This window comes from Brienomyrus brachyistius, chromosome 9 (genome assembly GCF_023856365.1).
Source record: "Brienomyrus brachyistius isolate T26 chromosome 9, BBRACH_0.4, whole genome shotgun sequence".
Taxonomy (NCBI): Eukaryota; Metazoa; Chordata; class Actinopteri; order Osteoglossiformes; family Mormyridae; genus Brienomyrus; species Brienomyrus brachyistius.
Window position 1 is genome coordinate 12,942,774 of NC_064541.1, and position 140,810 is coordinate 13,083,583.

Here is a 140,810-nt window from a genome sequence, read left to right on the forward strand (position 1 = left end):
GAATTTAATATGATCTTATTTGTAAGGGTGAGACAGAGAGGAACAGTCTGACAAGAAGCCGTGACTCTTCGAGGTTTTCGTCACTGCAGTTATTGATTTCTGGCAGTTCCCTGCACTAATGACGCCTAGCTTGAGGACACTATTGAACCTCATTAAGGGAGTCCACAATCCATCTGGACTGACCTAACATGAGCGAGGGGGTTCCGAGTGTGGAGGCCCGCCCAGGTCCATTCGATTGTCCGCCGTTTGTGTCGCGTTAATCCCCTGACGTTTGTACAGCGTTTCACGTTTTGCAATCATGTTTTGCCCCTTTTCATGAATGTTGCCAATAATTCCTGAGTTGACTGCATGTGTGTTTTTGGTTTACTGATGAACCCTGTTTTACTTTGGCCTTCTGGGGGACAAGCATTCATGCCCGGCCTTCCTGCTACCCCCCTCCCCCACAGACCAGGACAAACATAATTATACCAATTATATTCTTTCAGTTGCCCTATCAGTTGGCTGAAAAAAATTCCCCCATTGCGAAATGGCAGAAAGTGTCCATTAGGGCCATTTAGCGATAGCTTGAGGCCTGTGCATCTTCTAGAAAAATGTAGCTAACATATTCCATGAATGAAAATGACTCTCATTAAAATGATGAGAAAGGCCTTAGAAGCAATATGTCTTTGTAGTACAAAACAACAATGTCATTTTGGAGATACGTTCTTCTAACTCTGTCAAGTATTCTTGTCCAAGAATAATCCCCATGATTTCAGTTAATGACACAAACTAGTGAGCCAAAGCTGACGATAATTTTACTGTTAAGATGCTGTCAAGAAAACCAAATGTATATAAAGGCCTGGGGTTGAAACGGTGATTAGCTGAGATTGGGGGCGGCTCCCTGTGTAGGGTCTAGTCTTAGACCCCCAGGGTCAGGGGGGGTCAGTATAGAATAGTTGCCAGTACTGATTACTTTTTATTTTTCTGCTTCAGGAGTCAGGAGCTTTACAGTTGACCTTTCCCAAAATGATGCAAGGCCTTGATTGGTGCACTAATCCATCCAGTGAATGCCTGGGAATCACGAATGCCACTTGCTATAAGCCAGGATGCGTAATTTCAGAGGCACTTAAGTGTTTCTCCAGGCATAAGTCAAGTAAGAATTTAAGCTTACAGCATCTTGAATGCATGCGATTGGGGGATCTTTGAAGGTTGTAGACCTTCAGCTGAAAGTTCTGGCTTGATTTGAACAAGAATCAACTTCTTTGTTTTCCTGTGGGTCACATATTCTTATAAGCCATATGCATCATCGTTCTGGTTCACCATAAAGAGACAAAGGCGTCACAAGAAGTCATCCATGGAAATCTTTATTGATACCTTCTTGCTAAAACTTTTTACATAAAGGGAAAATAAACTTCATGCTAGCTTATCACTGAGTATTTCCTGAAGCTCCATAGATACACACCCCCTTGCCCCCGCTCTCATTTCCTTGCCTACGGTGACACATCGCTGCCTGTTTAATATCTTTCTTGTTTAATGTAACCTAATTCCCCTCAGTCGCGATTTACGAAGAGAAATACGTCAAAATGAAGCAGCCCTCTGTTGAACAATGAATAGTAATTGTATCCTTTAATCTTTCTGCTTTAACAAGGTTCATTTTATTTAATGTCCCTGAAGAGGATCGAGTGGATGTTTTGTACTGGTGTTCAAATTAAACCGTTGCTTAATTACAGCAAAGTATATTGCGGAATGATATCGGTGATGTTCAACAACTGGGTGAAGTCTTTTCGTGTTAGTTAGAGTAATAATGGGTAGCTATTTTATACACACACACTGTATGGACAAAAGTATTGGGACATGTCTCTTAATCATTGAATTCAAGTGTTTCGTTCAGACTCATTGCCACAGGTGTGTAAAAATCAAGCATTTAGACATGCAGTCGGGTTTCCTGTCATTTGGGGTGGTACTATCATAGGACGCCACCTTTGCCGTAAGTCAGTTCGTGAAATTTTGTGTATGCATTGTGCCAATTGTAAAGTTTGCTGGAGGAGGGATAATGGTATGGGGTTGTTTTTAAGGGGTTGGGCTAGGCCTCTTAGTTCCAGTGATGGGAACTCTTAATGCTTCTGCATACCAAGATATTTTGGACAATTCTATGCTTCCAACTTTGTGGGAATATTTTGGGGAAGGACCTTTTCCTTTCCAGTGCACAAAGCAAGGTCCATAAAGACATGGTTGGCTGAGTTTGATGTGGAAGAACTTGACTGGCCCACACAGAGCCCTGACCTCAACCCCATCAAACCCCTTTTGGGATGAACTAGAATGGAGATTGCAAACCAGGCCTTCACGTCCAACATTAGTGCCTAATCTGACAAACGGTCTTCTGGATGACTGCACAAAAATTCCCACAGACACACTCCAAAATGTTATGGAAAGCCTCCCCAGAAGAGAGGCAGCTGTTACAGCTGCAAAGGGGGGCCAGCTCTGTATGGATGCCTATGGATTTAGAATGGGATGCTTTTACAGTTGTCCTGGGGGAGGTGCCACATAAATGCTGAGCTCTCATTGGCTGCTTTTTCTGCACTCTCTGGTCAGACTCCTCCAAAACCTTTTCTGCTGTGTTTAGGTCAGATGGCCAGGTCATGTGATGCGACCCTATCACTCTCCTTTGTAGGCAACTTGGCATGTCCAAATTTTGACAGGCACAAACGTATATAGGTATATAAATATATATTTCACTAAGAGATACTATGATGGCATTGTGTCCTCTTTCTTGTTGCTCTTTTCAGCTGAACCCACATCATTGTGTTGCGCCCATATAAAACAGGCAGACCGCGTCGGGCGTGTCTCTAGGCTGATGTTTAATGTGGGCTTGTTTGACTGCTGGCGACGAAACAGCTCGCCGTCTCCCAGTCCGATAGCTTGTCTCTGACTTTCTCACGGTGCGGCTCTCGTTGCTCATTAAGCCTCATTGCATTTTGAGCTCATGGTTAAACCCTCGTCCGGATTCTCCGAAAATGATTTTATTTGTGATTGTCGGCTTAACTTTAAAAGGAACTTGGAAATTGTCCCTGGTAAAAAAAAAAAAGGTGACGATATTACTTGCTAAAAATGTTTTGCTTTGGGACATCGGTCCAAGATGTCAACCTGTAATACAAAGATAGGCCAGAAGATGGGGCAAGGTGTGTGCACATTCTAGTATGTTATACGCACATATCACTATATCTATGCGCTTCTTAAGCAAACTATTAAATCTTTATTCCTAATGATTTTATTTTCTTGCATTGCTTGACTTTTCTTTCTACACCGCTTCTATAAATATCAGTACTTTGGTATTTAAGATAGACAGGAAGCACAGAACAGTCGCCAACATCATGTGTATAAAAGGCGCATTGTAGATAGATGAAAGTAATAAAAAATGCAAAGTATAACCAAAGAAGTTCATTGTGCGAAAATGTGGTGACTCGTGGTTTCGGTCCAGGCAGTTTGGCAGTGCAAAGTTGGGGAGGGGGGTCGCTGTAGTGTGGAGTCCGATGGCAGCTCTCAGAAACGCCCCCCAGGAGCAGTCCCAGAGCAGCGCAGTCGATGGCCGTTGATAGTTATAGGTCTTTATGATATGTAATGTTAAAGCCATTAGTCATTAGATTGTAATTTAAAGTTGTCTTTGAAAACTGGGACCAGTCATATCTTCTGTCCAAGCCTTTTGTTAAACCTGCTCACGGCCTTTTTATAAGAAAAGCGTCATGCAGTGAGTGTCACAACAAATAGCTTATGCAAAGAAAGACCAGTAAAGACAGGTGTGTTTTTCTCTGAAAAAAATAGTTTGAGAAATGTATGACATTGCATTCAAAGAATCTGGTGCTGCTGTTAACGCGTTACGGTATTTGCATAATGGACAGCAGGGAACTTATTAGTGTCTCATCAACAAACGTTCTTGTTTTTTTTGTTTGTGATGCAATAGTATACTTCAGTTTGCTTTGTTTTTCTACAGATGTATTCATTCGTGGAACAGTTCTAAGAGCTGTTAACGATCGCGAAAATGTTTGACAGTACTTCACAGAGAATTACCTGAAAACTACGGATGATATTAATATATATATAGTTAATCTCAGTATTTGTAATTAATTGTCATTGAAAAAAAGTATTCCATGCCAGTATATGAATAATTCATAACATCTAATTTCCATTTCAAAGCATATATTAAAAGGTTACATTAAACATTTGATTTTAAAATTAGTGAGCTATGCTGTACTTCAGAATGATGTGTATTTTTCAGTTTTTTACATTGAAGTCATTAATTTTCTCTAACATACACAGATTGCGAGACATCTTTCTCGTGTACCTTTTGGGCAGAAACCTATCAACTTTTTGCATTACATAAGTTAATATTGACATGGAAGTTGGTCGGTAAATGAATATCGAGAATCATGTTGAAAACGACGCTTTTCGTTAGGACGAGCAGTTTCAGGATTGGTTTCTGGCTACCAAACTGGTCTGCGCCACTCCTTTACAGTCACACCATTGCGGTTTATCTATCGGGGATAATTTGCTGAAGTTTTTAGAACCGTAGATTTAACTAGTAACTATAATAGTACAGGTTATTTAGCAGGTCCGCCGCTGGGGCTGCAGAGGCTGCGATATAGCGCCGCCACGTAAATACAAAGAAAAAGTTTTTACAGCCGCCTTGTTTTTGTTTCAGTTCCTGTTTGAAGACTTTCGGCGTTGTGGCATTTGCCTGCGGATTGCCGTAACATTGCGCCTGTTCAGCAGCATTAACAACTTCCAGAAGAAGATTTTTAATTGCATATTTCTTATTAATAAAGCTAGAGTCACTTTTCCAGGCGCATACGGGGGATCGCAGCACTAGAAGAAAGTATGGATTACGTTCTGTCATTCACTGGGAAGGGCGCCCGCTCCATCCGCGACGCCGTTTCCAGTCGGATCTGGCCTTCGTCACCCAGAGAAGTTTACTTCCAAGACACTTTTGCCGATCGGACAGGTTTGCATGGAGAAAACGGCCGAGCCAAAGGTCAGATCTGCAGTTATATACAGCCTGTCATTGCCTGTCGTGCAAACAGACTCCTGGCCACGTTGACAGCTTTTGGACTGATGACGTTCGTTCGCTGCGTGCAGATGTCCGAAAATGTAAACTTATAAGTCTACACAGTCGTTTTGCCCTCATGCTTTTCCCCCCATACGTGTGTGCAGAGGCATGTTGTTGTTGTACGCATTTCACTCCCCCCCGCCCCCCCCCATGCAGTACGTTATCTTGCAGTTTTCGACTTTCTATATTATTTTTGGGCTCGAATGGGAGATAAATAAATGTAAGAGAGATTGGGATTGTTGCCACGTCGTATACGTGTCGGTAACTGCGCTTCGCCTGCTTTGCATGCATGCTTGGGGATCTTGGCAGGGGAGGCGATCATTACACTTTACCCGTCGGGGAGTTTTAGAGAAACGCTGCTAAAAATACCGTGGCTGCGGCGCATTGCTGCAGGAGCTGAATTAGCCTCCCTTCCCTCTACTGCCGGCTCACTCTGCCTTTCTCCGCAATAATAGGATAATATCCCGAAATCCGATAGGCCTATATTGACTAAGTTGGCTCAGGTTGGAAAAGCCGTCAAAGTGGGTTTTTAAGAGCCACTGGGTACAGATGTCGCCCAGAAAAGGGCCAGGAGGGGTTTCAGTTTGCCAGGAAGAGTCGAAGTGTGTCGGGGCCTCACATCTGTCGCCCAGTATTAGGCTATAAGACTTCGGGGAGCCTGTGATCCTCGAAGAATAATGTTTACCCTTTAGTAATATGTCAATTTAAGACAGTACGAAGTTAGACTAATAAAGTTATAATAAGTTATCTAATAAACAAACAGTAATAAACAAACACATTACAGAGCAGTGTCCCCCGAAACTGGAGAGCTCAAGTTTTATTGGTTACAGAGAAAAATTCTCACGTTGTAACCGGAATAGATAAATGTTTCCTGGTCAGGATTAAGCAGGTTGGACAGTCTAACGCCGGGGAACATCCACAGTTCTGTATTAATAGTTTGTTACTATGTTTGCCTTGTGAGAGGACGGAGGTTGACCATGTGGCTGAGATTCTGCTTGCCAAACCTTATGCTTATGAGTAATAACAGGAGCGTTTGAAAGATAAGGGAGGGGCCTTTCCCCATCGATTATTTGTATTCAGTTCAAGGACAAAACAAACCAAAACAGGTCAGTGATCAGGACAAATTAAAGAGAGAGATTAATAGGATGGCAGTGGCACAGCTGTGAGCAGTGCTGACTCATTGCACTAGGATCCAGAAGCTTCTGGAAGAATCAGACAGGGCTGGGGGGGGATCTGCTTAGTGGCACTGGAGCTGAAGCTGCAGCACAGCAGAGAACTGCAACCCCCCCCCCCCCCCCCCCCACACACACACACAGAAACACACCCCCGTTTGTGAGTGATGGATAAGCGTCAGAGGCAGGGGACACGGAGGGTGGTGTTTGTGCTAAAAGGTTATGAAGGGGCTATATGAGAAAGTTGGTGCATTCAGCACCTTCTCATTTGTTCCTGTGATAAAGTGAGATTTTAAATAATGAGCAGTGAATATCTGTGCTTTGGGTGACCCTAATACTGCACATTAGCAAAAGTAATGAAAAAGTGGTCTCTGTGACCTCGGCCAAGATGAGTGGTTAAAGGATGGATGGATGAGTGGGTGGGTTTTGCATATATTAAATTATTTAGCATTTAGTACTACACACATTCTGTTACATTTTAGTGATAAAGTGATATTCTTGTGCCAAAGCCAGGCTGTAATATTCACCTGCATTATATTTGCTAGATTTCTCCAAAGAATCATTCCAAAGAGTCGTCTTCAGAGTAATTTCAAAGTTAGTCCCTCCGGAGTCTTTTTTTTTTTTTAATGTGAATCTTCTCTGAGAGTCATTTAAACAGGACTCTCTCCAGAATCATTTTGAGGGCAATTTCAAATGTACTCTTTCCACAGTTATTTTAATGAAGTGTCATTTCAAAAGGACTCTGTCAGAGTCTTCTCTCAGAGTCACTTTAGTGGAAGTCTTCTCTGAGATGACTCTTCCCAGAGTCATTTAAATGAGTCATTTCAAAGGTACTCTCACCGGAGTCATTCTAACAAGAGCCATCAATCTAGAGTCTCTAACTTGATACCCCAGACCTCATTTGTTCTTGATCATTGTCCAAAAGCCAACTCTGAATGTACCAGAGTCATTCCGTGTGGGAGAAGGACTGAGAGCCTGTCATTTTTAAAAGAGAACCTCAATGGTATTGCTTCATCAGTCACATAGATGTCTTGTCTCTTGGTGATCTGATCACTTTTATGTCGTACCTCGGTTTAGGGTTATATGATCTTTCCTCCAGATTTCATTTGGGATGCGATTTTCGTGCCAACAGTGTTAAACTTGAACAGCACATATTACTACGCATGAAATGTTGAGGATGCAGTTGCCGGGACGAACGCCGAACCTGTGAATGTCGCTGTATGAATGCCGTTCGTTTGAGCCTCTGTTATGCAGAAAAATGTCCAGCCTGTGCAGTTCAGCTAAACCGCTGAGAGGAACCGAAAGGAACAAGGTGGGAAAGACAACAGCTGCCTGTTAAACCTGCTCGAAAGGAGCTGTGAAAGGAGCACGCCAGCTTCCGTCAAAGCTGCGGGTTAAGCGTCCAATTAGGGTTTGTGTTTGCTAGTATTTTTCACTGACTGTGCAGATTGTCATTGTGTCATTGTGTCCCTCTTTATTTTCAGGTATCATTTTCCCCGAAGTGCACATTGTCCCCCCCCCAAGGAGGGAGTCTGGGAGATTGCCGAGTCGGATCCCTGTCTGCAGTGTAGTCATGCGCACACATCAGCTGAGAGTCATTCCGGCACTGTTGAGGTCTGGGGGAGTCTGCATTAGCGGCAGGCCGTCCCAAAACCGCGTGTCGGGATGAGTGATGGGTGGCTACAGGGGGGTGGTGCCCCTCGTCCCGCTTCCTGATGCGTCTGATCGGGTCGGCGGCACCGTGGCCATGCTTGACGATCTGCCCGTATTCGTCAGCTCAGTGGCGCCGATGTGTGGTTGCGTTCGCCGGTCTCCGTCAGCGGGATTATCATAGTGAGTGACGTACAAGATACCTGAATACAGGTGCGAATTGAACACGGTGCTTTGGGGGTTTCCTGCCACTCCATATGTTCTTTCTTTCTAAAAGTCGATTACTGTGATGTCACAGGTTACATATTGATCCATTTGGGGACACGTTCCGAGACCTTCGCTGCCTCCCCCGACGTCTCCCCGACATCCTTGCGGTTTTAACGCTAACCTAAGCAAAACCTAGGCGCCAAGGAACGAGGGCCTGCGATCCATCGAACGGGAGGGCGTGGGCGGTAATGAGGACGGCCTCGAGACCCGCTAACTCTGAGCCGAGGATCAGGGGGTTCGATTAATTGACCTGGAGGGTGTGTTAATGAGGAGGAACGATGGAAGCCTCCAGGTTCTGTGGCAGATGCAGGGTGAAGGGGCGCCTGGGGGAGCTGTACTGTGCAGCCTCTGCTTGTGCTTGAGAGTTTGACTTGCAGCTCCAGTCAATAAGCACATGGGTTCTGAAACTTTTCAGCCCACAACCCTCAAATTAACAGTGCCAGAGACTGCGATCGCAACCCCTTTTGTGGGGTTGTGAGTGGGGGGGAGATCCCCCTTATTATTTATCGCAATCATACCGGAATTGTCTCTGAGTGACATCACACTCTCACATGTCCCTGAGTTAGCGTATATTTACAGTTTTACGTTTTCTTCCAAAGCAGTGCATGTTTTTGAGAAAGCTGGGTCAGACAGTCGCTGTTGGTTAAGGGCCTAATGGTCACATCACTTTGCTGACCGTGGGATTCGAACCAATGACCTTCTGATCACAGGCACAGCACCCTAGCCCGCTGAGCCTCACACTACCACTCCGTATCAGACATTGACCCCAAAAATACTTGTTTTAAATGGAGAAACTGTGATTCAAAGCCAGACTGTTAGTTCCTGTATCCTTTAACGTCTTGTAAAGGCTATTTCGGTTATTAAATGACAAGCAGAGGTTCTTTAATTTAGTTCAGTTCGAGGCTGCTTGCAGCTAAAAGCGTGTGGCGCAGCCTAATGCGGCAGAAAGGCACTCGGCAGCACGCTGACAGCAGCCACGCAGACGGGCATGATGTGAGGCAACAGCACAAGATCGCAGTGTGAAATTTTCCCTTTAAATGGAGCTCGCATATAGCCGGAGAGCGGTCACGTGACTGCAGGCGCAGTACCACAGCGGCCTGTCGCCTCGGCAGCATTGCAGCCCCACTGCTTGTTCTCTTCTGGATGAATCGGAGGACGTGTCTGAAAAGCCCCGATTTACGTCTCGCCACGTAGGAAGGACGTTTCCCACTCCTTGGTTAGTGCTTGTGGAACGTTGGCCTTTAGTATGATGCTTCGATGCTTGTGGTGTGGAGCAAAGCACCTGTGAGTGAACCTGAATGGGGCGGATAGATAAAAGTGCTTCAGGAAGAATTTGCAGCCCTGTAGGCTGAGACTTCGCTGCAGCTAACCTGCATTTGTTTCAGAAACTAAGGACCTTCCTTGTTAGCCATTAGCACCCCCCCCCCCCAAGAAACTGCCAATGTGATTTGCAGACCACCATCCCAGAACGCGTTTCGAACATATAAATGGCCGGGTCACGCTTTCTCGGGCGCTTCTGGCCGGGCGTCTACGAGACCTGGTGGAAGATAATTGGATTATCTCATTCGTGTTTTCTTTGGCTCGGGCCCCTGTCCGCCGTTGGGACTCTGGCAGAGGAAATATGCTATGCTGAAAGCCCCCCCCCCCCATGCAGAAGTACGTCTGTTCACAAAGCACCTGTTCGTTACCAAAGGGACTCTTCCTTTCCGCTTTTCACAGCAATGAACGAGGAGCCCTAAAAATAACTATCGGAGCCTGTCGTGGTGAGCAGTGGAACGCCTCTCAGAGAGGAAATCGCCTCGCTGTGTGTTTTTCCAGAAGATTCCCACTGACATCTCAGTTGGGAGACTCATCTGAGGAAAATCTGACCCTCCAGTTTCAGGCTAACTATTTCATTAATCACCATTAGCTTGTTAGCTTGTCCTACAGCGGAAATGCCTTTTTTCTCAGGCGAAAGTAACGCTTAATTCTTTGACCGTCCGATGTGCCGTGAGTCTCTTTGTGGAGGTGATTTTTATCCCACCTTAACAGATCAGCTTGTTGTCCCGCAGAGCAAGGAAGGATCCCGTTAACATGCAGAAACGGGGCCTGCGTTAGCAAAGAGACTGAGGAAATGCTACATCGCTGCCTCAGCCCACTTTTCTTTGGGCTCCGGCTCCTCAGGTAGTTTGATGGAATAATCTTCGTGAGTAATGGGTGTTTGTCAGAGTCCGAGTCACCCCCCGTTCCCCGCACCAGGGCTGTTAGCGGCCCCCCTTTGCGGGTGTTGGCTGCTGGGCTTTCACATCTCCCCCACTGCGAAATATGACTGGAAGAAGCCAACATCCTTTTTTATCAATATTCTTTTCAGGTGCCGAGTGTTCGGTATTGAAAGACTGTACCACCTTTGTTACAGTGGTATCCGCAGAGAGATTCGATATGGATCTTTGGTGGGGGGTGATGGAAGGAAGTGCGTATTGGATGGCATGCGCCAGACGGCCGACATTACCATATTCCCAACCGGTCAGCGCACCCCTGTGGAAATTTCCAGTACCGATATATCCATCCATCCATTTTCCAAACCGCTTATCCTACTGGGTCGCGGGGGGTCCGGAGCCTATCCCGGAGGCAATGGGCACGAGGCAGGGAACAACCCCGGATGGGGGGCCAGCCCATCGCACCAGTACCGATATATTTTTGTTTATATTACCGATAACAGGCTAACCTTTGAGCTGCACTTATCTGTCGTGAAACTGATGACAGTGACGTTATGTATCCCGTGAATGTGTGTAGCAGCCACATCATATAACGCAGCCCGTGAGACATCAGCGAGTCACTGCACATCGCCGAACTGGGAAACTGTAAGGAGGTTTTAAGTGCTGAATGAGTCCTTGAAATCCCTCGTCTGCCACTACGGAAAATGACTGATCGTCCAGTTCAGCTGATATATAGTGTATCCCTAACCTAACCCCAAGGCCGCTCGTTCTGTAGGACACAGCATCTCGGCACAAAGGGCAAGCCCACCGTGCTGCTGTTGTGAAATTTACTGCATTTCGTGTTCACTTTTGTCGTTATTAGGAAATATTTGGCACCGGCCAGCCCTGTCTCAATTGTCTCAAAACATTTCGCAGAAAGAAACGGCAAAAGGAAACAGATATGTCATGTTTTATTTCCTCATATGGGAAGACGATTCCTGAAAGAACTGAGCATTTAACAGTAATTCAGAAACAGGTTGTGGGGGTCTGCGATGTTTCTCATATTCAGAGCAGTTCCATCGGCTATTGCGCGTTACATTTTCTGATAAGATCACTTCCCCGGAGCATTTCAACTTGATCTGCTCCTCGGGCTAATAAAACACTCCGAGTGCCACACATCATCCCTGCCAACTTCGCTAACAGGCACGGCTGCTGATATAGTTTTTTTTCCCTAAACCACAGTCAAAGGGAAGTGACTTGGAGCATGTGGGAGTGCGACGTTGCGACTTGACCGTCCGGTTGTACACAGCACCCTCCGTACGGCAGACCTAGAGCATTCAAGCATCCAGAAGAATCTCAAAAAAAGCGCAGGAAAGGTAGAACGGAAAGTTTTGGGCTAGCAATGCGGGAAAAATCCCCTCTGGGTGTTTAAAGCTGACACCCCTAGCCCCCTCCATGTTAACTGTATACCGATCTGAAAAGACACCGTTTAAACACAAAATATGGGCGTCCTCAGAAAGGCTGAAGGGGGAGAACTTTTAAGCGACATTGAGTATCTCGGATGTTCGGCCCAGTCCGTTTCTGTTGAGCAGAGCCGCGTGTCTGTATTGGCTGATTTGGCTCGGCGCCTGTCGTCTGGAAGGTTGGCCTCTTTTCTAGTGGCACAGAACTTGCTGAGGTTTAAATTTAGACTGCTGTTTCGACGGTGGTGCAGCCCCCCCTCAGCTGCCGGGAGAGTGGCTCTCCACACCGATGGTGCCCGCTCAGCGTGACGGCCAGGACTAAGTACCACGGCGAGTGGAGAGTCACACGGGCAGCTTCCCCCACGCCTCGTCCCCTAAGCTGCGAGATAACCGCTGGAACACGCAGCTTGTTTGCGAACGGCTCGGCGGAGAAGCGCGTGTTTTACAAGGTAGTTTCACATCCAGCCCCCCAGAGGTTGACAGTTGAACTACTCGATTAAAATGCCATATTACAGTTACATATCGATTACGTATCACTGAGCCAACCATCTAGGTCTCAATCCAGTGTTATTAAAAAATCATTTGTTTCATTTATTCAGTTTATGGCATGTCGATGCATCAGGTATTAGCCAATAAAACTAAATGAAACAAACTGCTCGTCAACATTGTAACCATTTTATTATTCTTTATTTTCTTAATTTCATGTGTCGCTTGTGCATCCGTTGATCTATTATGTTCTGTTTTTGTTTGTTTAAATGAGAGAATGTTAATGGTAACTAGCCAATGAAACGAAACTGGTCAAGTTGGTCAGTTAAAGATGTGTCTTTTATATTAGGGGCAGCGTGTGGTTTAGTGGGTTAACCGTCTGTGATCAGAAGGTTGCCGGTTCAAGCCCAGCCTCAGCAGTCATGTCAGGGCCCTTGAGCCCTGCCCCCCCCAGCTCCACAGGCACCACTGCAGGTGGCTGTCCTTCATTGCCAACTCGCTCTCACCTCCATGTGCATCATGTAGAGCCACAATGGGTAGGAGAAAGAGAATTCCCCCCACAGGGATCAATAGCATATCATTATACTTCTTAATCTTCAGTTTCATTGCAACTTGTCTGCAACTTTTTATTGTCTGTTTGTACTGTTTAGTTTAAGTAAAGCAAAGGGAGTATTTAAAAAAAACCAGAGGAACAAACATTTAGCATTTTAGTGTTTCATTTGAACCATAATATTGCAATAAATTACAATATAGTTCAATATGTTGAAATTAGTTGATAAGTGATACCCCCCCCCCAAACACACACAGTGCCAAGGTTAAAGTAGCAGGGAGGGATTATTATTCTGCACTTCCTGTTTTGGTTATTTTAACTGGGTGAATCTGACTTGGCTGAATAACGTGACCCTTTAATGCATTTTTTTTACATGCCGTATTTAACTGGGTTCAGTATTTTAGCTAGAAAAATGCACTCAGCTGCCTATAAATCCTGTACATACATAGTTTTATATTACAGTTTTCAGTATTTTACATATTTACATATTATAGTTTATAGTACATGTATTAGTTTTTGACCTGCATTTGTGCAATTCCATAGAAACACTCTTTATTTGCTTTGTTCCAGTAAGTTCCAGAGGCTCGCACATATTGGGATTGTAGATCGAGCATTAACAGGAGTTCATCCTGGTTAGGTTCATCCTGGAACAGGAGATCGCCTGGGTAGACGTATGGATATCCTGGTACTGTAGATCTTGAAGGACAAGCGTAAGTGAGAAGGCATGTCAGAATTTTTGTGGGCACACGGTCGCTTGGATGTTCGGCCATATTGCCTGCTGTGCCTCAGATTCGATTTGCTTAACAAACCACAGTTAGTACAGAAGTGCACGCTCACGAACCATTTTCCCTATGCCTGAAGGTTTGTTTTTCTTCGTCATTTGCAAAAGGATATAGACTGTCAGACTCAAGTGGAAAGCCTCTTAGCATTCAGTAGCACGTCCAGTAGCATTTTTAGGTCCATGTGGATGTGGTGACCAAGTGTCTGCTCCATTGGATTCCTGGGCCTGATACTGGCCGTCAGTGGCCCTCCACCGCTTATCTCCCTGGGGGGGTCCTTCTCTGGTCCGCGATGCTGCCAGGAGCTTGGGGGGGGGAGGGGCGGAAGGAGGTATCGCGGGGAAAAAAAATCCTCAGTGCTTGTCAGCGTGAGACTTGGAAGGGATAGAGACAGAGAGAGAGAGACACAGAGAGAGAGAGACACACACACAGAGGGAGGGAGTGAGAGAGAGGGGGAGAGCGAGCGTGAGAGAGAGAGAGAGAGGAGGAGAGCGAGCGTGAGAGAGAGAGAGGCTCCGGTGGCTGGGCGGCGGGCTGGCTGGATCCCTCGCTCGCTCGCTCGCTCGCTCGTGCCTCTTTCCTGACGGATGAGGCGTCTGCCCACAATACCGGTGATCGGCAGCGTGTGACAGGCTGGCCAGAGAGGACCATGAACGTGATGCACGCCTCCCCTCGCTTGCTTTCAGATACCGGGCAGAAGAAGACTCCAGAGAAGAAGGATGTGCGGCGCATGTCGTTCCAGCGACCCAAGGGGACCGTGGAGTATTCCGTAAGTGGCTGGCCGCCGTGCCCACGGGATTGCGTGCGGGAATGCGCCCGGGACCCGCCACACATGCACACGTGCGCCGCGCTCACCTGCACGCCCAGGCCCCCTCCCCCCACCCGGCGCCGTTAGCGTGTCAGCGTGCGGGAGAGCAGGTACCCCAGCGTGCTTTCGGTCTCCCCCGGTGGCATTTCCCAGTAACCCACCCCCCCAGAACGCATTCCAGCACTGCGCGCACCAGTGACCTTCGGAGCACGTTGTCGCCTGTATCGATCGCAGCTAGCGCGCAGCCCCCCCATTCGTCCCCCACCCCTCTCGCGCCCCGACCGGCGCCGAGCCCCGTTTTCCGCCTGGCCGCGTTCTTCAAATGACCCTGAGCTCCAGCTGCCGCTGAGGGCCGCCGGGAGGGAGCAGCGGCGCCCCCTGCACCCCGCTGGTAGATCTGCTTCGGGCTCGGTGGCAGCCGCTTGCAAGTATCTAGGTCATTTGTGCGTTTATTTATGTTTTGCTGCCCTCCCCCTGATTACCCAGCCTGCCTGCCTGTCTCTTTCTGATCTTTCTGTGCTGTCTTTTTTGTATTTTTGTCATTTTATTTTTATTTCGTCTCAGAGCCTGGTGCCCCCTCCTGCCCGGACAGGTGTCGTTCCAATCCTCCCTCGTCTTCAGGATGGGTGTCATTCTAACACCCCCCGCCCATGCCTGACAGGGAGATCGCTGTTATCGATGGCAATTGGCCAGTTGGTGGCAGGGTGAGGGATGAGGGGCAGTGTGTCACTGGGAAGGGATGGGTACGGATATTGGCCCCACCTGCCATGCGAGCGGCTCTCTCTCTGTTTCGCGGTGGATGGGGGGTGTTGAAGCGGGGGGGTGGGGGGGGGGGCAGTGTTTGGTCTAGAAGACAACAAAGAGGACATGTGAACGGCAATAGCTGGGTCAAGTTGCTTGGACGTGCCCATCCCACCTCGGGGGGTGGGGGGGGGCGTATTAAAGTCACCCAGCAGATTGTCACTGTAGCCTGATTCCATTCTTTGGTCTCTCCCATTTAAGTATCTGCCTTATCGTGCTCCCCGATTTTGCCAAGGGTAGGGTCATGTTCCCTGTGTATTCTGGCTGTGCCACTTCAGCGGGCCTTCTCCCCAGGAAAGGAAATGCGACGACTTTTATTTGCAGAAAAGCAGCATGTGAAAGAGTTTGCGGCGAGGGCAGCCTTTCAACAGGCCATCCTGATAGGCTGCCGCGTTGAGTCTGAGCCTGTCGCTGGCTCAGCCGAACCCCAGCCACAGAAAGGAACGCTGGCTCACAGACACACTGCTGCCCAGTGTCTCCAGCCTGAGCCAGGAGTTCAAGGCTCTGAATTTATTGCAGGTCACTTTCACAACAGTTTAGTTTGCACTTTTCTTACAGAGGAATAACAGGTTTCTGGCGGGTGGGGCTTTTTTCAGTCCTTTTGGGGTCACGCTCAGGGTTTTCGCTGCAGTACCTCTGGCCTCCTCAGACATCTCGCTGGTGCCTTTCCTGAAGACGACTTCTTCCGTACAGAGCCCAGTGCAGAATGTTCCGGATGCACCAAAGATTGCAACTTTTTTCCCGAATGATTCACTGAATTACGTGATTTCCTCATCCGCGAGGGCCCAGGGGCGGAGCGGGTGGTGTTTACGTCGCGAGATGTTGCTGCAATTAACGCTGTCAGAGCCTGGATAGCTGTCAAGCAGCAGGCCCGTTTAAAGAGCCCAGGATTCGCATATCGCCGCTTTCACGGTTTTATAATCAAAGGTTTACCTACAGACATTGTCTTCCTTTGTGGTTCTGAGGGTGAAGACCATTGCGATGATATTTAACGCAAAGGATCCATGGAAGATTCCAGATAATCAAACCCCGCTTACTTCAGGGATGTCTGAGCTGATACACACGCAGGCATTGTGGGATGGCGACGAGCTTTCGAGTATTCAGTCGTTGGCATGTACAGGTCGATCGATATATATCATATCGCATATCACGTGACCTCAGCACACATCTCGCGTCCCGTTACAGCCGGGCAAACCATGCTGGCATGGCGCCAGGAGACGGGAAAGGTGGTAAACACATCGCCAGGAGTGAGTGCAGCGACGGGGACCCTTGGGAACATCCCGTTTCGATGCCGGAGAGGGCGGTTACCACGTTTTTCTGCCGGCTGAGGTGGGCTGGGCATGTGGGAGTGTGGAGCAGGTGAAGAAGGAAGCGGAGGAGCAGTCATTTACAAAAGCAGGGAAAAAAACAAAGAACAGGTGTAAAAAATAGCAAGGCAGAACGGCGGAGTGAATCATTCGCATGTGACACTCCTGGGCTTCGCAGACGGAAATAAAACGAACGCCACTTGACCTCCCCCCAAACAGAAGCCAGCGAGCACTAAGGGCAGGGGGGGGGCTGTAGCTAGTTGCCTGTCACGTTCCTCTGGACGGATACAACTCTCAGCTCTTTAGCACCATTTAGTGGGAATATTTCTGGGCTGCTGCGTGAAGTAGCGTCCCAAGCGAACATCCTTCTACAGGAGCCTTACCGTGAGTGGAAGGTTAGAACACTCGCTTTGTGAAGTGCATATATATCAGGGCTATTTCAGTCACTGTCCTGGTCCTGGTCCTGGCTCTGCTGATTTCCCAGCCTCCCTTCACCTGTGAGCCAGGTGTGAAGCCTCTGGCCAATCAGAATCAGTAATTATGAAACTGACTAGCTGGGAGAACTGAAAATAAAGCCTAGATTTGGAATCGAGGTCCAATCGAGTTGAAGAGCCCTGGTCTATATTAAGCAAAGTGAATATAAATGACTTCTGGGGGGATTGTTTTTGTATAACATTATTTACTGGTTGGAATCCAAATTAGATTAATCCCCCCCCCCCCCCATCAGAGAAGTGTGCAGTGGTCTGGTCTGCTCTCTCTCTCACTCTCAAACCAATCAGCACAGTCAGCACTTAAGTGTGTGACCCACTGGGGGACTGGGTCATTTGTTATTTCACCTGGGATTGGATGTTGTTTGATGGGGCTGCACCGACGTGCTGGAATGACCCTGCTGGGGGGGGGCGGGCAGGCAGGCAGTATCCCACCACCTTCACCCCCAGCTGAAGTCCTACTCCTCATGACATCGACGCTCAAACATGTTGTGAGCATGCTGTAGTGTTCGTTACTACATTCAGCACTGCACCTGTGCAGTCACACTGATGCAGTGTCTCTGTGTTTCTCATGTGTTTGTTTACATTTGCATTTCCCTTAATTTGCTGCTTTGGCTTTGGCCTGAGCAGGAAGTCGTCTGCCAGTGCCTGAACGTTAGGAGCTGTCAGTCTCCCTCAGAGTCGTTCCATAGATGGATCGCCAAGGCAGCACACCTTCCAACATGGCGGTGTGGTCCGCTCGTAGCGACTGCGGCTTTGACGCGTCCTGCCCTCCCCCGGTGCTGTAATGTCACCTCTATTGGGAGTGACTGTTCTAAAATTAGGGCTTTAAGGGATCGACAGCGCAGTCAAAGCAGCGCGTGTCGTCGGGGAGGCTGCGGCGGGGTTACCATGGTAACTGCCATGCCAAAGCCCCGTTTCAGTGCTTTGGCAGTGAGCCTCCAGAGCGGCGCATTCTTCATACCTCATGTCATGGGGCGAAACAAGCCACTTCCGAGACGATGGCGGTCAGTACAGTGTGGCAGTCGTCGTCTGCTCCGGTTACGCATAAGAAGCCCTGTTTTGATATACATTCATGTGTATTTTTTGCCTATTGACATATAAACTAGGAGCCTTTCTGAAAGATACCACTGTCGGTTCCTCGATGTTGAACTCTGTAGAAGTTCAGCCTTGCCGTCCGAGATGCCTGCAGGTCACTGTCTCAAAGTCACCTCTCAGACGGACCTCCAGAACGAAGAAACTGCCTTTGCTCTTCCTGAGACAGATGCTCTTGATCACCCTAAACCTGGTGTTTGGTCACTCCGGCGTGGAGTATAAGAATCGCATCAATGCAACTTTCTGCAGGCCAATCCCCGTTTATGAAAACCATTCTCTTCTGGAACTTCTACAATTTTATATTTCAATTAGTCGTACAAGATTCAGTCAATATTGGAATTTATTGGCTGGTTGTGATTATTGGGGGGGTTACAACCCCCCATCCCACTCACAATTTATGATCATGGCCTCATAAACACACATATAACTTGTAGATGTAGCCTGTTAGTTTAATTAGCATGGGGTTACCTGTCGTCATTTTGCGTGACAATGAGGGTCCTAAACTTTTGGCACTCGGCTCTAATTCGAGCAGTTTGCTGATATGTGTTGGGGGTGGGGGGACGCTGCAGTGAAAGCAAATATACACTCACCCGCCACTTTATTAGGTACACCTTGCTAGTACCGGGTTGGACCCCCTTTTGCCTTCAGAACTGCCTTAATCCTTCATCGCATAGATTCAACAAGGTACTGGAAACATTCCTCAGAGATATTGGTCCATATTGATATGATAGCATCACGCAGTTACTGCAGATTTGTCGGCTGCACATCCATGATGCGAATCTCCCGTTCCATCACATCCCAAAGGTGCTCTATTGGATTGAGATCTGGGGACTGTGGAGGCCATTTCAGTACAGTGAACTCATTGTCATGTTCAAGAAACCAGTCTGAGATGATTCGAGCTTTATGACATGGTGCATTATCCTGCTGGAAGTAGCCATCAGAAGATGGGTACACTGTGGTCATAAAGGGATGGACATGGTCAGCAACAATAGGTAGGCTGTGGCGTTGCAACGATGATCAATGAGTAGTAAGGGGCCCAAAGTGTGCCAATCAAATGTCCCCCACACCATTACACCACCTCCACCAGCCTGAACCGTTGATACAAGGCAGGATGGATCCATGCTTTCATGCTGTTGACGCCAAATTCTGACCCTACCATCCGAATGTCGCAGCAAAAATCAAGACTCATCAGACCAGGCAACATTTTTCCAATCTTCAATTGTCCAATTTCGGTGAGCCTGTGCGAATTGTAGCCTCGGTTTCCTGTTCTTTGCTGACAGGAGTGGCACCCGGTGTGGTCTTCTGCTGCTGTAGCCCATCTGCCTCAAGGTTCGACGTGTTGTGCGTTCGGAGATGCTCTTCTGCATACCTTGGTTGTAATGAGTGGTTATTTGAGTTACTGTTGCCTTTCTATCAACTCGAACCACTCTGGCCATTCTCCTCTGACCTCTGGCATCAACAAGGCATTTTCGCCCACAGAACTGCCGCTCACTGGATGTTTGCCCTTATTCGGACCATTCTCTGTAAACCCTAGAGATGGTTGAGCGTGACAATCCCAGAAGATCAGAAGTTTCTGCAATACTCAGACCAGCCCATCTGGCACCAACAACCCTACCACGTTCAAAATCACTTAAATCACCTTTCTTCCCCATTCTGAAGCTCGGTTTGAACTGCAGCGGTTCGTCTTGACCATGTCAACATGCCTAAATGCATTGAGTTGCCACCATGTGATTGGCTGGTCAGTAATTTGCATCAACAAGCAGTTGGACAGGTGTGCCTAATAAAGTGGCCGGTGAGTGTACACTCTGGTCTCTAATAAAAGTTTTGTTTTTTCTTTGATGAAACCTACATTTGTCCCTTCTCTCATGCCAAGGCCACCCTGCAATTCAAGGCCTTTTGTCCCTGTTGGCACAACAGCCCGGTCACTCTTATCAGGTTGCTTCACGTTGCGCTGATAGACGAAGGCCATGGCAAGTCTAACAACCTTTATCGTGTCTTTACAGAAATAAAAACAGTCAAGTCTAGTTGTATGAGATCCAAACGCCTCAACAGAGTCACGTTAGGGAAGACGGCACGGTTGTAACCACCGAGCTGGATGAACACCACAACTGGCTAATAGATATCTTGTAAGGACCCGCCTGCTGACGCGACAGTTCAGGCACACGCACATCTTGCTGTCCTCAAATGTGCCTGATTAGAATTGTATTAGTAATTACCATGGAGATTGGTGTGGAAAGGAAAATTGGGGGGGGGGGGGGGAGCAAACAGTTTCTTAGAAGAATGAGGGAAATTTATTTAAACGCACTGTGATTTTATTAAAGAAACCATTTCAGTAGCAACAGGCTCCCCTTCTCCAACATGAAAACACTCCCCAAGAGTCTTCGCAGTCTTTCATGATAACTCTTGCGGTCAATTATCATATGAAACAGAGTCATTATATGCATTGTATGGTTTACATAACAGCGAGCCACTTAGAATATATGCAAAGTTAGTTCTTTAATATGATTACGTCTCGTGTAGCTATGTAAATTGGCATTGAATGTAGACAATCTTTAATGAGCATTTAAGCATTTTGAAGGTAGTGCGATTTTATTTATAAAAATGTTAACTTACAGAGCGGGTGACTGCTCTCTTTGCGGGAATATAATTGAATGCATCTGAAATTACATTAATTACCCATAAAACAAACATAGTCATACAGTTTTGAGCATGTTGCTGAAATAACGGAGGTTAGCGGGAGGCGCAGGTCTGCAGTAAAGGGAGCCTTTTGCTTGAGGACTGTATGTCAGGAGAGACACTCGGGTATCCAGGTCGAAACCCTAGTAACCACAATCACTATTTTTTTGTACTTGGAAAAAAAATGTGTGGAAGGTGTTTCAAAGAAAACACAGTTCAATAGCTGTTAACTGACACTTACATATAAAGTAAAAACATATATATGTAAGTGGGGGTGGTGAGTGGCTCAGGGGGCTGGGGCTGTGATCACAAGATCACGTGGATCTTGGGGCTCCAGGGTCACTGCACATCAGCTGACCCTACACTGTGACCCACCTCCCCCCCAAGCTATGGAGAGCAAGATTACAGAAGAATTCCAATGTACTTCTGCAAATGGCAAAAAAAAGGATTTAATCTTAAAAATCATAAAGCAATTGTTGTTATATAATTTAGAAAAACATCTGCTGTTGCTCAAAAAGAGAAGGTGTGACTGTACAGTGTTTGAAAACCTACGTCAGGTGACCATCAGGTGACCATTTCTTAATGGATGTGTAAAAAATGACTCCTCCCATCCCGGCAACCCCTCCTGTTCTCCTTGTTGCTGGATTCACATGGCCTATGGAGGGCATCCATCATGCCAATCGGAGGCAGGTTACCGCGACGACTGGCAGGGCAGGGGGTTAATACAGCATACTGGCTTTTCCCGTCTAGTGCATCGAGCTATTACACCTCTTTGTATTATGGCTTTCTGCTGTATATTTACATGGTCTAGCTCAGCTTTATTTGCAGCCGCGAGCCAGACGTACTGAAATAAAACTGGAGATGCATGAGCCTTAGCTTTTCGTTTACATAGTAGCAATTTTCTGTACAATAATAATTATTATTTTCATGTATTTATTTATTTGTTTGTTTGTTTATACCTACAATGGTTACTGAGCGCCCCTGTAGGATCCGGCCGTCAATAAATCATTGATTATATTAAAGAAAAACTAAAATCACATTTGTGTTTTCTTATGTTTTTCATCAAAAACGTCCCAGTGCATGTTGCTGTTAAAATGTTCACATATTCCAACAGCTCTAGTAAGATTTGTGAAGTGTTGTAATCTGAATAGTGTTGTTCGGTTGTGGTAGTTGAAAGAAACACCAAGTATAGTGAATAAGGGAGAAGGTTTGACCTATGAAGAGAACGGTGGCTTTTCAAAATGTGGACAGTTGTTAGGGGTTGATTTTGTACTTTATGTTTGTTGTAGGGCAGACACCATAAATATGTTTACCAACCTTCACATTGCTGTCATTTGTTTTGTCCTCGGTCCGCATCCAGCTGTCCCCTGGGATGGATGCCGGCGTTTTCCGGAAGCCAGCTTGCCGTCGTGTCTGGTCGTCCTCACGGGGGACAGCGATGTTTTGGCCAGGCGTCGCCGCCCTGCCTGACCCCCAGCCGCGTGCTGCTCTGTCCCACGTGACTGTCTGTGGGTCTGAGCTCATGCACAGATATTCTGGTGACTGTCCACAGTGTAAACAAGAGGAATTTCACCTGCGGACCGATAAATGTCGCCTCAGCTTGTGTGCTTTCAGAAATTTCCTTCACTACGGACTGTATGTAAATCGTGTCAGACGCCTGGCTACTGTGGCCTGCTGGGCTATTTTGACCAGTAAATTGTCCCTATTGAGCGAAATGTTTGTTTTTGTTTACATTTCGATGCGTCTGTGACAGTTACTTATTAAGCCCACCGGGTTCCTCCCAGCAGTTTGACGTCCGTTATCATAACCTGCTGGTCAAACTGCTTTGAGTTACGTGAAGACAGCGTGTTTGCATTCTAAACAGCATCAGAGATCTGCTGCCTTTTAAGTCGCTTCAATCTTCTCAAACAGCTGAGAAAAAGGCTTTTCTTGGAACTGCCCGTGTGTCCCAGTCGTTGTACGATTGCAGAATCTCTCTACGCTACTTTATGCAAAATTAATGTAACGTGACATCGATGTCCCAAAATCACACATGGTGAGACAGCCTCTGTGGGGTGAGTACTGTTAGCCAGGGTAAGAATAATAGATTTTGCCCTTTTCCTGATGGGAAACTATTAGCATGTGACAGGTGTAGATTACCAGCTGGAACATGGAGGTACTTCAGCGGTCAGCCTTTATTCAACCCTAATAATACTGAACCGAGGCCCGTGACACATTCTTAATAGACAACAATGACCGACCAAACTGCTCTTAATCCTTCTCAGGAGGTGATTCTTACTAACGACGTCGGTTTGAGGGCTTGACGTCCTGACAGTGTTTCTCCGTCTCTTTCAGGTGGAGTCCCGGGACACATTGAACAGTATTGCACTGAAGTTCGACACCACGCCCAATGAGCTGGTCCAGCTGAACAAGCTCTTCTCCAGAGCAGTTGTGCCTGGCCAGGTGACAACTTCGCGACATCACTTCCTGTCTGCCTGTCCCCAGTTCACTCATTTATATTTTTAACTTGATTAAACTTGTATTGACCTGCTGAGATTTTTAGCTAAATTAATATAAATGCAATTTAAATAAAAAGAAAAAAATCTGAAATCAAGATATGGAGAACAAATGCATAAATACAGAAATACTCTTCTTTAAATGAGCTCTTCTGCAACTGAACTGACCCTGATTTAGATAAACTTGGAATGTTGTGTGACAAGGAAAAATTTAAGAAACAAGCAGTAAACGGCAGTCGCACCGTAACATTCTGTACTGACAGGACTGAGCCGGCGCCGGCCAGCATCTGCTGTATCTGTCAGGGCTGCAGGAAACAAAATTATACCTTTGGCTATTTTTAAAAGAATCCATTCTCACTGGGGGGGGGGGAGGCAAAGGGAGTGTGAATATTTTAATATCAGTAATGGTGTGAGTCCCAAAAAGAGCATTTTTGACTCTGTTTGTTATCTTATTCTGTATTTATAGATTCCCTTTTTCAAAGAGTTATGCAACTGAACGTCGGTGCATCTTAAATACACGGGAAAAAATATCCTGAAACACCGAAGGTGGCGGAGCTTGTGGGGCTGGGGGGGGCAGTGCGGCAGTGCGGATCGTCCCCAAAACGGGTGACGTCAGTGCTTCCGGGCGTGGCACTTCTGCGGGGGTTTAAAGATGCCAGCCACTCTCAGCCTTAAGCCAGCTGCTCGAAGCCCGAGGGGGGGGCTCGGCTGACTGGCACAACACCCGGTTTGAAATTTATTGTTGTTCATTCTGAAGTCCCATAAAACAGACTGTTCCATATGTACAGTAAGACCTCTCGGAAGATCACTGTCTGATCAGTGTTTCACTTTAATGCAGTAAATAAACCTTAATGTCATGTAACTCCTCAAGCACATGAAATGTAACACAGAACAATGTTTAATGGGTCACTGTCCATTCGGCTTTGACAACGGAAAGGCTGTTTTTTTTAATGGACTGGAGACAGGCACTGCAAATCAGGTTTGCTAAGCAAAGAGCGTTCTGCTAATATGTGGCATTTGTCCAAAACCACAAATGGCAATATTTTCACCCAGATGAAGTGGTCATATCCAGTAGCTGTTTAGTAACATTATAAGATGTTATGTAAGTTATGTGATTATATACGTGCCTTATAAGTTCTCCTTATGCCTGAGTGCCGCATGTGCGATTGTGCGCACACGTCCGTGTGTGTTTGTCCACGTGCTTCTGTCTGCTTCTGTTGTCGTGCTTCTCGTGTGTGAGTGTGAGTGTGAGTGTATGTCTGCATGTGTACTTGTGCCATTCTGGGGGGGGCACTGTCTCCTTTATAGACTGTCTCTGTTACCCACAGGTTCTCTATGTTCCGGACCCAGAGTATGTGTCCAGCGTGGGGAGCTCCCCCTCCCTCAGTCCCATCAGCCCGATGTCCCCCACCTCGTCTGAGGCCGACCTAGAGAAGGTCACAGTAAGTCCACCCCCCCCCCCCACACACGGTTTACATACCACTGACAGACTACAGTGCTGATACCTGTCATGTCTTCTAGCTGGGATGATAGAGGCAGTGGACACGCTTGCCACCACTCCGGTCATGCAATAGTTGGGACTTCCGAGGTTTGCGGCCCCCTGTTGGCCACAAATAGTCACTACACCAAATATGAAATAAATGCATTCCTTATTTATAAGCTGGATGTGCTGCTAACCAGCTAACTAGTTGCATTCGTCCAACATCTCACTACCTATTGATTTACTGTTTTTGAAATATCTGACAGGGGACCCTGAGGTGGGTGTTTGAATGGGGCCCAGTCAGTGTAAACCCCGCGTCGCTGTGTTGATATATCCACAGTCTATTTTTGTAGCACAGACTCTGAGAGTAAATTGTGGTTTATTAATGATCAGGGTCCATAATCTCCCAGCATTTAGCTTCTGTGTTCGTGATCGGTCTTCATTAGCTGCTATGCTGCAGGGACGCATCGGGGTTATCCTGTGTTCTGTCACCGACGCAGACAAAATGGTTGCGATGACGGGTGTTCCTGCTTCCTCTGCAGCAAAATGACACATTTCACACGTCCGCTGCGTGCGTCAGCTTCCAAGTACGAGGCTTTAAACATAGAGTCGTCGGGACAAAGCGGAGAGCCGCTTCCGAAGCATCCTGCCAAATGTGCTTTTACTGCCAAATCATCTTCTCCACGCAAACAGTATGTTTCTCTCTAAAGGACATCCCTACATATTTTCCTCTCTAAAATTTTCGCAATTATTTAAAAGAATTGTCTTTGACAGTTAATGTTTTTAGCCTTGGTGGCTAGCAGTCCTGGCCCTTTGCACAGCTGTGTAGCTCATTAGCTATTCAGGTTTTGTTCCTTGTCCGAATGTGTAACAGCAGGGCTCCTGCTCAGATCGAAGTCAGTAACTTTCACTTATGTCCTTAACTGTTATGCCCCCTGCTGGCCTTTTATTATTTGCGTTCCGAGTTGTTATATTTTAGTTGAAGGTGGCTGCTCGGTGCGTAGCACCTTCGCTTCACACCTCCAGGGTTCGAGTTATGCACCTGCTCTGTATGACGGCCGCCGCGGCTCCCCGAGTTTTGTGGATCTCCTCCCGTGGTTATGAGTTTTTCCCGAGCTGCCCATCCCATCCAGGCGGTGTCCTGCCTCCATCTCTCTATTTCCTGGGATAGGCTTCAGGCTCACCCTGAACTGGTACCGGATCAGGGAAGTGATGATGGATGCTGGACCCGAAATCTTGCATATTAGTTTTTAGTGGTGACTTACGGACAACAGCAGCTGAGCCACAATTCTCCTAATAATGACATAATCTGCTCATCCGTTGCACCACTACCCGCTGATCTCAGATCAGTCGAAGTTTGGAGTGCATTTCTGGCTTGATAACCACATGCCTGCAGGAGCCCATGCGAATTCGGGCCTGGCGTCAAAGGCCCGTCTGTTACGGATCTCCGCGGTGAGCTTGGCATCTCAGAGACGGTGTCGGATCTGAACTCTAATTTCTTCTAGCTCACTCTGCCACCTTCCAATCCCCCCCCCCCTCTGCAAGTAGATAAATAAAAATAAACTTGGTAGCCAAACTAACTGCAAACTCAAAGCTTGCACCCCTTATCTATATAGGTCAGGCCTAAGGGAGTGGGGTTGTATTTTATCTTACTCTATGTGGTGGGGGGGGGGGATTGGAAGGTGGCAGAGTGAGCTAGAAGAAATTAAATTTTTATACAACAAAACATCCAAACTGGTATTTAGGAGACCAGCTGAAAGGCAGTCACACTCCCCAACACCCAGAGAGTTTACTTCCCATTAAAATGGTTCATTCATTAATTTTCCCCCAAACTACACCATGTCTACCAGTACTAGCTGATTCGATGCATTGATGCGCTCACTTTAATCATTTAGAATCTTAAAACAATGAACAAATAATTCAGTGGGTATGAGCTTATATCTGGTAGGTTATGGGTTCAAATCCCATGGCCAGCAAAATAATTATTTCACTGTTGAGCTGATGAGACAAACAGTTAACCCCAGTGGGTCTCTGGGTGCAGAGCTCAATCTCTTCTCACTTGTGTGTTGCTTTGGACACTAATCGCCTTCTGAATAAATGTGAACAATGTCCTGTGGACCCACCTAAACATGCTGTTTGCATCTCTGACATCTTCTATTGGACGTTACTCAGTTTGTGCTATGATAAATTGCTGATTTTAAACCTTAGACCCAGGTACCGATTATATATCACATGTTGTAGCTGGATCTTCATTAATTAGTCGAGCTCTTCTTCAGGGCTGTTTACATACAGCGTTCACTTTTATTTTCTGGCAGAAGATGTTCTCCTAAGCAAATCATAGGTGAGTGCAGATAGCGAGTGCATTAAGTTACAGGAGGAGAGCACTGGCGTAACCTCGCAATCGGTAATGCGACGGCGGGAGGGGTGAGCGCAGCACTACTGCCTGCGCTGGAGGGAAACAGACAGACAGCATTGGCGGAAAGACCACGCTCTGGTCGGGCACACAGCAAGGATTCCTTAGGCCAGTCTTAAAGCTCAGAGGATAATTACCAGTGATGCTACCGTTAATTACTGAATTAGCTAGCTAGTTAATTGTCGGTGCACTCTGGGCATGGGTTTGTTTTTGTGTAATCGGGCTAAATCGGCGCAGGGTGACGTTTTTTAAAGGTGTTCCGTCCAACAGCTGGATGGGGCCGATAGTTCAGTGAGCGCGTTTCTTTTTGGGGGGGCAGGTTTCATGTTTGGCCCCCGACCCTCCAGTATGGCAGCGCCACGCTTTCTGCCATAGGCTTGCTAAAATTAGGGACGGCGGGAGGGTGTCTGAGGTTGGGGGGGGGGGATTGAACATGTGACTGGTCCTGGCAAGCAGGGAGGCGAATGAGAGCATGCGTTTCCGGTCCAGTCCAAGGGCTGCTGAATCTGCCCCCCCCCACACACCCCGTGGCCTCCGGCTCTCTTCTGTGCAGCATTTAAGAGGCTTGTTTGTGGTGTGAAATAGACTGTAAGCGCAAAGACAGCATTAAGATTTCGTTCTTTTTCCTGCACGAGCTGCACAGTTACACCTGTACTACATATTTATGTCCACCAGGTGGACGATTTTTGTATTTTAATTTGAGTCTGGTGTGGTTTAACTAGGTAGGTGAGATTAATGGTAAATAAAAACGACCAGTCTGTGTGTTAATAATTTCCTTAATCTGTCCTTAAGGCTGGAATGAACTGATCTGTACATGTAAGTTCCGTACGAGTTAAACTCGGCACAGTGTAAATATAACGACAGCAATGTGGACTGGCAGAGGTTCTGGGAAAAGCAGACTCCGTCGGTTCCTTCCGGATGGCACGCCCTCCCGGCGCGGACTGCCTGTCCTATTATCCCGTGATCCTCGGCGTGAATCCGGGCGCCCGTCACCTGCCGGGCCGGACCGCTGCCACGTCCTCGGGCCGGCCTTTCCAGCGCCCACCGACAGGAGTGACCAGATGGCCGCCGGTCTGGATGCCAGAGAATCTGCTGAATCCTCCCACTGTGGCTAATGGCCGCCCTCCCCCGCGTGGCCACCGGGCGGAACGTGCGTCTCTCCTTGCCTGGACCTCGTGCGGCCTCACGCCTTCGCCGTCCGTCTCCGGGGGTAGGGTTTCCGGACACCCGCTGGGGTTTGGCCGCCGGCTCCGGCTCTGGGGTCCGCGGGGCACGATTTGTGCGTAAATTCTTACGTAAGACGTAAACACGTTACTGTGTAAATAAGGGCCGGAGGATAAATATGGATGTGTTTTTTTTTTTTTCCCACTCCCACTTTGGCAGACTCTGGATGTCTGAATCTCCCACGACTGCTCATTTGAAATCAGTGAAAGCTATCTGGGAAGACAAAAGGCATTTAAATACAGCCATTCGCAGGGCAGCGTGAAAATAAATCTCTGAGCATTGATTCAGACCGGATTGATCCTTGGTGCAGGCGAGGAACCCATAGAGTTTTATCTCTCTGTCTGGTTTGGTGGTGCTGCTGGGGGGTGAGTCACTCTGGTGGGGCAGCAAGGAGTTTTCCTAGAATTTCATTTAAGACAGAGCTTGAGAAATGAGTGCCTATATTTGCAGACTGACCAAAAATAGACACCCGCGCGAAGATATAGAAACGAATAAAAAGCTGTGCTGACTCGATCACATTGTAATTCCCGACAGATTTCCTGTAGGACAGAAGGGCCGAGAACATCTGGATTAATGCCTCGCAGGTATCGTCGAGGAATCATGGGAAACCCCTCTGTACAGTGTACTCCTCCAGCAGACGGACGCAACTCCCATAAGAGTCTGTGCAGATCCGCTCCGCGCATAATTAGCCGTGGATGAGCATGGCGGCCTCGGTACGAGCTGACGGATCGGCAGATCGGCTCATTAGAGTGTTGTTCTTTGCCAGTGTCTGCTTGCCTGGAGCAGAACGAAAAGGGGCTCAGGAAGGAAGCCTTGTCACAAGCACAGCCCCGCTGCATTCTCCTAAGCAGTGTGTCAGTAGATCCATGAGATAGTGTCAGCGTATTCATGAGTCTGTGTGTGTCTGTGTGTTTATGTGTGTGCCTTACCACACTTGCGGGTGCAGATGAGGGACAGATTATCCAGGCTCGGGTTAGGAGCAGATTATTCAGGCTCGGGTTAGGAGAAGATTATCCAGGCTGGGATTAGGGACAGATTATTCAGGCTCAGGTTAGGAGCAGATTATCCAGGCTTGGGTTAGGGGCAGATTATTCAAGCTCGGGTTAGGAGCAGATTATCCAGGCTGGGATTAGGGACAGATTGTTCAGGCTCAGGTTAGGAGCAGATTATCCAGGCTTGGGTTAGGGGCAGATTATTCAGGCTCGGGTTAGGAGCAGATTTTCCAGGCTGGGATTAGGGACAGATTATTCAGGCTCGGGTTAGGAGCAGATTATCCAGGCTGGGATTAGGGACAGATTATTCTGGCTCATGTTAGGAGCAGATTATCCAGGCTCGGGTTAGAGGCATATTATCCAGGCACAGATCAGCAGCAGATTATCCAGTCCTGCCTTAAAGGCAGATTATCCAGGTTTTGGTTGGACTTTATTCTGATAGACTATTTGATTAAGCAGGCAGGCAGTACGACGTCCCAGAGTGACACCTCATTCCATGGCCACCGATAGTCTGCTCACCGAAGTTGTCCGTGCAGAGAGTGTCTTCAGATCACTCTCCCCTCGACATTTATCCAAATATTCTCTCTGTTCTGCAGCCCAGTGGCTGGACAGAGCCTCGTCACCGCTTTCCTCCCACCAGCCTGTTTCTGTGCGATGGCCTTTCATTTCATGTGCATTTGACCTGGTGTAAGACAAGGACAAACCGCAGAGAAGTCAAACTCCCAGCTATGGTGCTGTAAGAATGAAGTACAAGCTGATACGTCACATTGTGCTTCTCTTTTAAAATGGGTGTAAATTGTCACGTCAGGTGTGAGGAAGAAGAAAACCAAACACTTCCAGAAGGGGGTGTCGGTGCTGCATTCAGCATTTGAACAGCAGCTGACCTGACAGGTTTCTCTCGCTCTCTGCGCTGTGACTTAGGACTCTGATGGGCCCCCCCGGCCGGAAGCCCCGCCTCCCGCCTCCACCGGGCTCCGCCCCACCCGAGTGGTGTCATCCACCTCTGAGGAGGAAGAGGCCCTCACTGAGAAGTTCCTTAAGATCAACTGCAAGTACATCACCGACGGCAAGGCAAGCCCCACGTCTGCTAGACATTCATGCGCACACGGAGGTGCAGTCTCACGCCCACACAGTCACACTCATGCAGACTCACAGGCAGAGTGATACACATCAAGACTCACAATCTCACATACACACAGCTCATGTCAGACAATTTCCCCAGTGAGTCGATCTTCCTGGGGAAGCCATTATCAGCCAATGATCATGATGGTAACAGCACTGAACTCCCAATCAAACACCTGTGCACATTCCGCATAGCCTGCACAGTTTTCGGTGCCGTTTTGAATCATTTTAGCCTGAGCACAAAAGATAAATGTGTACTTAGAATTCTCCCTGTATTAGACAGGGAGAAAGGAAAGGCCCTTAAACGCTGAACTGACAGCCGTCTTCAGCATCAAACCCGTAGACACAAGGTGAGTCAGAAAATACGAAAGTGAGGAACGAGGGTGCCGAAATGGACTGGCGTCAGTGCCTGATCCTGGCTGAGATGGGCTCCAAACCTCACCTGCTATCGATGTTTAGAAGAAAGGGAAAGTTAAATCACACTACAAACACAATGTTCCCTGCTACTGATTCTGTGAGAGGGTTTGAATCCAGCAGTGTTGCATCTGCTCATTGATCACCGGTGGAGCAAACAGCACAAGGCCCTGTGACGCAGCCCCCCCAGTCCCACCACACACTCCACCGTGCTGCTTTTCATGCCGTCCCCAGGTCTGCTGTCTCACACCTTCCCATCTCAGGTTCATGCACAGCACACAAGCCACTCTCAACGTATCTTCCTCTGTATTTTAAACTTCCACTTAAAACGTCCCCATATTCTGTTACTCTGTTTCTTTTCCTCCATCCCTCCATTTTTACACTTCTCCCTTTTCTGTTTTCCTCTGACTCAGGTTCTTCCCTTCATCTATCTCACTCTCACTGTTCTGTATCTCTTCCTCCATCTTTCCATGTTTCCTTTTTCAATTTCTCTGTTTTATCCCTTCATCCCTCGTGCTTCCTCTGTTTTCTTTTCTGTCTTCCTCCACCTTTCCCCCTCTTTCTCTGCTGTTGTCTTTCTGCCTGTCTTTTCTGTCATCTACCTTGGCATTTCCTCCTTCTCTCCTCCTCGCCCCCCGTCTCCTGTCCCCCACTCTCAGATTTGTGTGTGTGTGTGTCCCCATCTTCCTTAAAGGGTACCGTCAGTGGGGTTCTGCTGGTCACTCCCAACAACGTCATGTTCGACCCTCACCGGACGGACCCGTTGGTGCAGGAGCGAGGCTGTGAGGAGTACGGCATCATGTGTCCCCTGGAGGAGATCATGTCGGCCGCTGTGTACCGCGAGATAACCGACAGCAAGATCAGAGAGTCCATCCCTCAGTAAGTGCCTCTTGCCCCTTTGTGCCTCTTTCATACACAAGGTCACCCAGAACTCTGCTTCTCTGTCTGCTTCCTATTACTCTGTCCTGTTTGCAGGCCTTCTTTAGGATGCCTCTCAAAACATTAATGTGACCATTAATAGATGTTCCCTGGGTTCCGTTGCTCCATGTTACAATATTTCGACTTTACGATGGGTATACTAGTTCCCAACTGTAGGCTAGTGTAAGTGTTCTAAGCATGTTTAAGGTAGGCTAGGCTATGATATTTGTTGTACTGTATAAAAATGCATTTTCACCTTACGATATTTTCACCTTACGATGTTTTCACCTTACGATATTTTCACCTTACGTAAGTCCATCGTAACCCAGGGAGTGTCTTTACTCCAGGGTTAACAGTGAGTCTGTTCACCCAACTGCATATTTATTTTTTTGGAAGAGAATAACGATTTTTTTTCAGGAGGTCTGCGCTACCCACTATTATTGTTCTGGGCTTATGAGATGCATTTAAAGAGCATTTTAGATCATTGCCGTTTGCATAACTGAAGTTTTTCAGGGATCTGTGATACCTCTTTTAGAAAGAGATGACCGCAGTGTCCCCCTCAGCTTTGACCTTTGTGGTACAGTCCAGTTTCATTTGATCAATTGCAAATAGCATCTCCTTTTCATTTGAGAATGGTATTTCCCTGTAGGGACTTAGAGCAGTTTTTGGGGAGGGACCCATGTCACCCAAAGAGAATACCACGGAGTCATGCTGACGAACCAGAGACTCGGGGGAGGGACATGGGTAACGACAGCTCCAGCACAGCCCCCCGCAGCACAGAGGAGTCCTTCTCCGAGGACGTCTTCACTGAGTCGGAGCTCTCGCCCATCCGAGAGGAGCTGGTGTCCTCCGATGAACTGCGGCATGACAAGTCGTCAGGTGCCTCTTCCGAGTCCGTACAGACCGTCAGCCAGGTCGACGTTGCCGGAAACCTGGAGACGGTCGCTGACGCCTCCACACCCATGACCCGGCAAGCAGAGGAGCCGATGCTTGTGGCGGAGACAGGTCCGGGGGTGCCAGGCCACGCAGCGTCCTTCCTCCACGGGCTCCAAACATCCCAGCGTGGATGAGATACCGGGGATGCCCGGCCAGGAGGGGAACAAAGCTTACAGCGCCTCGGATGCACAGGGATCCACCGCTGCGGCCTCCCAGCCCTGCGGTCAAGACAGACCTGATGGTGCCAGACTGGCCGGGGAGTCCGGCCAGGACACGGAGGCTGACGTGGAGGAGCTGAGAAAGATGTGGAAGAGTCATACTATGCAACAAACTAAGGAACAGAGGGAGACGGTGCACATGGACGTGATGGGAGCCAAGGAAGGGCAGATGACGCCAGAAGGTAGGGGGCACTGCCTGGTGGTGCTGGGGGTGTAGGGTGGTGGGGGCTGTGAGAATAGAAGTACATAAATGAGGGTGTCAGCATGCAGAAGGAGAAAAACTTTGTTCAGGATTTTTCTAGTATCTGGTTTATTTTTGACACAGGATCCACAGACAAAAAATAAAATCTATGTAATTTCCTCACGACCAGCAGACATTCCCACTCATGCAGTTCTGAATATAGATGTCGAATGCGGGGTACTCGCACTGAGGCTCTTTCCAAGCTTCTCGGCGACTTCATTACCTCGCAACTAATTGCGACAGACTCCCCGAGGATGCGGTAAAGGCATTTAATCCGGGCTCTGGCCCAGAGAGATATGCCGCGATACACACAGGCAGCATTACCTGACACAGCAGAAATCAGCATCATGCTCGTCTTCAGGGTCCCTCTGAGGGTAAAGACTTTGAGTTAACGCCCAAAATCTCGGTGGATTCGGTCCAAACCATTTAGCTTCTTACGTTTAAGTCGGTCGTGATTCACTGAGCTTTTCCTCCCTCCACCTCAGTCGCCGCCGGTTAAACTGGTCCCCAGTGCATTTGGTTTCCTGCTCCAGATCACACAGGTGAGAGTGTCTATCCCCATTGAAGCTCTAAGAACGTCAAATTTAATCTGTACTTAATAAGTTACACCAGGCGACTGAATGGACTTCCATGCTATTTCAGTATCTGGGAAGGAGTAGGCTGTTCTTAGATCTGTCCCAGAAATCTGTGAGCATGTGTAGATGCACAGAGTCCAGCACCCAGAAAACCAGTTAAGATGAACAGCGTGCATAATGCTTCATTCCAATCAGGGACCAGAAACCTGATGCTGAGAGACTATGACAGTGTCCCCCACGTTCTATGCAGTTTCATCTGTTCGTCCATTTTGTTGCCAACTAAAGAGCTTGTTTTTGAAATGAGACCGACTGAGATGGGATTGACTGAGATGGGACCGACTGTGATGAGACCGACTGAGATGGGATTGACTGAGATGGGACCAGTTGTGATGGGACCGACTGTGATGAGACCGACTGAGATGGGATTGACTGAGATGGGACCAGCTGTGATGAGACCGACTGAGATGAGACCGACTGAGACGGGATTGACTGAGATGGGACCAGCTGTGATGAGACCGACTGAGACGGGATTGACTGAGATGGGACCAGCTGTGATGAGACCGACTGAGATGGGACCGAATGTGATGAGACCAACTGAGATGAGACTGGCTGAGATGGTATCGGCTGAGATGAGACCAGCTGAGTTGGGACCGACTGTGATGAGACCGACTGAGATGGGACCGACTGAGATGAGACCAGCTGAGTTGGGACCGACTGTGATGAGACCGACTGACTTGGGACCGGCTGTGATGAGACCTACTGAGATGGGATTGACTGAGATGGGACCGACTGAGATGAGACCGACTGAGATGGGATTGACTGAGATGGGACCGACTGTGTTGAGACCGACTGAGATGGGATTGACTGAGATGGGACCAGCAGTGATGAGACCGACTGAGATGAGACCGACTGAGATGGGATTGACTGAGATGGGACCGACTGAGATGAGACCTACTGAGATGGGATTGACTGAGATGGGATTGACTGAGATGGGACCGACTGTGATGAGACCAACTGAGATGGGATTGACTGAGATGGGACCGACTGTGATGAGACCGACTGAGATGGGATTGACTGAGATGGGACCAGCAGTGATGAGACCGACTGAGATGAGACCGACTGAGATGGGATTGACTGAGATGGGACCGACTGAGATGAGACCTACTGAGATGGGATTGACTGAGATGAGACCGACTGAGATGGGATTGACTGAGATGGGACCAGCAGTGATGAGACCGACTGAGATGAGACCGGCTGAGTTGGGACCGACTGTGATGAGACCGACTGAGATGGGACCGGCTGTGATGAGATCTACTGAGATGGGATTGACTGAGATGAGACCGACTGAGATGGGATTGACTGAGATGGGACCAGCAGTGATGAGACCGACTGAGATGAGACCGGCTGAGTTGGGACCGACTGTGATGAGACCGACTGAGATGGGACCGGCTGTGATGAGATCTACTGAGATGGGATTGACTGAGATGGGATCGGCTGAGATGGGATCGGCTGAGATGAGACCGACTGAGATGAGACCGACTGAGATGGGATTGACTAAGATGGGACCAGCTGTGATGAGACCGACTGAGATGGGACCGATTGAGATGGGACCGACTGTGATGAGACCGACTGAGATGGGACCGATTGAGATGGGACCGACTGTGATGAGACCGACTGTGATGAGACCGATTGAGATGGGACCGACTGTGATGAGACCGACTGAGATGGGATTGACTGAGATGGGATTGACTAAGATGGGACCAGCTGTGATGAGACCGACTGAGATGAGACCGACTGAGATGGGATTGACTAAGATGGGACCAGCTGTGATGAGACCGACTGAGATGAGACCGACTGAGATGGGATTGACTAAGATGGGACCAGCTGTGATGAGACCGACTGAGATGGGACCGATTGAGATGGGACCGACTGTGATGAGACCGACTGAGATGGGACCGATTGAGATGGGACCGACTGTGATGAGACCGACTGAGATGGGACCGATTGAGATGGGACCGACTGTGATGAGACCGACTGAGATGGGATCGGCTGAGATGAGACCGACTGAGATGAGACCGACTGAGATAGGATCGACTGAGATGGGACCGACTGAGATGAGTCAGGCTGCTTCTTCATATGTTACACTATTGGAAGCAGAACTCACTCAGTCCTCATCTAATTCAATGAAGAGCTTTGATATAAATTCCAAAATTCACGAAGTCCGCAGAATTTTTTCAGACTGAGAGAGCTTTGGGAATTTGCCCCTCAGTTACTGACCAAGTGACCGAAGATCCCATCATATAAAAACCCACAGGACTTTCCGGCATGTTCATTATTAGCAATAATTGCTATCCCTTGAAAACAATCCCTTTTTGTTTAATTTATCTTCTAACTGTTTATCCTGCTGTGGGGGCCTGGAGCCTGTTCCAGGCAGCATAAGGCATCGAGGGGGGGGGGGGGGTACAGCCTGGATGCGATGTCTGTCCATGGCAGGTACATCCACACAATCATGCACTCTCTGCAGTTGCAGAAAGTCTAACCATATGTCTTTGGACTGCATAAACCACAGCACCCGACACAACACGGGTAAAACATGTAAACTCAGGACACAAGCCTCAAATCTGGAGGTTTGTAGCCTACGTATATTTACAAGTGAACATACTTTTTCCTGGTAGGTCATCAGATCTCTGCTAAGCAATCCAAGGTACAGTCAAGTTCACGGTATCACAAGGTCAAAACGAAGGTTTTCCTTTGAATTGTGCCGTACAGGAGAGATAACCTTTTAGCGAGCGCTTTGCGGCTCAGTAATGGATATTGGAATACGAAAAACAGAGGGGGGTGGGTTAGGAGTGACTCTTAATCACTGAAGCCTTTGTGGTTCACAGCCGGAGAGGGACAGATCAGTGGTGTACGGAATACAGTCTGTCTGTCTGTCTGCCCGCCTGCCTGTCTGTTTGTGTATTGTTTGCTTAGGGTTAGGGTTAGGGCTGGGTAGGGGTTAACACTCACATCCACTGCCATGTTCGCCTCTTAATCAGATCTGCACAGATGCCAGGGAAATTCAGTCTTAAACACATTAACTAGCTTGTATAATGCAACTTAATTTGAGGTCCCAGTTAGATTTTAGTGGTATGCTAACAATCATAACAATATTGTAATTGTTGGTATTCTGATTGTGTATAATCATGCATCTTATTCAGTAGGCTGGATACACACACACACACACACGCACATGGTCATGTAATCATATCTTTATGGGGACCGCTCATTGATTTTTATGGAAAAAATGCTACTGCTAACTATGACAACCTTATTACATGTAGTGTCTTTGGAAAACAGGCTCTAGTTTTGCTGTAGATTTAACCTGGTGTTAGGTCTCCAGCACTGGCCCTCACCTGGTGCTAGCCCTCCAGCAGTAGCTCTGCCACAGGGCTGACATTACTCTCACCCTGTGTGTCACAGGACAGGTGGCACCCAAGGAGAAGCGGAGGCATCGATCACACAAGTTCCTGTGCCTACGGGTGGGTAAGCCCATGCGGAAGACCTTTGTGTCCCAAGCCAGCGCCTCCATGCAGCAGTACGCCCAGAGGGACAAGAAACATGAGTACTGGTTTGCCGTCCCACAGGAGAGGTAAGACAAAGTGCCACAGTGCCTCCACTGGATGGGAGGTTTGATGCAAGATAATTTAAACAGTCCTGTCAAAGAACTGTCGTTACAGAGATGCTAATGTGTTTCACATGGCTGATAAAAAAGCCTCAAATGAAGGTAACAGCAGGAAGGAATCATAAAATTTAAGCCTTTGTTCCTAGTCAGATTCCATTAAACCGGCCCAGCTTTGAGCTGTTAGTGTATAAAATGGAATATCATAACCCATTACTGTGACTCTCTGCTTTTTGCGAAATGCCATTTTGCAGTGGTATAAAGAAAGCACTGTAAGGAATTGATAAGCACATCTGATGGGTGACTGAAGTAGGCTGACATGTCTGCCATTCACAAATGCAGTTTGTTTGACCCCCCCACCCCGGCCGTGACTCTTCTGTGGCCCAAATCCATACCAATAAGGCCATTAACTGGAAATTAAATACAAGGAAGCATAACATGTTTTCCACTAAACCCATTAAATATGTGTGTGTAGCAAATTAATCTAAATGACAAAATTGCCTAAACCGTTAAATTGAATTTGGGAGTTTTGTGGAGCTGCTGGATTTTTAGCCAGAATTGCAACCGCTTGGACGTGGCTGTATGACACAGACAGACGAAATACAAAAGACCTTTGTGTAGCCAAACAGTCAACACTGTCAGAAAAGAAGCACCGATTTGTACCTTTAAGGGTACAATTACATGTCACTGGGGCTGCGCCCTCTGGGGTCTGTCCCTGTCTCTAAGTAAATGTACCTTTTAAGGTACAGAAATTCAACATTTTTGTATCATTGAGGGTAGATTTAATGTTGTTTGTATGCTGGGGACCAAATCTGTCTCAAGGCTGCTGCCTCTTTTCTGACAGTGAAAGGGGGGGGGGGGGGGGGGGGGGGGGGGGCTTTGCAGGCCTCATTCTGTCTTACCTGTGAAATCATGTGCAGTTTTTGTTGTCGTTCTTTTCAGGCCGTATAAATGTCTTTTTTATTGCAGATAATTCATTACGTAGTCATTAATAAAATAAATAAAATTATGTTTTATTTAATAAGTTAATAAAATATTAATTATTTAGTTAATAAAATATGTGAAAAATAGAAAATGTTTCATTTTGTTGATAAACTGTTAAAACTTTAGATAAGGTCATATTTAGTTTGACGAATAAGATCTAAGGCCTCAGCTTTGGCTCTGTTTACTATATTCACTACTTCGTAGTAAATTCATTCTATAATGTTATTATAATATGGCTGGCATATTATTATTTATTTATTTATTTTTTACTGAAGGAATTTATCTAACACTAGAACGATACATAAGAACCTCTTCTCGAACCTCAGTCTTTAGCCTTCAGGTCATGAGATCATGTGTTTAGGCACTTAGCTACCTGCTGCCCTTAGAGTATATATTACATTGCCTCAGTGGAATCTTGCAGGCTTTGGGATAAGCTCCTTTAACTCGCCATCCGTGGTGTGACTGTCTGGATTGTTGTTAAATCAATTGACTTCCTGGAGGTGATGGGTCTGGATCCTCTGAACCCTCGTTTCCACCCTTGTCTCCCCAGGTCTGACCACCTGTATGTGTTCTTCATCCAGTGGAACCCAGACACATACGGGGAGGGATTGGGAGCTCCGGGTCGGGAACCAGGGTTTATGGTGGTGAAGAAGAATCAGGAGTCAGAGGGCGGAGACGAGCTGTCCTCCACGGATGAGGAGGCCAAGGAGTGGGAGGTAAAGTGTGGAGATCAAGGCCTTCCTTCATCTTCTTGTTAACCTGTTATAGCTTGTACCATGTGACCTCGCCTAGTGTCTAACGCTCTGACATGACATGATTTCCTTCAGTAGGAAAATATGTATCAAATGTGCTCTTTTTATAGGCCTGTGAAACTGTACTTATCGTGTGTTAAGTTCTACAGATTGTTTTTTAAATTTGTCTGTTACAGAAACTTTAATTTTGCATGACTGGTCAGTCACACGGTTATTTTGTGAATTTGTCTTTAGCTTCTTTATAGCATTAAACTGCATCAGTCCCACTGAAACTGCAGCTAATGTTTTTTGCGTGATTACAGGATTGTTTTGTGAAGTGAGGCGTCATGTACACAAAAGCACAAATGATGTTTTTTTGCATGACCCCTCCTGATGTCTCCTGTTTTCTCTCAGATCTTGTTTCAGCATGGTTTTGTTCCCTTCAGACGTAAGCTCATTTTGTTACTTTGAAAGAATGGCATTGACCGGTAAACTGCGCGCTAAGCTGGACGCGTGGAAGTCTGTGTTGTGTGTGCAGGTATCTCCGGAAAGGTGTGGAGTTCTACACCATGATGTTCCACCTGCTAGGCTATAGTCTGTTCTTCACAGAAATGATTTTTTTGTTCACAGCGTTCGCATGATTTGCCCAAATCTTGTCAAAGTTGCTTGAAGAAAAACAGGGATTCTTCGAGTAGCTGATGTCCCATCCATAATATACCAGGGGCAGCTTTGTGATAGAATTTTTGGAAGCTCTGCTGTGACGTGCAGCCAGTCCCTAGCATGTTTTGTGTTGGTCACTGCTCTATACCTCACAGTATTCAGTTGCTCATTAGAGAACCATATTTCGGAATGATTACTTCTTACATATCATGAGTGGCATGGAGAAGAACCATTGACCACAGCCCTGGTTCTTGTGCCAAATCTCGTGTGCACGTTCTGGATGTGTTTGTATGGATTTTTGCCTGGTACTTCGGATTCCTCATGCTTTTCTGATGAATTGGTGACTGCAAGTTGCCCTTAGTATTCATAAATGTTTGTTTGGGGTTTCCTGCGATAGAAAGGGATCCGGTGAAGAGGATTCAAAGTAACGCTCTGTGCTTCTCGCTAAGGGCCTCAGATTACTGAAGCCGCAGCTGGATGAATGAACAGTTTGTAAACAAGGGTGGATGTACAGGTGAATGAACATCAGGCGATTTCTCAGATGTCTAGGCTGTAGTGAAAGATGTATCTGTAGATGCTTATTTCAGATTATATCTTCTGTCTTGGGAAGCATATACATTTATATATACTCCTGTCATACATTATGTTATGCTTTGGGGGCAGCGTATGGCTCAGCAGTGCCCGTGATTGGAAGGTCGCCGGTTGGAGCCCGGCATCAGCAGGATAATCACATCTGTGCGGCCTTGAGCAAGGCCCTTAACCCCCAGCTCCATGGGCGCCGCATCAGGTGGCTGCCCTTCACTATCAAGCCTGCTCTGACCTACATGTGTGCCTGTGTATCGTGGCAAGCAGGATGGGGCCTGGAAGGCGAAAAGTTTCCCCACAAGGCATGACGTGTCAGTATTATTATGTACTTGCAGCTACTGTACCTGACACTCCTACTTTTGATGATACATAATAAAAAGAACCTCATCAATCTGTTACATGTAACACAGAAATTAAAGTTAATGTATTTCAACTGCAGACCACATTATGCTCAGACAGCATCGGGGCAATAAAAAGGCGGACACACCATGAAACTGATACAAAGGAGGAAGACATTGATACCTCTGCCAGAGCTCAAACTTAAATATTAATGTAAATAAATGATGTAGAAAACAAAGTGGATTGATTTGTTTCCCAAGGACCTGGAAGCCACAGGACCTTGTGATTTAAATATGTGACAAGGCTTGACAGGACTCAGTGGGCAGTGCTGTTGACTTACACATCTAGGGTTGGGGGTTTGAATCCCACCTCCACTCTGGGTTTCTGTGTGTGTGTGTGTGTGTGCACGCCTTATGGTGGACTTGTATCCCAACCACTGCGTACCCCATCCATCTTCCCTATGTTAGCTGGGACAGGTAAGTTAAAGATACAGTAACCATGGAAAATATTCCACTTAGAAACAGGCCGTCACAGTTTTCTGAAGTTTTTTATTGGACCCCACCCCCACCCGACTAGAAAAAGCAATTATTAGACAGATAGAAAAGGCTTCTTTGTCAGAAAATAACAATAATTCCTTACAGTAAATGTCATTAAGTCATGTGTTTTTTTGTGCAGCAGTATCTCCTGTCATACTCTCTCCAGGGTTCCTCTCTCTTCAGCTTTCTACAGACCAATAGTACTGTCTGTAATAGTTTCAAATTTAAATTGATCTTGTTTGTTTGTTTATTAAATATTTTATTTGGTCATTAGCTGGAACTATAGCAGATTAGGGTGATATCTCTTGATAGATTATTGTTCATTACCTGATTATAGAATTGTGTTTAAGGTTTGCTATTTTAACCAGTAAATGAACTTGTGAAAAGTGTGCTGGTCTGTTTGCCAAATTTTCCCTCAGCTTTGAGTGATTGAGGGTTACTGTGTCTTTAACGTTTAGGACCGTATCCGTTTTTAAAGAGAAGGAATCGTGTTTTCTATGACCAAACCCGCGAATTGGAATCGAAGGCGAACCGTCCTCGCATTCTGATTGGTTACTCTGCGCGTCAAACATATCACTATCTCCGGCCCCCTACTGTTTTTTTAAACCCAATTTAAATACCTGGTGGGGCTGGATGTTTCTGCTGAGTTTATCTGGGCGCCTGCGAGTGTCTGAGGAATAACAGCCGGAATGTGACCTCCGCGGATCTGTCTTTATTGTGGCCAAGATGTTTACGTCCAGAAAAGTGAAAGAAGGGCCGCGATTGACGCCGAAATACCGTTATCCGCTGGTAATACGGCTAGCCAGGCAGAGCAGTTACTAATGTTAGCTAATTGTGTGTTTGTGCGCGTGCATGTGTTTGTGTCTCGCGCACCGTTAGGCACTAAGCAGCTACCGCTAATGGCTAACGATGCCGTCGAGCGTTTGCGCTGCAAAGGGGGCATCTCTGAGCGGACGGACCTTTTTTTGACGTGGGCACCGCGACTAGTCTTAATTGGTACCGGCAAGTTTAGATTGAGGCGCCCGGTCACTGGTTACCGAGACTATCACATGAAGAGAGTTAGATAAGCCGTCCGGGTAGTAACCAAGAAGCCGGGCAATGGTGGCGAAAAGTACGTTTTTCTGTGGGCTGTTGGCATGGCACGGCTTTTAGAGATTGTCAGTGTTGGTGCACCTGAGAGTTAGCCACGCAGTGCCTCCTCTGTTTACTAATCCGGTGTCTTCCCAACTAGGAGCAGGCTGTCTGCTTAGCCGGGGTGGTGTTTGTGCCGGTGATGCCTTGTTATAGACAGCGAACAATATGTATATCCTGAAACTTTAAGCTGGTAACCAGCAGGCAGCCGGTTTCTGGTTACTTTTACTTTGTCCGTCTCGATGTACCTGTTTGTTTTAACCATTCATAGACCTTGAAGGACGGCTTAGTAAAAGGAAGTACTGTAACAGCTTATAGCGTTAATACTAGAAAAATGAAGACAACCAGGCAATTATATTAACATGTAATGAGGGTCTGAAAACTGACACCATGTGATACAAATGCTGTTATGTGTGACAGATCTTTTCTCCGCAATCGACAAAGCACGACAAATTTCAAGCTGAAGCGCTCCAAGATCCGTTGTTTTAGATGCTTTTGAATTATTTAATTTAATCAATTTGATTTTATTGCGCCTTTTAAATCTACCTTTTTTTCTTTTTACCTTTATTTTGACTATTTACGTTCCGACGCCTTTCAAATATTTCACGGGCTTTGATCTGACGTCACTGATACATACAGAGATATTCAGTGCGGTTTTAATTTATTTTGTACGCTTGCAAAATGTTTAAACGTTAGGTAGTTAATATACTGTTGCTGCTGTTTTGGTACAGACTGGGTCTATCTTGGTGGTGTGGATCAGATATGTTGTACAGTTCATGTTGTGTGCCCAGGCGTTTGACAGACATATTTAAAGGACACGCTCTCTAAACATGCATTTCCTGATTCATAGTTTGTGTATCGGTTGGATTCTTCTTGGTGAACTGATAAGAATGCTCTTCTGGGTGTGTCTTTATACAGCATGAAGTTGAGCAATGGTGGGCCTTTGTGTGTGCTCACGTCATGTTAGACTGTTCACAGAGAAAGGCTGGCTGTGATTTTAGACTTGGGAGAGATGGGGCAGGTTTTCCTGACATTGTTCTTGGAAGCTATTAAGAGCAACAGCCACTGTTGTTTAAAAGTATGATTACCTGAGGGTATTCCACAAAGCAGGATTTTTTGTCGTTAGCCGGACAACTTAAGCCAAATCTAAGGATTGTCCAGTAGGGTAATATTTCTTCATAGCTGATTCCCCCGATTCAGCCTTGCATTTTAGTTTCTTTTTTTATAAGGGATATAATACGAACAAACTGGAGAAGGTGACCTTTATACTGGGGAAATTGCCGCTATCAGATTGAAGCTGAAAGCTATTCCTTCAGTATCGAGGCACAGAATCCATATCCAATGAATGGTGTTTTGTCTTCGTCAGAGTTGTGTTGGTGGCATTTCTAGAGGCTGTCTTGTAAAGCTCGGCTGTTTGAATTCGGCAAACTTCTGCGAGTCAAAGTAAAAGAAACATTGTGTTGAAGGCATATGAATGTGATGAATTTTTATTTTTAGAATTGCAATAAAAGGAGTATAGAGATCTTCTCATTACATAATCCAGCACATTGCAGTACTAGAAAGTGATTCTGTGATGAATTTGTTCCTATTTTGACTCTAAAAGCTCACATATGTTGCTGTATAATATTGTGGCTATCAAGCTTTGTCTTGTGGTTGAATGTAGGTTTTGCAGTAGGTTGTGTGATTTTTTAAAATATTTTTTTCTGGTGAACTAACAGTCCTGTAAGGCAGGACGACGTTTGTATTTTAACTCAGCTTCGGTAGGCGGAGTGTTAGACAAGGTCATCGCCGTTCCCTCCATTTCTTTTTCTGCTGTCTGTCCAACTACTGTGCTCACACGCTTAACGGCCTCCACCACAGAATTACTGTTCTCCCTGTCTCTGCACCAGGTAGTGCCGGTGGCTGAGTATCACCGCCGGATCGATGCGCTAAACAGCGAAGATCTGCGCGCTCTCTGCAGGCGTCTCCAGGTGCCTCATCCAGTTCCAGAAGCTTCCAATAGGGATTCGTAGAGCTAAACAGCTTGTTGATGTGTCCGCCTAAGGACAGCCTCTCTTTTTCAGTTGGGTTGTTTTTGGCCTTTATGATATTTCCAAGAAATGGGAATTGGTGGGGGGGTTACGTTTCTGAAGAAAATTCCAGCGTATCATCTGTTTCCTTCCCCCCCCCAGTGTTGTTTTTTTTTGGGGGTGTCACTATGCATGATATTTGCCCTTATCTTTGCAGACAGCAGCTGTGTTCCCTTAATGTAATTCAGCAGTCATTCTTTGCCCATTAGGCTGTACGCCGTTCAACTTAGCCACCTTGTTGCTGGTCAACTTACATCTACTACAGTCAAATGAAGAATTTTCTGTCCCATCTTTTTAATGTAGCTTTATTGAGCAGCCCTCATTTGCAGCGCACACTGGCTCCATTCTCGTGGCGGGGTTGGGACGAGGGTCGGTGGTGATGGTTGCAGGGGTGGGGGAGGAGATGTTCGGATTGGGTTGCCTTTCTGCAGGATTGTTCGCTGAAGACAATGTAGGTAATTCAACAAGGGGAGCAGTAACTTGAGTACATTCTGTCCATTGTGACCGGACCCCTCTTCATTTGCAGTGGACCTTACAGATCGGTGTCTGAAAAATTACACATTGAATAACTGTGACTGCTCATGGTGTTTTAATTTGTAAAGTGAGATTTGTTTGTATGTGAAGGAAAAACTCTTCAGCCAACATTCCCTGCTGATTATTGCTATTTTTTTACATGTCAAAACTTCTGTTGGTTGCATTATGTTGGAAACAAATTAGTAAGCATTAGCAAATTAACTAGAGATGCACCGATTGCAATTTTTTCTGAATATTTTGTAAGTGTGACCGGCTGATACCGATTTTTGCCAATTCCAATTTTCAAGAATTATAATTGATAGCATATACAAACGAAATCATAATAAAAGAAATTGTTAAAGTTTACAATTTCCACCAAACTGCAATAAGTTACAGGATCTCCTCTCACTTCAAAAAGTCTTAAATTAAAGTGCTCTGTGACTGGAAAGAGGTACAAATAATTAACTGAAAATCAGTTGCTGTATGTCTAACTTTATCTGACGTGTTTTACTTTACCAAACAAGAGCAGGCGCAACAGATTAAAAAAAAACGAACGTCAGTCATTTGCATCATTTTCCAGTATGTTTGCATTCACCAGATAACACAACATTGACCTTTCCTTAAAATAAAAAAAGTCCATAGGTTACAAACCTACAAAATAAAACTGAAGTGTACTATGCTCTAGCAAATAAAGATGCAAGTTAATGTTATTAATATGAACATTGTGCATGGAATTCTTACATCACTAGTAAGCTAGGTTAAGATCAGGCTTTTTCATAGCTTCATATTGTACGGACATTGTAGCGCAGGGGTTTAACGTTTCTCTAAATTTTCACTACATTTTTACTCTATCATAGAAAACAACTTTAGCTAGCTTTACAGTTTTAATAATTATTCCATTCCTTTTCAGAATTATCTAGTATATGTTTAATCAGTTTAAAGTTTATCTCTGATGTTTCACCATGTTTTCGTGGTGGTTCCCACATGGTTTACTTTGGGTTTTACGTAAAACAGACTGGTCCAGTATCGGAAATACATGAGACTGATTGGCCGGTGTCTGGTCCGGGACGAGCATTCTGAAAATCGACCAATTCCGGTACCTGGCCGATCGATCGGTGCATCTCTAAAATTAACCCCACGGCATGGAAGTGGTGCAAATATCCAAGGGTAATGCTGAAGTGAAGCGAATTCTACATTTCCTGTCATATGTTCCCCGGTGCAGTTTTTGATTGGGTCATTCTGTGAATGCCTAATATAACACTTGGTTTTGGAATTTTGCTTCTGGCACAACTTGGATATTTGCTTTTGTTCGGTTTTGGTTTTTTAGGTTTTTTGTTATGTTGAATGAATGAATAAATGTTTCGCTATTATGAAAGGGACAAAGCAATACAGATTTTTGAATATGATTCAATATGCATAAACACATACAAATGTAGCCTGTGAGCACAATGCGAATCCCAGTATACCCCAGTGCTTTCTGGGAAGACGGTAGGACAGTGCCGAGGTATTCTGATTTTGTATTGGTTTGTCCCTGTATTGGTTGGTTTGTGGTGCATGAATTACACTGAATCTGCAAAATGGAGGGAAAAGCGGGAAACTTCAGTCCAGTCTCATGTCTGACTCATTCTCTGGGCGTCTGTGCCCCTTCCTGGGACTTCCCTGTGATGCTCTCTTCTTTTGACTTAGATATCCACCAAGGAGGATATTAACTCCAAGCATGGAGCGAACACCAAGTCTGAGCTGGATCCGGAGACTTTCAGACCCAACCTGAGCGAGCCTAGCACCCTGCTGGAGCCAGAGCAGATAGAGAAGGTATCAGCACCTGGGCTACTTTATTGCAGGTGCAGAGAGGCCCTCCATCACATCCACGAGTCAATGATCCGTCATTGTGGGGCTTATTCACACCCCACAACTGGGTCTGGCTACAGGAACTGCACAGAGTGTCCTTGAACTTTTGCCTTTATATTGGCCTGATTGTAGCTATACATCAAGGATGCTTATTAGCGGAATGGTCCCACATTATGTATGTTAAGAGCACCGTCGGGTTTAGCGCCGTGCCGTGACATTTAAAGCTTAATAGCCTAAAAGGCATGTTAGTATGAGATTGGTCTTTGTGCTGCTCTTTGTGCTGTAGAAGGTGCATGTCTCTCTTGCACTCTGAAGTTTCCAGTCGAAAAGATTACCCGGGAAAAGGGTACTTATTATGTTTGCTCTGACCCGTTCTGGGGATTAATGGAATGCTCCCTTGACATTTTGATGCGTGTAATCTAACAAAGAGGACACAATGACGGCCCAATCGAGGGGATGGTAATACGGCGGGAGAGCATGTGCGGCACTGCGTTTGATGCTAATCATATTTCACCATGTACACACTGCACAGCGTTTGTCCTAAGATGGCTCCTGTAATTGAGTGTCCAGTGTGACACTTGGCATGGCTCGATTGTTTATCGTGCTCTTTTATTTCCAGCTTGCTAAGAATCTCCCTCCCAGGACCATCGGCTACCCGTGGACGTTGGCGTTTGGCACAGCCAAGCACGGCATGAGCATAAAGACCCTGTACCGTGCCATGCAAGGCCAAGACACGCCAGTGCTCATGGTCATCAAGGACAGCGATGGCCAGGTGGGCAGGGCCCCCCCACTGCTGTTGCGAGAAAGTGCTTTTCATAGTTTTGAACAAACTAAGGCTGGCTTTTAATCACATGCATGTCTGCATCATTTGTAGCTCTTTGGCGCATTGGCATCCGAGCCTTTTAAAGTCAGTGATGGCTTCTATGGGACGGGAGAGACCTTTCTGTTCACCTTCTGTCCCGAGTTTGAGGTATGTAGCTGCTGGTGGGGTGTTGTGGATGTGTGTTTGTGCAGCTGCGTGTTGCACGTACTGCCCCGAGCGGCCCCTCATTCCTACCTCCTGCCCTGGCTTATTGGATAACCTGGCATAACTATAAAAACGGCATCGGTGTTCCTCAGCCATGCAGCCGTGCTTTCTGCAACCCTATCCCACCCTCCTTTCATCACTTTGTAATATATAAAGGGCCAAAATTATTGCATTGCACTGACCTTGATTATTTTCTCTTCTATTCAGGTGTTCAGATGGACAGGAGACAACATGTTCTTCATCAAGGGAGACATGGACTCGTTAGCATTTGGAGGTGGAGGGTGAGGAAGATGACGTTTGGCGGCTCGGTCGCAATAGTTTAAAGCGAGGAAGAGGCTGTCGGCCATGGAGTAGTCAGACTGAGATGGTCTCATGAAGTGGCACTTCATCCCGCTCTGTTTACACTGTTTGCTCCAGCTGAGCTCAGTGATTCTTCTGCTAACAGTGTAGGACTGGCCTGGCCTAACAGGACAGAGTGCTTGTTTACATTGTGCTGCATGATGCATGTGTTAAATGCACAGAAAGTGTGGCTGCACAGCGCAGCACAGCTAGAAGATTAGCATGAGTCGCAAGGGCGGGTTGATGCTGAGCCCCAGACGGTGCATGACCAGCGATGACTCACAGCTGTGGCTCAGGGCCAGCTCCTGGGACCGGAAGAGGAGCCCGCGGCCCCCCAGCTTCCCGCCGAGTCTCCGCCTCTCTCCTAGCTCCCCCCCGCCTTCTTATCACCTGCCGCATTAGCCGGCGCTGTCTGCTGCCACACTAATGAGCAGACCTACGGACTGCTGCCATTTCCATCTCATGTGGTCACACGCAGGGTCCTGAGTAAACTGTGTGTGTGTGTGTGTGTGTGTTTGCATAGATCACATTTGAAGACCAAAATGTCCCCAAAGTGCGATAAAACCTGAAACTTCCTTACTTTTGGGGACACTTCTTCAGGTCCCCATTTGGATAACCTCAATTTTATAAAAATCTGTGAATGCAATCAAAAAAGTAAAAATACCAAAAGTCTTGTATTTTATTAGGTTACTTATGGTTAAGGTTAGGGATGGGTAGGGTTAGGGTGTCATGATTGGGATTGGGGTTTTCCCCATTGAAATAAATGGAAGGTCCCCATTTAGATAGGAAGACCAACATGTGTGTTTTACTATTTTATTGTTTTGTTTTTGTTTAATTTTCTTTATTATTTAGGGCAGGGACTGACACTTAGTTATAATGGTAGTTAGTTCACTGTACTAGTTACACTTGAACTGATAAAAAAAAAAACTCTTATTTTGTGCCTTCACTTTCAGAGGGGAATTCGGTCTCTGGCTCGACGGAGATCTCTACCACGGCAGAAGTCACTCGTGCAAAACCTTTGGCAACCCCATGCTGTCAAAGAAAGAGGACTTTTATGTGCAGGACATAGAGATCTGGTCGTTCGAGTAATGAACTGACGGGACGCTCGGGGGAAGACGACGACGACGCCACCGTGCGAGGGGATCGCATCATAACCAAAGCCTTGACGTTCCAAACCTGACTGCTCATCACCTTGGCTCTCCCCAGACTCGCCCTGGAAGCATAACCACCCTGTCGGCTGCCACGTTTGGTCTCACTGTGCAGGGAACATGCGTGTGTGCAGGTTGGGAGAGGTACGGGACAGTGCTGGGGAGGGGGTGGCTGGGCACTGTTCCCGCTTTGGCCCTACAGGAGGAAGGATCGTCAACGCATTTGCGCCCCCTGTGTGTAGTAGATGATGGCAGTGCAGGTTTGGGACTCAGGTACAGGCGCATGGGCAGAGCAGGGCAGAGGCAACTCAAAGGTCCAGACTTCTGTAGCTGTGTGAGGTGTCCTTGACTGGCCCGATATAGGAACCCCAACACGTTCTAGGCCTTAACAGAAGTTTTAAGCAGACCTATTTCCTCGGTCTCTCAGTAGAGGGCCCTGAAAGGAGAATAGGTTTTGGGCATGTAACACTAGAAGCATCGGCAGGACAGGGTACCACGACCAGGCATGGTTTCCGCATTACCAGGTTCTTCAGAAGCAAAATGTAGACTACTGTGTATTATAGTCCTCCTGTTGTTCACCCTTTTAGCACACCATCGTGAAGCACATAGCTATAAGAATACCCATAGTCGTAACGTTCCGTTCAGTGGGTGTACGTGTGAGTCCGGCCAACGCCAGCTTCGCCCTGGGGCTGCGTGTGCTGTTTGTAGACAGTAATGTGTTGCAATAGATTTGTGGAATATGCAAATTACTGTCATGTGACCTCAGATAACACAGGTGGGAGTTCTGTCGACCTGTTCTTTCAGAGAACGTTGTAAGGCTTATACGTCTTAACTAATGATTGCTTTTCTGGGTAAAATTTGAAAAGCCTGAGATTGTTTACTGTTTTCCACTAATGAAAATTTATGTATTTATATATATGATTATATATAAATATATAATTATATATATTGCTGTTAAGTGTGACAGTGATCTTTTTGTGCTGATATTTCAGCTGTTACAAATATATTGTATATTACCCTGTAAATTAATGTTAAATTAGTAAATTTGTTCCTATATATACATAAATATATATATATATATATATATATAAAATGTTGATGGTGAGTTGCTTATAGCACTTTAGTATACAAGCATAATATCAGGTCCCTAGGGTTATTCATTGATAGCTGTACATTACATTTATTATAATGATTTTTTTAAGGTTAAGAAAGCTTGCTGCTACCATATCTGATAGTGTGGGTCCATGCTCTGTCACAGAAGAGAGCATTTATCCGTGCTGAGAGGGGGGGCGCCGGGCACGGGTCCTCCTGCTGCCACGTGCCCATCTGGGACGCGGGGGTGTAAATAATCTTTTCAGCGGCTTTCTCCCCCCCTTTCTGCTCTTCCACAGCAGTACCTGTGTACTTGTGGAGTCAGAGAACTACAAATAAGCCCTCGAATTACTTCACCAGATTACTATGTAACAGTGATGTATAAATAACAATAGGAAATGAATAAATTGTTGTACAACCTCTGAGTTGTTTTCCCTGCGTACGCTTCTTGTCATTTGTGACGGTAGCAATGCAGACTTTCTCAGCTCTGTATTCAGATTATGCTTGTCCTCCTCACAGGTGATTAAGGGGAGAACTTGATTAGCTTATAATTCACAGGATGTGTTTGTCAGGCAAGTGTAATTTTTAAATTGACTCATGTACAGGAAGTAACTTGGTTTTCACTTTGGCTTTCTTTGGAATCTAGATGCCAGTGGTGTGCCACTAATTCCTTACATTACTCAGCTTGTATTGGATTTCCTCCTCTCTTTCTATTGAAGCAGGCAGTTGATTCAGATCCCCTCCCAAATCTGAGTACTATTTGCTTCTCTGTGGGTGTCATGAATCATGACCAACTTTTTGGCATTAAAGTTTTATAAGGCCTGGAACCTTATACCAGGAAACAGTCTACATTGATGGGGACAACCTGGATGGGACACCATATTTAACTGTGGGAGGAATCTGAACCAGCATTTTGATAGAATACACAGAGAAATCTGGAGTTTGGAATTAAACTCCCAATCTTGGAGGTGTGCGGCCAGTTATTGCAGCCCCGTGGTGATAGTTATGTCATAATTTGAAATAAATTTACACAACTTTAGAGGTGTGCAAGGTTTGCTCTTAGGAATTAATAACACCCAGCATTTTCAAATTTTCCACCTATTTGGTCTGTTAATTTTTTTCAGTAAGAGCTGATCTGTCACTGCCGAAGGGTACGGAATGCAAGTCTATGTTCCGACTTACAGGAGTTTAAAACGCAATGCTGCCACCTTGCGTTGGAGAGTAGAAGTAACTGGCATTTCTATTGCGTTAGTTGAATCAAAGAATTTTTTTGTGTAATTCTATTTTCCAAGCTCTTCAAAGAAAAAAAATGCTGAATAAATCGCCGCAGGAAATATCCCAGGTTTTCTGCCACGGCTCTAATTTAATTTCCTAACTGGTGCAAAAAGGAAAAAAACACTTGCTGTGTGACTGTGAACGACGCAATTTTACTCTACAGGTGCAAAATATCGTAGGATAATAATTCATTCAGTTACAGGGCGACCACATAATCCATGCCAATGAAGACACTTTGAGCTAAGACGGTATCTGGATTCAACTTAAGCGCTGAGTTCTTGTGAGCTGATTGGCCAGTCCCCTATAATCATGCCTGTGTCAGTGATGTTAATGTGAAATAGCTGGAAATCAGTCAAACCACAAGACACACTGAACTATTTAGGCAAGCATATGAGCCTTTCAGTTTTAAAGTGGTTTTTACAACCTGAAGTAGGTGACGTGTCCTGTTTGCCATGGATTATCTGGTCACTCTAGGCAGGAATAGCTTCTGAATCGGAACATGAAAGTGTGAAAGTCACTTCAAATATACTCCAGTAGAGATATTAAGCAGTGTGAGTCGGCAAGAAAGTCTCTTCTGGGGAGATGAAGACTATCAGCAAAATATTTGTTGGCAGTTTTGAACACTCATTGCCCCCAACGATAATGCAATAGGCATTCAACGAAGTACTATCAAACACGCGAACAATTTTTTGCTTCCATTTGAAACACACAAATGCGCTTCCCATTCGGAAATACAATACATGATCATTTGGGCCATTTGTACGTGGAATTGTGTCACTGACTTATAAAGCCCACTAGCAGTAACTTCGCCTTGGTATTTCACAATCAGGGTTATGTCTCTCAATACGCTCAAATGCAATACGAGCGACAAACAGATAATCAGCCTCTTTTTATCAAAGGCTCCCAGCGGGTATATATTTGTGGTTTTCTTTAACCACAATGATACAAACAGCATCACAAAGTAAAAATGTCACTACAAACTGTACAAGGAGCTAACTGAAAGCAAAAGGCAGACGCGTCCGGCTCATTAAAAATGTACGACACATGGGTGAATTTACAAGTCTGACAAATGCTAGCTTGTAACTTAAGTGAGAAATATGTAGCGATGCATAATGCACAGATAAGTAGAACACCTCAATACATTACATCTGACTATCGCCATACAAAACGTTCAGCTTGAAAATATTGTTTATTGAAATTCTTTTCTTTGGTAGAAAATGCACAAGTTAAACGTACTTAAGTTTTGTATACAAAAGAATACCAAATTATATTTTTTTAAATTATTACCAGTTGCCATAATTTAGGCAGTAAGTTTCACTGTAGGGTGGGTGAAATTAATTTGTTATGATGTGGTTGTGAATACAGAACATATTGAACAATACTAATCTTAATCATCTGACCATGTTTTTTCTTCAAATGAATTTTATATACAAATTACAAATTTAGCAGTATATTGGTTTGTCAAGCGCATCAAATTTACAAATGATAGGACTATTTAATGTGTTAATTTATGGTAATTTTGTGGTATTGGCAAACTAGCAAATAATGCTGCTGAATGTCACGGAAAAGACGAAAAAAATTAAAGGCAGATTTCTTTGTTTTACATTGATACAGGCATACAGTCCTGGTCAAAAGGCACTGGTATGTGACCAGGGTTTGAGCTGCCAAGAGTGATGTGGGTGCACATCCCCTCAGGGGACACGACAATAACCATCCCCTTAAACAGTTCTGTGTCATTGTCACTCACATGAACCAAATTTTATCGTCAGGCACCCCTGAGGGGGATCTCTTGGGCTGCTTAAAGGCATTAAACATTCCGGACTCCACGGGATGTCACTGTGTCACTAACTGGGGGGGGGGTAAAGCATCATCAGCAGTAAATACGGTGACTTTGATATGAGTGCCAGAGTGTCAGTGGATCAGGTACTTAAACTCAGAGTAAATAAGCGAGAGCATGATGGCACACGCCCGGTACAGGATGCTGGCGCTCCTCACCAGCGCCCGGGGCTTGGTTAGCCAGGACTCGGAGCAGAAGCTGAAGTATATGGCGTACAGGGCCACAGCGAAGAAGTGCCCAATGAGAGTGAGGGGTTTGGGAGAGAGTCTGCGGAGCAAACGCACAGGGTGAGGCGTGCAGACAGTCAGCTGCAAGCTGAGCATCTGAGAAAACTCTTCAGACGGCTGAGATACTCACACTGACAACAAGCCAATAGGACCGGCAATGCACTCCCCACCGAGCCTGAAGTAGTGGAAGCAGGCTTTTCTCAGCTGGTGCAGGGAATCTAAACCAGGGAAATAGTTCATTTCTGAAAATGATGTCATATAACATGAAACTTGCTTTATGATATCTTAGGAGGTCAGGGTCTTTCCCTCGCAGCATGTTCCTCAAACTCGGAGGGGTGTAATATCGGGTATGCCTCATATTCCAGGAGCGGCCACTAGGTGCCGTACTTACCATCAGTGGCGGCAAACAGCTCGTAAAGGGCCTGTGCCAGGACGTTCACCACGAACGAGTGCGAAGACTTCCTCTCCCAGTGGAATTTCCTTTTAGCCTGCAGATGGAGAAATGCCGCTTCATGAAGTGGAGCTTTTCATATGAACGACAGCAGCCTCAGATTAAATGACTATTTAACTGAAAGGACATGACTTTGGTAAGTTTTTTTCAGTGATATGACTATATTTGCATTTAATAAAAGCAAGTAAACTGCATTATATGTAAGCTTCTGTAATTCATATATATATATGTGTGTGTGTGTGTGTGTGTATACACTAAATAGATATATACATATACAAACATACAAGGGCATATCATTGGGTTGGGCATTGGGGGGGTGAGTTTTCCACCGTTTTAAGGGGGTCCAGGCGTTTGTATTTACACTGATATATATGGTTTGATTGGTAGCTTGTTCGTTTACCTGTTTCACCATGTCCTCATCGTAGAGGTCTGGGATGGTCCTCAGGAGCTCTCTCCATATCCTAACGTCATTCAGCACCACACTCATCCCACCCCCAGTCAGAGGGTGCCTCATGTTGTAGGCGTCGCCCAAGAGAAGGACCCCTGGCCACAGAAAAGCAGGCATCATTCATCCTCCTCGAACCCATGCTGAATCTCACAAGTCGCAGTACAGACGGGTTAAGCTGGGGACAAGGCTCCCAGCCCACCTGACTGCAAACTCCCCAAAGCATGTTATGAATGGGCCAGACGGAATGGAGTTGGATCACACCTGGTTTGTTTACAGGAGAAGGGGGTAGAAAGCTGGCTGGCATGGTCCTCAAGCGGTCATTCTGCAGTGCGTCGAGGAATGGCTCTTTCATGTGCTCTGAGGAGCGAGAACGGGCGGCTCAGTCAGAGGCAAGCGACATGCGCTAGCAACACATACTCGTCTTTGGCAGAAAATATTACAGGTGGATAATTCAGGTCCAGAAAGTAAAAATGCAGACCAAGATTTTGTTTCTACCAACGAGTTGAATACTCTGTGACTCCTTATAATCAACTGGTTGGTTGAAGCAAAATCTTGGTCTGGATTTTTACTTTCTGAACCTAAACTATCCACCTCTGGAAAATAGTCTGGTTACTGGTAAACCCCAGTCCAACTAGACCCTAGTGATGGGGGAATAAGGTTTAACACCCATGGATAATGGGATTACTCTCCATGGATGGTCACTGCCTAGTTTAACCCAGTAAGGCCAGATAAGGTACTGAGGCGGAGGTAAGTTTGAGGCGGTATGAACGTGGCTAATCTAACACGCAGTCACTTAAAAAGCCTGATTTCTCCCATGACTTGTGCTGCTTCCACATCTCCACCTAACCTTCACCTGGCAGCTGAGGATGGATCCTCTCCCGCATGTATTCCATGAGGCTCCTTGGCATCTCGCCTCGGATGTCCACCAGTACCCTGGTTTCCTTGGAGGAAATTTGGTAGATGAGGATGGGGCTGGGGTTTGCCAGCACAAGCTCAGCGTGATTGGCCTTGAACTGTGGGGAATCCTAGTGGGGGGGAGGGGGGAGGGGGTGCAAAGAATCAGCTCTAACCAACAGTCCATAGATCCATCCATCTTCTAACCGATTATCCTGATCAGGAGTTTGAAACAATTGTATCTATTGACTAATAATAATTCCAAAATAAACAAAAAAATAAAATAACTGAATGTTAATTCATTTCAGTAGCTGTGCACATTCCTGTGAACAAAAGTGTGAATTTGCCTGGAAAGATCTTTACCTTCATTATGCATCCAACAAAGTGAGAAGAGATTTTCACTTTATCTGACACAAGGCTTTTTCTAAACTTGGAGAAACAGCCGTCTGCAACCACAGTCAGGGGTGCCTGAATCTCCTGTAAAAGATCAAAAAAGCGTGAAGTTTTAAATCCACCGCTCAAACTCCCAGAAGCCTGTGAAGGCGTGGATGATGTTTGACTTCATTCTCTACATTCTCTAAGCTAGACAGGTATTAATGGAAGCGTGTGTGTGTGTTTTTGAGCTTCCCCATGCCCTGCCTTTTTATGATGTTAATTTCACATCAATGTTGAGAAATCCTGCCCAGCACAGCGCACATACTGTTGGCCAGATCAAACTAAACGTGCACTGGGTGATTCCGGAAGACCTTGCCTTAATTTCTCCGGTTTCCTTCAGCCTGTATTGAACCCCTGTGACACATCCGCTGGTCTCCTCCAAGCTGGTCACTGTGCCTTCGATGAATGTCACGCTTTAAAGAACATCGCACCATAAGTTCAGTGATACAGTAAACCAGAGATCTTCCACGATGAACATCTTCCTGCTTGTAAATGGCTGTTATTTCATATGAGCCTTTAAAAATGATTAACTTTTATGGTCAAAGACAGAAGATCACATCTGCAACAACGCATCACTTAGTAATTAGTTTCTATTGCTCTGTTTTTTTCCTGATTAAATTTTGCTTTAGGTTCTAGGTGAACTCGGACAGAGTTGATAATCGAACATTTGATTGATATCCGGCCTGTTAAAAATAGCGTTAAGAAATGCAGTCGGTACTTAAAGCTTTTAGGTCAAACTGTGTCTTTGGTTTGCAAGGATGACGACCCTAGAGGAGTCTTACTTTGGCTCAGCCATGGCGGCCCGCCGCAGGCCCATGATGAAGCGGCCATGGTGAAAGGCCCGCCCACATTGAATGGCGCCCCCTGCCTGTGGGTAGGGGATCTCCACCTCCATGTTGCTGTCCAGGTCATGGACCACGTAGCCTTTCACAACGTGGGCATCCAGACCCTCAACTGAATCTGAAGCAGTGGCGACAGGCGTTTCCAAGACACAGGGAAAACGTAGACATTTGTTCTCATGATCTTCACGGGTGATGAGAGGCTGTTTTATCTTAGAATATTAGATTCTTGTGTTTTGTCAAATTTAAAAAAAAAGTACACTCAAACACTTCTCTGGCTTTACCCATTTCAGTCTTAATATTTTTCAATTCTAAACTAAATATTAGTGAAAACTTTTTACTGTTTCTGCATTAACCTTCTAGGCCTATTTATCTATGTTAGACAGTCTTGGCTAAAGCCACTAAAGCATCTTGCATTTTCTGCATCAATGTCCATCCATCCATCCATTTTCCAAACTGCTTATCCTACTGGGTCGCGGGGGGTCCAGAGCCTATCCCAGAAGCAATGGGCATGAGGCAGGGAACAACCCAGGATGGGGGACCAGCCCATCGCAGGGCACACTCACACAGGCAATTTAGCATATCCAATTAGCTTCAGCATGTTTTTGGATTGTGGGGGGAAACCGTAGTACCCAAAGGAAACCCCACGACAACATGGGGAGAACATGCAAACTCCACACACATGTAACCCAGGCGGAGACTCGAACCCAGGTTCCAGATGTGTGAGGCAACAGTGCTAACCACTGCACCACCATGCCGCCACGCCAGTCAGTCACTAAAATTTTCAATGGCAGCAAAACTTCAACTGGGCCTTGACCCAACAACCTTCAAGTCCATTTCTTATGTTGCTGTATTCCTGCCTGCTTATTTAATGTTCATAACTTATTTTTTATATTTGCTGGTGTGTGGGCTGGGAGACTGACAGATCAGACAGGTTTTTTTTCTTACTTTGCAGCCCCAGGTCGATTAGGGCACGGTACCCCCCCGGCTGCAGCAGCTCCCCCACGATCCTGTCCGGTTCGTGGAGGTCCCTCTCGATCACGGTGACTTTCCGGCCGTCTCTGCCCAGCACTGCGGCCATAGCGGAGCCCAGCACCCCGGAGCCCACAATAAGGATTTCGGGCTCCGGGGACTCGCTGCTCCCGCGCCGCACTCGGTGCCTTCGGCCGCTTATCTATCCCGACAGGAAAAGCCTGTTATTTACTGTCCGTGTGGTTCTCCGTCATGTTTGTCACTGTCTTTATATAGGGGCAGATCTGAAGGGAATAATACTTTATTGTTCATGCTGTCACCCAAATATTCAAGTTTACTTATTTGTAAACTCTAAAGCGTATGCTTAAAAATAATGTTATATGAGTGCAGAAATTTAAAAATATATCATAATGCTGTTACCTTAAACTTGTAGTTATTTGATGATTGGGGTCATTTTACTGACATATATTAACTATTTTTAAATATGTTTAATTATACTTAGTTAATATACATGTGCTTATCAATTTTAATTGATTTTCAGGTTTTTTATATAGGGCATATATTACAACACAGTTGCCCAAAGGTATTTAAACAAGAGTTTATGGGCATATATTATTAGTACATAGATACAATTGGATTCAGTTTTTAAAATTGAAGCTTAAGACGCTGTTTTACCGTTTCGGACGCGGTGCCTTCGGTGCCGCTCCTGCGGGACGGTGAGCCGCGGAGGAGGCGCTCGGCGAGGGGCGGCGGCGCCAGCAGTCGGAAGAGCGCACCCAGGCTCGGCGGGGCACCGAGCGACAGTCCCGCGGCCAGCAGCCGGAAGAGGGCTCCCAGGCTCGGCGGGGATCCGAGCGCCAGTCCGCCGCGGCGCCGCACGTAGGACAGCGACAGTCCCGCGGCAAGCAGCAGCAGCACCGCCACCACGAGCTCCTTGTTCACGTGAGCATCGTACTTTTTGTAAACGTAGGTGAAACTCGCGATTCCGAGAAAAGTCCACATATTGTGGATGCAAGTGGTACTTACGATGGGAAGTGAAGGAAAAGGGACGATTTCTAAAGTAAAAAAAGACACTCACTTAGTAAGTTTGCTTAGGATTTAAAGTGCATGTATTTTAAAATGAACATCATTCGTAATAAATGAGAGTTTCCATTAGATAAAAACGTTTCAAGTAAATTATCTGTTATTTATTTTGTTAATTGTCAGCCGGTATCATTTGCAATATAATGTACTTATTATATCCAATTAAGTAAGAAATTATTTCCCCCCTTCTAAATTAAGCGATGTAGAATTTCTATTTCATATGAAAACCCTGCAAGAAATTCTACAGTCAGTCTAATACTTCTAGAGATGCTGAATATTTTATGATAATTAGACCTATCAGCTTCGGTGGTGCACCGCCCTTGTCCCGCCTTACATGGTTCCAAATCCACCAATCAGGAGCTGCCTTACGGTGAGCAGAGCTCACGCTATCTGGCCATTGGCAAATCCTGAACTGTTGGTTAAACAGGGATCTATCAGAATGGTAGTATGATGTGATGTCACTGAAAAAGGTAGATGGAGGTCGGATGCCGTGACTATGACAGGATGTGACAGCCAATGGGTAATCGCTAAATTCCTTTTATATTATGGGCAGCTTTATTTAGAACATTAAAAATAGATTTCAGTGCGAAGAATTCTTATTAATACATACAAAAACATGGATGCACAATGTCTGTTTTCCTTTTTAGGGAAGAAAATCATGTTTAATATACAATACATTTAAAAATAGGCATTACATGTCCATCATGGATCATTTTAAATAGTTTTATTATTCATTAAATACTGACATATCTTACTATTTCTTCATCAACAAGTTTTTTTTAAGTTAAGTTACAGAGTTAACAGTCACGACAGTGTAGCTTCTAGTAATATTGCCATTAGTTAGTAAAATAATTAGTAGCAACGCTGTGAATGGACGACAGAACTGGTCAAAACAATCACTTTATTGGCACTAGATAAGCAGAAAATGAAAGTTACGATGGTAAGAATAAAATAAGAAAAACATTCGGAGAAGCAATGTGTATTGCGTGGCAAGTTTTATGGTTTGTAGGACAATGTGCAGTGACGTGCAATACATACATTCATCATCACTTTCCAGGTTCTTTATATGTGATTGAAGCTGGGCAGGCCACTGTGACGTATCATAAAAAAAAAAAAAATAAATAATAATAATAATAATAAAAACAAAATCAGAGTATGGTTATATGTACATTATCTCCACTATATATACAGGTTTCTTCTTGTACGAAGGAAGTCCTACTGGTCTACTGCACTATAGTTAAACGTGCAGAACAAGCCAACCACAAGGGGGCGCACAAAACCTTGGTATCGAAGCAGATGTTAGCATGAGACGGGACTCCAGCTCTTCCAGAGAGACCATGCCATTTTCTACTTTCCGAACTCAGAGTAGCAATAATGTGAAACAAAAAACAACAGCCCTACAGGCCAAGCAGACGTAATCCACTCGGAAACACAACCGACAAAAGAAACCCTCAAAATAGCACGGCCATGTCCGTGTCCCGGCAGGAAGTCCTGACTGAAGTTGTAAATACGTTTTTTTTTTTTATCGATACGCATCATAAAAACTCCTTTGCTATCTGATCGATTTTACCCTGATCATAATCTTCACTGTGTACCAGAAACCCCAAGCATCTGGTCCTCCAGGTCGGTCGACTCTCCGTAGTTTTGTATCAAAATTCAATGCTTGGAGCTGGAGACCATATTGTTCAGTAATAGTCTAGGTAGACAGGCAGCCAGCATGCTTTGTTTCTTTCATAGTATTATTCATAGTATTAAGGGCAAGTTTATTTTTAAGAATGAATTATATGCATGATACATTTATGTACCATGTAAACAATCATGCAATGTAGGTGAAGGAAATTCCATGCATCGTTTTCGTTAACCTTCATACCTAAAATATTGATGTCTACTAGTTGATTTGGACTTTGGTTCAACATGGAACCTGCAGGTTCAGACCAGTCTTTGTAAGTTTCAGTGGAGTTAGATTGTCAATCCATTCAGACAACAACAGTTGGAAACATCTCACACTTCTTCTACTGCCACACATTCTAGTGACTTGTACAAGAGTAGATGCAAAGAAAAAGTCTGAAGAACGCCCAAGGAAAGCTCCCCTTTCCAGACATCCAGGCCATCTCCAGTCCTTTCTTCTCCTGAACTCCAGCATTCGGCGACAGATGGCAGACAGGGTTTGTGGAGGCACCAAACTTGTACTCTGCACATTTAGTATTTGTTTTGGCCGCTGGCAAGTAGCAGATTAACACTATAAAGATCAAACCATCATATCTGTCTTTTTTTGCTCCCACAGAAGGTGAGAGAGCTCAACCAGTCATTCGTCCAATTTTAAATTTGTAAAGGTATAGTAAAAACATTTCCATAAACTATATTTACAAATATTCTGGGGCCTTGAACCCTGAATTGGACAAGCAGTAACAGAAAATGGATGGATGGATAATTACATATTGATATGTATGACACAACCAACATTTTCAAATAAACTTTACAATGTAATTTAAATTTAATGAACTTTCACAACAAGCAGCATTCTTACCTGACAAGTAGGGGGTGCAATTGTACAACTAACAACCCTCGGTAAAATCGCCTGTGAGAGCTAGTAATATTTACAATCAACACTGGGTTAATAAGTTAGTGGAGAAGGCTGTTACTTTACTTACTTTTTTAAGTTACTGGGTATTTTTATATTTTATTATTTATTATAATTTATTTATTATTATTTTAGTGAACATAAATCGCCAATCTGCCCCTACATGGACAAACCTGTCCTTGACAAGAGTCATCTGTGTCCGAGAATAAAAACCACGTAGGCTTTTAAATACTATATTTGATTAAAAATGCATTTTGATCACAATAGCCGTAACAATTTGCCATGCCGTTGATTCCTGTCTAGTAAGTCCGGCATTTTACCCTATTGTTTGACTTCGCTGTAGTTTACGAAATTGCTTGGGAAATACTTTTTACGAGGGAAATCTCCGAGTTGCCATTGCCTAATATTTATATTATACCTCCTTTAGTAAAATGTTTGTTAAAACAAGGTGCAAATAGTCATAATCGGGCAAAGGCGGCTTTTGCGGTGTAATTTCAAAGCGTTTTGCTCATTCATTTAGAAGGAGCTTTTGGCGTCATTTACAACTGTTTTTTTAATAAGTGCAATATGTACCACAAAATGATTGAAGAAAATACTTTGTTTTGTACAGAAAGATGGTATTTGTAAACTCTAAATCGCCTGCTTAAAAATAATGTTATATGAATGCAGAAATGTAAAAATATATCATAATGCTGTTATCATCAGGACACATTAATCAGTTTAAATTTAGTTTCAATAATGTTGTTTATTAGAATCAATGAAATATTACAAAATATCTGATGCATAACTGTCAACACCAAAGTATAAACAAAAGACATGGAACACATCCATAAATACATATTTACATACCAAATGTCACATGATTAGTCCGAGCCTTTGGTTCATCATACCGAGTGGGAAAAACAAGTCGGAGCAGAAATATCACTTATTTATATCTGTTAAAGCCCTGTGTTCCCCCAAGTCTAATACAGTACGCAGTGCACCTCCCATAACACACAGACAAGTACATGAAAGGTATCTCTGTAGGTTATTTATGTTGCTGCTTTAACTGTAGTAGCTGCTGCTTAGATATACACATGTATACATACATTTTTTTTTTGCATAATAAAATGGAAGGTAAAACAGAAGTTGACCACCGTTTCAAACAGGCACTGCGAGAGGAGGCACTTGTGCACCTAACATGACAGGTTTGGCATAGAGCATGGAACATGGGCACACGGGTCCAGGGGGTCGGATGGGGGGGCACGGGGGTAGCCGTTTATACAGTGGACTCCGGCAGGCCCGGGTCCTTCCTCTTCTTCTTCTTGCGCTTCTTCTTGCCGCGGCACGGGTTACAGATGCAGCACATGACACAGGGCGAGGCCAGCAGGAGGAGTGGCGATGTCACCAGCACGATGACGCTGACGCCCACCAGGATGCCGACCACCTGCCGAGGGGGACATGCGATTGGCTATGGGGGGGGCAAGACATTCTGGTACATTTAAAGTATTATATATACAAAAGTATTTATACTGCAGTATGGAAAGGACATATCAGCCATAAGTCTGGACGCTCCTACCCACAGAAAGGTTTATGTGTACCATTCTCTACATTTTAAAATAATTATAAAGACATCAAAACTATGAAATAAAATTTATGAAATTATGCCCCAGAGGGGGGACTCGAGTCACTGACTCGGGAATCGACTTGAACTCAAGTCACAAATGTGATGACGTGTGATTTGACAGCAAAAATGATGGAAAGACTGAGATTTGACTTGGACTTGAGGGCAAATCACTTGAGACTTGACTCGGACTTGCAATGTTTTGACTCAAGACTTGACTTCCATGTTATGCCCTGAACAAAAAAGTATTAGAAATGCCCTTGGGGGCCGGGGGGGCAACTCTGTGGGTTGGGACTCAGAGGGCTACTAGTTCAAATCAGCAGAGTGATCCCACCATTAGGTCCTTGAGCAAGGCCCTTTGCCTCAATTGACTGATCATGAGGTGGTCTCCTGAGATGCTCTTCCAGCCATCCTGAAGGAGGTCCCACATATGCTGAGCACTGATTGGTCACTTTTCCTTCACTCTCTGGTCAGACTCCTCCAAAACCATCTCTACTGTGTTTAGGTCAGGTGACCTGGTCATGTGACATGACACTATCACTCTCCTATGTAGGCGGCTTGGCGTGTCCAAACTACTGACTGGTACTGTATGTGTATGTGAACTGGAAAAAGGTGCGAATGATGAAATCTGGGCAAATGAAGCAATTATTCTTTGGGAAACACATGTCATCACCTGCTGCTAATTCTAAAAAACAGGCAAGGCAAGAAACTAGATATTTGGAACCGCCAAGGGTTATTACTGTGGCATTATTAGTGGTTAGCACTGTTGCCTCACACCCCTGGGACCCAGGTTCGAATCTCCGCCTGGGTCACGTGTGTGGAGTTTGCATGTTCTCCCCATGTCGTCGTGGGGTTTCCTCCGGGTACTCCGGTTTCCCCCCACAGTCCAAAAACATGCTGAGGCTAATTGGACTTCCTAAATTGCCCGTAGGAATGCATGTGAGAGTGAATGGTGTGTGAGTGTGCCCTGCAATGGGCTGACCCCCCATCCTGGGTTGTTCCCAGCCTCGGGCCCATTGCTTCCGGGATAGGCTCCGGACCCCCCGCGACCCAGTAGGATAAGCGGTTTGGAAAATGGATGGATGGATGGATGGATGGATGGATGGATTTTCTTATTAGTGATATTTTAAATTACTGATCGTTTTATAGCCAGGGCTGTAATTTAGGAATTTCCACTACTAGCCAACTGGGTAGTTCAATGTGTAAATGTTTTACTACCCAGTAAGCTGATGTTCAGGTTTTGTACGCGTCTCAGGCAAGTGGCAGAGCCCTGTGTACAACCCCAACAGCTATGACCTTAAACGCAAATCATATATGATTGCTATCGGAGGTCATGTGTTTTGGTCGGGTCAGGTTAGGAATTGGTTGATTCATTAGAGTGAACAAACTGGAAAATCCCAGCACAGATGGGAATGGGGGTGCGTGTTCCAGGGAGTGACAGCCAGCCGGCGGTGTAGAGTGGCGTGGTCGTCTTCTCACCTGCGTCCTGTTCCACATGACGGATGCCCGTGAGTGACCCAGCTTATTCCTGCATGGTCCTTTGTCATAGTGACGGAGGAATATGTCCCCCTGTAAGACAGTCACCAACGAGCACATCAGCGCAAACACCCCTCATTTGCATTACATTCACCCGCCGCTGGCCTTCAATGAACGTCTTTCATGAAGGCACTTCCGTCACTGTCCTTGCAGATTATACACTACTCTGTCAGCACAGGTGTGAAATACATAAACACACGAATGAGTAAGACATGAAGCGGTGTTACATCAGTAGATGCATAACAAAACTCACTGGCAATGTCTGTCGCATAACAGTAGGGCGGCGTTTTCGCCAAAGTCTGATCCAATCGGCCTGTCAGACGCCGAGAATTCAGATCACAAGAATGCAGTTATGAAAAGTTAGAAAACAAAGGCAGGATGCTCTTCGTTCCTTCTCTCGACCTCAGAAGAACTTGACAGAGCGAGAACGGAGCCCCCCCCACAGGTACCGCTGGGCCTTACATCCAAGTTCTGGAGGCAGTACCAGCAGAATGTGTGCTTGCAGCTCTTGCAGAGCATCTGGGCGCAGCCCTGGTTCCGCTCGATGTAGACGCTGCACATCGGGCACTGTTTTATGGACCCGTCCAGCTCTGTGCTCGAGTGGACGCTGCAGACACAAGAAGCGGCATCAGGCCCCACCTCAGCGGTCACAGGAGACGATCTGCTTCGTCCGGAATGTTAAATGGCAAACTTTCAAAGCAAACATAAACCCAGAGACCCCCAGGCCCTCGGGGGATGTCTGACTGCTCGTATTTTGCAAAGAAGTCTAAGCAAATGGTAGTATATGAACCACAAGTGCTGACAGCATTAAAGTAAAACATGGTCTCCAGTTTCCATGCCCACTGGCAGGGCTGGGCCCAAGGCACACGCTGGCTACGCAGCTGCTACGCAGTGCAGTGGCCACCAGGGGCTGGTAAGTGCGTCAGAATGGCCAGGAAGATAGCAAATGACAACTCGGTTAATCAAATTTTGCTTAGGGTCGCGAAAAGTGCTGGACTGAGTGAGTAACTGAGTAATTCAGTGAGTAACTTGAGAAGACAGAATCAGAAAAGGGACGGAGCTGGATAGTGGTGCGAGCTGACCTGCCAGGCTGAGATGGAGAGGCCAGGGGCCGGTGCTCTGAGCAGGTGTGGCCCTCCTCCCAGGGGCCCCTACACAGAGAGCAGAAGACGGCATGGCAGGTCGGACAGGGCACGGACGTGGGCTCGCCCTCGGCACTGGCCCGCACACGGCACATAGCCTGACACTGTAATACTGGGCACCAGGTTTTACTGGGGTCCAGCTGTACACCTGTGAAGGGAAAATCCTGTTCAGTCATGGAGACTGACACCCGTGAGGAGGCCAATGGCTGCCGTGTGGCTACAGGCGGGTGCTCTATGTTTGTCCATGCAAACCCAAAATTATCCAGTAACTAAGATATCAACAGCATAAACCAAGCGACGGGTTCCTTGATAGCTGATTTTCTTCAGAATCTCCTTACGCAATGCTATCAGATTTCCAGGAACCAGACATATTTCACTACAACCCATTTTGCCAAGGACATACTAGTGGAGAGTACCTCTTTCGAATTTCAGCCGCTGGTAGAGCTGAACTTGGTCTGCAGAAGCAAAGCTGGCAATCTGCAAGAACAGGGTGGGGGATGCGATGCGTTTGATGGGTTATTATTAGATTCAAGAGAAACATGGAACAGTTCAGAGAGATACAGACAAACCTTTTTTGGACCATGGAATTACAGTCACTACACAAGTGTTTCAAATAAACAATAAGCTTTGTGTATATACTATCACATCTCAAGTGGACGAACGTGACATCCGGCAACATGTCTGCGAAGCATGTCTCAAAATCCAGAAATAAGTAACCCAGCCTTAGAGTAGAGTGTTGTCAAAACAGCCAAACCGTGACATATTGACCACTGAGGGAAATGTTTTTTGTCAAACCCTAACCAAAGTCAAACGGGTGGGCTGCAACCAGGCTTCCTAAAAAGGCATCCTTACTCAATCGTCATGGAATCGGCATATTTCTTTTATAGACTTTAACTGGCCTGTGTGAATAAGGTGGGAAAACAAAAATCAAGCATTCCTCTGGAGCTAGTCAGTGTTCCAGACATCAAGCTACAGTACCCAGCAGGAGGAAAAAGACGGGGCAGAGTGGCAAGACGGTGACATCTCAGCAGGCAGCAAACGTAACATGCTTTTCCCAGCACTGATGAATTTGACCCCCCCCGATAGAGTACCTCAGAGTCTAGGAGGGCTCCGCCCTTCAGGCATGCCATGTCGGGGCAGGTAATGGAGGTTCCCCCTCCCTCACGAATCGCCAGCTGTACATATTGTTGCAGGCACTGGAAAGGGGAGCCAACATCATTTGCCAAATATTAGTCTTTAAGGCGTAATACCTGTCTGACATTTACCTTGGGTTCAGAGGCAGGTGCTGAGTTATACGTAAGGTAATGGAAAAAAAAAACATTTTGAGACCTTTGTAAGCATTACGACTTTTATGGGTTTGATGTACTAATTACACTCAGCAGGGAAATTACTTTCACGGTTTCGGTAGCTTCCCACTCGGAGCGCAACGAGAAACCTGATCTTTGTGTAAATAGCAGATATGCCTCACCAAGCACAGCCACAGCTCAAGCATGTTATTGCCAAAAGTCTTAGCAGGTCCTTTTGTGATTTGTTTACAGTGACATGGGTATCTGATTACCTGATACCAGGTTTGAAAGCTGTGAAGGATCTTATATCGAGCACGTTTAAATCACAATGTGTTACACAGACTCATGAAAATACAGCCCAGTTTAAAGATAATGTGTCAAATCATTAAAAAAAAAAACATATTATAGAGCATGAATCTCCAATCTGAATACTCAGTCCACAAGATGAATAAGGTCAATAAAATCTATACAATTAAGCAAAGGTTGCCGACGTTTTGATTACGCAGCTGGCTAAAATAAGCATTTAAGAGTGTCTTAAATTACACAGCTTGCACAGTAATTCTAGATTTTCACCCACTGATTTAGCAGTTTTTGTTGAATCTAAAGTTCCCCCTTCAGCAGTTACAACATCAAGACACTTCCTAGGGGTTTTCGGCAAATTTTACATTAAATCCTACTTCCTGAAATCACCAGGATTACTTTCTGCTCGGTTACAGGTGTGGCCGGTTGAGGCTTGGTCTATAATGCACCAAGCGTGCTAAAGGACCTTCACGGGACCCAGGAACCAGGACTCACCCAAGTGCAAAACACGCAGCCGCAGGTCTGCAGTCTGCTCATCGCAGCTGACGGGCAGTCGGTGAGGCACAGCTTGCAGAACATCCGAGCGGGTGAGGTGCCGGGGTCTGCCGGCGACACGCTGCTGATTTCTGAGGCGGGATCCATCTCGCGTGCCTCTTGTTTTAGCTTGGCAGGTGCAAATGCAGGGAAGGTGTATACTCCATATTTCTGCCAGGAATAGAAAGGTCGCCCCCAACTGTTAGGGGACAGGCACTGCGATCGCATAAGAAAACAGGTTCCCTGTTTCTTACGAGGACGAAGCAGGTCTAGAACCAAGAAACTACAGAATATTGGTGATGCTTAGTCGTTAGCTTCTCAGTAAAGAAAACTCTGGCCTTTCCTTCCTCTGTGAGGAAGCCACCAGTTGCTCAATGTGAACCAAGCCCATCTGCGATTACTCAAATATAATTTGGTGCAACTGGGTTTCTTTTAGCAAAGCCCTAAAGTGTATTTACATTGTATTATTAAATCACATAAATCTGTATCACACACTCGTAGCCTTGGGTGGTGGAGAATGTAACATAAACAAAGCTTTAGGCTCTAGAGAAATTAATTCATCATATTGTGGGTTTTCATTGCACAAGTGAGGTTACTGACTTGTTGAATGAATTATTGGTTTTATTTTCCTAAAGCAGCTCACAACTTCTCTCATCATCTGCTGCTTGAAACATTAAAGAATGCAATGATTTCAGAATCATTTTGGCTTTACTGGATCCTAGGTAAACCTAAATTAATCTAAGATAAATTAATCTTGATCGGAATGGGATTGAAAGATTTCCTCCACAGCTTTCCGCTAGAGATATTCTTTAGCGACTCCTTGACAAGTAGGCCTAAGCGTGCCGTACAGATGGGTCAGCACACCTTCAGTGACGCACTTCGCAGAATGACCCACGCTGTCGTGCGCGCCCCCGGGGAGCCCTCTGATCGGGGCCGGACAGATAAATCACCGCACTAACCGCACATAGAGACAACGAGGAGAATCAATCCCATACAATCCGGTCTGAGGCGAGCCGAGGTCTAATCTCAGATCAAGGCGGATTAGACTGATGAAAATTGCGAAGGTAAAACGCAGCTCCCTCTCCGACGACTGGTAACCTGCGGATCGCATGTTACCGGTACCGCCACTGCATTACTTCCGGCAGTTTAATAAAGGGGGAAATTAATGATTGGATGGTGGGCTGGGACACCCCCGCGAGTGTGCATATTGATTTCTGCACTGTCATTGTGCTGCGTGGTAAACGATTCACTGCGAACGGCCCGATCCATCAATGCAGCGCCGCACCGTGAAGTCCCTGGCTTCAGGGTCATTTATATTCAGGGAGGAAAGGTCAAGTGCGATCTGAGAACACTTATTATATTATGGGCTGGCAGATAGGACAAGAGCTGGATCTGATCCAGAATGGGGCCCGCTTGCCACCCAGAAATTTACAACCACAGTATAACAGGGCAAAGCTACGAGATAAAAGCAACACAAAACAAACATTCACCGGAAAAACAAAGAGTTCTTATATATAGAGCAACGAACGGGTTTTTTTATTAAGTTCCACATTTAAATAAACGAGTATTTAATATCCATTTCATGGCGTTTTAACTGTATCCCGAAAGGCGGTTTGTCACCAAACATGCATTAAATGCAATTGTGCAGATGACTGCACTACGGATCCAATTCACCCTGATTTATAAAAATGCAACAGTAACATCTGAGAGCTGTGAGTGGGTCATTCCTAAGTATGTCAAGAAGAAACATGCCTGCCCCCCCCCCCCCCCAACTTTTAACAGAAACTGATCAAAACAACCAGAACAGTAAAGAAACATATTTTCGCAGCCGCAGCGACAGGAATATCTAATCCGATTCAGATCTGTGAAAATTATGCCCGATTTCGTCCTTTTCCTTATAAGAAGACCTCCTGTTAAACACCCGTTTAATATTAAAACGCCCATCTGACTATGGGTAAGCGTGCAGGAGGATGTTGCACTTTCAGTAAACGGATAATGCCGCGTATGGAAGATGATAAGGGGGAAACGGGCATCCAGGAGGCATCGGGAAAAAACACCCAGCTTCCGTCGATGCCTCGATAGGACAGACAGTGCTGAACGCCCTCACCTCACCGCGCTCGGCAGCCGCTCCTCGCCCGTCCGGCCGCCGCAGTGCTGCGCATCGGGGTGTCTGCAGAGCAGCACGCCAGCCGACGCCGACGCACAGCTACCGAAAACGGCTGCGGCCACCTCCAGCCCCCCGACGCCCAGAGCCGCAAAGCCTGCTCCTGTACTGTAAATACCCCAAGCCACGATCTCGGCGCCAGGGTGAAATACAGCACTTCCTACTTCCTCATTCAGTATCGAAGCCAAGCTGCTTTTTTCTTTTAACTCCTTGTGTATTGATGCAGCGTAACACGGAGGGTGATAAAGCTTTTTAAAGACAACATGCACATATATACTCTTATAATTCCGAAACGTCTCGTTTGTTTGCTTTGGATAATATATGAGCTACATATTATAGGCCTATATATTAATATGATCAAACCAGAGCAAAATTATCAACATCGTGAATAATAAACTCTTATAATAACAGCATTTTAATTGAAGATTATTACCATTACATTTCTTTTATAGGAATAGTTAAAAACTGTAGTCACCGGTTTGTACCTGAGAAATTTCTTTCCTAATTCTTATATTCTCGTGTGTTTTTCTGTGTAAATGGGGTTCATACTGAAAAGCCATTAAATTCATATATATTAGGAATTAATATAGTGATTTACCTGTTGTGTCCCGACGATGTGCTGGGTAAGTCCATTCTCTGCCGATGCTGTCCTTAGAATATATCACGGTGACCCGACAGGTGGCTTTGTCCAAAACAGGGAATTACCGCCCCCTGCGAATTCAGCGCACAGACGCCTGGAAGGGGGCGTAAGCGCGCTGCCTAATTAGTCATTTTTTGGTGTTTCTTATACGTTATTATATATTTTTGTTCTGTATCATTTATAGGCGTATAGCTACTAATCATTCTGTAAAATAGGCCTAATATATGAAGCCCAGTGTAGGACACAAGCCTAACTGTTAAATAAAGAATAATGACCAGACAGTAATGACGTTAACAGGATAAATCGATCATTTAAATATTGCTAAGTTTGGATGCAATGTAATATAATGTTAAATAGAGTTACGCCGAAAGTTAAAAGGTTTAATGTACGTGGCCTTCCGTACTTGGGTTATTAGGCTGTGGTCCAAATAGGCAGTAAGGGTCATATATGTATAAGCGATTGCACCCCCTACTGGTCAGATAAAAAAATCTACTTCAGCATATTAAGTGTAATAACATGTAATTATATTGTAAAGTTTTATTAGAAAGTTTGCCATGTTAGTCATAACAATATATAACAATGATTTATTGTAAATGTACTTATTTTTTTACTAATATATTTATCTTTATGAATGACTGGTTGATTTCTCTCACCTCTCACCCCCTGGGAGAACAGCCTGAAGTTGCCTATGATAAGAAAATTGTCAGTCTACTGATGTATGTATGGAATACATACATAAAGCTGTAGAGTGTGTCTCTTTAATATAATTATTCAACAAAATCTACAGAATCATTTCATTGAAAAAAAGATGATGATCAAATATGGCCTACTGTACTTTACTGAGGAATAATGTTATCAGCAAGCATTTTATAAGCACTTAATTTTACACCATCATCAGTTTAGATTTAAAAATAATTTTTATGTTTACCCAAGTTTCCCTGCTTTCGGGAGCAAAACAATCCATCGTATCAAATAGGAAAACAAAATGTTGTAATATGTTTGTAATATGTTTTCTAATAAAAGCACCCTTTTCTTTTTCAATAGCAAGCATTTATCTTCATTTATGCTGCAGCTTCTCCATGCTTATGTCTTCTATTCTCCTTTTATCTCCTTCCTGGAAAAGTACAGTCACTCTATCCACGACTGCTGGTAGCTCCCTCCCTTAGGCAGCAGTATCACAGTCTGATGTTTGGCTCCAGCACCTACGAAGCATGTCTGGATTACAGCTGACACTGAAGGGAGCGAGAGCTTCTTGCTGACCGGAAAGTTCCCCGCTGTGGACCTGCTTCCTGCCAACTTAAGAGTTTTTTTATGGGAAGAGAAAAAATAATATTGAAAAAGTGAAGCTACAGCCTATTTAAATAGCATATTGACTGTAAACCTTTTGACACAATGGAAACTGCATTTATAAACGGCGTTTAATACTCTGCTGATATCTAATTTTCCATGCCTGTCCTGTTCTACTCAACACACCATCGCTGTTCTAATGAAATGGCAAAGATGAAGATTGTTACATATTGTACCAGATTGTATTTGGAGTTTTATTGCAGGTTGCAGAGTGTACTATTACAGTTAGCACACAGACAGGGGCGTTGGGTGGGGGGGGGATCAGGCAGGGAGGGGGAATATATAGTTCCAAATATTTAATTTGGATTCATGAAAACCCTGAATAAATAGACCTTTTTGCATAAATGATTAAGTTGCCCCAGTATCCCGCCCCCCCCCCCCCCCATCCCATTGCACACAAATCTAGAAACAGACAATATTAAAGATCTGACACCTGGCAGGAAAAGCAGCACTTTTAAAAGGATGTTGTTTGCAAATTAAATCAATGGGGAGGGGGGGGGCTGGTCTTCTTTGACACACTGCATAATGTCTCATATTCATAACGAGCAAAAGCTGCAAGGCGAGATATATCTATACCCCCATCTGAATTTTCATCTGATGCAACAATTCCCCCTGGTAACCAATGATGTTGCATTCATCAGTGGATACAGTTACCGAGAACGTGGTTGTTATGGTCCAGGGTAGTTGGTTGGGCATCTGTTTCCTGGGCTCTGTGGATTTGGCCCTGACCTTGCAATCTGACTCTTCCACTTGTGCTGAATGATCCAAAAGAATCCCCTGGCCAGCCTTGGACGTTCCGCGGTTTTTAAAGAGGCCGCTTATCTCATCAAAAAGTCCCGGTCTTCCCATCTATTACTCCGGAGCTTCAGCAGTACGCTCTGCGATGATGTCACCACTCCTCCAGGATTAATTACGGGTTAGCTGAGGTGATACTGGGATCTAAAGAGATCCTGGTTTTTCAGATGATCAGATACTAAGATGCATGAACAGCTCTGTGTAATAAGCACTGAAGATCTAGGTACCATGAATACAATACTATCACAAAAATCCTAATATACTCTAATGAGTTAGTCTTGAGATAAATGCATACCTACCTTTTAAATAAATATGCAAAAAAAAACTTCTGAAAATATTAATAAGTTTAATTTTTGCAGTGATCTACAAGACGATGAACAGGCCTAGTGTATAAATCCGTCTAATTATTATAACAAACACGAGCTAATTTCTGTCGAATGCGGTCTTATAATGACCCATAACAATTACGCTCATCTTCATCTATCCAGTCTAAAAAAAGAAAGACCGCGTTTGTACATCCCAAACGAAACCCACAACACCGGCCAACAAGGCGGATTCTGCTCCTAATGATGACAGCTTATTTACAGAACAAGGACGTCTGAATACAAGTGTTTGGCAATCGGCTTTCTAGTATGAGGTTATCCTTAACAAACATTTTAAATAATACAGACAGATGCGTAAAGTTCAACCCAGTAAGAAGACACAACGAAATATAGGCCCGTGGTCGATATAGAGAATCAAAACTGCAGGAGAAAAAACATATTTAGAAAAAATATTGCGTCTAAAATAACTTTTAAAAAATTGAAATCTTTCTTTCTACAAGCAAGCGTGTAGCGCTGGCGGACCTCACGGGTAAATCGACTTGTGGGGGGGCTTTCGGTCTCCGCATCTTGGTTGTAAACCAATCTGTCAGCCGCCATAATGAACATATTTGTCGTCATGCGGTGAAGTAAAAATAGAGTTGTGATCGGATTTAAGAAGGATCGGGAGTATCACGGTGAAGTACAGACTGCTATCGTCTAGGAGAACATCGAAGAGGCTCGACGGGCTTGGGGCCGACTTCCTTCTCCGCAATGAAGTGCTCGGGCAGAAAAGAGCGCTCCTATCTGGCGAATGTCCACTGCGAGGTGGAGGAGAGGAATGTGGAGAAAAGGGAGCGCTGTTATTTTACCTGGCTGGACCTGGTGATGGAAACAAGACCAGAGCAGAAGTAGGTCTACGAGATTATCTCCTGCTGCAGGAAATCGGCGCTTTGTCGAGAACCTTTCAGTTTAGCGAGGATACTGATCTCATCCGTTTTTCATTTAAATTGGTAAAGTTCTTGATAATGCGCGGAATATAAATGATGAACGTCATGCCACCTGGATCTTTTATATGAAAAACATGCTGTGCAGACTAACACTGCAGTTGTATCAGTACACTATATACTTAATGTTATGAACTTAATGGATTGTTGGCGTCCTGTAATGATTGTGAAACAAACTGATTCATTTCAATCACTGATTATACAGTCGCATATCGTTATAATATCCCGTTTTTCCTTTTCTGTTTGCTCATTTTAGCACAACTTTATCTGAAAATAAGACCTTGTCGAAAGAGAGCTTCACTCAGAGGCGTGTGGATCACCTTTTAGTGCAAAGGTCCCTGGACCAGAGGATCCGAATGGGCAGGCTGGGGCAGAGAATGGAAGAGTATCATCTGCCGTACCGGAATGTGCTCCCAGTGCCCATGTTCGTGCCCAGGAACGTGTCATCGCTCCGGGACTCGCAGCGCACGCCCACCCCCGAGGAGCTGGAGAGGGGGCGGTCAAGCGGCGTATGTGCAGACAAGAAAGACGTCTCAGAGATCACAAAAGACATACCCAAAGTCGTGCAGCCAAGCCGGGTGGACTTCCGAGCGTCTTTTCTTATCAGCCCTCCAAGAGAGTCCATCGAGACACTGCAGAGACGCTAGGGGGCAGCATGTTAATTGCGTCCGGCACTGGGATTGGAGATAGGGTGGAAACAAAAAGGTCTATAAAAATGCATAAAATCTCGTTCTGTATTCTAACCAGTACCCAGGCTTTATTTTATGGTTTCTGGTTTGAAAGTTTTTTTTGTGAAATGTTATAAGTGAAGCGGACAATATCGGCTAATTTCTGCGAATCTCACTTCACCAGTAATGCGTGACACGTAAATACAAAAACCGGACAACAACAATAATAATAATTTAGACTGTGATACACATTTCTGTAACACTTTAACAGATTAATTTTATTTAAAAAAAAAAAAGAATTAAAGCCTGATTTCTGGTAAATATATTTGGTGTCACAGTGGGGCCATGTGCCCCCACACTCAGGATTGGGGTTTAAATCCTTCTTCAGTTTCCATGCTCTGCTTGTGTCTCTGTGGGTTTCCCAAATACACACTGGTAGTTTACTGGCATATTGCCTTTGCCTGTACCTTCTGGATTTGTGTACCTCAGCGTGTGTTCAGATGGGCTGCTCTTCTGCCCCGGATGTATCCCCGTCTCACACCGCCAGCTTCAGACTGCAGCACCCCCAGATCCTAATCAGGAAAAGTACTCAGGAGACGGATATATGCTGCTTGAAATATGGAGCATAACATAATCATATAAGCACCATACACCAGATTTATGTTTGTATTATATTTTATGACAATGTAGCCAAAGAAAAACAATGCAACTATAAGTTGTGTAGACCAATCACCACGCTGCGACAATCTTAGTATGCTGCAGCAGCCATAGTATGGTTTAAAAAACAAGACAGAATTACCATGTTGGCCAGAACAAACAGAATTCGCCTCGGGGACCCAAACAGCTGGAGTGCCGAAAGGGTGATACTGTAATGCTACGTAGTATTACTAAAATGACGTCAATTCCAAGCATACAGCCATAATTTAAACCATCTATTGTTGTACGTGTATAAGGACATTTAAACTCTAAGCCTTGAGTATAAGATGAGCTTGTTGAGTTTCATCGCTCCCCCTGGTTCATTTGAATTCTCCCTTCCACCTCAACATGCTACTAATCAATGACGTGATTATCTGTTATGACAGGATGGCAGGTCACAGGCAATAAGAGCACTTGCAGTTCCAAGACAAACGAGGGTTTATTGCATGAAACAGAAGACACTAGGGAAAGGCACAAATTAAGGGGACCATGAGGAACAGCACCCCCTAGGGTGGAAACTAGGAACATAAGGCTACACAAATAGAAAACCAGGCACCGCAGGGTACATCAAAAGCAAAGGCAAAGGTAAACAATACCGAACACAGGAAAAAACTGATAATATTTAAATAACAGAAGAGGCAGACCTCTGGCAGGCCTCAAACCTATGAGCAGAGGGGTTAGAGTGTTAAAGGTGCACATTCAGCTCATTGAGCTAAGCTGCAGTCTGAGGAACAGGGGAAATGCACCAGGAACTAAGAATTAAAACAGAGGAGAGGACTGGTTGGCCAGTAACACCTACTGGTCAAGCAGAGAAGGACAGGCTCATCATAGAGGAGACTCTTATACTCCTAGCAAAGTACAAACTAATTTTCCACATGGGCACCATTTCCTCACATAATCAGTATGCCAAGTTATCTACATCGTTACATGGTTACAAGTTGTTACAAGTTTGAATAGTCAGGGTTACTTTTCGACTTGGCTAATTTCGTCTAGCAGCAAAGGTAGCTCCCTCTTCATCATCCTCTTCTCCCCCTTCTTCATCATCACCATCCTCATATGTATCATTTGGATATAAAATGCAGTGTTGATGTAGCAGCATAAATAAAACTGCCAAAAGCTGTTAATTAATTTTCAGTTTTAAATTATGAACCACATGATCTACACCTGCTTCATTATGTACTTCTGATTTTGAATTAATGAGACAATGTTGCCGAAACAGGAATGTTAACAGGATCTTCCAAGAAAAACACTCGCCGAACGATGGACTGGATGGAATAATGACTCATTCGTAATTCTGGGCTGACAGGTAAGTCAAATATCAAATCTGGTTTTACACTCTCGGTTACAAAATACAATATGCAAGTCAGCAGTCTCTACTTTAGTTGTATTCAGCAGGTGATAAGATAATGTCTAACAAATTTAATGAATCTTTTGCTTAAGGACAAAATATGCTTCAAGATCATTTCAGTTTTGATTTGCAAAATAATGAACACATTATAATTGAATATATACATTTTCTTTAATTTTTCTGAAATGTCATTGTAAATCCAACAAAGTCTGAGCAAATGAATATTTCTTGGATTTTTGTAATACAATTGCATGTGTTTCACTGTTGAGTATTGGACAAGCAGCTATGGGTGGCTTCGTGCTGAAATACAACCCATCTCTATATTGCTACCTCAAAGTGTTTTATGAAAGCTTAAGGGACCACAACACCGCAAGCAGAGTGAAATTATCAAGCTGTCGAAGGTAATTGCATGACATCTCTATCAAAAAGACTGGTATAATGTACCATTGTCTTTTAACGATATACTGATGTAAAACCAAAGGCATTCCTGGTGGACATGTATGGCATCGTCTTGTAGAATGCTGAGGTGTCCCACCCTGACCCCAGGTCAGCGTTAGCTCATTGTAGGCAGTCCTCAGCATAACAAAACTAAGCATCGAGGGCTTGTTTATATTGCTTCAGCTGGAATTCTGCTGAGATACACGAAAGGCTAAAGAGGGTCATCTGTCATACAGGCCAGGGTGCAAAAAAGAATTAAGTAGCAAAATTTTGCTATTTTCCGCAAGTATACCTCTGTATGTAGGAAGAGCGGGGTCGGCGCTGATTTGGGACTCCTCACTTGTAATCACAGAAATTCGACACTTTTACCATCTTGACGATGTAGTGTGTGGCCCTGTGAGTTACGGCACTGTGCTTCTTACCAGAAGGTTGCTGGTTTGGGTCCAGGGTTTGGCAGAGTAGTCTCACCATGGGGCCTAATTGCTCTAGGGACGTCCTTAATTGTTTGTTATTTTGGACAAAGAAATCTACAAAATAAATGTAAACTGTTAATGTACTAATTAATGCAAGGGTAATGATTTAGGGTTACAATGAATTAGCCTAAAAACTGAGAATTTCATTAACACTATGAATGAAAGAATAGTAGAATAAAAAAGATAGTAGAATATTATTCAATACTCAAGAAAAACACAAAGAATCAGTTGATAATTTTATCATTTATAATTTACCACAGCACACACCCTAACCAGGAATTCTGTTGACATATTGATAGTACAGCTCAAAGGTACAACATCACACCTCTGGCATCATCCACTTCAGATGTCTGTCTTATTTTAACCATGATTTAAGAGTTAACTGGTAATACACCTATGATCTCATGTGGCACTGGACTTCTTGTATATGATCTGTAGTGAAGGTCGGTGGTTTTGGGTCCATGTTTGTATTTTCAGTTGCAGTTTTGAGTCTGTCTAAAAATGCAGCTACATTTGTACATAAATGCTTATTTGCCATTATTCGCCAAATGAACCACAACACCTTCCTGTTACAGTAAAGTGCACTGGACAGTAAAACAGCAACACAAAGCACCAGCCACGCCGTTTTCCCCGCCTTGTCTTGAGAAACATCTCCTTTGGTGTCCTTGGTTAAGTTCTCGTCCTGCTCCCAGCTGGGTCCTGGTCTGGCTGAGTGACACCCATCGACCGCTTCGCCCTCCTGTGTTTCTGCAGCGTCACCTGCAGCTGCCAGTATCTCAGGTAGACCCACATCAGGCTGCCGTTCTTGCGCTTGTCTGTGTTCATGAGGTCAGCGCAGTGCCGATCGTTCCTGAATATGTCCTTGAGGTCACCTTCCATGTTCAGCTCCACGGCCAAGGGTTCCTTGGCCGCCTTGACCAGAAGGTTCTTCTCTATCTCCAGCCGTCGGTCTCGGGGGAGGAGGACACTGCAGTAGGCGTCCTGCCGCTCCACCAGGCCCTGCTCGAACTCTTTCAGCAGAGCCTTGGCCCTCAGCTCCCACATGTTCTCCTTCTCCAGCATGCTCTGGAAGACGGCACCGGCCGCCCCGGTCTGCAGGAGCCTCGTCTTCTCTGCCTCCACAGCCTCTCGCTCTCGCTGCAGTCGCTTTCGCTCCTCCAGCAGCTGCCGGCTTTGTGAGGCCATGGCCTCACGGTAGCCTTGAACACGGTGATGCTCTTTCTCCAACTCCAGCTCCAGATGGGCTGCTGTCCTGCGGCTCTCAGTCAGGGTCTTGCGGTACTTCCCTTCCAGCTCGCTGGTCACAGCTTTCATGTCTTTGTTATACTGGTCTTTTGCCTGCTGGATTTCCCTCTGAGACTCTCTGGTCCAAATCCACCCTGTGAAGCAATTTAGGTTCAAAAGTCAATTGTACCATAATAAACACTGTGCTTCATTTGCATCTGAAATACTTAAATTATTATTATTATTTAAATGTCCCACAGGTTTGCCACTTAAAACTGTCACATACTCAAAAAATTCTGCATGGCAGGGCAGCTAAATGTGACGAATGGTCATTATACTTACGAAATGCAGCCAAGCTGAGCAGGGGTACAAGAAGGGCGTAATTCCATTTATTACTGCCCCCGTCCCCTCGCTCATCGGGTCTGATGTTCCATCCTGGGGGGTCATTCAGGTTGTTCATGGAGACGCCCTGGTGAAACATAAACATCCTTGAAACATACAGTGCATGCATCCCGATCTGAAAGCCGCTTCTCTTACTAAACAGGCTTTGTACAGTATAGCTGAACTACTGTGTCTAAAAATGTCTCGCTACAAAGTTGCAAAACTGCACCACTTATTTGTTAGATTGCTCTATATAAGCATATTTTTATTTTTCATAATATTACAGTTGGCTGCTCGTGGTTAAATAGCTTATTGCATCGGACCTTTGCTTATGCGTACTAAAATGAGTGTGAGCCACCTTTTTCAGGCCCATGCTCACAAAGCAGCAGTAGGTGGTCACCGCATTTCGAGCAATTGACGGGCTGACATCTACGCGGCCCAAAGTTATTCCGCTGGGCAGAAACACGGGGAGCATGAATACGAGCGATCAATCAGCCGCTCGGTCTAGCTCACTAACCTTGGATTGCGATCCGCTTCCGTCCAGCCACCGCACATTCGCTTTGCCGAAGCTAAGACGAGCGTTACGTAATTCCTGGATTGCGCAACTTACGTAAAGCTGTCGGCTCGTCTCCCAGGGAGACCTGTTCTAGAAAATTCTACGACTAGCGTAATACAGATAATATTAACATAATTTTTAAGCTTTTAAAATATATAATTTTAATGCTTCAATAGTTTATGTAGTTAAGCTTGACGATATCTATGAACTTTATAATATTTATTGTATGCCTTTTCTACGTCTCCTCTATATATTTGAGCAAATGGTATGTTCCAATGAGAGACCTAAACACTGCGGGGGTTTTTGCCGGTTTTTGTCTGTAGAATAACATTGTTCTGCTCATTATCTCTTTAATTTTGTCTAAAAGTCCGTCATTACTTCGTAGTTTATAAATATTTTGTAATAAACACACACAAATTAATGTGTCTCCTTCGCCTGCAGAAGTTGCTACGTGGAAGTAAGCTTTGTCTGTAAGGACAGATCTAATTACCTGACTAGATGTATCTGCAGACGCTGCTCGACGTTTAAGGGGAATTTCCACAACAGTTTTAATACACAAGCATTCGTTTGATAGAAAAGCGAACGGGATTCTCCATGGTACCCACATTTATAAAAGTAAAACTTAATTTTTACAACGTGAAATGTTCGGGTAATACCAATGAAACGAGGCTTTAAATTTAATTCCTATTAACAGTACTGTATATTAACATGGATATGTCTGTATAACTACAGGTGGAATGTTTTGTGTGCCCGTGTTGGTAAATATTGTAGTTTTCTGTTAATTAGTAATTGTAACGTGGTGTTAAAATGAGGTTCCAAGCAAATATATTTGCGTATGACTCCCGTTTCCACCATTCGGAGGAGAAAAAAAACGTTTTTTGTGAGTTTTTATCTCAGAAATCTGATTTTTTTTTCTGACTATGATTGGATAGTTAAATGATCCTTCCTGCCGAAGACATTGCAAAATATCCCGTGTTGATAAATGCGAGGGGAGGATCGAGGCCGTAACATGTAATAAATGTGGGACGTGTGCCCTCTACGTAAAAGAAAAAAAAAATTCTTAACTTCGGGTATAAGCGAGAGAACGGGAGCTTTATAGTTAGGAGGGTGCCGTGTAGATAAACATGATGCAGATATGGTTTTACCCGCTGAACAGCAGCATAGATCAGTATAGCTGATCAGTTACCTATGGAACCCCTTAAAGGCCAGGGTGAGAAAATATTTTTGGAAATAGTTTTGCGTTCCCTCACAAAAGTTATTGTGAGGGTATGGAACGCAAAACTATTAAAAAAAAATTCCCACCTGGCCTTTAAGGGGCTCCGTAGTTACCAGCTTGACAAGCATATGCGATGTTTGTTATACAAGCAATACTAGCATTCGTTGTTTGGTGCTAGTAGGCTTGTTAGCGTCATTTATGAGCCCTTGTTGGTGGACCAGCTGATTTCAAGCAGACTTCTTTTTACAGCCTAATTTTATACGTAATTGCAGCTTTTTAAAATGTCATTAAAAATGCCATCCAAAAGTAGCATCTGGTATGTATGGCTGTGTTAATGTAGTCTTGGGTAGGTATTTGATAGTCAGGACGGGTTGCAAATATAACTGGGAAAATAGAGATGGAGGTAGTGGGTGAGAAGTGATGTGCTTGTGAAGACACAATTTCATGTAACAGACAAAAGGTAGTATTATTGATAAGTGGGAATAGTATAGGCAGGAGCATCAGTTGTGTTCTTCCTGGATTTCTGAGTCCAGACCTCATTCCAGGGTTCAATTTAATAAAATTGTGTCCTCTACAGGTGGCCATAAAAATCAATCAAAAATATAGTCTGTATGTGACATAGTAGGAAAGTAGCACCACACTGCCACAGAATGCAGTAAATAATTCATTAAATATATTAAATTAGAAATTATTTCTCATTTGATGTTGTTCTGTTTCATAACCTGCAGTTAACTGTCTGAAAGAAGCAAGTACTGGGAAATCATTAAATTTAAACAGAGGCATGTGTCTTAAATTGGTAATACTTTAATACAGTATGCAGTTTTCCAAATGAAATAACTTAAGGTTTACAGTGCCATCTGTAGCATGTTTTTGATTGTTTAGTTGGCCAGGATGGATGAGCTGTCAAGTTTTTTGAGACAGAGGAACATTCCTGAGAATGTCATTGGAAGGCTGCAAAGAGACAAGGTCGTTATTTTAAAAATATTCTAGAAAATTAAAAAAAATAAATAACCAATACCTGTTAACATTGCTGTTTCTTCATATGTATGTTTGTAACATAAAAAAAGTGTTCAACACATTCTTGTATATGATGCATTTGTGTTTACTGTATATGTAATTTGTAAAAAAAAAAAAAAAGTGTGCACTGTAATTAGTGTCACGCCCACACAGGCGGATACCACCAGCTGCGGCTCGTTACGCATAATGAGTCGAGATAAAACCAGCCCGAAGTCACTTACCCATTGCGAAGTATTGCGCTGATGTTTAGAAGCCATACCGAGCACTTTCTTGTCGATCGTCTCTCCCTGAAACCTAACCCTGCCTGTTTGCCTCGTGTCCTCTCCTTACCTCTCTCTCTCCCGTTCCAGACCCGTCTACCCTGCCTGCTCCGGCTCGTCCTGTTCCCGCTACCCCGTGTGATCTTGTCTCGTGTTTCCCTGTAGGACTGACTCCCCGGCTTACGACCTCCCTGCTTGTCTTTCGACCTTGCCACTTGCCCGTCCCTTTCGGTGCCTCTGTTTGGTTTATCCAAATAAAGCGCTTGACGGTTTGCATACCTGGATCCCGGTCTCTCTGTTCCGACTATCGTGACAGTTAGTAATATGTTTTTGCTGGTCTGTTTTCTCTTCTTCAGATTGACAGTGATGTAATTCTACTAATGACAGACGAACAAACTCCAGGGATACTTTTCATCGTATGGTGACCGTCTGGCAATAGTGTCATACTGTAGGAGGAAGGTAAAAAATGTAGAAGGGCGCCAGTCAAAACTGTCAAAACATCTACGGTCCTACAACAGAAGGCACTTCAGTATTACTGAAGAAAAAATCAATCAAAATATCCAGGAAGATAGAAATAGGGTGGATGAATTTTGATGACAAGAAACATGAATGCATTCAAGTGAGAACAAAGAAAGGTGGCGGAACAAGAAAAGTTGAAGTGTTTAAAAAACTATCAAAAAACAGATTTACTGGAAAAAGCTTTATCTTTATTTTTCCCGAATGGCAGGAATTCTATTGGATGTGCTAGTGACTTTGAAATGGACGTAAAAGATTTCCAGGGAGCATCACTTGATGAAAACACAACTGTAGGAGACCTCTACGATGAAACGAAGTTATCTGTACTTCGCTTTTACTTGACATCAAAACGGAAACAAAACAGATCAGTTCAGCCTGAGACTACACCATCAGTTCCTCAAGCTCATTCACCACCTTCAGGAGAAGACTTGAGGATACTTGATGATACATTAGACATTACACGGAACACAGTATCATTTACTGCAGTTGATGAGGAAGTGTCATGCATGATAGAGTTCAGTTCCTCCTGAAAATTCATTTGAAAACAATTGTGATTACAGTAACACAATCACATTTCTAATCAATACGGAGTCAGTATTATCAGAAGAAGTCTTAGATGACACACCACCAATGCCATCAGAATCCCAGTCAATGGAATTCAAGGTTCTGCTTCTTCATCGTGGAAACATACTTCCTGAGCTTACAGCATTTTTATTGACAAAGATCCTCTTCAGTCTCAGTTCAGAATTCAGCTTGTCCTGCCTAATGGTGAACATGAAATGGCACACGATGAAGGAGGAGTACTATGGGACTGTTTAAGTGAGTTTTGGAATGACTTCTATGAGCAATGCACAATGGGAAACCAATGCAAAGTCCCATTCCTGCGTCATGATTTTGCTGAAAAAGAATGGGTAAGCGTAGCCAGAGTGATCATATTGGGCTGGAAGAGAGAAAGATACTTTCCAATTAAACTGGCACCTGTAATTTTTGAGCAGGCAATACTGGGTGATGTCCAAAGTGACTTGAGAACTTTTTGCAGTATGTCCCAGAAACGGGGTTCATTTGAAGCCGGCACCCGGCGATATTTCACCGCCTGTGGGTAAGTACATCGCCGGCAACTTTCAGTTGTTGAAAAAAAAAAAATCTGCCTCTGTTCCCAGAATCAAACGATCAGCACTCGGTGCCACAATAAAAGATTTATTTTGCAGAAATTTCCGTGTTCTGTCTAGGCGCAGCCATCTTCGTCTTAGCTTGACTTTCTTAATTCTTATCTTCGTTTTGATTGGCTATTTTTGGCAAGCTTTTATTCTGCGTTTTCTGATTGGCTGATTGAGGCAAGTGGACAAAATGGCGTCTAGAAAGCGAAGCAGCCTTCTTGACCAGTGGCTGCAACCAAGCGCGAAATTGCCCAGGACTGAAGGAACTGAAGGTGAGTTTAATACTTAATAAAGTGAGACCAGCATGGCGTAATACTATACTATTTCATCCCGGTGTCGTCGGTTCGTTTGCCGCATGCATTGCATTGACATACGACTCGACTCTTCGACTTATTCACACAGTACAGATGCACATGGATCAGACCAGCAGCAGACGATCGATATCTTCGCTCGTTCGAGCCAACATCGGCCGAAAATTGGTGAAAAATATGGGGAGATATTGCATGACACTGATTTTGTTTGAATGCTAAGGCCGACAGCTTATTTCCAAAGTGAAATATTCTGACAAAAAAACGACAAAACACTGGAGCATCTGAACTCGCTGATCTAGTTGTGTGTGTAGGCTAGCTACTATTACTAGCCATATAATGTACAGCGATGACGTCACGATCAGCCGAGTCTCTTTACAAACATTAACACGTGTTCCAAGTTAACCCATTCTGACAGTTTTTATACCGTGCTGAAAATTCAGTCTTTCTTAGTAAATTCAGTCTTTCTTAATTGGTGTCCTCAGTAACAGACTATTACTACTACTACTTAGTACTACTACTGTATGATGAAAAATAACCCAGTGTTTGTGTCAGTAAAATTTGGTGGAATGAGGCTTCTAAGATGCCTGAAAAAGGGACTATTAAAAGGGTCTACATTTCAAAATTTCCTCAGAAGGACCCCTACAACCCCCTGAAATTGGTTTACGTCTCATGTCTCGGCGTTTGCGTGTCGAGTTTCCCTGAACAATGGTATGCACCTACTTTCAAGATGGTAGCCTCCTTCTCTTGAAACTAATGAACCCCCTGCAGAAACAGAGTGCACTGTTTTTGAGGAGAGCTGTACTGATTTTCACTCTGTTGACAAAGAGGAACTGCTTGAAATACTTGATGGTTACAGTTGTCGTAAGATACCCACTAAAGGAAACATTGAAGAAATCTTGAGAGAAATGGCACATAAATTCATCCAAGAGCCAGCTTGTGTAATTCATCAGTGGGCATGGCGCTGAATGCAATCTGTTCAGACCTGGAAGAAATAAAATATGGTTACGAAAACCTGAAACCAACTGTGAGAAAGGTGCTAAAATGTCTTTCCTTCCCTACTGATCCAGCAGTAAATGGTCAAGGAATCTGAATTTCACCGCCTGTCAAAGTTCTTGCGATTTTGCACAGGCTCTGACTTGTACCTTGGAAAAACCATAAATGTAACATTCACAAAGGTTCAAGGTTTTAAAAGAACACCTGTATCACACACATGTGGATGTGTCCTGGAACTGTCAGTTTTATATGACAGTTGCCATGATTTTCAGGCAAAAATGAACAAGATTCTAGAAAGCAACATGTGGGTCATGGATATAGTGTAAAGAGCTCTGACATGGTTCAACCTAAATGTACAGGCCAGTTAAAGGAAGTCCATTTTTCAAGAAAATGTTTCTGATAATGGAAGGATAGAAATAATCAGTTGTAGAGTATGTACTGGAGTATTTTGATATAAATGGCCATTTATGCTTTTATGATTATTATAAAAACTACCTCCGCAAGTACACTATGCCAGTGTTTGATTTTAGTTTTGTTTTGATGATTTTACTGTTTTAATTGTCAAAGTGATGGTATGCAGTTTTAGCGTTTAAAGTCAGTGCCTGCTGACTATTTTGTTTGCACTTTAAGGACTCCTTGATATGGAAATCTTTTCATTTGACCTGTTAGTATTTTGAAATACTCTTCTATTTTATGCATCATTGCAGTTTAGTGTTAAGTGTTCTACAAATAAAAAGGTGGCTGTTCTAACATGTTCTAAAATGTTCTTTAAAAGATTCTTTAAGCAATGTATAAACCACATAAAGACAATAAATTTGAATTCCTACATTTGACCTCATTTCGGATCTCTTAAAGGTTTAATTTTTTGTAAAGCAATACAGTCAATATACATCTGCCTTGTTAAAGTAACATTGTGTTAAAAAGGGATGAAACGTTTTAGCATAAACCTAGTGTAACACCTGTGTGGCGCCTACCTACCAAGGCTTGACGAAACCTCTCTTTTGCTTGGATTCGCCTTCTAATAATGCCACACTAGTCCATGGGCCAGACTCTAGGTACCGAATGGGAATTAATAACAACACGGTTTGAATTTAAACTGAAATTTATAGGGAAAAAAATTAATATGAACACAATCCTAGAGCTTAGTCACATACAGAAATTAACAAAATGAGATAAAATTTAAATTTCTAGTTTTTTTTTCTGTTGATACTTATGTTATCCAAACGGATTTTAGTTAGAGTCCAGTCAGAGTATCACTTACTAATTTAACACTAATTCATTTTCTCCTATTTAAAAGGAAACCAATTGTTTTGTTTTAAATGTTTAATTTATATCTACCATTTGACTGCGTATGATGTAACTATTTAAAGGTTTAATTCCGTATAGATGTTGATTTTGACTTCCTAAATGGTTTTAGTTTGTCAACACCCAACAATAAAAACATAAACAAATGCAATGTACTCTTTCTGACATCAAGTAATTAACCCTTAAACATAATAAGCTCTCTTGAACACATTCACATTTGGTCCAAATATGTATCCACGTAATGAAAAACAAGAAATGGTAAATCTTCCCTCTTCTCACCAGAGTTCAGTTCAATTAAATTATGAAAATTAAAATAAACAAACCAGTCTTTCTTTTCCAGAAAAGTAAACGTATTCAGATCCTGATCACAGAAGAAAAAAGAAAAGAATAGTCATCCAACCGTATCAAAATCCAGAGGTCCGTGTTAACCGTCCGTCTCCAAGTCGCTTGTCCAGTTTGGGGAGGTCGCCATCTTGATTTCTGTTCCAAGTGTGAGGATTTTGCCGTCCACAAGTACACTCAGCAGTTTCAGCAAATAAATAAAAAACACGAAAGGAAAAAAAACAATCCCTTCAGTAAAATTACATAAGCCACATTTTCCTCCGTAGATTTTTTTAGCTTGAGCGTCTTAAATGTAACGGCTAAAGTTTCAAACAATCAATACGTCTTCCCTTTTCTATTTTTTTAGGGCTTGCGATCACAATTTCAAACCCTTTTTTCTTCCTCTACATCCAACCTAAGGTAAGTACTACAACAAAATTAGATTCCTAATTTACTCTTTTATTCTGTTCCGAAATCTCAGTCGCACGGCATTATGAGTAAGTCTCTTCTCTTCTTTTTTTCCCCATCTCCCGCGTTTTAGATCACTTCCGGAAGACTACTTTAACTTAAAGTTTAAGGTTAAAGTTAACTCACTTATTTATTTTTTAATTTGCTGCATTATTTTTTATTAATTATTTTTGTATTTATACAACATATTCATTAATATATTCTAATATAAATTTAAATGAATTCAATATAAATGAAACTTTTTCTTTTCTTTTTTTTTTTTACAGGTGGCGAGAATATACCTGGGTTACACTAGCAGAGTGCATTAACTCAGCATGTCCATAACAATTTCACGAAGCTTGGGGTTTAAATCCACATTGGCGTACACCTCATCTACAACCTCAAGATTATTTTCTGATATAATGTCAGCGCATGAATAGTAAATGTCCTTGTCACATGGAAAGTCTTTGAAGGCACACTCTTCCAAGCATGTCTGAATTGAATCTTGATTCACTGGGTGAAGATAACTTGTGGTCCCGTACAAATTTGGCACAGCGCAGATGAGTAAAGGCCGGCGGTTTAGAGCACGACCGTTGTGTGATGGTCTTATGCGATGATTGTTCCAAGTTCAGCAAATCTCGTCAAGCTCCTCCTATTAAAACGAGCAAGCAGAACCTTTATGATTTTCAGACAGAGCCTTTTAAAATTCTTTAAAAATGCCACATTTCGAGAACTGATTTGATATGGAAGACTTCTCAGATTCCAATAACACCTTGGTACAATCTTGTCCACGAAGTACCAGAGAGTGTGTAAGAGGTCTGCAGTGAACGAGTCTTATTATTTGTAAAATATTAGCAGTCCATTAAACATTTAAATACATATTACAATACTAGCCGTAAAATAGCAAACGCTCTTAAAGCCCATAGACACACTGAATAATACTACACACCCCATACCACTGACAAATGTGCTCAAATTCAAGTCGGCTAGATCAATGCAAATACATGTCTGTATCGTTTTCATGAAGCAGAACTGAACCAGCGATTTATCCAAGAAGGTGACAGTGAAGTGTCCTTCTTCTTTCAATTTCTCAATCAAGTCAAGCCTAAACTGAACACATTGTTTTGTTAGCGTCAGCCACCACTGCTCGATGCGCTGGTTACCTGTACTCGGACCAAAAACTACACTGTCTTGGGCTGCTCTCTCACTATCGAACAGGCGCAAGAATTTCTGTAGGTCGGCAAAAAAAGACATTTTCGGTACCGTGGCGCAAACGAACTCGTTCTGGGCACCCTCGTGACTGAATAACAGCATCCATATAGTAGCCGATTACCTTGGGATTGTTGTTTGTTCTGAATGGTTCCAGTCGCATCATTTTGCGGGAGTGGCCGTCAATGCATCCACTAATTTCTATCCCACAAGGCTATATTTTGTCATATCCGTCTATATGCCAGGCAAAATTTGCTCCACGAGAGTGATAGACTTGTTTGCGAAGCCTGTTTCGCGTTGGTAAATCAACTCCTTCGTCAATTAAACGCAAAATTTACCTTACAGTCTCCCTGCTTGTTTTTATCCCATGAAGCAAACATTTTTGGTGCATCCATCTATATCCGTGTAGCTGTCCAGATGTTGACAGCTATTGTTGTATGAAGCTGGCAACTTCTGTTTCATTTGTTTGTTTTTTTCGCCTCCATAGCTGTTTTTAAGAAACCTTTCGAGAGTTCTGTTGCTGATTCGGACTGTCATCCGCTATGGTCTAACAACGATATAATGTCTTTGTTTGTAAAACCACAACTAAAATACTCAGCTATGTGCTCCATGCTGCTAAGTTGGTAGCACCGGAACATTTCACGTTGTTAAAATGAAGTTTTACTTTTATAAATGTGGGCACCACGGAGAATCCCGTTCGCTTTTCTATCCAACGAATGCTTGTGTGTTAAAACTGGTGTGGAAATCCCCCTTAAAAGTCGAGCAGCGTCTGCAGATACATCTAGTCGGGTAATTAGATCTGTCCTTATGTTGAAATGATGACAATTAATCTCGTACAACAAAATTCTCTCCAACGTCAACATCGGAAAAGGGGGTGTGTTTCCGGCAGAAAGTCCTACAGATGGCTTCAAATAAATGACATTTGTATGTGCTGTTCAGTATTCACTTCGTATCCCAGGGAAAATTAACCTTTATTTTACCAAGCAAATTAAGCATTAAGGACAGCTTCGTATTTACAATGACAGCTTGGCAGTTGCCCGAAAGCACTTGAAAATACTTTGGTACAGTCATGAGAAATGTTTAATCACCAAGAAGACCATAATTACAGACTAAATGCTACTGCTTTAGAAGATGATCTAGGGTTTATAGAATGAGGGGAGGCAAATGTAATAAACTGTTAAATGTATTGGGGTGTTTATAATTCATTGATAGATAAGAATAATTTTAACTGATTAATACTATCAGTAATACAGTATTAGTTGTTGGTTCTGAGTTCCTGGGCCATCTTGACCGAGAACTTTAATGCGTCGCTTTCCCACTGCACAACAGTAACTGTGACCTTTCCGCTAATGAAGCATGAGGGACACCAAAATGTTACCTCAAAATTCTGATTTATTCGACTGCTTTGTATCTCATTGCACAATCAACAGCAAACCCACCACCTTATTTGACAGACTTTATTGGCAGATAAGTTCTATTTAGTTATACAATTAATTTTCAACTCTTTAAATATTGCAAAAACTTAAATTATTGTTCAATTCTTCTCAAAACGCAGAATATGTTCACAAAAAAATGTAATATATGGTTAATATGTACCGCAGGAATTCAATTAAGCAGAATGATTTACAGTCAGAGTGATGACAAAGACTGGTTAGGGCACTAAATGGCACATCTATGGCTAACCTCGCCTTACTGGGTGAGTCCGTTAAGCATGAATATCAGAGACATATTTGCATTGCCCACATCCCATTTGGAAATGTGGCTCATTCAAATCAATGTGTACACTTGCTCAAAATGACACGCGACCAGTTTAATGTAAAATTTTAATCGATGCTTTTTAATAATTGAGTAATAGTGACAGCACTATAGGCATGGTTTTTAAGTTAGAGGTGAGCATTGAGGTTTGGAGCAGAGAGATGGGTGGTGAAGGTAGCGTAGGAAGAGAAGCTGCATGTGGAAGAAATAAGAATGTTGACATGGATGTGTGCAGTTATAGAAAAGACCATAATCATAGATGAAAGTTTCAGAGGTAGAACAAAAATATGTGATGTCTAAAGAAAGTGCATGAATGTACGTTGAAATGTATTGAGTTGAAGTTGTTTAAGTAGATCATAATATAGGGGATGGACAAAATAAGGGAAACTTTAAATTACAATTTCAAACTTTGGCTACAAAGATGATTCTTAACAGGCTGAATCCCAGTCAGCAGTATGTGTCAGCTATAGAAGAGCACAGGAGCACAGTCATGTGGGAACAGAAAAGGACCTTCTCCAAACTGTTCCCTCAAAGCTGGAAACATAGAACTGTCCAAAATGTCTTGGTGTGCTGAAGCATTAAGAGTTCCCATCACTGGAACTACGAGGCCGGGCCCAACCCCTGAAAAACAACCCCATACCATTATCCTTTGTTTGCAAAACTTGGGACATTTGGCACAATGCAGTCAGGCAGGTGACATTCTCCTGGCATCTGCCAAACCCAGAATCCATTAGACTGCCGGACTGATTCGTCATTCTACAGAACACGTTTCCACTGCTCCAGAGTCCAGTGGCAGTGTGCTAAAATCAACCTGCCCTGCACACTTTTGGACTGTGGGAGAAAACCGGAGCGTCACCGTACCATCCTACCTTATGCCTCATTTGGATATAAAATGCAGTGTTGATGTCAAAAGTTGTTGATTATTTTTGAGTTCTGAATTATGAACCATATTGCACTTTTGATTTTGAATTCATAAGAAAATGTTTCTGAAAAAGAAATCCTGAATGTTAACAGGAGCTTCCAAGAAAAACACTCGCCGAATGATGGACTGGATGGAATAATGACTCATTCGTAATTCTGGGCTGACAGGTAAGTCAAATATCCGGTTTTACACTCTCGGTTACAAAATCCAATATGTAAGTCAATAATTTCCAACATGCATAGCATTTAGCTGTATTTTACAGAAAAGTCTTTGTAAATACATCAAAGTCTGGGTGAATGAATGTTAATTGTATTTAATGTTTCGCTATGAAGTATCAGACAGGCAGTTATGGATGGATGGGTTTCTGCATGGCTCTGTGGGTTAAGGCGCTGTGCTTGTTTTCAGAAGGTTGCTGGTTTGGGTCCCCGGCTTGGCAGAGTGACAATCAGGGTCTGATTGGTTTTGGGATGTCCTTAATTATCTGTCATGCATAAAAGAATCTACTAAGTAAATGTAAACTACAGTAGTAACTATTAGCTAATTAATACAAAGACAATGATTCAGAGTCACAAAAAAATTAACTGTGTTCTGCAGGGCTAAAACTAATGGTAAAAAGACCTAAAAATGGAGAATGTATGTAATACCATGAATGAGGGTAGAATGTTATCCAGTAAACTCAAGAAAAAAACACAAAGAATTAGTTGATAATTTTATAATTTATAATTTATAATTTACCACAGCACACACCCTAACCAGGAATTCTGTTGACATATTGATAGTACAGCTCAAAGGTACAACATCACACCTCTGGCATCATCCATTCAGATGTCTGTCTTATTTTAACCATGATTTAAGAGTTAACTGGTAATACACCTATGATCTCATGTGGCACTGGACTTCTTGTATATGATCTGTAGTGAAGGTCCGTGGTTTTGGGTCCATGTTTGTATTTTCAGTTGCAGTTTTGAGTCTGTCTAAAAATGGAGCTACATCTGTACATAAATGCTTATTTGCCATTGTTCCCCAAATGAACCACAACACCTTCCTGTTACAGTAAAGTGCACTGGACAGTAAAACAGCAACACAAAGCACCAGCCACGCCGTTTTCCCCGCCTTGTCTTGTGAAACATCTCCTTTCGTTTCCTTTGTTAAGTTTTTGTCCTGCTCCCAGCTGGGTCCTGGTCTGGCTGAGGGGCGGCCATCAACCGCTTCACCCTCTTCTGCTCTTTCTGCTGTGCCACACGCTGTTTCCAGTTATTCAGGTAGACCCACATCAGGCTGCCGTTCCTGCGCCTGTCTCTGTTCATGAATTCAGCACAGTGCCAATCTTTTAGGAAAATATCCTTGAGGTCATTTTCCATGTTCAGCGTCTGGGCTAAAGGTTTCTTGGCCACCTTGTCAAGAAGGTTCTTCTCCATCTGCATCCGTTGATCGTATGGGAAAATCTGACTACAGTAGGCGTCCTGCCGCTCCATCAGACCCTGCTCAAGCTCATTCAACAGAGTTATGGCCTCTATCTCCCAATCTTTGTCCTTCAAGGACTCCATGGCCTGTTGGACATGGTGACGCTCCTTCTTCAGCTCCAGCTCCAGATGTGCTACTTTCCTGCGGTTATCAATTAGGATCTCCTGGTGCTTCCTTTCCAGCTTTTTCATGTCTTTGTCATATTGGTCTTTTGTTTGTTGGACTTTCCTCTGAGATTCTCTGTCCCTGAACCACCCTAAGAAGCAATTCAGGTTTAAAAGTAAGTTGTTCCATAATAAATACGGTGCTCTGAAATCTACAGAAGCCCTTAAGAGCAAAATATGTCAACAAATCAGAAACACACCAGCAACTATGAAAACACTACAACATTAGTCTTACGCGTACTGAGTATATTGCTACCTAACAAACATACTTCTTGCATTGCACCATACATGGCACATTACGGGTTTTATTACAGCCGTGACTGAAATACTTCCCGCACATACAGAAAAAACAAATCGGTAGCTATCTAAAACCCAAACTCAGCAAATATGGAATAGTGAGTTGGTTCCAGTAATATCAGACAATGTCACTGATTAGTTGGTCATTCTGGGCGACAATATTTTTATTTAGCAGCAACTAAGTTGAGTGTAACCTAAGTGGCAGGGGTGCAACTGACTATGGAAGAATATGAAGAATATGGCTTTCTAGTTTCAACTAGTTTAGAAAAGTAAAAAATTCTGCATGGCACGACAGCTAAATGTGACGAATGGTCATTATACTTACTATAGGCAGCCAAGCCGAGCAGGGGTACAAAAGGGGCGTAAGTCCATAAATTACTGCCCCCGTCCCCTCGCTTATTGGGTGTGATGTTGCATTCTGGGGGATCATTCAGGTTGTTCATGGAGACGCCCTGATGAGACATAAATATCCTTGAAATACAGTGGTACCTTGGAGCACGATCTTAATTTGTTCCAAATGGCTGGTCGAGTTGCGAATTGGTCGAGCTCATAAGAAATTATGTAAATGAATTTAATCTGTTCCAGACCCCCAGAAGATTGCCTAGTTAAACTAATCTACCTACCTAATGCTTAAAAAGCATTAACAATCAATATGAAACTAATACACACATGAAAAAGCACACTTATAAGTGATAAACACTAACAAATCCAAATCCATTTAAAAAGCCTTATATATAACGATAGTTATTCAAATAATGTCTTGTGTTCATACTAGCCTAATTTGATATAGTAAGACGAGGATTCAATCAGTGGTACAAGTTTATCTAACCACTTTGAGTCCAGGAAATAGTCTCAAGTGCAATAAAATTAACAAGCCTTCAAAATGAGGTTTATAATTTCACAACCATAAAATATACTGACAAAGAATCAGAAATAAGTAGATTTGATTTTTTTTTATTATATTGATCTCTCTGTTAAATGGACAGAAATCCAGCAGCTAAACACTCTTCAATAAATCGTCAAGACTATCATTTTGTTGAACTGAGCTTTTTACTGAAGAAACTGTAAAACTGTAACTGATCAAAATAAAATTCACATTAATTCCAGAATGCGCACATTCTCTTTGTGTAATTACTTCCACAAATTCGCAGCACATTTAGATTAGAAAATAGACAAATACAATCTAATAGTAATTAACTGCCAGTGTGTTTCGTACATTATTTCTGCACAAATTTACATTACTAGCATAAACTATAATGGTCACGAACATATTAATATCACTTACGGAGATGGTCTTTTGAAGACAAAATAACAAGAATGTAAATTAATGGTATTTAAGATGCGTCTTAAGTGAGAGTGTCCGTGCTTCTCCTGGCAATTACACAGGCTGAACCAACACTTCCAATTTTATGAGGAAATGCAAAGTTGCAATAGCCTACATACTGTAAATGCCCAATAGCTGAAGTATTTCAACACAAACTGTCTAAAACATTCCTCACCTGGGATAGTTTCCTTCCCCACCTCTTGCTGACGAACCCTGGAGTGTTTCCCTGCTCCCCATGCTGCCATGTAACCCAGGGTATTGAGTGTTTGGCTCAGAGGCTCACACCCCCTCCTGTCATGAGTCTGAGGCTGGCCTGAGGCCTTTCCTAGCCCAAAACAATTTGCAACGCTTATCAACAATGTATTTTAGTTTGTCTATTTTAGAGGGCCTACATTCTTTGATCCTCTGCCTACAAGGGCCCCTGACCCTAAACTTCAATTATTATTCAATTCTTCTCAAAACGCAGAATATGTTCACAAAAAATGTAATATATGGTTAATATGTACCGCAGTGTGTAAGATGATGTGGCTAAGCAATAGGGCTATCCTTTGTTTTAACAGCGATTACTTTTTTCATCGAGGAATTTTAGGAATTCAATTAAGCAGAATGATTTACAGTCAGAGTGATGACAAAAACTGGTTAGGGTACTAAATGGCACATCTATGGCTAACCTCGCCTTACTGGGTGAGTCCGTCAAGCATGAATATCAGAGACATATTTGCATTGCCCACGTTCCATTTGGAAATGTGACTCATTCAAATCAATGTGCACACTTGCTCAAAATGACACGCGACCAGTTTAATGTAAAATGTTAATCGATGCTTTTTAATAATTGAGTAACAGTGACAGCACTATAGGCATGGTTTTTAAGTTAGAGGTGAGCAATGAGGTTTGGATCAGAGAGATGGGTGGTGATGGTAGCGTAGGAAGAGAAGCTGCATGTGGAAGAAATAAGAATGTTGACATGGATTTGAGCAGTTATAGAAAAGACCATAATCATAGATGAAAGTTTCAGAGGTAGAACAAAAATATGTGATGTCTAAAGAAAGTGCATGAATGTACGTTGAAATGTATTGAGTTGAAGTTGTTTAAGTAGATCATAATATAGGGGATGGACAAAATAAGGGAAACTTTAAATTACAATTTCAAACTTTGGCTACAAAGATGATTCTTAATAGGCTGAATCCCAGTCAGCAGTACGTGTCAGCTATAGAAGAGCACAGGAGCACAGTCATGTGGGAACAGAAAAGGACCTTCTCCAAACTGTTCCCACAAAGCTGGAAACATAGAACTGTCCAAAATGTCTTGGTGTGCTGGAGCATTAAGAGTTCCCATCACTGGAACTACGAGGCCGGGCCCAACCCCTGAAAAACAACCCCATACCATTATCCTTTGTTTGCAAAACTTGGGACATTTGGCACAATGCAGTCAGGCAGGTGACATTCTCCTGGCATCTGCCAAACCCAGAATCCATTAGACTGCCGGACTGATTCGTCATTCTACAGAACACGTTTCCACTGCTCCAGAGTCCAGTGGCAGTGTGCTAAAATCAACCTGCCCTGCACACTTTTGGACTGTGGGAGAAAACTGGAGCGTCACCGTACCATCCTACCTTATGCCTCATTTGGATATAAAATGCAGTGTTGATGTCAAAAGTTGTTGATTATTTCTGAGTTCTGAATTATGAACCATATTGCACTTTTGATTTTGAATTCATAAGAAAATGTTTCTGAAAAAGAAATCCTGAATGTTAACAGGAGCTTCCAAGAAAAACACTCACCGAATGATGGACTGGATGGAATAATGACTCATTCGTAATTCTGGGCTGACAGGTAAGTCAAATATCAAATCCGGTTTTACACTCTCGGTTACAAAATCCAATATGTAAGTCAATAATTTCCAACATGCATAACAGAAAAGTCTTTGTAAATACATCAAAGTCTGGGTGAATGAATGTTAATTGTATTTAATGTTTCGCTATGAAGTATCAGACAGGCAGTTATGGATGGATGGGTTTCTGCATGGCTCTGTGGGTTAAGGCGCTGTGCTTGTTTTCAGAAGGTTGCTGGTTTGGGTCCCCGGCTTGGCAGAGTGACAATCAGGGTCTGATTGGTTTTGGGATGTCCTTAATTATCTGTCATGCATAAAAGAATCTACTAAGTAAATGTAAACTACAGTAGTAACTATTAGCTAATTAATGCAAAGACAATGATTCAGAGTCACAAAAAATTGACTGTGTTCTGCAGGGCTAAAACTAATGGTAAAAAGACCTAAAAACGGAGAATGTATGTAATACCACGAATGAGGGTAGAATGTTATCCAGTAAACTCAAGAAAAAAAACACAAAGAATTAGTTTATAATTTTATAATTTATAATTTACCACAGCACACACCCTAACCAGGAATTCTGTTAACATATTGATAGTACAGCTCAAAGGTACAACATCACACCTCTGGCATCATCCATTCAGATGTCTGTCTTATTTTAACCATGATTTAAGAGTTAACTGGTAATACACCTATGATCTCATGTGGCACTGGACTTCTTGTATATGATCTGTAGTGAAGGTCCGTGGTTTTGGGTCCATGTTTGTATTTTCAGTTGCAGTTTTGAGTCTGTCTAAAAATGGAGCTACATCTGTACATAAATGCTTATTTGCCATTGTTCCCCAAATGAACCACAACACCTTCCTGTTACAGTAAAGTGCACTGGACAGTAAAACAGCAACACAAAGCACCAGCCACGCCGTTTTCCCCGCCTTGTCTTGTGAAACATCTCCTTTCGATTCCTTGGTTAAGTTTTTGTCCTGCTCCCAGCTGGGTCCTGGTCTGGCTGAGGGGCGGCCATCAACCGCTTCACCCTCTTCTGCTCTTTCTGCTGTGCCACTCGCTGTTTCCAGTTATTCAGGTAGACCCACATCATGCTGCCGTTCCTGCGCCTGTCTCTGTTCATGAATTCAGCACAGTACCAATCTTTTCGGAAAATATCCTTGAGGTCATTTTCCATGTTCAGCGTCTGGGCTAAAGGTTTCTTGGCCACCTTGTCAAGAAGGTTCTTCTCCATCTGTATCCGTTGATCGTATGGGATAATCTGACTACAGAAGGCATCCTGCCGCTCCATCAGATCCTGCTCAAACTCATTCAACAGAGTCATGGCCTCTATCTCCCAATCTTTGTCCTTCAAGGACGCCATGGCCTGTTGGACATGGTGACGCTCCTTCTTCAGCTCCAGCTCCAGATGTGCTACTTTCCTGCGGTTATCAATTAGGATCTCCTGGTGCTTCCTTTCCAGCTTTTTCATGTCTTTGTCATATTGGTCTTTTGTTTCTTGGACTTTCTTCTGAGATTCTCTGTTGAAGAACCACCCTAAGAAGCAATTCAGGTTTAAAAGTAAGTTGTTCCATAATAAATACGGTGCTCTGAAATCTACAGAAGTCCTTAAGAGCAAAACATGTCAACAAATCAAAAACACACCAGCAACTATGAAAACACCACAACATTAGTCTTAAGCGTACTGAGTATATTGCTACCTAACAAACATACTTCTTTCATTGCACCATACATGGCACATTACGGGTTTCATTACAGCCGTGACTGAAATACTTCCCGCACATACAGAAAAAACAAATCGGTAGCTATCTAAAACCCAAACTCAGCAAACGTGGAATAGTGAGTTGGTTCCAGTAATATCAGACAATGTCACTGATTAGTTGGTCATTCTGGGCGACAATATTTTTATTTAGCAGCAACTAAGTTGAGTGTAACCTAAGTGGCAGGGGTGCAACTGACTATGGAAGAATATGAAGAATATGGCTTGCTAGTTTCAACTAGTTTAGAAAAGTAAAAAAATTCTGCATGGCAGGACAGCTAAATGTGACGAATGGTCATTATACTTACAATAGGAAACCAAGCCGAGCAGGGGTACAAAAGCGGCGTAAGTCCAAAAATTACTGCCCCCGTCCCCTCGCTTATCGGATGTGATGTTGCATTCTGGGGGATCATTCAGGTTGTTCATGGAGACGCCCTGATGAGACATAAATATCCTTGAAATACAGTGGTACCTTGGAGCACGATCTTAATTTGTTCCAAATGGCTGGTCGAGTTGCGAATTGGTCGAGCTCATAAGAAATTATGTAAATGAATTTAATCTGTTCCAGACCCCCAGAAGATTGCCTAGTTAAACTAATCTACCTACCTAATGCTTAAAAAGCATTAACAATCAATATGAAACTAATACACACATGAAAAAGCACACTTATAAGTGATAAACACTAACAAATCCAAATCCATTTAAAAAGCCTTATATAAAACGATAGTTATTCAAATAATGTCATGTGTTCATACTAGCCTAATTTGATATAGTAAGACGAGGATTCAATCAGTGGTACAAGTTTATCTAACCACTTTGAGTCCAGGAAATAGTCTCAAGTGCAATAAAATTAACAAGCCTTCAAAATGAGGTTTATAATTTCACAACCATAAAATATACTGACAAAGAATCAGAAATAAGTAGATTTGATTTTTTTTTATTATATTGATCTCTCTGTTAAATGGACAGAAATCCAGCAGCTAAACACTCTTCAATAAATCGTCAAGACTATCATTTTGTTGAACTGAGCTTTTTACTGAAGAAACTGTAAAACTGTAACTGATCAAAATAAAATTCACATTAATTCCAGAATGCGCACATTCTCTTTGTGTAATTACTTCCACAAATTCGCAGCACATTTAGATTAGAAAATAAACAAATACAATCTAATAGTAATTAACTGCCAGTGTGTTTCGTACATTATTTCTGCACAAATTTACATTACTAGCACAAACTATAATGGTCACGAACATATTAATATCACTTACGGAGATGGTCTTTTGAAGACAAAATAACAAGAATGTAAATTAATGGTATTTAAGATGCGTCTTAAGTGAGAGTGTCCGTGCTTCTCCTGGCAATTACACAGGCTGAACCAACACTTCCAATTTTATAAGGAAATGCAAAGTTGCAATAGCCTACATACTGTAAATGCCCAATAGCTGAAGTATTTCAACACAAACTGTCTAAAACATTCCTCACCTGGGATAGTTTCCTTCCCCACCTCTTGCTGACGAACCCTGGAGTGTTTCCCTGCTCCCCATGCTGCCATGTAACCCAGGGCATTGAGTGTATGGCTCAGAGGCTCACACCCCCTCCTGTCATGAGTCTGAGGCTGGCCTGAGGCCTTTCCTAGCCCAAAACAATTTGCAACGCTTATCAACAATGTATTTTCGTTTGTCTATTTTAGAGGGCCTACATTCTTTGATCCTCTGCCTACAAGGGCCCCTGACCCTAAACTTCAATTATTATTCAATTCTTCTCAAAACGCAGAATATATTCACAAAAAATGTAATATATGGTTAATATGGGGGGCGGCATGGTGGTGCAGTGGTTAGCACTGTTGCCTCACACCTCTGGGACCCGGGTTCGAGTCTCCGCCTGGGTCACATGTGTGTGGAGTTTGCATATTCTCCCCATGTTGTCGTGGGGTTTCTTCCGGGTACTCCGGTTTCCCCCCACAGTCCAAAAACATGCTGAGGCTAATTGGAGTCGCTAAATTGCCCATAGGTGTGCATGTGTGAATAAGTGGTGTGTGAGTGTGCCCTGCAATGGGCTGGCCCCCCCATCCTGGGTTGTTCCCTGCCTCGTGCCCATTGCTTCCGGGATAGGCTCCGGACCCCCCGCGACCCAATAGGATAAGCGGTTTGGAAAATGGATGGATGGATGGTTAATATGTACCGCAGTGTGTAAGATGATGTGGCTAAGCAATAGGGCTATCCTTTGTTTTAACAGCGATTACTTTTTTCATCGAGGAATTTTAGGAATTCAATTAAGCAGAATGATTTACAGTCAGAGTGATGACAAAGACTGGTTAGGGTACTAAATGGCACATCTATGGCTAACCTCGCCTTACTGGGTGAGTCCGTCAAGCATGAATATCAGAGACATATTTGCATTGCCCACATCCCATTTGGAAATGCGGCTCATTCAAATCAACGTGTACACTTGCTCAAAATGACACGCGACCAGTTTAATGTAAAATGTTAATCGATGCTTTTTAATAATTGAGTAATAGTGACAGCACTAGAGGCATGGTTTTTAAGTTAGAGGTGAGCAATGAGGTTTGGAGCAGAGAGATGGGTGGTGAAGGTAGCGTAGGAAGAGAAGCTGCATGTGGAAGAAATAAGAATGTTGACATGGATTTGAGCAGTTATAGAAAAGAAATTAATAATAGATGAAAGTTTCAGAGGTACAACAAAAATATGTGATGTCTAAAGAAAGTGCATGAATGTACGTTGAAATGTATTGAGTTGAAGTTGTTTAAGTAGATCATAATATAGGGGGTGAACAAAATAAGGGAAACTTTAAATTACAATTTCAATCTTTGGCTACAAAGATGATTCTTAATAGGCTGAATCCCAGTCAGCAGTATGTGTCAGCTATAGAAGAGCACTGGGGCACAGTCATGTGGGAACAGAAAAGGACCTTCTCCAAACTGTTCCCTCAAAGCTGGAAACATAGAACTGTCCAAAATGTCTTGGTGTGCTGAAGCATTAAGAGTTCCCATCACTGGAACTACGAGGCCGGGCCCAACCCCTGAAAAACAACCCCATACCATTATCCTTTGTTTGCAAAACTTGGGACATTTGGCACAATGCAGTCAGGCAGGTGACATTCTCCACAAAGAATTAGTTGATAATTTTATAATTTATAATTTATCACAGCACACACCTTAACCAGGAATTCTGTTGACATATTGATAGTACAGCTCAAAGGTACAACATCACACCTCTGGCATCATCCATTCAGATGTCTGTCTTATTTTAACCATGATTTAAGAGTTAACTGGTAATACACCTATGATCTCATGTGGCACTGGACTTCTTGTATATGATCTGTAGTGAAGGTCTGTGGTTTTGTGTCCATGTTTGAATTTTAAAGGAAATTGTATTTAATATTTTGACTTCACCTGTCGTTTTTGGTTTTTTAATTATTGATTCCAAAACGAATATCGAATGGCTAAAATATACACGGACCAAAACTAAATGGCAAAGTGGAGATTTTATTTTCATTTTTTTTTTGTTGCATGAAATACCTCCGATAACAAGTCAGCAGAAGCGTGTTAATAAGAATATAGAGCCCCCATCCTGGGTTGTTCCCTGCCTCGTGCCCATTGCTTCCGGGATAGGCTCCGGACCCCCCGCGATCCAGGAGGATAAACGGTTTAGAAAATGGATGGATGGATGGATGGATGGATGGATGGGTTAATGAGCCCTCCTACAGGCGCAATCATGTCACTGCATTCGGCTACGCAGCATTTAAGTTGGAATAAGGAGCTGCGAATAAGTAAATGGTATGTTCCAAGGAAAGGTCCAAAACAGAATTTTGTCTATAGGTTATTTCTTCAATTACCGGATTTCCTCCGTACTAAAGTATTGTTCTGGGGTAAATTTCCTGAAGCATCCTTAACGCTTCGCCGTGTCAAATGACGTAGCGTAAAGGAGGCTTCGGGAAACTCAATCCCAGGACATTATCTCTTTTATTTATATTATAGTCTGACATCACTTCGTACTCTGTAAAAAATGCACTTATACAAATTAATTTGTGTTCTTTGTCAGTGGAAGTTGCTACTTGAGAGTTTTATTTTTTGCGTCCCGCCTGTAAGGACAGACCTAATTACCTGACTAGATGTATCTGCAGACGCTGCTCGACGTTTAAGGGGAATTTAAGGGGATCGAGGACGTAACATGTAATAAACGTGGGACGTGTGCCCTCTACGTAAGAGAAAAAAATGGTAATTTCTTAACTTCGGGTATAAGCGAGAGAACTGGAGCTTTATAGTTAGGAGGGTGCCGTGTAGATAAAGATGATGCAGATATGGTTTTCCCCGCTGGACAGCAGCATAGATCAGTATAGCTGATCAGTTACCTATGGAACCCCTTAAAGGCCAGGGTGAGAAAATATTTTTGCGTTCCCTCGCAAAAGTTATTGTGAGGGTATGGAACGCAAAACTATTCATTTTTTTCCCCACCCTGGCCTTTAAGGGGCTCCTTAGTTACCAGCTTGACAAGCATATGCGATGTTTGTTATACAAGCAATACTAGCATTCGTTGTTTGGTGCTGGTAGGCTTGTTAGCGTCATTTATGAGCCCTTGTTGGTGGACCAGTTGATTTCAAGCAGACTTCTTTTTACAACCCAATTTTAAACGTAATTGCAGCTTTTTAAAACGATGGATGAATGGATATTGTTTGTTGTTCTTCTCCTTTACTGCTTCCGTGCATCATGTTTTTATATTACGTCCATTTAATCAATTTACACATCATAGCACTTTCTAAAAAGCTGATGTTTGTGTTGTCCTTCTGTTACAAATGACACTGATCGTATTACAACTAATGATCACCTCAGTTTTGCCTTGGAAAAACAGGGATTTTTTTTAGAACTCCAGTCTCTTGCCCATTGTTGATAAATATTGTATTTATTTTCATGGGAAGTATAACATTGGTGCAGATTTCCTTTCACGACGGCTTAGATAAAACATTATTTTATGTTGTCAAAAGTCAACATACAGCTGAACCATAAGGTCCAAAACACAAGCGGATCATGACGTCAGGTTAAACCAGGTCGGCCGCTTCCGTTTCGTCTCGACGGTGCGCTTTGCCCCATCGGCTTCTCCTGGATTCTCGCTTTCGTACAGAACCACGGTCTCCACCGCTGGGTTCTTCAGCGGCCCCCCCTCCATGGCTTGGATCTGTCCTCGGATCAGAGCCGTTTCCCGGCGGACTCTCTCGTAGCAGAATCCACACAGGATGTGCTTCTGCTTCAGGTGTCCACACTCTGGACAGGGAACTATGTTGTTCTGGGAAGAAATGTCGACATCTACCTTATCTGGCTGGACTAATAAAAGCACAATGTAATTACTAAAATAGCAGACATATACTCAATTTATGTAAACAATTAACTGCTGAAGAATGTAATCACCCATGTTTATGATGCAAAAAGAGAACGAATGTAAAATATATCAGAATTTTACTAGACATTACATCGGATTAGCTCCAGTACCTTAACGGGAATAAGTTTGTGTTCGTTTCGTCTTCGGCACCGGTTGACCTCTATAGTGCGTCTTTTCTTGGGGGCCGCCATCCACAGTATGCTGTCCAGCAAAGTGCTCTGGCCCCACTCTGCACTCTCAGACTGGGGCAGTTTCAGGAGGCCGGGTCCCTGCACAGCCACAGCTGGAGCTTCCAGGGACGACAGAGAAACCTTTTCAACATCCCCGTACAAGGTGGTCTTTGACTGGATTGGTAACCATATAGAAAATCCAGCACTTGATTTACTCCTTTCTCACCACCTTTGCCCTTGTTTATCACATGTGTGTATTATAATTATTTAACCTACCACTTAACTGATGTATATCCTATTATTCCACTTTACATGTTGATTGTACTGAGAGTAATTATGCAGTTGTACCTGTGTTATCATATAATGACTTTAATTGCTTTGTATTATTAGCTCAGACTAACGCAAACAGGATTCTCCCCTCTCTAACTACTTTTTTTTACTTAAATCTTCGACATCCACTCATGATCCAGGTGTTCAAAACGGTATTCTTCACGATCTGTGAAATTCTAATAAACTGCACCCAGGTTGCTTTCCAAAGTCAATGATGTTTTATTTTAATTTTAACTTTAAAACGATCAAATATTTCTAGAGCAATGCTACCTATGTAGCGAGCGATGAAGTAGGTCACACCAAGAGCATCGCAAGGGACCCCGTGAAGAGTACAGCTACCACAACCATGATATCAACCAGTTTCACCTCTAAAATTAAATTAGGGTTGTGCGTTGTTAGCAAATGTAACTCTACAGGAAATGGCCACTTAAACTGATGGTCGAAATTAAAAAGTAGCTGTATTCTTACCGGTACATGCGAAGATCAATTTTAAATGTGGGTGATCAGTAACCAGAAGAAGGCTTTAACTACCGCCATCGTTTATATAAAATACGTAAGTGTAGATATAGAAGTACACAGCAGTAGATTTGTTCTATGCAAAACACGTGAATGCCTACTTTTCATGGCTCAAACAAGCAAAACAGATACAAACTCACCTAATTGCCTATCAAGGCTTGCAGCCTGCACAATTCTATATTCCAGATGCATCAGTGAACGTTGCAGGAAACCAATAAAACTTGATATTTTCATATTTACAGTATAATTCGGCTAGATACGATATAAATGGTAAGCAGAGATCACGGTCACCAATGTCAGCGAACTGCGACGGTGAGCGAAATGGCTCATGGGGAAACTCCCCAAGAAATGCAGGGAATTGTAGTTTACTGAGGAACGTTAGCGGTCCACAAGTTATCGGTCCCGACAGAACTTCATCTTTAATGTCACGCTGAAATATTTATTGTGAAGTCGTTGACTTACTAGATATTTATTTTCCGACTGAAATCTGAAAACGTACTTAGATATATAGATGGGTATTGAGGACCAAGAGGTACATGGTTTCCCGGCAGGCACTGCGAGTTAGCAGCTCTCAGCCAATGGAAATGATTGGTCCGGACTGCGTGTGTTTCACCGGCGAGGAAAAATGGCAGAAAGAGGCTACAGTTTCTCCTTAACCACTTTCAGGTAGCTGTATGTCTTGGCTCGCGTAATGTATAGATGTGATGGTGGTTAGTGGTGGTGCTTGGACAGATGTCACGTTTTGTTTTAGTTTTAGTTGAGGAGGCATGATATCAGGGCAGTAAAGCGAAGAGGAGCGGAGCTGCAGCGTCAGCGCCGGCCTGTACAGCCCGCCGCTGTCGCGCTGTATGCGGGGTGACTGGCCGGCTTTCGCTTCCCCGCAGCTTCAGTATTACTGTGAAATATATGAACATATGCCTATAATGCCAGACTTATTATGTTTTATGGTCGTAGTTTCTGTTACGCTGTACATTCAAGCGTAGCTGATGTGGTCCGTAGCCGGTCAATCAGATGATGATGATGATCATCATCATCATCATCATCATGATTGTTGTCAACTTCGATCACGTTTTTTCTACATTTAATTGTTCGATAATTATAATAATTAATTGGCATAACTAACGAGCTGGACATTGAGTGTCGTCTGCATTTATTTATTACTGTTTATCACTCGTCTAAGATATTTTATGAATAATATTTAAATGTAACTTTTACGTGTTTCTAAGCTCTAGCGAGTCAGAGTTTGATTTGGGGGGGGGGTGGGCAAAGCTTTATAATGTAAATAAAAAGGTCAAATTTTTTTGAGAGGGGGTGAATGAAGCCAAATTAAATATTAGGGGGTACACGTCCCCCCACACCCTTGTTCCTGTGCCTGTTCTGTTACTCGGCAGAATTAGGTTTAAAACGTTTATTGGATGCTTGGTGAGTTGCAAGTTTGTTAGATACAAGAAAGACAGCTTTTCATCCTGGGTCTTTCTTCCACAGTCCTTCTGGCAAACTAGTCCAAATCGAATACGCCCTGGCAGCTGTAGCTGCTGGCGCCCCATCTGTTGGAATTAAAGGTAAAACTCCATCCATCCCTCCATCCATTATTTGCCGCTTAGGGACCTAATGATGTTCATTTTGTCTTGCCCTTTTTAAATACTGTTGTAGTTTTTTTGTCCTCTTGCCTCATCATTAATTCACACTCAGGCTGTTAAACCCCGCCCCCTTGTCTTGCACTCTCCTTTGTTTTTACACTTGTAAATAATCCTGAATCCCTCCCTTTGTCATGTACTGCCATCTGCCTGTCGTCCTGTGGTCCTTGGCAAGTGTTCTTGTCACATTGTATGTCTGCGTCTATGGATGGTATGATGACGAAGCCTAATTGACTTGTGTGGACTTGTAACTCAGCTTCGAATGGCGTCGTCCTGGCAACGGAAAAGAAGCAGAAGTCGGTCCTGTACGATGAGCAGAGCGTGCACAAGGTGGAGCCCATAACGAAGCACATAGGCATGGTCTACAGTGGAATGGGTCCCGATTACAGGTGCCAGCTCCACTCGCCGCTGGAATGTCACTGTGCCTCACTGCATCACCATCGGCTGGCATTAATGCTCTCGTCCTCTCTCTCTTTCAGAGTGCTGGTACGACGGGCCCGCAAGTTAGCCCAGCAGTACTTCCTGGTCTACCAGGAGCCCATTCCCACGGCACAGCTCGTCCAGAGGGTTGCATCAGTCATGCAGGAGTACACGCAGTCTGGGTTCGTTTACTGTCCGTCCAAGCTGTTTCCAGGTGACCAAGAATGCCAGAAAATGACTAAAGTCAATCTTGTTACTGTTTGTTTGTAGGGGCGTGCGTCCCTTTGGGGTTTCATTGCTGATCGCTGGTTGGGATGAAGATCGTCCATACCTTTTCCAGTCAGACCCTTCTGTAAGTAACATAGATTCCTATTCATACTCGTTCTATCATAGCTTGTGAGTAAAAGCCTTCAGTGGCCAGGGCATGAGATTTATCTGGTTTCCGGTGATGTTTGCGATCTCTGCTGATAATTGTCCTGTATTATGCTCTTAGGGAAATGGTGTGAAATGGTATCAGATAGTGGTGGGTGATATGATGATATTACCAGTAATTGATAATATCAGACAAATAACCCGGTGTTGATATCTGACAGTGACTAGTTAGAGATTATAAGTGTTTATTAGGAAAGTAGGCTTCACACAAGAAAGGTAAAACAGAGTTATGATTTATAGGATTTATATTTATGTGATTTGCAGATTTATAGGGGGCAGCGTGTGGCTCTGTGGGCTAAGCCTGTGGGCTTGTAATCAGAAGGTCGCTGGTTCAATCCCAGCCTCAGCACATCTGCGGGTCCTTGAGCAAGACCCTTAACCCCCAGCTCCCTGGGCTGCCCTTTGCAGACTGATTACCCTACAAAAAGAGCAAGCTGAGGGAGGTCAACCCTGTTGACAATATAGGATTGATTATTATTATTATTATTATTATTATTATTATTGATGATGATTATTATTTATTTTTCCTTTAGTTCAGCCTACAAGCCAAAGCTTCTTGTAGAACTGTCATTATTGATTATGTTAATAATTGAGCCAGTTCTGCTACAATATGACTAATGCATTCCTGAAAAAGCTGCGTTGACTAAAATCATGTACTAAAATACACATATTCAATCAGAAAAATCGAGCAAATACAAATGTGATTCTGTGTTGTGTTGGACTTTGGTACTGATATATCAATCGCGTTATGACAGATTCACAGTGTGATGTAGGGCTGCCATAATTAGTTGCCAAAGACGATGACTGGATGTTGAAAAGGAGTTGACACCAATATTTTAAATTGATGCATTTTCCAAATTATTTTAATAAAATTACCTTTATGTTTTCTAAAACATTAACAGTTCATTTCCTTTAATATCACATTGTAATTGTGGGAGTAGTTCAAACTCACAAAATAAAAAGATGGTTTGTACACTGCAAAGATTTGATGGAAAAAGTTGTTATTGGGAATTTATTACTCAATATCGGATTATGCAAATTAAGATCTATTGGAATCAGGAAATAGGATTTTTTTTAACCCAGCCCTAACGCTTAGTCACGTTTGCTGTCAGTTTAGGGACCCCAGTTCACTTCATTTGCATGTTTTTTCCTGCATGCACTGACTTCCTTCTGCCATATTGGCAAGTAATCAAGAAGGAAATTTTCAACGGATGCTGTTTAATAACCAAGTAACCATGACAGCTCCAGTTTCCTATGCAATAAAATTATGCATTGCAATTATTTCCTAACTGCTCCTAATGAACGTGACAGTATCAGCTTATGTAAGCAGTGGTTACAGTGGTTGTTTGGGAACCTCAAGAAAGTCTGCAACATATTCATGATTCATATAATCATAATAAATTTTACTGATCGATTGTTTTTCTCGGACACTAAAATAAACGATGATTCCCCATCACTGTCCCTCCCAAGTTTTAATATCGGTCGTTTAGCAGATTATCTATGTATCATTTTCATGGTTTCACATTTTTCTTTCAGCTAAAGAAAGGGGCACGACTTGGTCTAATTATTTATCCCACATTATTTATTAGATGTCACCCAGCCATAGTATCATGTCTGTTTCTGCCCCTCGTTTCACACAGCATTCTATACCCTGTTGACTTGTTACTAAGTTTGTCATGTGACTATATTTACATAGGGGGCGTATTTTGCGTGGAAAGCAACTGCAATGGGAAAGAACTACGTCAATGGAAAAACGTTCCTTGAAAAGAGGTAAATCAGGAATTACATCACATTTCAGTTGTTGCCACTGTCTGTGCAGTTGGTTCTTGTTTTTCAGGATCAGAGTAAATGCAAATGATATTTGCATGTTGTGCTGTTTGTCCTGTATATCTGACATAACCTGTAAATGTATTATTGTCTACAGGTATAATGAGGATCTTGAGCTTGAAGATGCGATTCACACTGCAATCCTGACTTTGAAAGTGAGTTTAACCTGCCGTCACAGTTTTAGGAGTCGGAGAGCTCAGTGGTAGTGGGACTTCGCGCCATTTAGTCACATTATTCAGTTTGGTTTGTGTGCCTGCAGTAAAGTTATAAAGTTGAACATATTGTGAAATGTCTAATGCTCCGCTCTGTGGTTTTTGTGAAACGCAAATATAATCATCTTTGTTATAGGAGAGTTTTGAGGGTCAGATGACGGAAGACAACATTGAAGTGGGGATCTGCAATGAGGCTGGCTTCAAACGACTCACTCCAGCCGAAGTCAAGGACTACCTGGCTGCCATTGCCTAGAGTTCCACCGCTGCTCTCTTTCTCATAGTGGACTTTTGTTCTGCCATCAGAAATCAGATTTTTTTTTCTCTTCCCCAAAAGAATGTTCCTTATTTGTACTCTCATCTCTGTTGTACAAACTACCAATAAATGTTGGTAATTACAAACCCTTTTCTTCTGTCCCATTCTGGTTGATTGTGTATGTTTATTTGTTGGTTAATTCTATATCATTTTTTTGTTGTTGTTGTTTTAAGTAAAGACATTTCAGTAATGTTACATGCTGGTTTAACATTAAAGATTACTGTATAGCTTGTTTTTACGCAGATTTTTCACATAAAGTATTTTTGTTATGTGAATGGTGCTTAAGAGTAGTGTCGGTGTGTAGGTCAGCGATTCATGGATTTGGACTTGTGTCCAGAAAGTCGTTCCTTCGAATCCTGTCACTGGTGGGTGCTTGAGCAAGACCTTTAATCCCAGTTGCTCTGGAGAACACCGGATGAGCCTGCTCTCAGATCCTGCATCCCGGTTGCTTTGGACGTAAGGGTCTGGTAAAAAAAGCTAAGGGTTAATGCACAACAAGCTGTGCATCGCATGCCTTGAAACACTTGGCTGCGGTAGCTATGAACCAACTGAGGCGAACTGCAATGCATTTACAAACATATAATGCTTGGCTTGGAGTGCATTGACCCCCATACAAGGCAGTCGGCACATGTTTGGCTTACAGATTTGTACTTAGAGATGTCATTTTCACGTTTATGAACTAAAAACACATTTGATAGTAGAACTACTATTTGGGCTGCAGAGGCATACTGATGTATTTGGGGGACCTTCCCCCCCCCACTTTATTTTCAAAATACCAAAATAGCTTTGCTTTTTAAAATGCTGTCAAAATACCATATACCACAGGGTAATGACTGGACATTATGAAAAATCAGATACACCCCAAGTCATCTAGTGTTAAGCTTTCTGCTTACGTATGACTGAAGCCACCACCTTTAATCGACAATAGTCTCGCTAAGACCATAAGCGAGTCGTCAAAATTGGCTTCCGCTGGGCCCAAAAGCCAGTGAATGAACGTGAGCTAAATGCATAGTAATTATGCTGTAAGTGGGTCGATGCACCACAAGCTATGCATTGTATGTATTAAGCACATAGTTTTGGAGGCACACAATCGTAAATGTACATATTCAGGCATTGTTTTATTAATTTAGATTCATGTACCTCTCCTGTTCAGCTGCGTTACCAGACATCGCACCTCTCCTGCAAGAGACGGCAGATACAGAACGGGAAAAGGGAAGGAAAGAAGTTAAAGAGAGTCAGAAGACAACAGAGGAGAGGAACCAAAAGTAAGGAGAAAATAATATCTCTGGGGGTCCAAGGTCAACTGGCTGGCCCACAAACTTGGCGCTGTAACAGCCTGACTGTATGTGGAATTTCTGTAATACCGCACAAGACTCGCTAGGAGTCAGTCTGCTTGTTAAGTCTGACGTAAGGCATGGGGGTCGAACAGTCCAAACACACCACAGTAGAGGAGCCTATTACATGTCACTATAGCTTCTTTCTCGAGCATCGTTAAGGGTGACAAAGGGCAAACTTCCGAATTACTCTACAAGTTTGATTACAAAGATCATGGCACCAGAACTTCAGAACCGTGACAATATTTATAGTGATATATCAGGAGCCATTTAATGACGCAAAAATCAGCCTAACCCATGCGTTGATGTAGCTCGGATGACACTGTGTTGTGTTGAATAAATAAACTTTGGAAAACGTCAAGCCAGTCCAGCTGTTATTAACCTGCCGTAAGTAGCAGTAAATGTAAATGTGCAGCTTGCGGTCTGCAGTGCAGAATGGAAAATGGTATTTCACATGTAGCTTAGCATAACTATGTTAACTGGCAAGTAACCGTCACAATAATGATCGTAACTAAACAAAATACATGTATTAACATGGGCCAAAGCTTAATGTTGTGCAACTACTGTAGGGTTGGGCTAATGTTTTCTTGCCCAGGAGTGTAGCTGGTTTTCGTAATAATGTGCCGGTTTTTCAGGTGTCAGGGACACAGCCTGATGGGAAATAGTGTTTCACGTGCACAACGACAAAAACTCCATTTTAAATGTTCTGTCTTACTTTTATCAGAGTATATTCAATGCATGAGCCAAACAAACGTGCAGGTGTGCGATTGTGAGATAACGCATTCTTCTGTTATCCCCCCCTCCCCCCCCCCCCCCAACACCACCGCACATAAACATGTATTCAGTTTCAGTTTCATTTGACTGTGCCTCCTGCCTTCAGTAATCCTCGCATGCACTGGTGAGCTCTTACAGTACAAACTGCTGTATCTGTAGATCCCTGCAACACGCTGAAGTAAGTACCATGCTAAATTAAGTATATACTGTAGCACCAAATTTCTTCTATATATACTTTCAGGAAATACAATTGTTTTGCCTTCCTGACATATTTATGGGCATTTCAACAGGTTATGGAAGCCATGGGGGTAAGCAGCTTAAACAATGGGAGTATGAGAAGGTATGTGGAATTGTCGCACTTCATTACAATTGCCTTTAAAAACAAAAGTCATGGTGCAAAGCTAATAATTTGTCATTAAGTGATTCTTGAAAAACCAGTATTCAATTAGAAAAAAGCTTCACTGTACAAAGCAACTAAATTTTAGGTATCAAACCATATATCAACGCTGATATATCATCTCATATTTTGTTAGGTACAAAATGCATGTGAAAAGTTTTTGGTGAGCTCCCCCGAACAAGTTTTAGCATCATTCTTTTTACAAATTACACGTTTTTCAAGTATGTAGTACATTGGCAACATCATCAGAACTAAAAAAGGAAAGTATATTATGCTGAAGAATATTGTTCAAAACATATGTTGTGTAACTGTAACACAATCATCTTTATTACTTTGGAAATGGATCAAAATGGTAATTTAGTTTTTTTTGTCTATCATTTCATGCTACCCAAACAGCCTTGTAACTCATTATATTACTTCATGTCTGGTTGGGGGCAAAAAAATTCAAAGAGGATTCATACCCTTAATTTCAATAAATGAGTATGTGGCTGCTATACCTGGAGAACAAGATGGTACAAGACGGTAAAAAATAAACACAAAAGTCCGTCTGACACCTGGTGAGTGATTGACAGTGATAGAAACACTTTGACAGATTCGGACTTGAATGTCATTCACTGAAAATCGTGTAACAAACAAGTTATTATAGGGGTCAGTATCTTGTGTCTTTAAATTGTTACTTCCCATCAAAATAACAGAACATGATTTACAGCAAATATCAATTTATTTCAGACTAAGTAAATGAGCCATTTAAATATTTCATAAGAAGACCAGCAAGAAATCGAGCTCATGTAGCTTAGCTGGTATATTTTCTCACGAACACATGAAAATTAATCGTTCTTTTGCATTTCCGTTCCGCTGGCTTGCATGCTTAGATGACAGGTTGTGATTAAGAATTTGGTAGCGATTTGCATGCTCCTGCATGCCTTCATCTGATATATTTGCTGCGTGCTGGTGCTTTCACAATCTGCTGATAAGGCTTCAGGCATGAAGGGGTCTGAACCCCCCCTGAATTGTTTTGTTACCCATTGGGCATGGTGGCAGGTAGTAAATTTATGAATTTGAAGCCCCCTCAAAATATACTTCAGCCCCGACATCTATGGTTGCCGACATATACGGCGGTGGACACCCCCACCCCCCCCAGTCAGAAAAATCTACTGAGAGAGCGGGACCCACTGGTAGGGCTGCTGGTCCTCCTGCAAAATTTATTTCTGGCTATGGGCCTACCATTACTTTGTTATTTTATTTTGTTGCTTGTAATATTCTATTATTTTTGCACTGCAAGGGACGGTGCACAGTTTTCGTTATACCTTTGTATAATGACAATGAAGTCTGAAGGGTTCCATCAGATTAAGCAGAATATCTTCACATGCAGTGAGGCAAACACCCTTTGGTCCTTGTTTTGGGTGGAAACGTACAGCTGGCCCATGTGGACGCAATTAGAAAAACTTTTAGATGTTCTGCATCAACCACTGTGACCCTGGCCAACCTCCAGTTTGTGTGATACATAATGGTGAGACAGTCTTCCAGGTTCTCCTTTTCATGGTCTTCACTAGAAGTGCCAGAGGAGATTCATTTGTGGCCTCGGAAATGGTGGTGCAGCTTCCATCAGGCTCCTGGGTGTAATTATTCAGATGATACATTATTAGGCAAAAAACACTGGCATATGAGCGGTTCACTGCAGAATGAGACAGAAGCTGCCGGCAGTGAATACTGTTCCTCTGTGGAAGTACTTGGTGGAGCTTCCTTGCTCCTGGATCAGGATTTGAGTGGTTGCCTGAGAAGTGTGCCATATGTCAGGAACAGTGCTTCAGAAATGACGTGTAGATGGACACCATGAAGACTGTGGGGCACCTTCTCATAAAAGATCTGGCCATCAACTGTCTCATTTCCTTTTAGTTTAAGGTTGTCTGCTGTCCCCAGTGCTTCCTGGGACACCTTTACCATGTGAAGTGGGGCAGGCATTGCAGATCACTCTCTGAGAACCGAGACTTGCAGGAGCAGCAGACAGAAGAATTTATTTTCTTGCTTTTATACTGTCTGCTTGGAACATCATACCAAAAATGAAAACATTAATGTGTGGTAAGAATGATACTTGCCTGCTGCACCTTGACCCTTGGAGTGAGCCTATAATCTTTAAAACACAAAAAAGATAAAAAGAACTGCTGTTGACCTACTGTTGAACTACTCTGCAAAAAATGGCCTTTCAAATGTGCGATTAGGGGTTGGCTCATTGTTGTTTGCCTAACATCGTACATTACATCGTACATACAAATTAACATACACTCCTGGTTTGTCATCAGGCATGCTGATGATCTTAATAACTGAGTATTCGCATACTGGCCCTGCAGCATCACAGCGTTTTCTTTAGAAAAAAGATCTTTTAGTTGCATTATGACACTATCTGCCCTATCAGACGGAAATCCTGCCTTTGATCATATCTGGCAAATACCACTTTGTTAAATATAACTCAATTACCGTAAGCAGGACCCATCTTGTTTACCGTTGTGTACTTTCAGCTCATAATTTATATTATATTGTACTTTACAAAACACGGAGTTGATATATTATGGGAATCACCACCAAATTTTTTATATGTGTGAAATTTTTTAAAAGAGCAACTTCATACCCTGAAATGAGAGATAAAGAAGAAGGTCCTCAGATTTCAAGAATTTACAAAAAATGTTACAAATTACTGACAGCACTGACAAAAATTTAGGACATAACTGCTCGGATGGATGGATGGATGGATGGATGGATAGATGGATGGGTGTTGTCTATTGTTAAATCAAATGCCAAGCCAAAATCTTTCTCCTCCCCTTCCTCGTGCCTTTCACCTACTTCCTGTTCTCCACATACAGTTGACTGTGAAATATCTAGCAGGGAAGAAATTCCACAAGCTGACTTACTGCAAAGGTGGCGTCCTATGACAGTACCATGCTTGAATTCATTGAGCTCTTCAGGACGACCCATTCTTTCACAAATGTTTGTGAACTTGACTGCATGGCTGGGGGGCTTGATTTTATACACCTGTGGCAATGGGTCTGAATGAAACACCTTTTACTTTTGTCCAAATGGTATATCTACTTACCAATATCTCCCAAAACCTGGAGGCTTTTCTTTGTGAAAATTGGTCCAAAAGCCCACCACACACACTTGAGGACTTCTATGACAGCACTCCGAGAAAGAATGAAGCTGTTCTGAAGGCAAAGAGTGCCCCTCTTCTATATTGGGTTCTTGATGCTAAATTGAGAGGCATTTCTGTTATATTCTAAAACCGTCGTTTATCCACTGTTAAGTTATTATGGTATTAATATGTTCTTTTTTGTTTGAATCTGACTCAGTTTTTGCTTGAATTTCATATTTTGGGATATACTGAATTCCTTAATTCTTTTGTCTTTATATTTTACAGTAACCAGAATTTCACCAATGAATATGTCTATGACGACCTTGAGGATTTTGGACCATGCAAGTATGAGAGACATGGAGCTCTGTTCCTGCCTGTCTTTTATTCCCTGCTCATCGTGTTCGGGGTGACCGGCAATGGCCTCGTCATGTGGGTCATCCTGATGTCTGTGAAGGTGCTGAGCATCGTTGACATTTGCCTCCTGAACCTGGCCGTGGCGGATCTTCTGCTGCTCATCACCCTTCCCTTCCTGGCCCATTACTCAAGAGCGGACTGGGTCTTTGGGTCTGACATGTGCAAAGTCGTCATGGGCAGCTACTACATCGGCTTCAACAGCAGCATCTTTTTCGTTGTGATCATGAGCATCGACCGGTACCTGGCTGTAGTTCATGCTGTAAAGTCCCTCAGAACCATGTCACGCAAATATCGAGTCATCATGATCGTCATAACCTGGGTCATAGGACTTTTGGCTTCATTTCCTGAATTAACGCTCATTGACGTTCATCTAGACCATAACAAAACTTTGTGTGTAGTCGGTTATGAGAGTGAACCATTCTGGAGAGCATTTGGCCTGTTTAAGATGAATGTTACCAGCCTTCTGATTCCATTTTTCATCATGGTCCTTTGCTACTCGATGATCCTCAGGAGAATACTCCTCTGCAAGTCAACAAACAGGAAGACCGTCCGCCTCGTGCTGCTGGTGGTTCTGGTGTTTTTCTGCTGCTGGACCCCATACAATGTTGCATCATTCTTTGAGGCATTAGAAGTGCTTGACATCTACACGTCATGTAAATCCAGCAGAGCCATTCAGTTGAACCTGCAGGTGACGGAGGCTGTAGCCTACTCCCACACCTGCTTAAACCCCATCATTTACGTCTTTGTGGGGGAGAAGTTCAGGAGGCACCTGTTTAAACTCATGAACAGGATGCCCTGCATGAAAAATAAATTCTTGATTTCCACTGCCGCATCACAGTGGTCCCAGAGAAGCAGAGTTGAACGATCCAGTATAATTACGAATGTCACTTCTTTTTAAATATCATATCCATGCAATATCATAGAAATATATATTTTTTTAAATTACTTTGGTCTATAATGAAAAACTAGGTTTTACTCTTTTTGGTAGAACTTTGCTTAAAGCATTCATATTAATGCATTATACATACCTTCATAATGCGTTATAATGCAATCACAAATTATTATAAACACAGCTATAGATATTTATAAAAAAGCATAAAACATTATACCCATGTTTATTATGCATTATGAACGCTCTATGAATCTTTCATCTATAATGCACTATAAATACCTCCATAGTGCATTATAATGGTCAGTACTAGAATTACATTATGAAGATATTTACAGCTGTGTTTATAATACTTTATGAATGCATTATACTGCATTATGAGGGTATGTATAATATATAATGCACGTATACGACTGCTTTAAGTACCAGTTTTTATTCCCTCTGCAAGCACCTTATGTACATCCATGAAATTATTCTTTAGTAAATTAGACACAGATTTCTCTTTTTGTGCTCTTTTTGCAAGCACTGCTATGTTTTTGTTACGTCAACAGACATCTTAATATTTGCATTGATCTCAGATAGGTCCTAAATGATTTAAGTAGCTAGTTTGTTCAGCTTTTGCCAGTGCCTCTTCCTCGAAGGGTTAGGTCGTCTGTGATCAGGCCTCGTACTCCGGTTGCAGTCGATCTTCTGGATCTTCGGCCGCTGGTTTTGCTAGTTTCAGTTTGTTAGTTTAGCTAGTACATTAGCTGCCACACTGGGTTAATCCCTGTGTTCAAAGAGAACGAAATGTGTATTTTTGTACCGATTTTGACTACACTGCAGCAGCTTCAGACCAGTTCAAGAGTCACTGGTCTTTTTGATTACTGCAGTGCAAATAATTGGCCCTGTTAAGTACTTGTCCAGCAATGGAGTTTGGATAGTGATGTGTTTATAGCCAAGGTTCAATTACAGTAAGGAGAAAGGTATTAAATTGTATAAAATAATATAAATACATACTGAAAAAGAATATTAACTGTTTAGAGCAAATATATACAATTACAATATAGTTCAGCGGCATTTGTAATGAAAAAAGGGCAAATGCTATATGACAGCGAAAATGTTATATCGTTCATTAATACTGTACTGTGGGCATTTTATTTTGAATATTATGAAATGTATCAAATACATTGGGTACATTTATGTGTACATATTGCAGGACTGCACCAGAATAATCTGTGCAAGAAGACATAAAGTGCAGACAATGTATTGTGTTGCTACAAGAATATATATATATATATATATATATATATATATACACACACACACTATAGGTAATTCAGAGATGTCACTCCACCTAAGATCATGTCTCACTGCAGTAGGAAACTGGAGCAGTGAGGGACAATTTGCAGAAAACACCTCACTGATTAGCTCTTAAGTGATTGTCTCAGTCCGTTTTCTGTGACCATGCCCCCCATTTACTTCAGAGCTGTGATTGGACAGTGATTACATTTCCTGTGGCGCAATTTCAACTTGTACTTTTTGAGAATGAAAATTAGCCAATGCAAAGATGGCCGTTGCGTTTTGGTTGATGTGGCACATCGTTAAGTTGGGTATAATGTACACCCTTCTAATTGTTTTTTGGATGGTAGTTTGAACTCTTAAGACACAAATCAATAAAACAGTGGTCACGTTCTTTTCACGACACGCAGACAAACATGATGGCTCTTGTTCACTGCACTTCCACTTGGCATGGTTTCTGCATGCTGCACACTGTAAAACAAAACAGCACGTCGATTGTTTTCCAAGGTCTTGCTTTCGTGAAATCTGCTCAGATAGTGAAAAAACATTCAAGAAACCAGACGACAAACGGATCACTTTGGTCTGCAGCAGAGGTACAGTGTTTGCTGGAAATCTGGGTCCATGAAAAGATCCAGAAGCAACTGGATCAAGCACACAAAATATGGCAGCAGTACAGCACCTCAGCCTTGCAGTGTCACAGTGAACAGTTTGGTAACTATATATATATATATTAATATAGGCTCAGATCCATCCATGTTGCTGAATTTTTCACACTCATTGACAAAATGCTTTTTGGCAAATATGCGAGTTAGACACCACAGCAAAAAAATGTATTTCCGAGTTGATGAAAAACTTCTTTGCCCTCGCAAAAACTTTAAGGCTGAAACTTCACATTTAGGGTTGGTTTCCCACACGGATTAAGTCTAAATCAAGACTAGATAGGATTGGCATTGCAGTTTAATCTAAATCTACACTAAATCCTTGTCCATAATCCTTGTTTTAACATTTCAAGTCTGCAAAGCCATCAGTTCTGACAAAGAATAAATTCAAACAGTTACACTCCACTTAGTGAGAATGGGGACTGCACACACCACAAGTTCCAAATAGGGACTGATCCAGCCCGGAGTGCTTAGTTTTGGGGGGGCTCTGTCACAACCTGTCCGCTTCTTCTCCTGGTATGACCAGCAGGGGTCGCTGCTGGTCCTCCAGATTCCTCCCGAGTCTCCCCAGGTATGTCTTCCTCATTATCCCCAACACTATTGTGCTAACCATAGTCACCTGAAACCTCTCAGCCCCTTGTTGCTCCTGCATATAAGTGCTTCCCAGTGCTGTGTTCCACAATCCAGTCATTGGTGTCAGTCCTCTGGATGCCGGTTCCCCCCCGTACTGCTCTTACCGTTCTGACCCCTTGCGGTCCTCTTTGTTTCCCTGCTCCTTTTGTTTTCCCCAGGGGTTAAATCAGATCAGAGAGTAGGGGGCCCAGTCAGGTACAGAGCCCTGGGTTCCCAAATAAGCTGTTCCGCACATTGCTTTATAATTTATTATATAAATTATATTATTATATATTATATTTTAAAATGATAGGGCTGCAACAATTAATAGATAATAATTCATAAAAAAGGGGTTGAAACAAAGTTTTGTGATTAGTTTCTTTTTTGAGGTAAATTGAGTATAATGACATCAGCACCTAGCAACATTAGCATTGGTGTATTAAGCCTAGGTTACGCTTCACTTTTCTGTTTACAGCCATGATATTCCACCAGATCAGCAAGGGGCAGATATATTGCAAAAAAGTGAGGCCGCACATTCTTTCCTGTTACACTCCCCTATAAATTTACATAAAACCACCCCCATCACACATAAACGTGTGATCAGTTCTTACAGACTGTTATCTGTAGCCCTGTGCAGCATAAACTGATGTAAGTACCAAGCTAAAGTAAGAACGTATCACCAGACTTCTGCTATATTCTTTTCATCGAAAGATAGTTGGCTTTGTTCTCCTGACATTTCCACAGAAAATACAGACCATGGATATCAACAACTTTACCACTGAGAGTGTGAGAAGGTATGTACAACTGTCTGCCACTTTTCATCACAATTGCATTTAAAAACAAACATTGTGCTACAAAGCTAGTTTTTATAATCTAGTGATTCTTGAAAAGAGGAACAAATCCAGTATTCAATTAGAAAAAAAAATCATCTTTATGAAGCAACTAAATACTTGTTTTATTAATTACACAAATTTATTTAATTGCCAGTTTAATCAGGTCTAATAAAATGTATATTATTCAGAGAAATATACAGGCAGGTAAATGAGGAAGCAATGAAGGTGGTGGCAAGAGCCGATGCACAAGCTTAGGAGGAAGTGGATGACAATGCAGCAGATCTCATTGGCCATCCTGCTTTGTGTTTCCCTGGGCTGCTGTGTGGGTTCATGGGGATGGAGGTCGGCCACCGTTCTGACTTCCCCTTCTGCTCTGGGCTTGACTAGTTATCTACATGTAACTATTGTTGTTTTGTGTTCCCTTGGTTCACCATGTGTATTTCACTTCCTTGTTTGTTAAGTTCCTCTTGTTTTAGTGTTTAAACCTTTTGTGTGTCTGTTTATTGACCCCACCTGCTCCTCTATGCCCCCTAGTTGGTAATCAACCACTTATTAGCCTTGTTGTCAGTGTATTTAACTGTCTGTCTTTGGTCTGTTCCTCAGCTGCATACAGTGGCTCAGTTGGTTTAGTTCCTGCGTCATTCAGTGTCATACTGCTTCCTTGATCCGTACATTTATGGGCTGTAATTCTGTAATGTTTCTGATTAGTTTAGTTAGTTCTTGGATTACCTGGTTTTTATTGGCTGTCATGGTGCCTTTATTTTCTGGTTCTCCGTCTGTGATCTGTTTCCTTAATAAACCTCTTTTGTTGAGAGTTGCTACATGGATCGTTCCTCCTTCGTGGTGGCCCATCGTAACAGATAAAGCAGGTGAAAGATGAGCGAGGCGTCGTCTTCTGTGAGCATAATAGCATCAAGGGTAGATGGAAATGGTACTGAAAAGCTGCCGAATGAAGAAAACCCAAGGAAGTCTTTAGGAATGGCGTCCAAATGGAGGGTTAGTACCAGGAGTAAGGAGGGAGGAAGCAAAACAGGCCCTAGAAAGAATGAAGAGTCTCATCAGGACGCGATGAAATACCAGTGGAAGTCAGGGGAAGATTTTAGGGGAAGATGAGTAGTTGTGTTGTAGGATCTGATGCAGTAGATCTATGAGCAGGAAAAAATATCAAAGGAGAGGAAGTGTGATTATACTCCTTTATAAGGCGAAGGGAGACATTCAGAACTGTGCAATTTATAGAGGGATAAAGCTGATGTCACACAGGACGAAGATCTGGGAAAAGGTTATATAGAGAAGGCTAAGGGTAGAGACCACAATAGGGACGGAGCAGTTGGGTCGATGCCAGGCAAAGGAACAGCTTCGTGTAATTTTTGCAGTATGACAACTCATGCAGAAGCATCTGGAAAAACAGAGAAGCCTGTGCATGGTGTTTATTTGGGGAAGGCTTATGATTGGCTGCTGTGTCAAGAGGTCTGGAGGTATATGAGGGAGAAAGGAAACGCATGTGAGTATTGTCTTGGAGATGTAGGAGGGAGTGTCGGAGTAACAAACAAGTTTCCAGTTAGAGCTGGGCTCCACCAGGAAGCCTCTTTAAACTCTTTCTTCTTTAATCTGGACATACATGTCTTGACTTTTGGGATGAATGACCGTTCTCCCTTTTGCATTCGTTTTGCTTATGACATTGAGTTGTGTAGCAAAAGTCAGAATACTTGAGGTTTATTTGTAATCAGGATTCAGAGGTTATTCTACATTACCTGTAGAAAAGAGTTGGTAAGTTTAAATACGGTCAGTGGTAGCCTAAGGTGAATGTTGCATGCAGAGATAAACTGTTGGGTGCAGTGATGCTGGAACAATTGGAAGAAGGTATCAGGGGAATTATAGGATCGTGGAATCAATCTGAAGCTAAAAGGCAAGGTTTCTATAATAGGGGTGAGACAGCAATGATGTACAGAGCAGAGACATGGATGGTGGAGGGTTCGCAGGAAAAGAAGCTGCATGTGGAAGAAATGAGAATCGTTAACGTGGATGCGTGCAGTTATTAAATGGCTCCATGGCCAAATCTAATCATCGATAAACCTTCTTGGGAAGCCCTGGAGTGCATGTGTATCTACTATAAAAACCTGAAGGGTTTCCTTTGTGAAGACCGGTCCAATAGCCCACCACACACAGCTGAGGACTTCTATTCAGCACTCCTAGAAGACCTGAAACTGTTGTGAAGGCAAAGAGTGGCTCTATTCCTTATCGTGTCCTTGATATTAAATTGAGAGGCATTTCTGTTATTGTGTAAAACCATTGTTCATCCACTGTTAAGTTTTCATGGAATTATTCGACAATTTGTTTTTGTTATTTCAAGTCAAATCAGATTTTGCTTAAATTTAACATTTTGAGTTGTACCGAATCCATCAATTCCGTTGTATTATATTTGACAGTACCTACAGTCCCACCGATGATGAGACCGACCTTGAGAATTTTGGACCATGCATATATGAGAGACATGGAACTCTGTTCCTGCCTGTATTTTTTTCCCTGCTCTTCGTGTTCGGGGTGACCAGCAATGGCCTCGTCATGTGGGTCATCCTGATGTCTGTGAAGCTGCTGAGCATCACTGACATCTGCCTCCTGAACCTGGCCGTGGCGGATCTTCTGCTGCTCATCACCCTTCCCTTCCTGGCCCATTACTCAAGAGCGGACTGGGTCTTTGGGTCTGGCATGTGCAAAGTCGTCATGGGCAGCTACTACATCGGCTTCAACAGCAGCATCTTTTTCGTCGTGATCATGAGCATCGACCGGTACCTGGCTGTAGTTCATGCTGTGAAGTCCCTCAGAACCATGTCACACAAATATCGAGTCATCATGATCATCATAACCTGGGTTATAGGACTTTTGGCTTCATTTCCTGAATTAACGCTCATTGACATTTCTCAACAAGATAACACAAGTTTGTGTCAAGTAAGTTATAAGAGTGAACCATTCCTGAGAGTATTTAGCCTGTTTAAGATGAATGTTACCAGCCTCCTGATTCCATTTTTCATCATGGTCTTTTGCTACTCGATGATCCTCAGGAGAATACTCCTCTGCAAGTCAACAAACAGGAAGACCGTCCGCCTCGTGCTGTTGGTGGTTCTGGTGTTTTTCTGCTGCTGGACCCCATACAATGTTGCATCATTCTTCCAGGCATTAGAAGTGCTCGACATCTACACGTCATGTAAATCCAGCAGAGCCATTCAGTTGAGCCTGCAGGTGACGGAGGCTGTAGCCTACTCCCACACCTGCTTAAACCCCATCATTTACGTCTTTGTGGGGGAGAAGTTCAGGAGGCAGCTGTTTAAACTTATGAACAGGATGCCCTGCATGAAAAATAAATTCTTGATTTCCACTACCGCATCACAGCGGTTCCAGAGAAGCAGAGTTGAACGATCCAGTATAATTACGAATGTCACTTCTTTTTAAACATCATACCCAAGCAATATCATAGAAATATTTTTTTTCAAGTATTCAATTTGGTCTATAACGAAATACTAGATTGAACTTTTTTTTTATTACCTCTGCAAAAATCTTATGTATATCCATGAAATTGTTCTTTAATAAATAAAACACAAATTTCTACTCTTTTTGGAAGATCTGTGTTTTTGTTATGTCAGCAGACATATTAATATTTGCATTGATCTCAGATACATTCAAAGTGATTTAAGTAGCTAGTTTATTCAGCTTTTGTCTCTGCTTTGCCCTGAAGAAACAAATGCAACAAGCATTGTTTGAGTAACCATGCATGGATCCCAGTGCTCTTCACCAGTCTTCAGAGGATCTGTTCTTAGCCATTTGCAGTGAGAAGTCAAGGCTGAGAAGGACATTGCACTGAAGATGGTGAACTGCTTGGTCTTGGAGTCTGGCTAAGTCCAGCCTCATTCTCCTAGTAGGTGGTAGCCTACTGGATCTAAGCTGAATCTTCAGAGTAGCAAGAACAAGTCTGTGATCAGAATTCACAAACTGGGCACTTCTGTAGACCCTTCAACAACCGAGCGAAGTTGCGAGTAAAATGTGTCCCTTAACAAGACATCACTCACTGCGGTCGGAGCATACACAGAGACAACAGACAAGACACCCAAAGAGGGCCTTAGCCTGAGTCTCATGATACGCTTCTTGAAAGGAGTGACATCAGACACCATCGGAAGGAGCCGATCCAGCACAGCAACAGCTACTCCCTGCGTGTGGCAATCGTCAGACCAACCAGACCAAAAGTAGGTGTACCCACCTACAGAGATCTGGCCACTCCATGGTCTACATACGTCAAAGAGCGGCCACTGAAACACGGTGTTTACGAAGCTCCCCTGACAAGAGGAAGATGGTCATCTTCAAAATTATAGGACTTTAAAAATTAATTGATTATATGCCATAAGAAAAGAACCTGAACTATTAGTTTCATGATTAGTTGATTGATTAGTTTCATTTTGAGGTAAATTGGGTATAATGACATCACCACCTAGCAACATTAGCATTGGTGAATTAAGCCTAGTTTACGCTTCACTTTTCTGTTTACAGCCATGATATTCCACCAGATCAGCAGGGGGCAGATGTATTGCAAAAAAGTGAGACAGCACAGTCCTGCTTGTTACACAGCCCCCTTTAATTTTACATAAACAAACCACCCCCACCACATATAAACACACGGTCATGTTCAATATAGCATGACTCTGCCTCCTTGCAGGCACTAGCTAGCTTCTCACGAACTGTTATCTGTAGCCCTGTACAGCATACACTGATGTAAGTACCAAGCTAAAATAAGAACGTATCACCAAACTTGTGCTATATTTGTTTCATCAAAAGACAGTTGGCTTTGTTCTCCTGACATTTCCACAGGAAATTTAGACCATGGATGTCAACAACTTTACCACCGAGAGTGTGAGAAGGTATGTGCAGTACAACTCTTTGTCACTTTTCATTACATTTAAGAACATACATGATGCTACAAAGCTAATATTTTATAGTCCAATAATTCTTGAGAAGAGGAACAAAACCAGTATTGAATTAGAAAAAAAAGAATCTTTACAAAGCAACTAAATGCACAGTGTGTAAAGGTTTTGCTATCATTTGGCGATAACTCCCAATTTTACAAATTACATGGGTTTTATTGGGGGCGGCATGGTGGTGCAGTGGTTAGCACTTTTGCCTCACACCTCTGGGACCCGGGTTCGAGTCTCCGCCTGGGTCACATGTGTGTGGAGTTTGCATGTTCTCCCCATGTCGTCGTGTGGTTTCCTCCGGGTACTCCGGTTTCCCCCCACAGTCCAAAAACATGCTGAGGCTAATTGGAGTTGCTAAATTGCCCGTTGGTGTGCATGTGTGCATGAATGGTGTGTGAGTGTGCCCTGCGATGGGCTGGCCCTCCATCCTGGGTTGTTCCCTGCCTCGTGCCCTTTGCTTCTGGGATAGGCTCTGGACCCCCCGCGACCCAGTAGGATAAGCGGTTTGGAAAATGGATGGGTGGATGTGTTTCATTAAGAATATTGTTCAAAAAATCTTTATTACTTTGGAACTAGAATTCAAGTTCTTAAATTTATTTGTTGTATTTTTTTACATATTTATTTATGCTTATTTATTATACACTAACTTCAATCATTTTACTTTAGTCTAAAAGGCTTTTGCATTTTTATGGATTGTCCACCATTGTATTTAAACCACCCAAAGGCACAAAAGGTCTTATATAAATAAAATGCACTCTTTGAATATGTGAAAGTGGCAGAGCAATGGGAGAACATTCTTCATAAAAGGTGATATACAGGGGTTTGACAATAAAACTGAAACAGCTGGTTTTTAGACCACAATAATTTCTTTGTAAGGTGCAGCGCCTCCTGTTGCAGGCAATAGAGCATCATTTCACCTTGGGAATGATAGATACAGGTCCTGCTCGGGGGCCAGAAGGATTTGAGCCATTACTCTTGCAGAACAGTGGCCAGGTCACTACGCAGAATGGCTTGGTAGTTCTTCGTAGTGACGCGTCCATCTACTGTAGAACAGATACTGGGCCTAGGGAATGTCATGATATTGTGGCACAAACCATCTCTGATCCACCCTTGTGCTGTACTCTGGGTATGCACCAGTGTGGGTGGTAGACCTCTTTGGGGCGTCTCCATGCTGTGTAACACTCCTGGATGAGGGAAAGACAGCAAGCGCTTAGCAGAGAACAATACATGCTTCACATTGTCCAAAGCCCAAGATTTGCACTACTTGTATCATTGAAACCAGCATTTGTCATTGGCTCGAGTGACCGAAGGTTTGGCTATAGCAGCCTGACCATGAATATTGATCCTACAGAACACATGATGAACATATTTGGTGGAAACGGGGGTGTTGAGATGCACATTTAGTTCTGCAGCGAGTTGAGTAGCTATGGTTTTATGTTTTTCCTGGGTTAGTACTCGCGCACCCATTTCAGACAGCCTGCTCCTGTGGCCCCATCTGCCCCGTGTTTTACTTACTGTCCCTGTACGTGTTTTTTTTTGTTAAATACAAATAGTCTTACAGACTCATCTGACAGAGCTGACGAGTGACCAAAACAACTGGGCAGATTCCAACTTGATCAGATTTAGTGAAAATCATGTAAGAAAGAAATCACCACAGGAGTCAGTCTTGTTGCGTCTTTAAAAAGTAATATTCACACTTTCAACTTCCCATGAAAATAACAGGACGTACTTTCCAGCAAATACCAGTTTATTTAAGATCACATAAATGAGGTATTTAAACATTCTAAATGAAGGCCAGCAAAAAGGTGAGCTGATGAAATTCAGTTGGTGTATTCTGCCAAACACAGGAAAATGAATCATCCTTTCGCATTTCCGTTCCACTGGGTTGCATTTTTAGATGCACGATTGTGATTATGAATTTGGCAGAGTCATATGCTCCTCCCTGACTGTAGCAGTTATGTATTTGTCATGTGGTGTTATTGATAAGGGTTCAGACACGAAGTTAAATCAATTTTTGTGTTTACTGGACATGATCCAAGTCACAGATTCTTAAAACTAACATGTAGATGGTTGCCTGTCGTTATCATACAGAGGATGAACAAAATACGGGAAATAGTAGATAAAAAATGACTGTACTTTTGAAGTAAACAAATTACAATTTCAAACTATTGCTAATAGGCTGAATCCCAATCAGCAGTATGTGAAAACACATCTGAATCAGGGATTTCTTCCATCAGATTTATGGCATGAAGTTTGCAGAGAAATGCAAGGGCTACCTTAAACGCAGAACGCCTCTTCATTTCGGCAGTCACCTGAAGGAAGTGTCACGGCGAGGCGTAGTGCGGATGGGAAGAGTGTGACGATCCACTAATGGTTCTGATACAAAAAGGGGTTCATGTAGAACACGAGGAAAAGCACAAAATGAAAAGACTGCAAGGGTCCAAACACAAGCAGGCAATGACACAGCTGCAGAATAGGTAACGGCAAGGAAACGGCATTACGACAAAACAGTACACAACACAACAACTGACTGAAGCATAGAGTAAGGGCAGGCACTTAAATACACACAGAGCTAACAAGACATGGCTCAGGATAGGTGAGAATCATAACCAAATTAACAAATCAAAAAAAGGAACAAAAGTATAAGCAGAACAGATTTGAACTGGGCAAAAACAAAGAGAGCAAAGACAGAAATAAACAAAACCAAACAAAGAATAAACTAATATTAGTTGCACAACAACGGAGACTGGCCTTTTTGGCCAGCCTTGAACTTATGACTAGAGAGGTGCAGCCAGTGAACCACACGCTCGAGCCACTTAACTACACAGCAGCCCAGGGAACAGGGAAACACGAGGGCTGAAGGCCAGATGAGGGAGGGGGGTAAATGGGATGACCTGTGACGCCTGCTGGCCAACACGAAGGGTCGGCTCAGATGGGCACCAGCCCTGACAGGAAGTGCGTTTCATAGCATTAGGTGCAAGCAATGGCGCAAACACAACGTCTTCACAATGTTCTCATATTCCAAGATGATAATACCACCATGCATCCTGCTAACTAAATTCAAGAGTGGCTTCATGAAAATTCTAATAAACTCAAATGACTTCATGGCCGGGGCGCCATGGTGGTGCAGTGGTTAGCACTGTTGCCTCACACCTCTGGGACCTGGGTTTGAGTCTCCGCCTGGGTTACATGTGTGTGGAGTTTGCATGTTCTCCTCATGTCGTCGTGGGGTTTTGCTAAATTTCCCATAGGTGTGTGTGTGTGCCCTGTGATGGGCTGGCCCCCCATCCTGGGTTGTTCCCTGCCTCGTGCCCATTGCTTCTGGGATAGGCTTCGGACTCCCCGTGACCCAGTAGGATAAGCGGTTTGGATAATGGATGGATGGATGGACTTCATGGCCAAATTAAAGCATTGTTTTTAGGAAATTGATCTGTTTATTCTCACTGTTTTAATTCTAATCACCTTTTGCTTGAATTTTTAATTTTGGGTGGTATTAAATCCTTTAATTCTTTTGTATTACATTTTACAGTGACTTCAGTTCTACTCAGTACAGTTCCATCATTGAGTACCTTGATGACTTTGAGGATTTTGGACCATGCAAGTATGAGAGACATGGAGCTCTGTTCCTGCCTGTCTTTTATTCCCTGCTCTTCGTATTAGGGGTGACCAGCAATGGCCTCGTCATGTGGGTCATGCTGATGTGTGTGAAACTGCAGAGCGTCACTGACATCTGCCTCCTGAACCTGGCTGTGGCGGATCTTCTGCTGCTCATCACCCTTCCCTTCCTGGCCCATTACTCAAGAGCGGACTGGGTCTTTGGGTCTCACATGTGCAAAGTCGTCATGGGCAGCTACTACATCGGCTTCAACAGCAGCACCTTTTTCGTCGTGATCATGAGCATCGACCGGTACCTGGCTGTAGTTCATGCCATAAATTTCCTCAAAACCAAAACACGCAAATATCGAGTCATCATGATCGTCATAACCTGGATTGTCGCACTTTTGGCTTCGTTTCCTGAAATAACACTCATTGATGTTTATCCACGACATAGCACAAGTTTGTGTGAAGTAGGTTATAAGAGTGAACCATTCTGGAGAGCATTTGGCCTGTTTAAGATGAATGTTACCAGCCTTCTGATTCCATTTTTCATCATGGTCTTTTGCTACTCGATGATCCTCAGGAGAATACTCCTCTGCAAGTCAACAAACAGGAAGACCGTCCGCCTCGTGCTGCTGGTGGTTGTGGTGTTTTTCTGCTGCTGGACCCCGTACAATGTTGCATCATTCTTTGAGGTATTAGAAGTGCTCGGAATCTACGCGTCATGTAAATCCAGCAAAGCTATTCTGTTGGCCTTGCAGGTGACGGAGGCTGTAGCCTACTCCCACACCTGCTTAAACCCCATCATTTACGTCTTTGTGGGGGAGAAGTTCAGGAGACACCTGTTAAAATTCCTGAACAGGATGCCCTGCACAAAGAATAAGTTTACGATTTCTACTTCCTCATCACAGCTGTCCCAGACAAGCAAAACTGAACGATCCAATACAACTATGAATTATTACAACCGTGTCTCTTCAGTTTAAATATCATCTCCATGCAATATCACAGAAATACTTTTAGAAATGTTTGTTCTTTTAACGTATGTTCTATCTTCAGTATAAACCTGTTTCATTTTACTTGGAAAGTAAGAAATAATTTCCTCTATAATGGAAAACTAGATTTTACTTATTTTATTCCCTCTGCATTTTTTGAACATCTGTGAAATTGTACTTTAAAAAATAAAATACTGATTTCTACTCCTTTTGCAAGCTCTGTGTCAGGATCGGTTCATGTATTTTCCTGTTCTACCTGTTGTTTCCCTGTTTGGCCAGCAGGTAATGCTGGTCATCCCGCTCTGTTCCCAGTGTTCCCCTAGGTTTACCTGAGCTATAATCCTCTTGGTTTCCCTTATTCCCTGGGCCGCTGCGTGACTGAATGGACTGAGCAACACATAAAAAGTTAAGCATCGAATGATGGGTGATTTTCTGGAAGCCTTCTTAACACTTTCTTAACAAGTTGGATCTTTACTTACGAACGATGTACTGTTAAGAAGGCTTCCAAAAACTCACCCAATGTCTTGAGCTGGACTTTTTGCGTATTTGTGTTCCGAAAATGTCTTAAACTCCATGTCCCTTGTGTTTCTGTGCTATAGTTTAGTTCCTGTCTTTTAGTGTCTTTGTTCTTAGTGACCCTGTCTGTGGCCAGTATTGCAACCATGTTCTATGATCCTTATATGTCCTGGTCTTTGAGTCCCTAGTGCTTGGACATTGTTACAGCCCACACCTGTTCTGCGTCTCGCCCTCGTTACCATTGCGTTTACACTATATGGCTAAAAGTATTGGGACACCCGGCCATTGCACCCACAGGAACTTTTATGACATCCCATTCTAAATCCATACAATATGGATTTGGTCCCCCCCCTTTGCAGTTATAGCAGCTGCCAATCGTCTGAGAAGGTTTTCCGCAAGATTTTGAAGTGTGTCCATGGGAATTTTTGCCCCTCATCCAGATGAGCATTTGTGAGGTCGGGCACTGATGTTGGACATGAAGGCCTGGGTTGCAATTTTCATTCTAGTTCATTCTAAGTTCTTCCACATCAAACCCACCCAAACATGTATATATTGGAAGAAAATGGTCTCACAGTTCTTAGCTGTACCCTGTGGTATTTGGCCTGCCTGCCATAGTCCTTATGCTCAATGGTTCTTACTGCTTTAGTGCCAACCACAGGAAATGTCATGCCGCCAGACAGCAGCGCCATCTGATCTCTGTAGAATGGGCAACTGCATTGACCACATTGGTGAAGCAAAACAGTCATGTCCATATTGCTGAATTTAGATGATACCCCTGACATGCTGTGTCACAGTCAATGCCGGTCTGGCCCAGCCTCATGTGCCTTTCCCCCCTTTGGCTGGTGGTTCCTGCTGGCTATCCCGCCTGCTGTTGCCCTAGTGTGTTTTCCCTGCTCCCAAACAGTTAGAAAAGGGCTTGATCAAAGAAAATAACTTAGCACCAGTCTTCTGCTGTCCAGTCCTTGTAATAATAATAATAATAATAATAATAATAATAATAATAATAATAATAATAATAATAATAATAATAATAATAATATGATCAGAAAGTCACTTCGCCCTACCATGTCTGCCAGTCCTTGAGCAAGACCATTAACCCCCAGCTCCCTGGGCACTGCAACAGGTGGCTGCCCTTCACAGCCAGCTTGTTCTCACCTATAGAGAGCAAGTTGGGGGAGATGTAAAGAGAATGTCCCCACGAGGATCAATACAGTATTTATTACTATTATTACATCCAGTGTCGTTCTCAGGTGTGGTAAATGGATCTAGGTGGCATAAATGTCTTTTGAGAATATATGGCTCATGTCCCAGCAACTCCAGACATGAAGCTAGGGTTAGGTCAGATGCTTGATGAGTCACATCTATGAACACCAGGGGCGTCTAGGCATGGTGAGGACATATCTGGAATCAGTGGAGGTGTCAGGTGGGCAGACAGTCTCTATTAAATCGACTGGCCAGAGTGCTGTTAGGGTCGAAGGGTTGCACAACGTGATGTTGTGGTTCACTGTGGGGAACTGTCAACAATGTGCCATCGCTTCGCATGACCTGATTTAGCAGAATTTGTCACCGTAAAAGATGTGGCAATAAAAATTTCAACATCCCTTACTGGACCATCAAAGCAAAATACGTTGGCACCTCAACAGAAGACTTGTAAGAGACAACTTGTAAGAGGGTGCATCTTCAGGGCAAGGGTGTAACTTTGGTTTGAACATTGGGGGGGGGGGGGTGAGGTTTCCCCCAATTTAGGAGGAGACATGATTATTGGGGGGATTGTTTTAGCTGGTTTTAATTACTGGGGGGTTACAACACCTCCATTCCACCCGTAATTTACTGCCGTGTTTCAGGGCGAGACTCGGCCTCACTAAGTGTGACATAGGAATCATCATCAAGCACAGCAACAATTTGCCAAAACCTGCTGTCGTGCTGCAGAGGAATTTGCACTCACTGAAGTAATGCTGAGAGCCTGAGCGGCCGGCCTGTTTGCACAGGAAACAAGACATGTGGCTTCGGTTTGGTCGAGCCGCCTTCAAAATCATAGGCAGATAATATGAGTGGTTGCGAGCTGACTTGTGTGAAAAAGGAAGTGGGCGCACACATCATTTTTGCACCATCAGCAGAATGGATCTCATCCAGGAAAGATTCAAAGCCGAGCTCTACGCCATAACATTGTTTAACGAGCACGGGTAACCCAGGGTGGGTCAGATGCAACCGTGTAAGGAATATGACATTTTCGAGAGATGGGGAAAGCTCCTCATCTTCCACTGCTGTCTCATCTTGCTGGGTTAAAACATGAGCTTTGAGAATACTGCCTTCCGTAAAAGGCATTAGATGCTGGTTCCAGTCCTCAGGTCTTTCATAAGTTTGTAAGTGAATTCCATTAAAATCAAAGAACCCAGCACTAGGTCCGGGTAACTAGCCTTTTGTTGGGCTGTAAGCCCCTGAGCTGCAGGCACATCTTACCCAACACTGACAAATCACTAGCCTTGCTGGTCTTTATTCTGGCATAGCATGTAGATTAAGTCCTGCTTCCAGTTTTCCCACAAATTAATCGAATGCTATTGTTTATGTCCACGGTTACTGTTCTCCATGTTATTAGTTTCCAAAGTCAGGCACAGACTTTTTGTCACAGATCATTATAATTGCTTTTAAAAACAAACTTCATGCTACGAAGTTAATGTTTTGTAACCCTTTGATTAGCCTTAGGAGGCGTGCTGCTGGTCAAATCACAAGATACACGGCTGTACAGGATGGTTTCTGTAAATACTGGGGAGATTTTAGCCGAAGTTTTGAAATGCTGCCACATAATAGCATAATTTGAACATGAAGATCATTTAAATTTTTTGACTGATTTTTTGCACAGTACTGCATCTATATAAACTCCTTCATGGAGCTGATGAGTGATTGACAGTAATAAAAAAATTAGACATATTCCAACCTGAATCTCATATTTAGTAAAAATCGCGTAAGAAACAAACACCATAGAAGAAAGACCTGCTGCGTCTTTAAAAGATACCATTCACACTTTGAACTTCCCGTCACAATATCAGGACATACTTTCTTCAGATTCCATAAATTAACATTTCATAAAAATACCTGCAAGAAACTGAAATACGGTGAACCCAGGAAAATGAATTGGCTTTTCATGTTTCCTTTTTACTGGGTTGCATGCTTAGATGCAAGATCATGAATTGGGCAACAGACGATGCAGATGCTCCTTCTCTGTGAAGCCCATGACTTCAGCAGATATTCAACATATTTGCCTGTTGCCCCTTTACACAATCTGATGATAAGGGTTCCATCAGATTAAGCAGAATATCTTCACATACAGTGAGGCAAACACCCTTTGGTCCTTGTTTTGGGTGGAAACGTACAGCTGGCCCATGTGGACGCAATTAGAAAAACTTTTAGATGTTCTGCATCAACCACTGTGACCCTGGCCAACCTCCAGTTTGTGTGATACATAATGGTGAGGCAGTCTTCCAGGTTCTCCTTTTCATGGTCTTCACTAGAAGTGCCAGAGGAGATTCATTTGTGGCCTCGGAAATGGTGGTGCAGCTTCCATCAGGCTCCTGGGTGTAATTATTCAGATGATACATTATTAGGCAAAAAACACTGGCATATGAGCGGTTCACTGCAGAATGAGACAGAAGCTGCCGGCAGTGAATACTGTTCCTCTGTGGAAATACTTGGTGGAGCTTCCTTGCTCCTGGATCAGGATTTGAGTGGTTGCCTGAGAAGTGTGCCATATGTCAGGAACAGTGCTTCAGAAATGACGTGTAGATGGACACCATGAAGACTGTGGGGCACCTTCTCATAAAAGATCTGGCCATCAACTGTCTCATTTCCTTTTGGTACAAGGTTGTCTGCTGTCCCCAGTGCTTCCTGGGACACCTTTACCATGTGAAGTGGGGCAGACATTGCAGATCACTCTCTGAGAACCAAGACTTGCAGGAGCAGATTTCGTTTCTGCCTTTGACCTGCTTGGGCCATCAGATCAAAAATGAGCAATGTTATTGTTAATGTCTGGAAATTGTGCAAGAATATCTTGAACAATCAGGTTTATCTGGGTGTCGCAATCTTCTCCAGTAAGGGAGGAATACAGGAGGGTGGAGCTGGTCTTTAACAGTAATGGTGAAGCATTATTTCTTTTTACAGTCCCAGTGTAGCCCTTAGCAAAAAGTAGTATACTTGAAGTTCTATTAAGTATGCTTGAGTATAAGTATAGCAAGTATAGTACGGACTATGTACTTGTAATGTACTAGAAAGCATACCAATTTAATACTTCTTCGGACTCAACTGGAACATTTTTAAGTTTATAAAAGACTGCACTAGACTGCAATGTTTTACAAAATCACAAGACAGAATGTTGAGAAGTAAAGTATACTAAAGTATAAGTATAAGCTTTAGTATTAAAGTATAAGTGTAAGTATTAATGCACTTAGTCTTAGACTTTTCTTTATATTCATCAGTATAAATCAAGTATACTTCAATATACTATTCTTAAGTATATAAAATATATTATATAAAAAGTAAGCTTCAAGTATACTGCCTCAGTTTTAGTATAAAATAAGTATACTCGTAGTACACTTGAATAAACTACTTTTTGCTAAGGGAGAACCAGCCGTTTTTAGGGAGCTGCGACAGCACACAAAAAAATTAGATGCTCTCCTGCTCCTTCTCTGTCTCCCCGCCTCCTTTCTGAGACACCTCCTGCTCCTTCTCTGTCTCCCCGCCTCCTTTCTGAGACACCTCCTGCTCCTTCTCTGTCTCCCCGCCTCCTTTCTGAGACACCTCCTGCTCCTTCTCTGTCTCCCCACCTCCTTTCTGAGACACCTCCCGCTCCTTCTCTGTCTCTCCACCTCCTTTCTGAGACACCTCCTGCTCCTTCTCTTTCTCCCTGCCTCCTTTCTGAGACACCTCCTGCTCCTTCTCTGTCTCCCCACCTCCTTTCTGAGACACCTCCCGCTCCTTCTCTGTCTCCCCACCTCCTTTCTGAGACACCTCCATGTGCTGTTGAAATTCCTCCTGGAACCTGCCATATTAGAAAAAAATACCCTGGCAAACTAGCACACACACTGAACATTTCCATTTTTTTCTTAAACATATACAGTATATGCAATATAAACAGGGTGGCCAGTGAGGGAGTAAACAGGGGGCAGCGTAGACTTTGATATTTGATGATATGTGAATAATGTACTTATAAAGTAAGAACCCTATCTTAGTATACATACAAAACGAACCTACAATTATCTTCTCCAGAACTTTGCTTCATGAATGGTACTTTGGAGACTGGTATGTGATTGATGAGCTTTTGTGGATCTTCTTCAGCAGTCATCTAATAACTGTTAATTTAATAGGATTGTAAAGTATGATTGAACAAATGTATTACATGAGTAATTTGTTTTGGTATTGAATCACTGACCATAGATCCTGGCCCTGAAACACTGTTTTTGTGTATGTGATATGTAGTAATACCTCGGCTTTATAATTTCTCTTAAGTCATGTTAGAATTAAAAATTATAGGGCTGACTCATTCATCCATCCATCTATCCATCCATCCATCCATCCATCCATTTTCCAAACCGCTTATCCTACTGGGTCGCGGGGGTTCCGGAGCCTATCCCGGAAGCAATGGGCACGAGGCAGGGAACAACCCAGGATGGGGGGCCAGCCCATCGCAGGGCACACTTACACATGCACACCTACGGGCAATTTAGCAACTCCAATTAGCCTCAGCATATTTTTGGACTGTGGGGGGAAACCGGAGTACCTGGAGGAAACTCCACGATGACATGGGGAGAACATGCAAACTCCACACACATGTGACCCAGGCGGAGACTCGAATCTGGGTCTCAGAGGTGCGAGGCCACAGTGCTAACCACTGCACCACCATGCCGCCCCAGGGCTGACTCAATTAATCGATAATAACGGATAATAAAAATGGTTTAAAACATATTTAAAAAAAACAAATTTTGCGATTAGTTGCATTTTTGTAGTCAATTGTGTATAATGACATTACCACCTATAGCAACAGTAGTTTTGGTGCATTAAGTCTGGTTTATGCTTCACAATACTGCGAACAGCAATGATATTCCACCAGACCAGGAGGGGGCAGACATATTGCAAAAAAAGAGATGGCACATTCTTGCCTGTTACACTCCCTCCTTTAATTTCAGATAAATAAAACCCCACCACACACAAACACGTGATCAGTTTCAACATAGCATGACTCTCACCTCCAGTTATTCTTACTACCTAGATCTGACAAACTATTATATTATATAAGTACCAAGCTAAAATAAGAACGTATCACCGAACTTCTGCTATATTTGATTCATCAAATGACAGTTGGCTTTGCCTTCCTGACATTTCCACAGGAAATTTAGACCATGGATGTCAACAACTTTTCCACTGAGAGTGTGAGAAGGTATGTGCAGTACAAATCTTTGTCACTTTTCATTACATTTAAAAACATACAGCATGCTACAAAACTAATGTTTTATATTTCAAGTATTGAAATTTATTGTATTGTATTTATTGTAGCCCAAAAGGCTTCATTTTGGGTTTTTATGGATTGTCTGCCTTTGTATTTAAACCAGGTAAAAGCAAAAAAGTGCTTAGATAAATAAAATTTGCTATTTAAATTTGTAAAAGCTGCACTGTAATGAGGGAACATTCTTAAAGAAAAGCAATATACAGGAATTGGGCAATAAAACTGAAACAGTTGTTTTTTAGACCACACTGATTCCTTTGTATGGTGTAGAGCCTCCTTATGTGGCCATAGAGCATCATTTCATCTTGGGCATGACAGATACAAGTCATGCACAGCAGCTAGAGAAATTCTGAGCCATTCCTCTAGCAGAACAATGGCCAGGTCACAATGTGATGCTGGTGGAGGAGAACGTTTCCAGACTCGCTCCTCCAAAACATCCCAGAGTGCCTCAATGCCATGAACAGGAGAAAATGGGCTGCACACTTTGATGTACGATTGTGATTATGAATTTGGCAGCTGTTCACATGGTCATTGACGACTTTAGCAAATATGTATTTGCTGTGTGCTGCTGGCGATACAGGTTTAGGTACATAGCCATTTAAAATAAGGGGTTTGAATTTTCCCTGTTTGTTCCTGTTAACTCTGGGACAGACAGGCTCTAGGTGGATGGAATCCCCTCTGAATTTTTTTGTTACCTAACAGGCATGAAGACAGGTTCGCAAAATCTACAGGGGGGGGGGGGGGGGGGGGCACAAATTACACTTTCAAACTTAGGCTGCAGAGATAATTCTTAATAGTCTGATTCCCAATCAGCAGTATAGATAGAAAGAGGTGACAGTCAGCTTTACACCATGCAGTTTACAGTTAAATATAAGTGCTACCTCGAACCCATAATGCCTCTTCATTTGGGCATCCACCTGAAGGAAGGAAGTGCATTTCATAGCACTAAGTGCAAGCTATGGTGCAAACACCGTTTCCTCACGATGTTGTCATACTCCGAGAAGATAATGCCACCATGCATACTGCCAAACTAATGGTTAGTCAAGAGTGGCTTCATGAAAATGAAAATAATGTGAAATGTCCCCATAGCCAAATCTAATCGATACACCTTCCTGGAAAGTCTAAGAGTACAGAGTGTGAAGGTACCCTCTGATTGGAAGCATGCTAATATAACACCCATATTCAAAAAAGGGGATAGAAGTAATCCGGCGAACTACAGTTTAACTTGCATAACTGGAAGAGTAATGGAGGCTATAATCCAAGTGAAAATGATAGATTGTGTTTTATATTTTACCTTGTACTGAATCCCTTAATTCTTATGTATTACATTTTACAGTGACTTCAGTTTCACTCAGTGTTATCCCACCACTGAAGACCCAGATATTTCTAGTTATGGACCATGCAAGTATGAGAGACATGGAGCTCTGTTCCTGCCTGTCTTTTATTCCCTGCTCTTCGTGGTCGGGGTGACCGGCAATGGCCTCGTCATGTGGGTCATCCTGATGTCTGTGAACCTGCTGAGCATCGTTGACATTTGCCTCCTGAACCTGGCTGTGGCGGATCTTCTGCTGCTCATCACCCTTCCCTTCCTGGCCCATTACTCAAGAGCGGACTGGGTCTTTGGGTCTGGCATGTGCAAAGTCGTCATGGGCAGCTACTACATCGGCTTCAACAGCAGCATCTTTTTCGTCGTGATCATGAGCATCGACCGGTACCTGGCTGTAGTTCATGCTGTGAAGTCCCTCAGAACCATGTCACGCAAATATCGAGTCATCATGATCGTCATAACCTGGGTCATAGGACTTTTGGCTTCATTTCCTGAATTAACGCTCATTGGCGTTCATCCAAACCATAACAGAACTTTGTGTCAAGTAAGTTATAAGCGTGAACCAATCCTGAGAGTATTTGGCCTATTTAAGATGAATGTTACCAGCCTTCTGATTCCATTTTTCATCATGGTCTTTTGCTACTCGATGATCCTCAGGAGAATACTCCTCTGCAAGTCAACAAACAGGAAGACCGTCCGCCTCGTGCTTCTGTTGGTTGTGGTGTTTTTCTGCTGCTGGACCCCCTACAATGTTGCATCATTCTTTCAGGCATTAGAAGTACTCGGTATCTACACAGCATGTGAATCCAGCAAGGCCATTCAGTTGAGCCTGCAGGTGACGGAGGCTGTAGCCTACTCCCACACCTGCTTAAACCCCATCATTTACTTCTTTGTGGGGGAGAAGTTCAGGAGGCAGCTGTTTAAACTCATGAACAGGATGTCCCGCATGAAGAATAGCTTCATGATTTCCACTGCCTCATCACAGCAGTCCCAGACAAGTAGAACTACAAGTAGTAAACTTTAAATAAAAATGTCACTTTTGTTTAAATATCATATCCCTGCTACATTTTAGACATATATGTAGAATTTTTTTGATCTTTTAACGTATGTTCTATCTTCAGTATAAACCTGTTCCATTTTACTTGAATAGTAAGAAATCATCTTCTTTATAATGGAAATCGTATTTTACTTCTTTTATTCCCTCTCCAAACATTTTCTGAATGCCCGTGAAATTGCTCTTTAATAAATAAAACACTGATTTCTACTCATTTTGCAAGCTCTGTGTCTGAATTGGTCCTTTCTACGAAGACCTTTAATAGCACAGTCCTCCTAGAACTTTTTGAAACCAAGACTGGAGTTTGTGGATAACTGTCATTGACGTTTTTACAGCTAGAGGTTTGTTTTGTATCCTTCTCCCAGATTATTGGCATCTTTTGTATTGTATTGCTTGCAATAAGCTATGATTGTATGGTAAGCAACAAATGTTTTTATTATCTATTTCTATGAATATGGATTTTCAAATCTTTGATAAGCTAACAAAAATATGAATATATTGGGGATTATATTAGTAAAATATTCAAGCTAAAGGCATCAGCCTGTTCTTTATTTTTTCTCATAACGAACTCTGAACCACCACTACCACGGAACTGGGGCAAAGTGATAAGAGGGTCTCGTAAAGTCTACAGTCATTCATTTTCCACAAGACATGGTCCCTACGCAGGATGTGACATAATCACTCTCCGCCAATATAAGCTGCCAGGCACATATGACAACATCAGCAGTGAATGACATCCCAATAGTGGCTGGAGGATCAGATGTGGATTGTAGAAGCAGGGGGGATGTTAAAGGGCTAAACATGAGTAGCATCCACTGGTGATGCTGCTGATAGACTTTTCCATGTCAAGGGCAAGAAAGCAGAGACCTGCTGCCCTTCAGTTTGACGTGTAAGGCAGTCGAGAGGTCATCCAAGACCTGCCATGGATCCACGACATGCTCATATGAGAAGTTCCTTTTCTTTATCAACAAGTAATCCATCACTAGTGACAGCAGCCATGTTTGGATTACTATTGACACTGAAATCTGTTTCTTACAAGGGTGTGTCCCTTGCATGAGATGGGCATGTGTGTGTTGTAAGTCTGAGCACTCAGATGTTATCAGAGACATGTTTGATAATGTCATCAAAGACACCTTTGATTGTGGCAGCATGTGGACCATGTATTCCAGTGCCATCTACAGGCCCGAATAAGTATTGCCACGAGTGAGGACTGGTTTGTACAGCAAAATATTGACTAATTAAACTTGTGATTATCAACATGTGAGTATTCTGTATATTTATTTGTAGCCCCAAAATGTGCAGAAAAAAATGTATTATCATTTATCTAACAAAAATACCTTCAATAATATTTTATTCACAGTTGTGAAATCTTTCAAGAACGGATTTGGCAAAATTATGGGCACTGATGAGTAATATCGTAACCTTTACAAAAAAAAGTGACAGCAATAGAAAGACTGAGAAATAGTTAAAATACCATTGATCACAATCAGGAGAATTATTTAAAAAGCGCATGCGCTGGGACCGCTTTTCCACACGAGCACCCACAGATGGCGCTGCAGTAGCCCCCAAGAACATGCCACTGATTGGGCAGGAGAGACTTCATTGTGGGTTATTCGCCAGTGATGAAATTATGGAAAATGAAGAGGAACCTCGCAGCATGTACGACCATGACAAGCCAAGCAAGCGACCCAGTAAAGCAGCCAGAATGGCAATTTACATAGTTAACATGTGGAGGACAAAGACAAGCTGACTGTTCTTTCCTGGAGCCTCGATGGACTTGATGAAGGTGCAGAGAAGCGTTTTGGCGGCATTGACAAGTGAGCGTGACATCAAATGCGTGGTCATGTAAAGTATGGAATGAAAGAAATGGGAGGAGCTTATTGCACAGGTATCTCTCCTCATTGGTTAATGGAAAATGGACATTGTGGTGTCATTTCTAGTATGTTTATTTTTTTCCTTCAACAGATACCACCCAGATATTATACTACTGCAAGAAGTAATTCCACTGCATCTGGTAGTGCTGGACACATACTTTTGGATTTATGAGATTCTTCCAGGTATGGGGGAAAATGG

The 140,810-nt window shown here is 43.3% G+C and overlaps 12 protein-coding genes across 22 annotated transcripts; 7 read left to right on the plus strand and 5 right to left on the minus strand.

Moving 5' to 3' along the window:
* Positions 1–4,712: 4,712 nt before the first annotated feature.
* oxr1a (oxidation resistance 1a) lies at positions 4,713–50,925 on the plus strand. The gene is given in 16 exon segments (XM_049024155.1): positions 4,713–5,005; positions 14,308–14,390; positions 23,131–23,238; positions 24,620–24,733; positions 30,322–30,471; positions 31,631–31,815; positions 32,504–32,921; positions 32,923–33,190; positions 37,287–37,455; positions 39,020–39,185; positions 44,341–44,421; positions 46,720–46,845; positions 47,501–47,653; positions 47,756–47,851; positions 48,116–48,189; positions 49,201–50,925. Coding segments are annotated over 16 exon segments (2,481 nt in total). The 5' UTR covers positions 4,713–4,851; the 3' UTR covers positions 49,337–50,925.
* Positions 50,926–51,894: 969 nt separating this feature from the next.
* Positions 51,895–59,508, minus strand: sqlea (squalene epoxidase a). Its single transcript, XM_049024152.1, has 11 exons — positions 58,541–59,508; positions 57,842–58,067; positions 56,837–57,014; positions 56,371–56,467; positions 55,983–56,096; positions 55,579–55,750; positions 54,987–55,082; positions 54,678–54,820; positions 54,218–54,314; positions 53,957–54,044; positions 51,895–53,866 (listed from the first exon to the last, which is right to left on the minus strand). Exons 1-11 carry the CDS (start codon positions 58,865–58,867, stop codon positions 53,674–53,676), a joined length of 1,731 nt encoding a protein of 576 aa, XP_048880109.1. The 5' UTR covers positions 58,868–59,508; the 3' UTR covers positions 51,895–53,673.
* Positions 59,509–62,254: 2,746 nt separating this feature from the next.
* rnf144b (ring finger protein 144B) lies at positions 62,255–70,814 on the minus strand. 2 transcript variants are annotated; one of them, XM_049024154.1, is made up of 8 exons: positions 70,693–70,814; positions 67,892–68,101; positions 66,902–67,006; positions 66,227–66,287; positions 65,751–65,958; positions 65,131–65,275; positions 64,612–64,701; positions 62,255–62,955 (listed from the first exon to the last, which is right to left on the minus strand). In XM_049024154.1, the coding sequence occupies exons 2-8, from the start codon at positions 68,036–68,038 to the stop codon at positions 62,788–62,790; spliced, it is 924 nt and encodes a 307-aa protein (XP_048880111.1). In that variant the 5' UTR covers positions 68,039–68,101; positions 70,693–70,814; the 3' UTR covers positions 62,255–62,787. The 2 variants fall into 2 exon arrangements, with proteins under 2 accessions (XP_048880111.1, XP_048880110.1); XM_049024153.1 differs by lacking the exon at positions 70,693–70,814 and adding an exon at positions 70,038–70,607.
* Positions 70,815–73,825: 3,011 nt separating this feature from the next.
* Positions 73,826–75,299, plus strand: zmp:0000000930 (telethonin). The gene is made up of 2 exons (XM_049027116.1): positions 73,826–74,086; positions 74,439–75,299. Exons 1-2 carry the CDS (start codon positions 73,950–73,952, stop codon positions 74,827–74,829), a joined length of 528 nt encoding a protein of 175 aa, XP_048883073.1. The 5' UTR covers positions 73,826–73,949; the 3' UTR covers positions 74,830–75,299.
* A 2,738-nt stretch (positions 75,300–78,037) lies between these two features.
* LOC125748269 (coiled-coil domain-containing protein 127-like) lies at positions 78,038–82,938 on the minus strand. 3 transcript variants are annotated; one of them, XM_049024200.1, is made up of 3 exons: positions 82,421–82,938; positions 79,372–79,498; positions 78,038–79,184 (listed from the first exon to the last, which is right to left on the minus strand). In XM_049024200.1, exons 1-3 carry the CDS (start codon positions 82,454–82,456, stop codon positions 78,475–78,477), a joined length of 873 nt encoding a protein of 290 aa, XP_048880157.1. In that variant the 5' UTR covers positions 82,457–82,938; the 3' UTR covers positions 78,038–78,474. The 3 variants fall into 3 exon arrangements, with proteins under 3 accessions (XP_048880157.1, XP_048880158.1, XP_048880156.1); XM_049024201.1 differs by lacking the exon at positions 82,421–82,938 and adding an exon at positions 79,928–80,073; XM_049024199.1 differs by lacking the exon at positions 82,421–82,938 and adding an exon at positions 79,769–79,918.
* A 9,160-nt stretch (positions 82,939–92,098) lies between these two features.
* Positions 92,099–99,646, minus strand: LOC125748272 (coiled-coil domain-containing protein 127-like). Of its 3 annotated transcripts, none has more exons than XM_049024206.1 (3): positions 99,502–99,643; positions 93,646–93,772; positions 92,099–93,115 (listed from the first exon to the last, which is right to left on the minus strand). In XM_049024206.1, exons 2-3 carry the CDS (start codon positions 93,761–93,763, stop codon positions 92,544–92,546), a joined length of 690 nt encoding a protein of 229 aa, XP_048880163.1. In that variant the 5' UTR covers positions 93,764–93,772; positions 99,502–99,643; the 3' UTR covers positions 92,099–92,543. The 3 variants fall into 3 exon arrangements, with proteins under 3 accessions (XP_048880163.1, XP_048880162.1, XP_048880161.1); XM_049024205.1 differs by lacking the exon at positions 99,502–99,643 and adding an exon at positions 94,606–94,745; XM_049024204.1 differs by lacking the exons at positions 92,099–93,115; positions 93,646–93,772 and adding exons at positions 97,021–98,010; positions 98,542–98,668 and having other exon boundaries at positions 99,502–99,646.
* Positions 99,647–103,133: 3,487 nt separating this feature from the next.
* Positions 103,134–105,028, minus strand: mrpl32 (mitochondrial ribosomal protein L32). Of its 2 annotated transcripts, none has more exons than XM_049024209.1 (3): positions 104,783–105,028; positions 103,737–103,909; positions 103,134–103,533 (listed from the first exon to the last, which is right to left on the minus strand). In XM_049024209.1, exons 1-3 carry the CDS (start codon positions 104,874–104,876, stop codon positions 103,276–103,278), a joined length of 525 nt encoding a protein of 174 aa, XP_048880166.1. In that variant the 5' UTR covers positions 104,877–105,028; the 3' UTR covers positions 103,134–103,275. The 2 variants fall into 2 exon arrangements, with proteins under 2 accessions (XP_048880166.1, XP_048880165.1); XM_049024208.1 differs by having other exon boundaries at positions 103,737–103,915.
* A 122-nt stretch (positions 105,029–105,150) lies between these two features.
* psma2a (proteasome 20S subunit alpha 2a) lies at positions 105,151–109,569 on the plus strand. Its single transcript, XM_049024203.1, has 8 exons — positions 105,151–105,308; positions 106,128–106,204; positions 106,536–106,668; positions 106,759–106,881; positions 106,970–107,051; positions 108,828–108,901; positions 109,056–109,113; positions 109,307–109,569. The coding sequence occupies exons 1-8, from the start codon at positions 105,268–105,270 to the stop codon at positions 109,421–109,423; spliced, it is 705 nt and encodes a 234-aa protein (XP_048880160.1). The 5' UTR covers positions 105,151–105,267; the 3' UTR covers positions 109,424–109,569.
* Positions 109,570–111,662: 2,093 nt separating this feature from the next.
* On the plus strand, positions 111,663–118,111 carry LOC125748263 (C-C chemokine receptor type 4-like). Its single transcript, XM_049024188.1, has 3 exons — positions 111,663–111,769; positions 111,882–111,931; positions 115,398–118,111. The coding sequence occupies exons 2-3, from the start codon at positions 111,885–111,887 to the stop codon at positions 116,422–116,424; spliced, it is 1,074 nt and encodes a 357-aa protein (XP_048880145.1). The 5' UTR covers positions 111,663–111,769; positions 111,882–111,884; the 3' UTR covers positions 116,425–118,111.
* A 1,442-nt stretch (positions 118,112–119,553) lies between these two features.
* LOC125748264 (C-C chemokine receptor type 4-like) lies at positions 119,554–123,393 on the plus strand. 4 transcript variants are annotated; one of them, XM_049024190.1, is made up of 3 exons: positions 119,554–119,615; positions 119,712–119,761; positions 122,227–123,393. In XM_049024190.1, the coding sequence occupies exons 2-3, from the start codon at positions 119,724–119,726 to the stop codon at positions 123,245–123,247; spliced, it is 1,059 nt and encodes a 352-aa protein (XP_048880147.1). In that variant the 5' UTR covers positions 119,554–119,615; positions 119,712–119,723; the 3' UTR covers positions 123,248–123,393. The 4 variants fall into 4 exon arrangements, with proteins under 4 accessions (XP_048880147.1, XP_048880149.1, XP_048880146.1 ...); XM_049024192.1 differs by having other exon boundaries at positions 119,573–119,761; positions 122,227–122,746; positions 122,860–123,154; XM_049024189.1 differs by having other exon boundaries at positions 119,573–119,761.
* Positions 123,394–124,453: 1,060 nt separating this feature from the next.
* LOC125748268 (C-C chemokine receptor type 4-like) lies at positions 124,454–129,341 on the plus strand. The gene is given in 4 exon segments (XM_049024197.1): positions 124,454–124,558; positions 124,655–124,704; positions 128,288–129,169; positions 129,171–129,341. Coding segments are annotated over 3 exon segments (954 nt in total). The 5' UTR covers positions 124,454–124,558; positions 124,655–124,666; the 3' UTR covers positions 129,205–129,341.
* Positions 129,342–136,078: 6,737 nt separating this feature from the next.
* LOC125748265 (C-C chemokine receptor type 4-like) lies at positions 136,079–139,851 on the plus strand. Of its 2 annotated transcripts, XM_049024194.1 has the most exons (3): positions 136,079–136,290; positions 137,693–138,227; positions 138,341–138,628. In XM_049024194.1, exons 1-3 carry the CDS (start codon positions 136,253–136,255, stop codon positions 138,485–138,487), a joined length of 720 nt encoding a protein of 239 aa, XP_048880151.1. In that variant the 5' UTR covers positions 136,079–136,252; the 3' UTR covers positions 138,488–138,628. The 2 variants fall into 2 exon arrangements, with proteins under 2 accessions (XP_048880151.1, XP_048880150.1); XM_049024193.1 differs by having other exon boundaries at positions 137,693–139,851.
* The last annotated feature ends 959 nt before the right edge of the window (positions 139,852–140,810 follow it).

Excerpts from the sequence above, each read along its gene's own strand:
- sqlea (XM_049024152.1), bottom strand. The coding sequence starts at position 58,867 with ATGTGGACTTTTCTCGGAATCGCGAGTTTCACCTACGTTTACAAAAAG. Across the intron at positions 56,097-56,370 it reads AGGAAACCGGAGAAATTAAG|GAGATTCAGGCACCCCTGAC; the intron begins GCAAGGTCTTCC and ends GATCTTTTACAG. Across the intron at positions 53,867-53,956 it reads CCTATTGGCTTGTTGTCAGT|ACTCTCTCCCAAACCCCTCA; the intron begins GTGAGTATCTCA and ends TTTGCTCCGCAG.
- rnf144b (XM_049024154.1), bottom strand. The coding sequence starts at position 68,038 with ATGGATCCCGCCTCAGAAATCAGCAGCGTGTCGCCGGCAGACCCCGGC. Across the intron at positions 67,007-67,891 it reads GCTGCGTGTTTTGCACTTGG|TGCCTGCAACAATATGTACA; the intron begins GTGAGTCCTGGT and ends TCCCCTTTCCAG. Across the intron at positions 65,959-66,226 it reads GCGGCTGAAATTCGAAAGAG|GTGTACAGCTGGACCCCAGT; the intron begins GTACTCTCCACT and ends TTCCCTTCACAG.
- zmp:0000000930 (XM_049027116.1), top strand. The coding sequence starts at position 73,950 with ATGAAGTGCTCGGGCAGAAAAGAGCGCTCCTATCTGGCGAATGTCCAC. Across the intron at positions 74,087-74,438 it reads GAAACAAGACCAGAGCAGAA|CACAACTTTATCTGAAAATA; the intron begins GTAGGTCTACGA and ends TGCTCATTTTAG.
- LOC125748269 (XM_049024199.1), bottom strand. The coding sequence starts at position 79,885 with ATGCTCCCCGTGTTTCTGCCCAGCGGAATAACTTTGGGCCGCGTAGAT. Across the intron at positions 79,499-79,768 it reads TGAGCATGGGCCTGAAAAAG|GGCGTCTCCATGAACAACCT; the intron begins GTGGCTCACACT and ends ATGTTTCACCAG. Across the intron at positions 79,185-79,371 it reads GCTCAGCTTGGCTGCATTTC|GGTGGATTTGGACCAGAGAG; the intron begins GTAAGTATAATG and ends ATTGCTTCACAG.
- LOC125748272 (XM_049024206.1), bottom strand. The coding sequence starts at position 93,763 with ATGAACAACCTGAATGATCCCCCAGAATGCAACATCACACCCAATAAG. Across the intron at positions 93,116-93,645 it reads GCTCGGCTTGGCTGCCTATA|GGTGGTTCAGGGACAGAGAA; the intron begins GTAAGTATAATG and ends ATTGCTTCTTAG.
- mrpl32 (XM_049024208.1), bottom strand. The coding sequence starts at position 104,876 with ATGAAAATATCAAGTTTTATTGGTTTCCTGCAACGTTCACTGATGCAT. Across the intron at positions 103,916-104,782 it reads AAGCCTTGATAGGCAATTAG|CTCCAGCTGTGGCTGTGCAG; the intron begins GTGAGTTTGTAT and ends CGTCCCTGGAAG. Across the intron at positions 103,534-103,736 it reads ACAAACTTATTCCCGTTAAG|AACAACATAGTTCCCTGTCC; the intron begins GTACTGGAGCTA and ends ATTTCTTCCCAG.
- psma2a (XM_049024203.1), top strand. The coding sequence starts at position 105,268 with ATGGCAGAAAGAGGCTACAGTTTCTCCTTAACCACTTTCAG. Across the intron at positions 105,309-106,127 it reads TTCTCCTTAACCACTTTCAG|TCCTTCTGGCAAACTAGTCC; the intron begins GTAGCTGTATGT and ends TTTCTTCCACAG. Across the intron at positions 106,669-106,758 it reads GGAATGGGTCCCGATTACAG|AGTGCTGGTACGACGGGCCC; the intron begins GTGCCAGCTCCA and ends TCTCTCTTTCAG.
- LOC125748263 (XM_049024188.1), top strand. The coding sequence starts at position 111,885 with ATGGAAGCCATGGGGGTAAGCAGCTTAAACAATGGGAGTATGAGAAG. Across the intron at positions 111,932-115,397 it reads AACAATGGGAGTATGAGAAG|TAACCAGAATTTCACCAATG; the intron begins GTATGTGGAATT and ends TATATTTTACAG.
- LOC125748264 (XM_049024190.1), top strand. The coding sequence starts at position 119,724 with ATGGATATCAACAACTTTACCACTGAGAGTGTGAGAAG. Across the intron at positions 119,762-122,226 it reads ACCACTGAGAGTGTGAGAAG|TACCTACAGTCCCACCGATG; the intron begins GTATGTACAACT and ends TATATTTGACAG.
- LOC125748265 (XM_049024193.1), top strand. The coding sequence starts at position 136,253 with ATGGATGTCAACAACTTTTCCACTGAGAGTGTGAGAAG. Across the intron at positions 136,291-137,692 it reads TCCACTGAGAGTGTGAGAAG|TGACTTCAGTTTCACTCAGT; the intron begins GTATGTGCAGTA and ends TACATTTTACAG.